This window comes from Giraffa tippelskirchi, chromosome 3 (assembly GCF_054371585.1).
Source record: "Giraffa tippelskirchi isolate mGirTip1 chromosome 3, T2T-mGirTip1v1.2.pri, whole genome shotgun sequence".
Lineage (NCBI taxonomy): Eukaryota > Metazoa > Chordata > Mammalia > Artiodactyla > Giraffidae > Giraffa > Giraffa tippelskirchi.
In genome coordinates, this window is record NC_137277.1 from 95,070,309 (window position 1) to 95,214,487 (window position 144,179).

Consider the following 144,179-nt stretch of genomic DNA (forward strand, 5'->3'; position numbering starts at 1 on the left):
TGTGAAGTCAAGTGGGCCTTAGAAAGCATCACTATGAACAAAGCTAGTGGAGGTGATCGAATTCCAGCTGAGCTATTTCAAACCCTGAAAGATGATGCTGTGAAAGTGCTGCACTCAATATGCCAGCAAATTTGGAAAACTCAGCAGTGGCCACAGGACTGGAAAAGGTGTTTTCGTTCCAATCCCAAAGAACGGCAATGCCAAAGAATGCTCAAACTACCGCACAATTGCACTCATCTCACATGCTAGTAAAGTAATGCTCAAAATTCTCCAAGCCAGGCTTCAGCAATACATGAACCATGAACTTCCAGTTGTTCAAGCTGGTTTTAGAAAAGGCAGGAGAACCAGAGATCATATTGCCAACATCCGCTGGATCATCGAAAAAGCAAGAGAGTTCCAGAAAAAATCTACTGCTTTATTGACTATGCCAAAGCCTTTGACTGTTTGGATCACAATAAACTATGGGAAATTCTGAAAGAGATGGGAATACCGGACCACCTGACCTGCCTCTTGAGAAACCTGTATGCAGGTCAGGAAGCAACAGTTAGAACTGGACATGGAAAAACAGACTGGTTCCAAATAGGAAAAGGAGTATGTCAAGGCTATATATTGTCACCCTGCTTATTTAACTTATATGCAGAGTCCATCATGAGAAATGCTGGGCTGGAGGAAGCACAAGCTGGGATGAAGATTGCTGGGAGAAATATCAATAACCTCAGACATGAAGACGACACCACCCTTATAGCAGAAATGAAGAAGAACTAAAGAGCCAGCCTCTTGATGAACGTGAAAGAGAGTGAAAAACTTGGCTTAAAGCTCAACATTCAGAAAACTAAGATCATGGCATCTGGTCCCATCACTTCAAGGCAAATAGAAGGGTACACAGTGGAAACAGTGGCTGACTTTTTATTTTGGGGGGCTCCAAAATCACTGCAGATGGTGATTGCAGCCATAAAATTAAAAGACACTTACTCCTTGGAAGGAAAATTATGGCCAACCTAGAGAGCATATTTAAAAGCAGAGACATTACTTTGTCAACAAAGGTCATTCTAGTCAAGGCTATGGTTTTTTTGGTAGTCATGTATGGATGTGAGAGTTGGACTATAAAGAAAGCTGAGCGATGAAGAATTGATGCTTTTGAACTGTGGTGTTGGAGAAGACTCTTGAGAGTGTCTTGGACAGAAAGAAGATCCAACCAGTCCATCGTAAAGGAGATCAGTCCTGGGTGTTCATTGGAAGGACTGATGTTGAAGCTGAGACTCCAATACTTTGGCCACCTGATGCAAAGGGCTGACGCATTGGAAAAGATCCTGATGCTGGAAAAGATTGAGGGCAGGAGGAAAAGGGGACGACAGAAGATGAGATGGTCGGATGGCATCACTGACTCAATGGACATGGGTTTCGGTGACTCCAGGAGTTGGTGATGGACAGGGAGGCCTGGCGTGCTGCGGTTCATGGAGTCGCAAAGAGTTGGACACGACTGAGCAACTGAACTGAACTGAGGCCAACAAGGTGTCCATTAGCATAGGTCTACTAATCTGTACAATGTTATAATAATGCAATTACTATAGGTCCAAATATAGACTCTTTGAGACAACCCAAATTCCCGGGTTAGTAAATGGGCCCAGAGTTAGTAATAAACCCCTATTGAGATTGTAATAAATACCCCTTACACTATTTTTCCAACTTACGCATACCAGTACTGCAGTTGCCTTTTGTCAGCTATACTTGAGTACATAATCCATCTTCCTATTCCTGTTGAACCAAAAGAGAACTCTTCAACCTGAGAAGAAAAAATATTTTTCTTCCCATGAAACTCATAATTGATTTTAGTATATCCCTGTTGAGTTAGGAGCAACTGTGAACTTACAATTTTGGGGTGACATTCTTCATGCACGACACACTTCATGGTGGTGACTGAGAGGCAGGGAAAACCAGTTCATAGAGAGAGAAACCACCAATGAAATTTCTTTTTCATAACGTTCAGCTGCATATTTTCTCTCTTGGGGTTATAATGTACTTCTGATTTATTTATAATTTGGGGATTTATATCTTAAACTAACAAGTTTGTTTCTATTAATTGCATTTTACAGTCCTAATTAATACAGAGATACAACCCAAAATAAACTTAGGTTTACTTTATGTTTTTAAAAAATCTTTTCTTTAAGTTTGTCACTGTTTGGAATGGAATTGTAACTAAAAGTGCTACAACACTTTTTAGAATATTATTTGCAAAAGCCATAATGTCCAGATTAATCTATGGCTAGGGATATGTCTCACAGTGATGTGGCTAGGATGGTAATTTCTGAAGGCCATGTAATTTCTCAAGTTAAATTGTATTAAATGTGTCTTTGGTAGATAGTTCCATAATTCCACGTTCTCCTTTTAAAGACTGAGGTCATCTTATTTTTAGTCTCTTCAAATCATTAATATTTTTCTGTTTCCTTTCACAGAAACTTTTGATAATGAATCCTTGCTTTATTAGAGCTTGGGGCTTTTTAAAAGTTCAATTTCACTGTGAAGTCAAAGTCTTAAAATTTTCTTATGACTAAGTGATTTTTGCTTTATTTTCATCTCATTTACTAGATAAGTTATAGCCTTAACTAAACTTTGACTTCATATTTCATGTGTATATGCCTACGAACGTATGCATTTCTGTATGGATTTATACATGTAATAGTAACTGTCTAAAATAAATGATCATACTGAAAATAGAAGCAGGTGAAGATCATTAACTTATTAAGTAAAAATAATTTTTAATCAGGTATAATCCATATATGAATATTGTTTTGAAGTCCAAAGCAAGTTTTCTCTGGGGTACAGAATTTTTCCTTATTAATGATGCCTATTTTGGTTGTCTACCTGACTTTTGTTAGGTTTTCTTTTGGTAAGAAATAATGCAATTTTAGAATAAATGGAAAAAATATTTTAAGACGAATAATGTCACTTGTTAATTTATGCAAGCAGATGGTGATATATTTTAGTCACAAAAATTAAAAATGAGTTTGTATTCTCTTCAAATTTTATGCCTCCTGAATAGGTTGAAAGGTTTACTATCCTTATACCTTTTAAAGGACAGTAAAACAAAACTACAAAAAAAAAAACATAGATTTGACTCTTCCAGGAAGAGTTAAAGTATCTGTATATCACTATGGTCTCCACTGTTATTTCTCTCTTTAAGCACATATTTAAATTTGGAGCTGTATTTATTATTTAAAGTAACATAGTGTAACAGAAACTGTAGGAACCCTCAAGCCATGTCTTTTTACAAATCTAAACATAAAAATTGTGTTCTTGCATGACACTAATAAGACTTACTACGGAAAATGAAATTTTATCTTAACTGATTGTAATTTTCTTGTACCAAGCTGAGCAAACCATATATAAAAATTAGGACTACAGTTAAAGCTTAAAGAGCATGCAAGTCAGAACAACCATTATGCAATAAATATTTTACTTGTGGAGCATGTTTTTTCATTGATTTTGACTGTTCTGTGTAAAACATATCGTGCGTGAAATATGTGTAATGTATGGGAACAATTCACTTCTCTTATTATGGTTTTATCACGTAAGTAGTCACCCTGGTTTTAATTTTTTAATTTTACTTTTTATTAGTTTTTAATTTTATGTACATTAAATCATACTGTCTGTATCTTTTAATGAATTGCTGTTTTCCATTCAACTTTATGAGTTTTAAAAAATGTGTCAATTTGTAGATCATTTATTTTTGCTGCAAGCGATAGTATAATATTTAAGATACATTGTTTCAAATATACCATTTAATCCATTATACTCTTGGTAAATACTGTTTAGATTGTTTCGAAGTTTTAAAAATTCTTTTATTTTTAGCATTAATGTATTGCTGTGAACATCTTGTATATATCTCTGAACTCTACATCTGGAATTGAAATTTCTGAATCAAAGAATATGTGTACTTTTAAATTTATTAGTGTAAATCTTTTTGCAAAATTATGCTACTTAAAGTTTCATTCATATATGAGAGTTTTTCACTATTCTAAATCATTGTCAAGATTTTGGATTACCAATATTTTAATTATAATCTGATTGATACCAATCAAATTGATAACTGCACTGTGAAACACAGGACATATTTATGAGTTTAATTTTCTCTGATTACTAAGGAAGTTGAATATCTTTTAATATATTTGTATGTCATTTGTTTTTTATTTTCTTTGAAATGCTTATGTCATTTGTTCTTTATCTTATTGAGCTTTTGACCTTTTTATTGATTTGTGGGAGTTCTTTATATATTGTACATGCTAATTCTTTGTCTTGTGTGTTTCATAATTATCTTCTTTCAGTCCTAGTTTGTATTTGTATAGTTCATATTCTTTATGTCATCTTCTCATTTAATGAATATAAAGTTTCCATTTTATAAGGAAATGGAAGCTTAAGGTCGAATTTATTTTTCCTTTATGTTTTGTGCTGCCTAACAGATGACAGTTTTTTCTAAAATATATTAAAAAAGATTGCTTTGGCGTTATGTTTCTAATCTTCTTGTGTTTTAAAGTAGCATTTATTTTTTGTTTTCATTTATTTCTGAAGGATAACAATAACCAAACCATTTACTGAGTAGTTCATTCTTTCTCTACTGATCTGAATGTTTATCTTTCTCATCCCTTAAATCTACATATTTTCCTGAATTCTACATGTTTACTCTCAAACTGTTACATCAGTCTATTCATCTATTTCTACACCAATATGGCACTGCTTTAAATGTTAGTTTTGTAATTAATATTGGTATCTAATAGGAAGCCCTCCAACTTGTTCTCTTAGGAGAATATTGGATATTTTCTATCTTTAATCTTCCAAATGTATCATAGATTTAGGTCATCATCCTTAATTAAAAAAAAAAAACTGTTGTGATTTTGACTGAAATTGCATTGTATCTATCGATCAAGTTAGATAGAATTCATATTTTTACAGAGTTGATTCTTTCTACACATGCACATGCCATGCTTCTTTATTTAGTTAGGTTCTTAAATTGCTTCAATAACATTTTATGGTATTTCCTGATAGCGCAGTTGGTAAAGAACCTGTCTTCTATGCAGGAGACCCTGGTTTGATTCCTGGGTTGGGAAGATCCCCTGGAGAAAGAAGAGGCTACCCACTTCAGTATTCTTGGGCTTCCCTTGTGGTTCAGCTGGTAAAGAACCTGCCTGCAATGTGGGAGACCTGGGTTTGGTCCCTTGGTTGGCAAGATCCCCTGGAGAAGGGAAAGGTTAACCACTCCAGTATTCTGGCCTAGAGAATTCCATGGACTGTATTGTTTTCTACACAGAAATATTTCTACATAAAACATTTTATAGTTTTCTACATAAAGTTCTTACACATAATTTTTAGATTTATTTATGGTACTTTACTTTCTAATGCTTTTGTAAATTTATCTTTATATTATGTCATTTTGTTGCATTGATTTGTACTTTTACACCTTTGTATATTGAATTTTAAAATATTTGTAACCTAAAAATTTTTTTCTTAAATTCCAACAATTGGCCAATAATATGTAAAAATTTTCTTTGAGAGAAATCATATCATTTGCAAATAGTAAGTCTAATATTTTCTCTACTCATTGGGGAGTTATATGTTACAATCTCATTAATTTAGAAATTTTTACATATATATGTATTTTAATAAAAACCTATATTTAGTAAAAAAAAGTTACCCTTCTCTCAAATAATGCTAGAATTTAGAATGTTTAGACTCTGATCACCTACTTCCTAAGATGTTATTGTTGTATAAGATTTTTATTATGTCTTGATTTTATGCCAACCCCACAAAGTAGTTGTTATTACTGTTTTATAGAACAAATATATTTGTTTTATCATTTTCCTTCATGCAATTGCATTTTTCATCTCAGATCTTTCTTCTTCTTGAAAAAAGTACATACATCAAGATTTCCTTAGCTTTTTTTTTTTGCAATTAAAAAAATATTTACTTTTTAAATTAAAGGATAATTGCTTTACAGAATATTGCTGGTTTCTGCCAAACATCAACATTCAATCAGCCATGGGTGTACGTATGTTCCCTCCCTCTTGAACCTCAAGGATGGCTTTCCTTAGCTTTTGACTCTCAGTTTTCTTCTCTTCTTCTCCCTTCTCTTCAGCCCTCTCCCCCTCCTCTCTTTTTCTAAAACTGGAATTAAATGAGGGACCAAATCAAGCAATTAACTGGAGGAAACATATTCTGGGAAAAGAGAATAACAGTTCAAAAGTCCTGAAATGGGAGCTTCTTGACAAACACTGGGAAACTATATAACACTTACAGGGGAAAAGAAGGAAAAGGGAAAACTTTTCCAGCACTTGGATCTATAGGACAGATGTGTTACTAACACCCTTTCTCAATTGACACCGGAATGTGTTTTTTTTTTTTCTTCCAGTTTTATTCATATATAATTGACCTACAGCATTGTAAAAGTTTAAGGTACACAGCATAATGTTTGACATGTCCATCATGAAATGATTACCACAGTAAGTTTAATGAACATACATCATCTCATGGATACAAAGTTGAAAAAAATATACATTCTTTCCTTGTGATAAGAATGTTTAGGATTAATTTTTCCAGTCTTCTTACTGTTAAAACTACTTTTTTCTTCTTTGAAGAAATTAAATGTATTTTCTGGGCATTTAATTCCTTATGTACAGTTATAATGTTATTTAAATAACTCTTTTTACCTCCTTTATATCTGTTTTTCCTAATAAGAAACCAGTTCAGTTATCTGTGCAATTATTGCTTTATGGTAGTCTATTTTATACCTGGCTGCTTTAAAAATCTTTCAATTTAATTATTTCCCTTTTAACCTCGTCTATTTGTTGTTGTTGTTGTTATTTCCTGAACTTCTATATGTATTTACTGTGTATTATCTTTTCTAGAAGGTTTCCCAGATGGCTCAGTGGTAAAGAATCCACCTGCCAAACAAGAGATGTGGATTCAATCTCTGGTTCAGGAAGATCCCCTGGAGAAGGAAATGGCAACCCACTCCAGTATTCTCCCCTAGGAAATCTCATGGACAGAGGAGCTTTGTAGGCTCTAGGCCATAGGATTGCAAAAGAGTCAAACATGACTTAACAACTAAAAACAATAATCTTTTCTACAAATTCTTTTCACACTTCTGCAAATCTTCACTCTCTAATTCTTCATCACATGAATAATTCTATTTTTTAAAACAAATATGGTAAACATTCTTATTTATATTCTTTTTTATGGTTTATGCCAGCAAATCTGGAAAAATCAGCAGTGGCCACAGGACTGGAAAAGGTCAGTTTTCATTCCAATCCTAAAGAAAGGCAATGCCAAAGAATGTTCAAACTACCACACAATTGTACTCATCTCACACGCTAGTAAAGTAATGCTCAAAATTCTCCAAGCCAGGCTTCAGCAATACGTGAACCGTGAACTTCCAGATGTTCAACCTTGTTTTAGAAAAGGCAGAGGAACCAGAGATCAAATTGCCAACATCCGCTGGATCATCGAAAAAGCAAGAGAGTTCCAGAAAAACATCTATTTCTGCTTTATTGACTATGCCAAAGCCTTTGACTGTGTGGATCACAATAAACTGTGGAAAATTCTGAAAGAGATGGGAATACCAGACCACCTGACGTGCCTCTTGAGAAACCTGTGTGCAGGTCAGGAAGCAACAGTTAGAACTGTACATGGAACAACAGACTAGTTTCAAATCATGAAAGGAGTACATCAAGGCTGTATATTGTCACCCTGCTTATTTAACTTATATGCAGAGTACATCATGAGAAACGCTGGGCTGGAAGAAGCACAAGCCGGAATCAAGATTGCCAGGAGAAATATCAATAACCTCAGATATGCAGATGACACCACCCTGATGGCAGAAAGTGAAGAGGAACTAAAGAGCCTCTTGATGAAAGTGAGAGAGGAGAGTGAAAAAATTGGCTTAAAGCTCAACATTCAGAAAACTAAGATCATGGCATCTGGTCCCATCACTTCATGGGAAATAGATGGGGAAACAGTGGAAACAGTGTCAGACTTTATTTTTGGGGGCTCCAAAATCACTGCTGATGGTGATTGCAGCCATGAAATTAAAAGACGCTTACTCCTTGGAAGGAAGGTTATGGCCAACCTAGATAGCATATTTAAAAGCAGAGACATTACTTTGCCAACAAAGGTCCATCCAGTCAAGACTATGGTTTTTCCAGTGGTCATGTATGGATGTGAGAGTTGGACTATGAAAAAAGCTGAGCGCCGAAGAATTGATGATTTTAAACTGTGGTGTTGGAGAATACTCTTGAGAGTCCCTTGGACTGCAAGGAGATCCAACCAGTCCATCCTAAAGGAGATCAGTCCTGGGTGTTCATTGGAAGGACTGATGTTGAAGCTGAAACTCCAATACTTTAGCCACCTGATGCGAAGAGTTGACTCATTGGAAAAGACCCTGATGCTGGGAAGTATTGGGGGCCAGAGGAGAAGGGGAGGACAGAGGATGAGATGGCTGGATGGCGTCACAGACTTAATGGACATGAGTTTGGGTAAACTCCGAGAGTTGGTGATGGACAGGGAGGCCTTGCGTGCTGTGATTCATGGGGCCCCATAGAGTCGGACACGACTGAGCGACAAACTGCAACTACTGCTTTACAATGCTGTGTTGGTTTCTGCCATACAACAGTGCAAATCAGCCATAATATACATTTTTACCTCTATAATATGTTCTTTCTACCTGTTTTAGTGATTTTTTTTTTAATTTATGAGACTGTGTCTATAAATGCTATCTATGAGAATACTTTGGGGACTGGGTTAAAGATGTACCTTCCATAGAAGATTTGTATATGCTTCTACTAGGAGCCTGGAGGATTATTAACTGAGTAACATTTTAAACTTAACATTTGTCTTGAGATTCCAAATTGGAATTTGAATTCAAGTTCCCAAAACATATGAGTATAGAATGATAAGTAGAAATTTTCCAAGGGAAACTTTTTCCCCCAATTTCTCTGACTTCAGTCAGAAGCAAAGAAAAAACTGGTAAGTGTTCTTTAAGTAATAGATTGGTTTTTAAGTCACTTGCAAGAGGCTCTATACTTTTGGGGCATCTAGCTTCTTGAGAATAATATCTGACTGCTTCTTAACTTTGGTTCTGCTTTCCCAGGTGGTGCCAGGAAGATCAGTAAACACCCTGAAAACAAAGACATCAAGACTTCCTTACTACTTATTTCCTTTGGAAACCTCTTATTTTCCCACTGTCTTAGATATCCTTGTTTGTTTTTTGATATTTTATCAAACTTTTTTTTGTTTTTCTCTGCTGCAGAATCTCTCTTTGCATGCTTAAGTCTTATATTATGAGAAGTTAAAATGCATAGTTTTTCTTTCTTTTTCTACCAAATTGAGGCTATTTGTTTGCATAGAAGTTTACAAGTTTAAGCAGAAACATGGTTCTGGTGCCATTCTAGTTTGGTTCAAAATTGTGCTTTGGGTATTCGTTAGTAGTATGATCTCAGGAAAGTTATTTAACCTACTTTAACCTTAGTTTCCTTGTAGGGTTAATAATCATACCTATCTTACAGGATTATTAAATTAAATGAATTTAATAATTAGAGTGGTAACTTACACATAGTATGTACTCAGTTAATAATAATAGTATCAGTGTTGTTATTTCTGATAAAGTGGAAAAAAATAATGTTTTCTTGCTAGATTTGTTTGCATACTTGGGGCTGGTTAAGTTAGGATAGGGAAAATTAATAAAATTTGACTTCTAGAATGAGTTAAAGATGAAGGTCTTATATTTAGAAAATAGTAATAAAGGCTGTACCTTGGAAAAGGATTCCTGTCTCAAATTGGTTCTCAGCTTCCTTCCCTGATGGATCAGATGGTAAAGAATCCAAATGCAATGTAGAAGATGTGGGTCCTATTCCTGGGTCAGGAAGATCCCCTGGAGAAGGGAATGGCTACCCACTCCAGTATTCTGGCCTGGAGAATTCCACGGACAGAGGAGCCTGGTGAGCTATAATACATGGGGCCATAAAAAGTCAGAAAAAGCCAAGTGATTAACACTTTCACTTTTTACTCCCCTTAAGGGTCAAACATTTGATGTTCATGGTAGTAGGCTCACAGTGCAAAGTAACCAAAACTTCATGATAAAAATAATTTGCATCTTTGTTTAAAATGTTTATTTTCAGAACTCTTCTTTAAATATTAAACATAGAAGCAACCTCAAAGAGGGAATTCTTAAGAGTCCTCATTTTTCAGAAATTTATAATTCTAGTCAGATAACAGAGGCTCTGAGAAGGTTAAAACTATTTGTTAAATCTCAAATGTCTTCAGCCTCTAATCATCGTTATACCAACTGTGGAGTTACATGTGGGTCCTCACAGGCCCTAGGAAAAACCTATGGCATTCAGTTCACTTCAGTCGTTCAGTCATGAACATCTGGAAGTTCATGGTTCACATATTCTGAAGCATGGTTTGGAGAATTTTGAGCATTTCTACTAGTGTATGAGATGAGTGCAATTGTGCAGTAGTCTGAGCATAGTCAATAAAGCAGAAATAGATGTTTTTCTGGAACTCTCTTGCTTTTTCAATGATCCAGTGGACGTTGGCAATTTGATCTCTGGTTCCTCTGCCTTTTCTATAACCAGCTTGAACATCTGGAAGTTCATGGTTCATGTATTCTGAAGCCTGGCTTGGAGAATTTTGAGCATTTCTACTAGCGTATGAGATGAGTGCAATTGTGCAGTAGTCTGAGCATAGTCAATAAAGCAGAAATAGATGTTTTTCTGGAACTCTCTTGCTTTTTCGATGATCCAGTGGATGTTGGCAATTTGATCTCTGGTTCCTCTGCCTTTTCTATAACCAGCTTGAACATCTGGAAGTTCATGGTTCATGTATTCTGAAGCCTGGCTTGGAGAATTTTGAGCATTTCTACTAGCGTATGAGATGAGTGCAATTGTGCAGTAGTTTGAACATTCTTTGGTATTATCTTTCTTTGTGATTGAGATGAAAACTAACTTTTTCCAGTCCTGTGGCCACTGCTGAGTTTTCCAATTCTGCTGGCATATTGAGTGCAGCACTTTCACAGCATCATCTTTCAGGATTTGAAATAGCTCAACTGGAATTGCATCACCTCCACTAGCTTTGTTCATAGTGATGCTTTCTAAGGCCCACTTGACTTCACATTCCAGGATGTCTGGCTCTAGGTGAGTGTGAGTGATCACACTATCGTGATTATCTGGGTCATGAAGATCTTTTTTGTACAGTTCTTCTGTGTATTCTTGCCACCTCTTCCTAATATCTTCAGCTTCTTTAGGTCCATACCATTTCTGTCCTTTATCAAGCCCTTGTTATCTCTAATTTTCTTGAAGAGATCTCTAGTTTTTTCCATTCTATTGTTTTCCTCTATTTCTTGCATTGATCACTGAGTAAGGCTTTCTTATCTCTCCTTGCTATTCTTTGGAACTCTGAATTCAATCTTTCCTTTTCTCCTTTGCTTTTTGCTTCTCTTCTTTTCCCAGCTATTTGTAAGGCCTCCTAAGACAGCCATTTTGCTTTTTTACATTTGTTTTCCATGGGGGTAGTCTTAATCCCTGTCTCCTGTACAATGTCACGAACCTCTGTCCATAGTTCATCAGGCACTCTGTCTATCAGATCTAGTCCCTTAAATCTATTTCTCACTTCCACTGTATAGTAATAAGGGATTTGATTTAGGTCATACCTGAATGGTCTAGTGGTTTTCCCTACTTTCTTCAATTTAAGTCTGAATTTGGCAATAAGGAGTTCATGATCTGAGCCACAGGCATCTCCCGGTCTTCTTTTTGCTGACTGTACAGAGCCTCTCCATCTTTGGTTGCAAAGAATATAATCAGTCTGATTTCGGTGTTGACCTTCTGGTGATGTCCATGTGTAGAGTCTTCTCTTGTGTTGTTGGAAGAGGGTGTTTGCTATGACCAGGGCGTTCTCTTGGCAAAACTCTATTATTCTTTGCCCTGCTTCGTTCTGTACTCCAAGGCCAAATTTGCCTGTTACTCCAGGTGTTTCTTGACTTCCTTCTTTTTCATTCCAGTCCCCTATCATGAAAAGGACATCTTGTTTGGGTATTAGTTCTAAAGTAAATAGAACCGTTGAACCTCAGCTTCTTCAGCGTTACTGGTCGGGTCATAGGCTTGGATTACCGTGATATTGAATGGTTTGCCTTGGAAACGAACAGAGATCATTCTGTCGTTTTTGAGATTGCATCCAAGTACTGCATTTTGGACTCTTTGGTTGACCATGATGGCTACTCTATTTCTTCTAAGGGATTCCTCCCCACAGTAGTAGATATAATGGTCATCTGAGTTAAATTCACCCATTCCAGTCCATCTTAGTTGGCTGATTCCTAGAATGTCGACGTTCACTCTTGCCGTCTCCTGTTTGACCACTTCCAATTTGCCCTGATTCATAGATCTAACATTCCAGGTTCTTGTGCAATATCACTCTTTACAGCGTCGGACCTTGCTTCTATCACCAGTCCCATCCACAACCGGGTATTGTTTTTGCTTTGGCTCCATCCCTTCATTCTTTCTGGAATTGTTTCTCCACTGATCTCCAGTAGCATATTGGGCACCTACTGACCTGGGGAGTTCCTCTTTCAGTATCCTATCATTTTGCCTTTTCATACTGTTCATGGGGTTCTCAAGGCAAAAATACTGAAGTGGTTTGCTTCCCTGCTCCAGTGGACAACATTCTGTCGGACCTCTCCACCATGACCCTTCTGTCTTGGGTGGCCCCACACGGCATGGCTTAGTTTCATTCAGTTAGACAAGGCTGTGGTCCGTGTGATCAGATTGGCTAGTTTTCTGTGATTATGGTTTCAGTGTGTCTGCCCTCTGATGCCCTCTCGCAACACCTACTGTCTTACTTGGGTTTCTCTTACCTTGGACGTGGGGTATCTCTTCATGGCTGCTCCAGCAAAGCACAGCAGCTGCTTCTTACCATGGACGAGGGGTATCTCCTCACGGCCACCCCTCCTGACCTTGAACATGGAGTAGCTCTCTTGGCCCTCCTGCGTCCATGTAGCTCCTTGGACGTGGGGTAGCTCCTCTCGCCCACGCTTCTGCACTGTCTGTTGCATACTGAAATAAAATGCAGCTTGTAATCTTGTTTTGATTTCACTACGATAAAATGCTCAAAAACATTTTGAGATAAAATAACAAATCCAATTGCAGCTAAATAATATTCTAAGGTACATGTTAAGTCGCCTCAGTTGTGTCCAACTCTTTTGCAACCCCTTGGCCTGTAGCCGGCCAGGCTCCTCTGTCCATGGGATTCTCCATGCAGGAATACCAGAGTGGGTTGCCATGACTTCCTCCAGGGGATCTTCCGGACCCAGGGATCGAAGCCATGTCTCTTATGTCTCCTGCATTGGCAGACAGGTTCTTTACCACTAGGGCCACTTATGTCCTCTAAATGCATCTAGCAAGATCAATAACCCTTTCTTAAACCCTCTTGTACCATAGCACAATTTTCTCTTCTGTGTTTTCCCTCATATTGACCTCATTTTTCCTCCTTATGGATATGTTAAAAGTAAATCTTTAGTGACTTTACTTGGAAGTTGTGTGCCATGCAGAGAGTGAGCTCACAAATAGAGAACAGCCAGCTCTTATCATGTGTCACAGGGTGGTTGAATCCAGGGTGAATAACAAAGCTTGTCTTCTTTCACATTGTGGATAGCTTTGTGAAGAGATAAATTGTACTAGATTTCCACAACTCATAATTGCAGAAATATCTCATGTATATGAGCAAAATAGCTCTACTCACTAACATAAAGATAAACCTTCTGGTTTCTTGCTCAGTTGCTAAGTTGTATCTGACTCTGCAACCCAATGGACTGCAGCACGCCAGGCTTCCCTGTTCTTTACCATCTCCTGGAGTTTGCTCAAACTCATGTCCATTGGGTTGGTGATGCCATCCAGCCACCTCATCCACCACACCCTTCTCCTCCTGCCCTCAATATTTCCCAGCATCAGGGTCTTTTCCAATGAGTCAGCTCGTCACATCAGGTGGCCAAAATATTGCAGCTTCAGTTTTAGCATCAGTCCTTCAAATGTATATTCAGGGTCAGATTCTATCTAATACATATTCCTGATTGTACTTCACCAACTGCTTATGAGTTGAAGTTTTCACCATGGCTCTGTCACTTTATTTAAAATTTAGGTCTATAAGGCACCAGGTACAGATATATTAAAACACTCAGTTGAAAATATGTTCCCAAACCAATAAGAAGTAATACACTTTAGATATTTTCAGCCTATTTACTGATTCCCTAGTGGCTCAGTTGGTTAAGAATCCTCTTGCAATGCAAGAAAATGCCTGCCAATGCAGGAGACTGTCTGCCAGTGCAGGAGACCTGGGTTTGATCCCTCAGTCAGGAAGATCCCCTGGAGAAGGAAATGGCAAACCACTCCAGTATTTTTGTCTGGAGAATTCTGTGGACAGAGGAGCCTAGTGGGCTACAGTGGGCTACCCTAGTGGGCTACCTGGGATCACAAAGAGTCAGACATGACTTAAAGACTAAACTACAACCAGCATCATATATGTTAATTGAAAAATGGATAAGATGATGTGGTTCCTGCCCTTCTCATTAATGTAATCCTGCTTCCCAGGTCCATGCCCCCAACCAACACTAATAGAAAATAAAAAAATAGAAATGACTTTTAATAGAAAGTACCTTATTTTCTCCATACATTGAGTCAATTTTGATTATTGAGTGTATCCCTATGGCTCTTTCATATCTAGCATTGTGAGTTCTGAGTAATGAGCAATTAGACTTCAACAATGGGATTCCAGAACATAATGAACAATATGCCAGGTATTTAGTTTCAGTATCTTCATTTCTATTCACATCTCTATGTACTGTGTGATTTTTGCCCTAATTTAATTTTAGTGCCATTATTGTATCTTCTGTTTAATTTTTTTATAGCTTGCTATAATTAAGCTTTTATTTGGAAGTCATTTTAAAACCACTGCATCGTTGTCATGGAATTGTTGGTAATATGTGATTACATTATGTTGTCTTTTGCCAGGACACTCTTGTAAATGAAGCATTATCCTCAGAGATTTTCTTGGCTGAAAATGTAAGTAATTAAAAATGTAAACAAATATTATCTGTTACGTATGCTGCAATAATAAATACTTCAGTATAATACAAGTTAATGTCTCTTTTGGGATACAATTTAATCCTGCTACAACATGTTTTATAAACGGACAAATAAACAGTTAAGTACTTAATACCTTATCTACTATGGTATGCAGATACCCAGGGCTTTTATATGCTTCTCTCTTTGTGTATTTATGCATTTCTTAAGAGGCATTATCGAGAATCTTTTAGTATTATTGTTATTTTATAGCAATGCCAGCTGTGAAGATGTGAAAATTCAATCAAAACCTCCCAATTAACATCTAGTATAAATGATAGCCTAAGAAAATGGGCACTTTTTGTCTATAGATTTTTGGACAAAAGTTACTACATCCTGTTTGGAAGCCAGTTTGGCAATATGTATCAAAAACCTAAAAATGTGCACAACTTTTACTCATTAACTTATTTCTTAGAAATTATCCTAAAATGGTTGAAATGCATGCAAAAGAGAGTGTACATAATTTTCATCATTTTATTATCGTCAATATGAAAATATTGTAAATAACCTAAGCATATATCTGTAGAGAATTGGTTTAGAAGAATATAGTAAATTCATAAAATGGAATGCTATGCAACCATAGAAATAAAATTGAGAGATTTCCCTGGTGATCCAGTGGCTAAGGCTCCATGCTCCCAATGCAGGCGGCCCGGGTTTGCTCCCTGGTCAGGGAACTATATCCCACACTGCAACTGAGACCTGGCACAGTCAAATAAATAAATAGAAATAAATATTATTTTTAAAAAATCAAATTGGTTGAAAAAATCAAATCAAAAAGCAAGTGACATGATAACATAAAAGTTTATATTTATGGATAAATAACAGCAATTAAAAATAGACAACAAAAAATAGCATTCCAATGATTATTTACATTTGTTAAAAAAGAACTCATGTTGGGGTTCTTATAAGCATTATCTATTGTATATTACTGATTATGTCCTTACTAAAGGAAACCATATAAAGAAAAGTATTAGATTAACTAGTTGAATAGGCTGATTTTTTAAAACAAATTGATCGAAATATTTGGTATAGATAAATAGCTTGAACTTTTTCAGACCTGTTCCCAGCCTTTAAATAATATACATGAAAAAATATATTGTACTAAAAATCTAGGCAACTGAATTAAAATCAGATTTTTTTAAAGGAGATAAAATATCATCAGAGAAATTCCTGTGGCATGTCTAGAAACTGTATCTGCCTTTTATATATAAGGATAACTTTACATAAGTTTGGTTAAAATAGAACATGGTTTTTAACTCTGCCCAGGTGAGCATATTATCAAATATTATCAATTTTTTCTTCAAATAACCATAAAACTAGATAGAAACAACTATTTCAGCAAACAGAAAATTGACAATTGCCATAAAACAATCTGAGAAGAATTTATGCTTAAAAATGTGCTGAGTTTTGGGCAGTATTGTTTTGAATCTGTAGCATTCTGGCTGAGGTATTTTCCTGTCTCTTCCCACCCCCACCAGTTACCCCTAATGGGATAAGATATTTTTGGCAGCTTCTTTGCAGTACACTAAATTTAGCGTGGTGGGTGGTACCTACCCCCAGCAGCACTGTTAGTAGACATGACTTCATGAAGACAGGTGAAGAGGGGAGGGTCAGTGATTCAGTGTACTTAGCCTATGTTTGCCAGTCAAGTACAGTTTAATTCTGCTGACTTTGTATACGTGCTCTATGGAGACTGGAGAAGCTCCAAGATATTCATACACTTCTGGCCAACCCAGAGGCTGTGCACATGCACATAGGAAGCCTGCAAGAGCCCACATAGAAGGTAAAACCTGAAGTAGATCATAAATATTCTCACCAAAAAAAAAGAAAGAAAGAAAAGAAACGGTAATTATATGATGTGATGGTGATGTTAGCTAATGCTATAGCAGTAATCATTTTACAGTGTAAATACATGTATCAAATTAAGGTGCTGTATGCCTTAAACTTACCCAGTGTTATATGTCAATTATATCTCAGTAAAGCTGGAAAAAATGTCCTGAAATCTGGAAATGACACATACATATCAGTAAAGAATGGTAGCCATACTAACTAATCACTGATGGATCAGATTGGGATTCTCAGTAAGCAGAGAGAGATATATATATATGTATATATATATGTACACACACAGGTATATATTAATTATATGTATATATGTACATATCTAATGTGTGTGTATTATGTATACATATATAATACACATACACATATTTTAGAAATTCTGGAGTTGAAGAGTATTGTAATTGAAATGAAAAACTCAGTAAACAGTTCAACAGCAGACTCATGATGGCAGAAAACAGAATAAGTGAACTTGAAGGTAAATCAAGGAAATTATACAATCTGAGAAGGAAAATAAAAAAGAATGAACAGTCTTAAAAACCTGTGGGTCAACATAAGGTGTACAATGTATATATATCCAGAGCCACCAGAGTCCTAGAAGGACAGAAGAGAGAGAAAGGGCAAAAAAAATAATTGAATAAATAATAAAATTTGATGAAAAACATAATCTATACACCCAAGAAGATCAACAAAGCCCAAGAAGGATAAGTAAAAGAGGTAGTATTAGAAGATGTGATGTATATACACATCATAAATTTTTGAAAGATAAAAGAGAAAACAAATGAAGAAAGAGAAAACAACATATCACATATGTGGGAGAATAATGACAATTAACAGCTAACTTCTCATCAGAAACAGTGGAGGCCCAAAGTATGGAATAACGCATACAAAATTCTGAAAGAAAAAGCGGGGAAACAAAAACAAATGTAAATCTGTCAACCAAAAATTCAATATCCAGTAAAAACAGTATTCAAAAATAAAAGCATGGGGAGGATTTAGTAGACATACTCCCTCTCCATACTGCTAAAAATTTAGAAATCATGTATAAAATAAACATTAAAAGAATTTGAAAACTGTAAACAATAAGGCACCTGCTTAGAGATTTTATGCCCTAAGGACTAACATAGTAGTGTCCCACGTGGTTGCTTTATATCTCTCAGGATGAGTGGCAAAGAAGGTGACAACAAGGAATGACATTAGTCTCAATAAAAAACTTCTCTTTCCAGACAAAGAACCAAGAAGGGTGAAGTCTTGTAAGACACAAATACTTTTACACAGCAACCACACTACTCCAGCCAAACACTATCCCCATCACAGCCAGTAGAAGTCAAGTGAAGAATCTAGACTTTCACCACTGCCAGGATGTAATGAGGTACCCCAACATTTCCCATTGCTCTGAGGTGGTATCAGAGAAACCTTGTTGAGGAGCTGGGACTTTCATCCCCATGGGATGATAAGGAGGCCTTTCACCTCAGTGTAAGTGAAAGACAGCATAGGTAGCAATAATAAGGTGCCTTGTCTCCTTCCCAATATGGTGTATTAATGCAGGTCTAGTGAGAAGCCTGAATTCATACTTGTGCCCAGTGGTAATAAAGAGCCCTCCCTTTCAAGAGTCATTGGAGTCAGAGTGGAAAAACAGTACTTGGACCTGTAGGAAGAATGTGGTGCTGCCTTTTCCCCTGTTAATCATTGTAGGAGGTCTGCTAAAACACAGATTTAAATAAGACCAAAAGTATTATATAATAATTCACAAAATGTTTAGGTTTAGACTGTAAGTTACTTATACAAATAAAAAGGTAGATGTCAACGTGAATAAGAAAAGATGATCTTAATTGATGATAACACCAAGATGACACAGATGTGAGCAGTGTCTGAATACTTTTAAAGAAGTTAACCAAAAATACTTCAACTAGCAATTATGAACTTGCTTGAAACAAACTAAAAAATGGGAAGTCTCATCAAAGATATAGACTCAGAAAACAAATATAAGAACCAAACAGAAATTTTAAATCATATAGGACATTTTAGAACATTGTGTAAAAAAAAAAAAATCACTATAACTAAAATGAAAACTCAATAAATGAGCTCAACAGTAGGAAGGAGAAAACAGAAGAATCAGCTTGAGGACAGCAAAACAGAGACTATCCAATCTGAACAATAAAGAAAATAGACTGAAAAAATGAGCAGAATCTTAAGAAAATTTACTGTAACAAAAGTTCTAACATTTGCATCCTAGTAGCCTGAGAGTGAGGAGATAAATTAACGTATCTGAAAAAGCATTTAAAAAAATAATAGCTGAAAATTTCACACATTTTGTAAAAGACATAAACCTACAGATTCAAAAGCTGAGCAAACTGCAAACAAGATAAACTCAAGTAAATCAATGGAAAGACACACCTTTTTCAAATTTCTGAAATCCACAAGAAAAAATTCTTGAAAGCAGCTGGAGAGAAATCATGGCGATTCCTAGAGGGAAGAAACAACCAAATGATAGTGAATTTCTCAAAAGAAACCATGGAAGTCAGAGGAAGCGGCACAATATTTTTCAAAGAGCTGAAAGAATAGACCTGTAGACTCAGAATTTTGTATCCAGTTACAATTTTTCCTTTACAAACAAAGGGTAAATTTAAAAATTCTGAGATTCTGAGAAAACCTAAACTAAAAACTAAATGAATAGTTAAAAGAAATTCTCTAAGCAGAAAGAAAGTGATAAAAGAAGGAACCTTGGAACATTAAGAAAGAAGGAAAGACAACAGATTTAGTAACAGATTTTCCTAACTGAATTTTGTAAATTATGTTAGATGATTTAGGGAAAATTTATAATACTATCTAATATAATTACATTAAATAAAAAGCATCAAATGCAACAATTAAAAGATAGATTGGTAGAGTGGATAAAAGAAACATAATCAAATTATATGCTATCTACAATAATCTCATTTTAAATATATTCATATAGTTGAGATAAAAGTAAAAGAATGGAAAGAGATAAATCATGCAAACATTAGTCAAAAGAAAGCAAGAATAGGTAATATCAAATAAAGTGGATTTCAGAACAAAGCAAATTACCTGGAAGAGACAAAGATATTAATGATAAAAGGGTAATCCCTCCCCCCAAAATATTATTCCTAAATATGAATACATCAAACATAAAAAATTACTGTAAGTGTGAAACAAAAAGTAATAAAACTGAAAGGAAAAATATCCAAATTTACAATTATACTTGGAGATTTTAACACTCTCAACAAACAATAAAAAGACTAAAGATAAACATAAGCTATAAAAGAGTTCAATAACATGATCAACCAATAGGATCTAGTTGATATTTATAGAATGTTGCACCCAACAACTAATATTCCTTCAAGTGTCCTCAGAACATATACCAAGGTAGACTATATACTTCAGAACATATACCAAGACAGACCATATCCTGGGCAATAAATAAATCTATCTCAACAATTTAAAATAATTGAAATCACACAGAGGTTTTTGACCACAGTGTTAGATATAGGTTGTGGAAGGATAACAGGAATATTGCTAAACACTTCAAAAATGAAACTCACACTTCAAAAAATTGTATAGTTCAAACAAGAATTTTCAATGTAAATATAAAATAGTCCATTAAATTGAATGAAAATGAAAACACAGAATATCATTATTTTGAGACAGCAACTAGAGCAGTGCTGAGAAAATTTTTGCTTACATTAGAAAAGAAGAAATTTATGACCTAAGTTCTCCCGTAGAGACACTAGGAAAAAATCTATAATCTAAGCTCTTCCATTGAAAAACTAGAAAACTAGGAGCAAAATAATCTCAAAGCAAGAAGAAAGAAAGGAAATAATAAAGAGCATGTATCAATGAAATGGAAAAAATAAAATCAATACAACAAATAACTCTTCTTTGGAAAAAACCAATATATTTGACCAACCTCTTGCTGGACTGACAAAAAAAAGAGAGAACTCAAACTGTTAATATTAGGGATGAAATTGGGCATGTTATTACAGGCCTTTCAGATAGCAAAAGCATAATAAGGGAGTACTATGTATATCTCTACAAATATAAATTTGATTCATTTAGGTGCAATAGACTAGTTCCTCAGAAAATATAAACTGCCATAACCAGTATAAAATAGATCATTTCAGTAGTTCTATAACTATTAAGGAAGCTGAATTCACAATTAAACTTTCTGAAAAAGAATTCTCTATTTTTACTGGTTCACTGGAGAACTCTACTAAATGTTTAAAGAGGACTTGTCACCAATTTCATACAGTAAATGGTAGAAAATAGAAGATGAAGGAACATATACCAATTCATTTTATGAAACTTGGATTACCCTGATAGCAAAACCAGATAAGGATAGTACAAAAAAAGAAAACTAGAGACCAATATCTTTTATGAACTTTGACTTAAAATCTTCATAAAATATTAGCCAATTGACCCATCAATGTGTAAAATGAGTAAATGTATAAAACAAAACAAGACTAAGTGATACTATAAAAGTATGCAACACTGATTCAACACTCAAAAAATCAGTGTAATCCACCATGTCAATAGACTAAAAAAAAAAAATCACTACTTCAATTGCTGCAGAAAAATTATTAGACAAAAATTCATCAGTTATTTATTATAAAACCTCTCAGCAAAAGAAGAGTAGAGGTAACTTCTTCAACTTAATACAGAATATTTACAAAATAATATAGCAAACACATTAAATTATGATGAAAAGCTGAATATTTAACCCTTAACATGAACAAAGCAAGCGTATCTAGATTTATCACTTTTATTCCACACAATGCTGGAAAATCTAGGTACTACAATAAGACAACACAAAGGAAAAAAAGGCACACATTGCAAAGGAAGAAGTAAAACTGACCTTATTTGCAGATGACATAATAGTTTACATAGAAAATCCCAAGGAATCTACAAAACAAAAGCCTGTGAATAATAAGTGAGTTCAGCAAGGTTGGGGAATACAAAATCAACACTCAAACATCAAGTTAATGTTTTATATACTAACAATGAGTATGAGGAAACTGAAATTAAAAACATAATACCATTTAGAATTCCTCAAAAAGAAAATGAAATGTGTAAATGAAATGTTTGTATATATATGTGTATATCTAACACGTTTATCTGGAGGAGAACACGCACCCCACTCCAGTATATTCTTGCCTGGAGAAACCCCATGGACAGAGGTGCCTGGCAGGTTGCAGTCCATGGGGTTGCAAAGAGTCAGATATGACTGAGCAACTAAGCACAACACATATATAAGGTTTATATAATGATGATTCAGAGCTCATGAAAGAAATCAAGAGCTAAATAAATGGAGAGACATAGATGTTTATGGATTGATGACTCAATGTAATAAGGATGGCAGTACTCCCCAGATTGCTCCATGTGGCCAGTGTGATTCCTATTAAAATCCCAGCAATAGCTTTTGTATATAGAGATAAGTTTATATCCAAATTTATATAAAAAGGCATGTTGTTGTTGTTCAGTTGCTCAGTTGTGTCTGATCCTTTGCGACCCAATGAACTGCAGCATGCCAGGCTTCCCTGTCCTTTATCATCTCCCAGAGTTTGCTCAAGAGTCTGGTAGGCTGCAGTCCATGGAGTCACTAAGAGTCAGACACGACTGAGTGACTTCACTTTCACTTTCATGCATTGGAGAAGGAAATGGCAACCCACTCCAGTGTTCTTGCCTGGAGAATCCCAGAGATGGAGGTGCCTGGTGGGCTGCCATCTATGTGGTCGCGCAGAGTCGGACACGACTGAAGCAACTTAGCAGCAGCAGCAGCATCCGTTGAGTCGGTGATGCCATCCTACCATCTCATCCTTTGTCATCCCCTTCTCCCCCTGCCTTCAATCTTGCCCAGCATTAGGGTCTTTTCTAATGAGTCAGCTCTCGGCATCAGGTGACCAAAGTATTCGAGCTTCAGCTTCAGCATCAGTCCTTCTAATGAATATTCAGGGTTGATTTCCTTTAGGATTGACTGGTTTGAATTCCTTGCAGTCCAAGGGGCTCTCAAGAGTCTTCTCCAACACCACAGTTCAAAAGCATCAGTTCTTCAGTGCTCAGCTTTCTTTATGGTCCAACTCTTACATCTGTACATGACTACTAGAAAAAACATAGCTTTGACTATACGGACCATATCTATCTATCTATCTATCTATCTATCTATCTATCTATCTATCATCTATCTATAGAGAGAGAGAATGCCAAAACAATATTGAAAAGTAAAAATGAAGTGGATGAGTCATGAACCTTAAGTGATGTAACCTTAAGGTTAAATAATATTGATACATAACTATAGTAGTCATGACAGTATGGAATCAGCGGTTGGATAGATACATAGAACAATTGAACAGAATGGAGAACAAAGGAAAAAGTCCCCACAAATATGTTCAATTGATTTAACAAAGGTACAAAAACAATGTAATTCAACAGAGAATGGTACATATTTCAACAATGATGATAGAACAATTGCAAAAAAAATAAAATAAAATGACCTAAGCTTTTACTTCTTTTACAAAAGATAGCCCAAAATATATTACAGAATGAAAAATGAAAAACTATGAAACTTTTACAAAAAAAAGAGAGAAAATTTCATTATCTAGAGCTAAATAAAGAGTTGCTAGACTTGACATCAAAAGCACTATCCATAAAAAGAAAGATTAATATTTTAGACTTCATCAAAATTGCTTTCTGAAAGACTAAATCAAGAGAACAAGAAGATAACTTCAGACTGGATGAAAATATTTGCAAAGCATTTGGTTAACAGTTTCACAGCTTCTTATAAAATCAAATGTACATTTACTCTGAGATTGAAAGAATTACACTTTGGGGCATTAGTCCAGAGGAAGAAGAGCTTATGTTCATACAAATACCTGTATATGAAAGTTCATAGCAATTATTAATAAAATCCCCCAATTGAAAACAATCCAGGAGTCCTTCAATAGGTAAGTAACTAAACAAGCTAAGGTATGTAAAGACCATGGGATTCTCAGTTCAGTTCAGTCGCTCAGTCGTGTCTGACTCTGTGACCCCATGAATCGCAGCACGCCAGGCCTCCCTGTCCATCACCAACTCCCGAAGTTTACCCAAACACATGTCCATCGAGTCTGTGATGCCATCCAGCCATCTCATCCTCTGTCATCCCCTTCTCCTCCTGCCCCTAATCCTTCCCAGCATCAGGGTGTTTTCCAATGAGTCAACTTTTCACATGAGGTGGCCAAAGTATTAGAGTCTCAGCTTCAATATCAGTCCTTCCAATAAACACCCAGAACTGATCTCCTTTAGGATGGACTGGTTGGATCTCCTTGCAGTCCAAGGGACTCTCAAGAGTCTTCTCCAACAACACAGTTCAAAAGCATCAATTCTTCGGCGCTCAGCTTTCTTTATACTCCAACTCTCACATCCATACATGACTACTGGAAAAACCATAGCCTTGACTAGACAGACCTTTGTTGGCAAAGTAATGTCTCTGCTTTTTAATATACTATCTAGGTTGGTCATAACTTTCCTTCCAAGGAGTAAGCATCGTTTAATTTCATGGCTGCAATCACCATCTGCAGTGATTGTGGAGCCCCTAAAAATAAAGTCAGACACTGTTTCCACTGTTTCCCCATCTATTTCCCATGAAGTGATGGGACCAGATGCCATGATCTTAATTTGCTGAATGTTGAGCTTTAACCCAACCTTTTAACTCTCCTCTTTCACTTTCATTAAGAGGCTTTTTAGTTCCTCATCACTTTCTGCCATAAGGGTGGTGTCATCTGCATATCTGAGGTTATTGATATTTCTCCTGGCAATCTTGATTCCAGCTTGTGCTTCTTCCAGCCCAGCGTTTCTCATCATGTACTCTGCATATAAGTTAAATAAGCAGAGTGACAATATACAGCCTTGACGTACTCCTTTTCCTATTTGGAACCAGTCTGTTGTTCCGTGTCCAGTTCTGTTGCTTCCTGACCTGCATACAGGTTTCTCAAGAGACAGGTTAGGAGGTCTGGTATTCCCATCTCTTTCAGTATTTTCCACAGTCTATTTTGATCCACACAGTCAAAGGCTTTGACATAGTCAATAAAGCAGAAATAGATGTTTTTCTGGAACTCTCTTCCTTTTTCTATGATCCAGTGGATGTTGGCAATTTGATCTCTGGTTCCACTGCCTTTTCTAAATCCAGCTTGAACATCTGAAAGTTCACGGTTCATGTATTGCTGAAGCCTGGCTTGGAGAATTTTGAGCATTACTTTACTAGCATGTGAGATGAGTGCAATTGTGCGGTAGTTTGAGCATTCTTTGGCATTGCCTTTCTTTGCAATTGGAATGAAAACTGATCTTTTCCAGTCCTGTGGCCACTTCTGAGTTTTCCAAATTTACTGACATTGAGTGCAGCACTTTCACAGCCTCATCTTTCAGTATTTGAAATAGCTCAACTGAAATTCCATCCCCTACACTAGCTTTGTTCGTAGTGATCCTTTCTAAGGCCCACTTGACTTCACATTCCAGGATGTCTGGCTCTAGGTGAGTGATCACAGCATTGTGATTATCTGAAATTCTACTTAACAACAACAACAAAAAGAAATATATATACTCACATAACATGTTTCAATTTCTAAGATGTTATACTGACTAAAAAAGCCAATCCAGAAAATTTACATACTGTATTATTCCATTTATACACATTTTGAAAAGACCAAATTTCAGTAATGGAGAACAGATTCATGGTTGCCAGGTATTAGGGCATGATGGGAGGTAGGAGGAAATTGGATGTAGTTATAAAATGGTAACACAGGCGATCCTTGTTGTGATGAAACTATTCTATATCTTAACTGTGATGCTTGACACACAACTGATGTGATGAATTATACACATACACACATACAAACACAAATGAGTGTAACTAAAATAGGGGACATCAGAATAAGATAGGTGGATTGTATCAATGTCAATACTCTAGTTGTTATATTGTAATATAGTTTTGTAAGACATTATCAGTAGAAATTGCACAAAGAGTATGAGCATCTTTTCATATTATTTTTGTACAAATGCTTGTGAATCTACAGTGATGTCAGTATAACATCAAAAAGTTATACCACAATCAAGTGGAGTTTAGTCCAGTGATGCAAAGCTGGTTTACTATTCAAACTATCAGTGGAATCTACCATACTAGCAGGCTAAAAAAGTAAAATCACATGATCACATCAATCAAGACAAGCCATAGACTGGAAGAAAATTAGTCAAGTTATATATATCTGACAAGGGCTTCCCTGGTAGCTCAGCTAGTAAAGATGCAGGAGACCCCAGTTCAATGCTTGGGTTGGGAAGATCCCCTGGAGAAGGGATAGGCTACCCACTCCAGTATTCTTGGGCTTTTCTGGTGGCTCAGACAGCAAAGAATCTGCCTGCTATGTGGGAGACCTGGGTTCGTTCCCTGGGTTAGAAAGATCCCCTGAAGGAGGGCATGGCAACCTACTCCAGCGTTTTTCCCTGGAGAAGAGGAGCCTGGTGGGCTACAGTCTATAGGGCTGGACATGACTTCGCAACCAACCACACGCACGTATATCTGATAAAGGAATTGTATCTGGAATGTAGAAGAATATTAACAACTCAAGAGAAGATATACAATTCAATTTTTTAAAAAAGAAATCACTTTTTTAAAAGAAGAAAATATATGAATAGATAATATACTCAACATTACTAGTCATTATATAAATGTGAAGGAAAATCATGAGAGACCACTACAAATCCATTCAAATGGCTGTTATCAAAGAAACAGACTAAAACCAAGTGATGGTGAAGATGTGACAAAAGTGTAATTTTCATGCATTTCTGATGGAAATTTAAAATGTTACCAGCATTCTGGAAAATATTTTGGTAGTTTCTTAAAAAATTAAATATCGATTTACCATATAAACCAAAAATTTTTCTTGTAGGAATCTAAGAAAAATGAAAATACATTATCACACAAAGACATGTCCACAAATACAGCAACATTACAGTCAAAATAAAGTGTAGAAAAAATTCAGTTCATTAGCTGATAAACTGATAAATTGTGGTATATCCATACAATGCAATATTGAGCTACTAATAGTTGCTTGTCAAAAACATTATGCTCAGGAAAGGAGCCAGAGGCAAAAGATTGCATATTATGATTTCAGTTACTTGAAATGTCTAGAAAAGGCCTACTATAGAAGTAGAAAAACACATCAGTGTTTGCCTAAGACTTGGGAGTAAGAACATGGGTTAACTGTGAAAAGGCACAGGAAACTTTTGGTGTTGATGAAAATGCTCTAAAACTAGACCATGGTAATATTTTCACATCCTTATAAATAATCTACCAGTATCACTGAACTGTGTATTTACAATGGGAGGCTATTAAGATATGTCAATTATTTATTGCAATAAACCTGTTCAAAAAGAAACATTGATATATTAGTACATGTAGCAAGTATTTTGGGGCTTTCCTGGTGGCTCAGATGGTAAAGAATCCACCTGCAATGCGGGAGACCTGGATTTGATTCCTGGGTCTGGGAGATCCCCTGGAGAAGGGCATGGCAACCCACTACAGTATTCTTGTCTGGAGAATTCCATGGATAGAGGAGCCTGGCAGGCTCCATTCCATGGGGTCACAAAGAATCAGACATGACTGAGTGCCTAACATATAAGCAAGCATTCTATCTGAGCAAATGTAAAATAGACTATTAAAAAATTCTAAGTCCTTCAGTCAACACATGTATAATGCAGAATTATGGTGACTATTCTTGATTTTGTTTCTTATATTTTGTGATGCAAATTGTTACTATTTTCAAGACAACAGATTCCCTTGAGAAGTGCATAATACATTCATAAAATTTAGTTTAAGAAAACTTACACTTTATATTCTCTTGTCAAGTTGTGTTCTTAAAGAACCCATTGATTTCATCATTTTTAGAAACATAGTTCACACTCTAGTGTTTTCTGATGCTTCGGTAGTTCTTCGAGCAGGTGAACACACAGATGTATAGCTATCTTTATCAGGAAACATTTGTTTAATGTCCACCTGTGCACATGCATATTAAATACTCAGTTTATTCATTTTATATTTTGCATCCTTATAGGGTAAAAAATGCTGTAACAGTACTTTCTCATGTGATATTCTAAAATTGTAAATTAAAGGGAGTCTCACTCACCAGTGTAGTGTCAGATGCAGAGAGATTGAACAGGAAAAGCTAGAGAAAGCCTTGCAGTCAAAGATGCGTTGCGTATCTTAAGTGTGGCTAGAATCAAATCATTTCTTCTGGTCCTTAATATCTAGCTCTAGTTTGTTTCTTTTCTCTCTGACAATGCACACACTTTTAGTATAAGATCATCAAAAAGACCTCTTTATGTATCTTACCTATACCTAATGGCATGCAGAACTGGTTAAACATATGTGGTCTTTGACCTTAGAGCAAATAGTTTAGAACAAGTAACATATAAGAATGGCATATGAACAACTAAATACATATGATTCTAATATTATGCCATAGTCTTTAAAAATATGCTTGCTTGTCATTAATATTTTGTGGAGATGATAATGGGCATTCATACAAGTTTGAATCATTTATTTTACATTAATCTTCATTCACTTTTATAACTTCATGTGAGGATTTCTCAGGCTGTGTTTTAAAGGGGTATAAAGAAAAGTAAGGGCTGTCACAAGTAATTTATATAAGAAGTTTAAGAGTTAGGCTTCCTTTTTTGGATTGTTGTTAATTTAAAAGACTTTTTTTATTTCAAATCTTTGAGAAGAAGGCTAACTAGATTTAATGGCCCCAATAAATATCCAGGTGTGTCCACTAGTGTTGAGAGGCTTATGTCTTTGTGTATGTGGGAGTTTGCTGACCAAGCAGTGACTCACACAAAGGAAGAGGAGAAAAAGAAATCCTATTGGCACATTGGAGTTAAGTGCTCATTTTGTGGTCTTCTCCACAGCAGAAAAAATTGGAAAATGCTGCCATTAATTAAATCCCTGTCTTATAAAGGCAAAATGCCTTCAAATAAAGTTTAACAGAAGTAGAATTTCAGTTAAAGAAACATATGTTCAACATATAGATAGTTCTACCTCCACTTCTCCAGTTTTAAAAGAGTTACAGGAATCTCGGCTGGCATCTGTTATTACTGTTTCAAAGCAATAACAAAGAGAGGAAGAAAAGCATTATTAATCAGAGAAAGTTCTTAATCACTTTTTTAAATAAAGGAAAATAGTGAAATATGTCAGTAGAATTCACTGTGGCGTTTGTATTATGTTCATTCAATATCACAAATACTTAGATTAAGTTAAGAGAAAGGGGCTAAACCTCAGTAATGAGTGTCTTTCATTTGTATGCCGCTTCCCAATACAGGGTAGGCCCCTGATAAAAATGGTACCTATTTTGTTTTTTCTTTTCATGATTTAAAAAAAAAAAAAGTGTTATTTTTGGAATATAATTGTTTTGCAATATTGTGTTAGTTTCTACTGTGCGACAAAGGTATATATATTCATACACTCCCTCTTGAGCTTCCCTCCCACCCGATCCCCATCCCACCCTTCTAGGTTATCACAGTGCACAGAGCTGAGCCCCCTGGAATGAATTGGGAGAGCAGCATTGAAATAGGTATCTATTTTCTAAATCAGCAGGAAGGATTTCTGGAGGAGATATCCTTTCAGTCCTCATTAATTTTGAAATTGCTATTTTTTCAAGAACAGACCATGCATCAGACATTAGTCCTCCTATACTCTCTATTTCCTTCCCTCTCATCTTCATTGCTCTGTGGATGATAAGGGATACCAAATCGATAGCTGAGTAGAAGAAGCAGATATAACATTCCCAGAGACACTAGAGACAGGAAATAGAAGCAACAATTCATTTTTCTGTCTCAGTTTAGATTGTATTTATACCACCTGCTATGCCTGTGGGAATAGAATCTATAGTAGTGTCTTCAGACACAAACTTTCTTTTAGTGACTTTCCTTTTTCTATTCAGTGTGATAAGATTTTTTTTCTGGTAGAAGTAGCCTATGGCACTTGGCTGAAGAGATGAGCCTTCAATGAGATATAGGAGACAAAGAATGACAAATTAAAATGACAAGGTTGTCTTATAAGATTGTGATCCAGTGAAATGAAGTATTTCTGGCCCAGTCAATGTAGACAGCATTATGCTACGTGGTAATAGATTGCAAGACCTGGGCAGCCTGTATATGTCTTTGAGATAACTGAATTTGTCACTATCAACACTCTCCCAAATTGTGTCTTTCCTGACTTTTGAGAATAGGAATATGGACAAAGCTATACATATAAGTCAAGTATTTAGGGATATTTTATTTTTCCAAGAAAAAAATACCTTAAAATTTTAATAATGTATTAGTCATTGGCATGAAATTAATCCAAAGACAAGCCTTAAATTAATGATTAATAACTCCAAAAGTGATGTGACCTTTGGCATTCTGTTTATCGAATGTCTTGTTACATCTGTTCCCTCATAATCCTGTCTGGTAGTCAACCACATATTCTCTCCTGAGCTTCCATCCTGCCTGCTGAACATCTTTACCTAGTGTTAAAAACTTCCATCCAAATTGAATACACATTCGGTTAAATTGTAGACTTTCTTACATAAAAACTGGAAATGCAACTGCAGATTATCAGGTGAAAGTTTGTTTAATCTGTATTTAGCTGCTTGGTGCTAAATGAGGAGGTGACAGAGAATAGAGAATTATAATCATACTTGAGTAGGATAAAATTTAGAGTCATCTCTAATATGCCATTCTTTGACTTCTTTTACAAAATGTCACAGAGTTGTTTCTTTTTTGTTTGTTACAAACATCTTCCCCCTTTCTAATCATTCTGTCACCTTCCTAACCAGATCCTCTTTTCTTTTTAAAATGAGAAATATAATTTATTTATGGTCTCTAACCATATTATAAAATACTTTCTGTGAAATACTGAGAATATATAAGTGAATAATATTTTTGCTTGTATAAAAGTTGTTCTTGACTGTGGCCAAGTATGTTAACAAATTGGGGCTAACCATTGTAGGTTGTATTTGTTGTATATTTTGGAAATATTCTAAGATTTCTTGAGGATTGAAGCCAAGAAAATGTTACCTCCTCATTAAACAGTTGATGTCTTCATTTGTGGATGGCCATGTGTTTCATCTTTTGGCTGGTTGAAGATTTTGCATTCTAGTTTATTGATGAAATCATTACAAAAACCTAGAAAATGGTCTGCTTTTTTCATATCTATGTGACACTTGTAGGATGGCAAGATTGTCATATTTGTGTCTTTATTTAAATCTCATGCCCATTGCCCACAGTTAGATTATGTTTCCTTTTTTATTTATATAGTATGAGAAATATTTTAGATGATTTCTGTTTTCCAAACCAATTTCCAGAACCTTAAATAATTAGGAAAAAAAAGGTGAATGAATGATGTCAAACCTGATTGTTGCATAAATCTTAAACTCCTTAAAGTTCAGGGATCTTGGGGCAACTCTTTCATACCCAACTATAGGGAGTGGGTATTAATTACAGCAGCCCTCTGGATGCAAAAAATTTGAGTGAAGGAGTGTCTTGTAATTCAGAAACACAAAGGAAAGTTAAGGTAGAGCTATAATTCCATACAGTCAAACAATAGAATGGGAAAGACTAGAGATCTCTTCAAGAAAATTAGAGATATCAAGGGAAATTTCATGCAAAGATGGACACAATAAATGATAGAAACGATATGGACCTAACAGAAGCAGAAGATATTAAGAAGAGGTGGCAAGAATAAACAGAACTATACAAAAAAGATCTTAATGACTCAGATAACCATGATGGTGTGATCACTCACCTAGAGCCAGACATCCTGGAGTGCATAGTCAAGTGGACCTTAGGAAGCATCACTATGAACAAAGCTAGTGGAGGTGATGGAATTCCAGCTGAACTATTTCAAATCCTAAAAGATGATGCTGTTAAAGTTCTGCACTCAATATGCCAGAAAATTTGGAAAACTCAACAGTGCCACTGGAATGGAAAAGGTGTTTTCATTCAATCCCAAAGGAAGGGAGTGCTAAAGAAAATTAAATTACTGCACAATTTCACTCATTTCACATGCTCTCAAAATAATGCTTAAAATTCTACAAACTAGGCTTCAGCAGTACATGAACCAAGGACTTCCAGATGTTCAAGATGGATTTAGAAGAAGCAGAGGAACCAGAGATCAAATTCCCAACATCCACTGGATCTTAGAAAAAGCAACAGAATTCTAGAAAAACATCTACTTCAGCTTCATTAGCTATGCAAAAGCCTTTGACTGTGTGGATTAAAGAGATGGGAATATCAGACTACCCTACTTGCCTCCTGAGAAACCTGTATGCAGGTCAAGAAGCAACAATTAGAACTGTACATCGAACAACAGACTGGTTCCAAATTGGGAAAGGAGTACATCAAGGCTCTTTATTGTCACCCTGTTTATTTAACTTCTTTGCAGAGTACATCATGTGAAATGCTGGCCTGGAAGAAGCACAAGCTGGAATCAAGACTGCCAGGAGAAATGTCAGTAAAGTCAGATATGCAGATGACACACCCTTATGGCAGAAAGTGAAGAGGAACTAAAGAGCCTTTTGATGAAAGTGAAAGAGGAGAGTGAAAAAGCTGGCTTAAAACTCAACGTTCAAAAACCAAGCTCATGGCGTCCGGTCCCATCACTTCATGGCAAATAGATGAGGAAAAAAAGGAAACAGTGACAGACTATATTCTTGGGCTCCAAAATCACTGCAGATGGTGACTGAAGACATGAAATTAAAAGACACTTGCTCCTTGGAAGAAATGCTATGACAAACTTATACAGAATATTAAAAATCAGACGCTTTACTTTGCCAACAAAGATCCATCTAGTCAAAGCTATGGTTTTTCCATAGTCATGTATGGATGTGAGAGTTGGACCATAAAGAAGGCTGAGTGTCAAAGAACAATGGTTTTAAACTGTGGTGTTGGAGAAGACTGTTGAGAATCCCTTGGACTACAAGGGAGATCAAACCAGTCCATCCTAAAGGAAATCAGTCCTGAATAGTCATTGGAAGGATTGATGCACAAGCTGAAGCTCCAATACTTTGACCACCTGAGGCAAAGAGCTGACTCATTGGAAAAGACCCTGACACTGGGATTTTATGTTGGAAGAGAAGAGGACGACAAAGGATGAGATGGTTGGATGGCATTACTGATTCAATGGACATTAGTTTGAGTAAGCTCCGGGAGAGAGTGAAGGACAGGGAAGCCTGGTGTGCTACAGTCCATGAGGTCACAAAGAGTCAGACACAACTGAGCAACAGAATAACAACAACAATCACTCTTGGGAATAAAAAAATCCCTTATGCCGAATCAGGAAATCATATATACATATTCCCATAACATGAGAAAATATAAAGTACCTCTCAAATTCCCCATGTTTACCCCATTGTCTTATTTTTGAAAAAAAAAAAACAAAACTAGATTTTATTCAGTTCCCATTTTTAGATTTTTCCAATGTGTTAAGTAGAGGAAAATAAAAAAGTAAATAATAAAATTGCAAAATGAAATTTAAAATTCTCAAATGAAGTTCAAGACCTGAATGTGGCTTACTTTTTAGATCCATGCACATAAGAATCAATAAACATAATCTGTCCTGTAAAGTTATGCTTTTAAATTATATAGTGCTCAATATACTATTTTACCTCTAGGGCCAATGGTAAGAAAATAGGTGACTTCAACATCAAAGATAATAGTATATGAATGAGCTCAGTGATGGCCAAAGCAGACACAATATGGTTTAAGATGAATAAACAATTTCAATACATTGAATTAATTAGATTGGGCTTAAGCTTGCAAGCAGTCTGTTTTCTCAAATCATTACAATAACTTGTTCAAAAAGTGCTGGTGTATAATTGCCTGAAGTCAGAGGATAAAAAGGAGAAAAAGCTGAAAATCCATTATGTCTGTGTTAACAGTCTAACTAAACTAATTAACTGCTATCTGGATTTTCACACCTCTGTTTCATGATCTTTCTTGTCTCAAACCTCCAAGCTTCAAAAGCATCAAACAAACAAAAAAATCATTTGAAAGAAACAATACTAAATATAATACAAAATGTTACATTTTGCAGAGAAGGCAATGGCAACCCACTCCAGTACTCTTGCCTGGAAAATCCCATGGATGGAGGAGCCTGGTAGGCTGCAGTTGATGGGGTCGCGAAGAGTCGGACATGACTTGAGTGACTTCACTTTCACTTTCATGCATTGGAGAAGGAAATGGCAACACACTCCAGTGTTCTTGCCTGGAGAATCCCAGGGATGGCCGAGCCTGGTGGGCTGCTGTCTATGGGGTTGCACAGGGTCAGACATGACTGAAGCAACTTAGCAGCAGCAGCAGCATTACATTTTGAAAATCAGTTGCTCTTATTTCCTCTACCTTCCTATGTTTACTGCTGCTGCTGCTAAGTCGCTTCAGTTGTGTCCGACTCTGTGCGACCCCATAGACGGCAGCCCACCAGGCTCCTTCGTCCCTGGGATTCTCTAGGCAAGAATATTGGAGTGGGTTGCCATTTCCTTCTCCAGTGCATGAAAGTGAAAAGTGAAAAGTGAAAGTGAAGTCCCTCAGTCGTGTCTGACTCTTTGGGACCCCATGGGCTGCAGCCTACCAGGCTCCTCCATCCATGGGGTTTCACAGGCAAGAGTACTGGAGTGGGGTGCCATTGATTGCTTGACAAACAAACTTGTCATATATAGTCTTATGTCTAATCACTTGCTGCTGCTGCTGCTGCTAAGTCGCTTCAGTCGTGTCCGACTCTGTGCGACCCCATGGACTATAGCCTATGAGGCTCCTCCGTCCATGGGATTTTCCAGGCAAGAGTACTGGAGTGGGGTGCCATTGCCTTCTCCGTCTAATCACTTATGTGCACACAAATAAAAGAGTAAAATATTTTCTGTACAGCTAGCATCATAACCATGTCATATGTGTAGCCACTTTAAAATTTAATACCAAGAATGAGAATTCCTAATATTCTATAAAAGCTTAGAAGATCTGCAAATTCAAACTTTTAAAATAATAAAATAAAAATTCAAATCAAATACCAGTGCCCAGCTCTTCATAATTGTTACGCAAAAATATTGAAAATGTTTCCTTTAGTTGCTACCTGGATTTAAATATATTAAACACTAAGTTATAGTTAGAATCAATTTATCCACATACCCTTCCTTCACTAGGATCTGCTCTTCTATATATATGTATGTCTGTATATATATACATTTTTCCCCAAAAGCTCTACCTCCAAATACCTTCACATTAGGCATTTAGGATTTTTTAAAGATCCTTCTTAAAAAACTGAGGTATAGTTGGTGTACAATATTATATGTTTCAGGTTTACAACATAATAGTTCACAATTTTTAAAGGTTATATTTCATTTATAGTTATTATAAAATGTTGACTATATTCACTGTGTTGTAAAATTTATTGTTATAGCTTATTTGCTTTATACATAATAGTTTGTATTTCTTAATCCTCTATCCCCTGCCCCTATCTTGCCTCTCCATTTTCCTCCTATTTTATATTTAATTTTTAAAGAGAGAGACATGAAAAATAAACACTTTTTTAAATTAATAAGTTATGCTTATATAATAGGAAAGTGAGCAACAGCCAACTAAGATCAGACAAAATATATTGAACCATAATTTGATTTTTTTTCTTACATAAATGTTTAATACAGTTCAATCAGATTTTATTTGGATTTAAATCAGAATTCATCATTTCTTATACATTCCAATTGATAAAGCTGTATAATATAAGATCCTCCAAAAGCCTGACAGTTTTCAATACTATTTAATATCAATTTTACCCCTGGAAATTTGAAAAACATATTCTTAATATATACTGATCTCTAAATAGCAGTTTTCTAAGTCACTATAATAAGATGTATTTTATTGAAGGTAGTTATTCACATAGAATATTATCTTATTCTCTTGTAGAAGATATTCTGATTTTGCTCAACAACTGGTTTTACAGATACGTATTTCACTGTGATTTACTTTGTATAATATAATTTAATTCTATTCCATTTATAACAGGAGATGATAGTGATAGTTTTTTCTATCCCAAAACATATATTTGCCTTATATTATTTAATATAACCCAAGGTCAGGGGTGGCAGACGAGAGTGCCAAGCTGCGATGGCACAGGAGTAGCGGAGAGGAGCTACCCCACGTCCAAGGTCAGAGGCGGCAGGCGAGAGGAGCTACCCCACATCTGAGGGCAGCAGCTGGCGTAGAGGAGCTACCCCACGTCCAAGGAGTGCGGCTGCAGGGGCGCAGGAAGGCCGAGAGGAGCTACTCCATGTTCAAGATCAGGAGGGGCGACCCTGAGGAGATACCCCTTGTCCAAGGTAAGGAGCAGCGGCTGCGCTTTGCTGCATCAGCCGTGAAGAGATACCCCACATCCAAGGTAAGAGAAACCCAAGTAAGATGGTAGGTGTTGCGAGAGGGTATCAGAGGGCAGACACACTGAAACTAAAATTACAGAATATCGCACAGGAACCTGAAATGTTAGGTCCATGAATCGAGGCAAATTGGAAGTGGTCAAATAGGAGATGGCAAGAGTGAACGTCAACATTCTAGGAATCAGCCAACTAAGATGGACTGGAATGGGTGAATTTAACTCAGATGACCGTTATATCTACTACTGTGGGCAGGAATCCCTTAGAAGAAATGGAGTAGCCATCATGGTCAACCAAGGAGTCCAAAATGCAGTACTTGGATGCAATCTCAAAAATGACAGAATGCTCTCTGCTCGTTTCCAAGGCAAACCATTCAATATCATGGTAATCCAAGCCTATGACCCGACCAGTAACACTGAAGAAGCTGAAGTTCAATGGTTCTGTGAAGACCTACAAGACCTTTTAGAACTAACACCCCAAAAAGATGTCCTTTTTTCTATAGGGGACTGGAATGCAAAAGTAGGAAGTCAAGAAACACCTGGAGTAACAGGCAAATTTGGCCTTGTAGTACAGAATGAAGCAGGGCAAAGGCTACTAGTGTTCTGCCAAGAGAATGCCCTGGTCATAGCAAACACCCTCTTCCAACAACACAAGAGAAGACTCTACACATAGACATCACCAGAAGATCAACACCAAAATCAGATTGATTATATTCTTTGCAGCCAAAGATGGAGAAGCTCTATACAGTCAGCAAAAAGAAGACTGGGAGCTGACTGTGGATCAGATTATGGACTCATTGCCAGATTTAGACTTAAATTAAAGAAAGCAGGGAAAACCACTAGACCATTCAGGTATGACCTAAATCAAATCCTGTATGATTACACAGTGGAAGTGAGAAATAGATTTAAGGGACTAGATCTGATAGACAGAGTGCCTGAGGAACTATGAATGGAGGTTCATGACATTGTACAGGAGACAGGGATCAAGACCATCCCCATGGAAAAGAAATGCAAAAAGGCAAAATGACTGTCTGAGGAGGCCTTACAGATAGCTGTGAAGGGAAGAGAACCAAAAAGCAAAGGAGAAAAGGAAAGAAATTCCCATTTGAATGCAGAATTCCAAAGAATAACAAAAAGATAAGAAAGCTTCCCTCAGTGATCAATGCAAAGAAATAGAGGAAAACAACAGAATGGAAAAGACTAGAGATCTCTTCAAGAAAATTAGAGATACCAAGGGACCATTTCATGCAAAGATGGGCTCGATAAAGGACAGAAATGGTATGGACCTAACAGAAGCAGAAGATATTAAGAAGACGTGGCAAGAATACACAGAGGAACTGTACAAAAAAAATCTTCACTACCCAGATAATCATGATAATGTGATCACTCACACTCACCTAGAGCCAGACATCCTAGAATGTGAAGTCAAGTGGGCCTTAGAAATCATCACTACGAACAAAGCTAGTGGAGGTGATGGAAATCCAGTTGAACTATTTCAAATCCTGAAAGATGATGCTGTGAATGTGCTGCACTCAATATGCCAGCAAGCTTGGAAAACTCGGCAGTGGCCACAGGACTGGAAAAGGTCAGTTTTCATCCCAATCACAAAGAAAGGCAATGCAAAAGAATGCTCAAACTACCGCACAATTGCACTCATCTCATACGTTAGTAAAGTAATGCTCAAAATTCTCCAAGCCAGGCTTCAGCAGTACGTGAACCATGAACTTCCAGATGTTCAAGCTGGTTTTAGAAAAGGCAGAGGAATCAGAGATCAAATTGCCAACATCTGCTGGATCATCGAAAAAGCAAGAGAGTTCCAGAAAATCAACTATTTCTGCTTTATTGACTATGCTAAACCCTTTGACTGTGTGGATCACAATAAACTGTGGAAAATTCTGAAAGAGATGGGAATACCAGACCACCTGCCCTGCCTCTTGAGAAACCTGTATGCAGGTCAGGAAGCAACAATTAGAACTGGACATGGAACAACAGACTGGTTCCAAATAGGAAAAGGAGTATGTCAAGGCTGTATATTGTCACCCTGTTTATTTAACTTATATGCAGAGTACATCATTGAAAACGCTGGGCTGGAGGAAGCACAAGCTGGAATCAAGATTGCCGGGAGAAATATCAATAACCTCAGATATGCAGATGACACCACCCTTATGGCAAAAAGTGAAGAAGAACTAAAAAGCCTTTTGTTGAAACTGAAAGAGGAGAGTGAAAAAGTTGACGTAAAGCTCAACTTTTAGATAACTAAGATCATGGCATCTGGTCCCATCACTTCATGGCAAATAGATGGGGAAACAGTGGAAACCATGTCAGACTTTATTTTTGGGGGCTCAACAATCACTGCAGATGGTGATTGCAGCCATGAAATTAAAAGACACTTACTCCTTGGAAGGAAAGTTATGATCAACCTAGATAGCAGAGACGTTACTTTGCCAACAAAGGTCCGTCTAGTCAAGGCTATGTTTTTTCCAGCAGTCATGCATGGATGTGAGAGTTGAACTGTCAAGAAAGCTGAGCACAGAAGAATTGATGCTTTTGAACTGTGGTGTTAGAGCAGACGCTTGAGAGTCCCTTGGACTGCAAGGAGATCCAACCAGTCCATCCTAAAGGAGATCAGTCCTGGGTGTTCATTGGAAGGACTGATGTTGAAGCTGAAACTCCAATACTTTGGCCACCTCATGGGAAGAGTTGACTCATTGGAAAAGACCTTGATGCTGGGAAGGATTGGGGGAAGGAGCAGAAGGGTACGACAGAGGATGAGATGGCCTGATGGCATCACCGATTCGATGGACTCGAGTGTGGGTAAACTTCAGGAGTTGGTGATGGACAGGGAGGCCTGGCGAGCTGCGATTCATGGGTTGCAAAGAGTTGGACATGACTGAGCGACCTAACTGAACTGAATATATCATGTGTAAAATGTTATAATCATAATATTCTTACATTGTTTATTTCTTTATAGTTTGATACGCTATATTTAATTTACTCAGTTGTAAACAGAACTACCCATCAACAATTTTCCTATTCTTGTTAATAAATAATTCTTTCTTGATGAATTTTCATTCATGATTCATGAATAACCCTGAATCTGAAATTACATGATCAATTTAAATAAATTAATGATTCACAAACCACAAATCATGTTATAGTCTGTGAGCTATACCTGCTATGAGTCAGTGTCAAATTCCTGCACTGAAACGTTAGAGAATAATCAGACCTTAATTTCTTGTATTGCTATCCCTCTTTCATGCTCTCTTGTGTGTAGATTATCTTGTTAATTTCTACAGTTGAGTTCTGACTGCAAAGTGGCATTGAAATTCAGCAGGACACATTTCCTGTATGTATCCAAGGTTGGTTGTGCAGTTGGTGAGAACACCTGGCTAATGAATCCAAGGTCATAAATCTACTACTTTGTGCACCCATTTGCTTAGTTGTATACAAAGATTATGGATTGCACCCTTTATCACAAGTAACTTTCCTATGCATATATATTGTCACTAGAGATGTCTATCTGATTGTGTTTTGAAGGATCAAAGGAAATCCATGTGCATGGTTGGGAAAAGCATTCAAAGTGCATGTTTGCTCAAGACTAAGTCAGCGTCTTCTTCATCCAGGATTCCTGCTGTTCTGTGTTGTATGTCCACATACCTTGACACTCTTCTCCATATCTCACACAGGGTAATGTTGGGACTCCTCAGGTTTATGGGAGAGAACCCCTTACTAATCATGTTCTGCTACCCTGCTACACCCATGATGACAGAAAAGTGAACCTAACACTCAGAGTTACTGTAACAAACCTTATTCTTCTAGCCTTTTGTTAAGATCATGAAAAACAAATTTTTTTTAATCAAGCATCATAAACTCCACATACTTATGCAATTCTTATATATTATGAAAAAAGTTATAAATCAAAAAGCAATTTTTTCTTTATGCTGCTGCTGCTGCTAAGTCGCTTCAGTTGTGTCCGACTCTGTGTGACTCCATAGACGGCAGCCCACCAGGCTCCCCCATCCCTGGGATTCTCCAGGCAAGAACACTGGAGTGGGTTGCCATTTCCTTCTCCTTCTTTCTAGTTATTTATAAAATCATTTTATAAGACTATACATATTATCACCATCTAGTCCCTCCTAGCCTTTAAGGTGTAATAGCTGTTTTTTATATCTGTATACAAATATATGGCTTAGAAGATATATATATTTATTTTAATGTAAACAGGAAAGTAACCAACAACATGAAGGAAGATACAGAGTTTAGAGCTAATATCTACTCCATTAGATTTCATCTTCTAATGAATTAAGCCTTTGCCTATAAGTATTTATGTTGTTCAGGTAGCAATAAAAATTTAACAAGCAGTCTCAGGTTAGTGCTAGAATGGAGGCCTTCCAGTGTAAAGACAGAATAGCTGCCAGCCCAAATAATGAAATATAAATAAGGCAGAGAATATTTACAAATACATTTCCAAGGTCTAAAAGTAAAAGTATTAAAATATTATCAACCAAGCATGTGAATCTTGAAACTTCTGTGTAAATGTCAAAAGTTATGTAATGATCATGTAGGATAAAATCCTTGTACTATTGAAGTACAGATGGATTTCTTGTACACACTCCCAAAATACAAAACTGCATTGTGGTTTGTACCAGTTAAAGAACTCCTGTAAAAGAAAAAGACAAGAAACTAACTAGAAAAATGGTCCAATAGAGCATTTCTACTGGTAAAGAGAGAAACGCAAGTTAAAATAAGAGAGTCTACTTGCAGTAACATTTGACAGTCCTCAGTGGAATTTAATGTGCAGATATCTCTGCCATATGACTCTACTGTTTCATCCCTAAGTGTGTATGACATTCAGAGAAATGCTTGCTTAGATTCATAAGGGGATATGTATAAGAGTGCTTACTTCAGAGTTGTATATGTGTGTGTATGAGAGAGTTGGAAAGAATCTAAGGGTCTATCAATAAGGAGATGGGAAGGTAAATGTGTGGATGTGCATAGTGAAATAGTTTGTGCAGTAGGGGGCAACAAGCTAGAAATACACAGAGGAAGAGGAAATCTTAAAACTTACTGCTGAGTAAAAAAAAAAAGTAAAACAAGAGCAGAAAAGTAAAAAAAAAAAAAAAGTAAAAGGAACTATATCATAATAGGTATTATGTAAAAGTAAAAATCCCAATATACACAAAACAATCTTTTAAGGATTCTTACATATTGTACAAATTTACTTTCATATTAGAGTGAGTACCTATTGGGAAGAGGCAAAAGGGAAGAAAGATGAGGACAATGGAGAAAGAAAGAAAAGCAAAATAAATGACTGTTGATCACTGTTTCAGAGATGGACAACAACAAGGTATCATGAGTTAAAAATTTAACATATTCCTTCACATCTAAGGTTATACAAGAGAAAGAAAATGGAAGAAGAGGAAAGAAGTGACAGAATAAAGAAGACAGAGAGAGTATAATTCTAAATTGCTAAGGATGTTATTTTAAGTAAGTTCTTAATTCGAAGTAAAAGTGAAGTCAGTGTTCTCAAAACATCTTGACACCAGTACATTCAGCAGATAGAAGTGACTAGTTTATCTTATACTTTCAGCAAAGGCACTGCTGGTTCTCATTCAGCACATGCTTCTTACATTCTGGCCATGATACTCTCAGATTTTATTAATAAGGGAATTGTTTTTCTAATAAGGCTATTCATGTGATGACAAGCCCATGTGACTTCAGATACATTTGGTGAACTATTACAATCTTAAAGGAATGCATTGCGCATATTGAGCTTGATTAGAAAAAGTGCCACTGATTGCCCTACAGCTAAACTCTTTATTAATTTGTGCCATGCAATTTCTAGTTTGAAATTCATAGGCATTTAGAAAATTAATCCTTCACAGAGAGAGGATAATTCAGGTGGTGAACTTAGTAGAAGGAAGGCCTTTTGGGTATTTACTTTGGACACACTATCCCCAGCAGACCTAAATGAAGAGCACTCTCTGAACCATTTGCCGCAAAATCCTTTCAACAGCACAAGTTCAGATGTTGGCCTTCATCATCTTATGATGCATGAATAGCTGTTGCATTTACAATAATCCTTTGCAATTCAGACTTAAAGTGTTTTACATAGTACTAGTATGTAAATCAGTACTATTGATTTAAGTAGGTGTAAATAGGAAATCTAGGGGGCTAGACATAAAACAATTAATACTATTAACCTCACACACACACAAACAAAAAAGCCACCCTTCTTCCTCCATCATAGAAATCAGTGTTCCCAGGAAAATCTTTCATGGAAAAGCCAACCGTGATATCACAAGTATAAGATTATAAGTAAATTTTCTGCCAGCCAGCTATGTGGAAACTTTAAGCTGAATTCTATTCCTGGTAATTTCAGTTCAGTCTTCAGAGTTTTGTGGTATACATATCAAAGTGCAGAATCAACTCCAGAGCATAAGTACATGAAATAAAAGCTGGTTTCCATAGAAAAGGCAGTGAGATGATTCAATTAAAATAACATTATTTAATAATTTCATGTTTCTTTCACATAACTCAAAGAACCAAAATAAATTCATATAGCATTATAAATAAGTATATGTCTGGCTGGAAACATTGTTCAAAGGGTGATTATCTCTAAAAAGTCTTTTCAAAGTAAATATGAACAAGTTAACACTTTGGAAGTCAGTCTTAACCTGTATAATAATAATACAATAACAGAGATGCATGTAGTCCATACATATCCATGTGTACATGTGTGTATACACATACACACAACAGGTATAACTACCTGTAGAATAAAAGCATACATGTAAATGAAACTTGAATTTAACAAACATGTACATATCTTCCACTTTGCAAAGTATCTGTCCTTGGTTGTCTAGAAAAAAGTAAAATGTATGTGTCAGGTACATTTTTTTTAAATGAAGTTTTACGTATTACCATTGCCCTTCCTGACAAAAGTTCTTAGGAAAATTAATGGATGATACTTTAAAACATTTCAAGTCCGTGATTTCTCCTTTCTCCATCAGTATGTTCTAATATTGTGGCTAAAACTGATTGTGAAGACTGTTTTGGTTGATGATTATGGTACCCACAAAGCTGTTGGCAAAATCAGAACTGTTTCCTGAGCTGGGAAAGTGACCAACTATGTCTCTTTCCTTTTTATTGTTGCTGTTTTAAGAAAAATAATTGTATCTCAATAATAATGACAATCCCTAATGAGAACTTACACTGGAGACTGTATCTGTGCAGGTATAAACTAATAATTTGAGCAAAATTAGGCAGTTGATTGACATTAGCTGGATGTATAACATTCAAGGGGAGTCTTTGCACATTTTGGCTATTTATTTATCAGTAGTTTCTGGACTGCATACAACCTCCTAGCCTTCAGCTAAGTTTATATCTGTTAATATCTGCATATAGGACAGAGGGCCCTGATTCCTTTCTGATAATAAGGTTAAGAGCTTAATACTGCAAGTTCATCCTCTGCCAATCTTCATGCCTAGCATTTGATTTTTGATATTTTCTTAATCTTAATTTAAATAACCTAATATGGCCTACTAATAATATGGTCTGTGATTTTCATAAATAGGTATCTCTGGGAAGGGGTCAGTTTTAGAAATAGTAGGTTATAGATAAGTAGGTTATAGAGCAGGTACCCACTCCAGTATTCTTGCCTAGAGAATCCCGTGGACAGAGAAGCCTGATGGGCTGCTGTCCATAGGGTTGCACGGAGTTGGACATGACTGAAGCAACTTAGCATGCATGCATGCATTGGAGAAGGAAATGGCAACCCATTCCAGTATTATTGCCTGGAGAATCTCAGGGACAGAGGAACCTGGTGGGCTGCCATCTATGGGGTCGCACAGAGTTGGACACAACTGAAGCGACTTAGCAGCAGCAGCAGAGGAGGTACACTTGGGTTTTGAGGCCGTTGCACATCTGTGGCCAATTCTGAACAGATTTTCACCACCTTTCAGCCACAGCCGTGATTCTATGCTGGCAGGTTTGTAAACATCTTTAAAACAACAAAGTGGGTGAGAGAGGTTAGGAATAGTGATATAGTAGCAACCAGATTGACAAACACACCACATTGTTATCTTTTATTCCTGATTTAAAAAAAAAAACAACTACAGGTTATTAATTTTCATAGCACATATAGAGGAACAAAAGAAATGACTTAAATGTCTATTACCACCTATTATCTGGGACTACATTAAAGAGGTACTGGTAAACTTGGCTTCATTTGTCCTCCAGACTCTGCAGAGATGTGAGGCCAGGCCAATTGGGGTTAAAGCAGACAGGGAACTGATACAGCTGGGAATAGTTAAAAGTGATCGAGGGCCAGCCCAAAGGAAAAGTCAGCAGAAAACAGGGCTGAGAGCTCTTTACAAGCAGAACGGCAGGGTCGTGTGTATTCAGGAAACAGCCTAACCCCATCTAGAGAACTTTGTTGATTTAATTAGATTTTGTTTAAAATTCCAAAGTAGAAGCAGCTTGGTCAACTTTGATTCTAAATATGCCAGGGGAAAAGAACTGTTAATTTTCAAAAGTAATATTATTGAAGCATTTATGAAATAGTAAAAATCTTGGTCATGGTAAAATTATATATATATATATATGTGTGCATATATATATATATATGAATATAGGGCACAGATGTTTCCTTGCTAACAACATGTTATCATCTTTATCTTGACCATTTCCTACATAGATTGTGGGTTTTAGCGGGAATCTGTTTATTCATGTACTTTTAGGTTATTGGTTTTTCTGTTTCCGGCTCAGATTTTCATTCCCTCACAGTATTTTTCAGAGAAGGCGATGGCACCCCACTCCAGTACTCTTGCCTGGACAATCCCATGGGCAAAGGAGCCTGGTAGGCTGCAGTCCATGGGGTCTCGAAGAGTCGACACGACAGAGCGACTTCACTGTCACTTTTCCCTTTCATGCACTGGAGAAGGAAATGGCAACCCACTCCAGTATTCTTGCCTGGAGAATCCCAGGGACAGGGGAGCCTGGTGGGCTGCCGTCTATGGGGTCGCACAGAATTGACATGACTGAGGTGACTTAGCAGCAGCAGCAGCAGCACGGTATTTTCTGGATGACTTTCCAAATAAATTATTTGCTCTCAAATCCTTGTCTCAGAGTATATTTGGTGAAACTAAACCAACACATACAAATCCTAGTAATTACTTAAATTTGATCCTTGACTCACAGAGATGTTCCGAAGATCATGTTTGATAATGCATGCAAAAATAGTTTTTAATAGTTAAGTGATACAAGTGGAAGTTATTCAATTTCTTCCACCAAAACTATGAATTTTAAAGACCAAAATTTTTTATCTTTCTACCCTTTGTAATTTGCAGAATTAACAAAATAGAGGAGGAATTTAATAAATATCCATGAAAAAAATGCTAGAACTCTGAGCCTTACTTGGTCACCAAAAATATTTTGAAAACTAAAAAAGGATTTGGTATTCTCATGGGTACATATTTATGGGAGATGCTGCTGCTGAGTTCTACCTTCCGCTCTGCTTCTGTGAGAGTGAAGGCATAACACAGATCTAGGGAAGGGAGGCGGTGAAATGGGCATTTAGTACGGATATCAGTCTTCCCTCAGTATCCTTGGGGGATTGATTTCAGGATCCTAACAGAAAGAAAATTGGGATTCTCAAGTCCCCTACATAAAATTGCATGGTATGTGCATATAACCTATGTGCTTCTCCCTACATACTTTAAATCATTTCTAGGTTACTTACAATGCCCAATACAATGTAAATGTAAATAGTTACAAATATAATTTAAATGTTGTATAAATAGTTACCAGTGTGTGACAAATTCAATTTTTGCTTTTTGGAACTTTCTGAAATTTTTAAAAATTATTTTTGATTCACAATTAGTTGAATCCTTGGTTGGAGAACTCAGGGACATGGAGGCCTGACTGTATTAGCTAAAACTAGATCCATACCTATACTGCTCCTTGCCTACAAAAAGCATAGAAAGACAGAAAAAAATTCTGAGTTCTGCATTCCAGTTATTTTCTAAGGGTAGGTTAAAATTAAGAAAGATGGTAAAGGAGGAGATGGACTCAGTCTCAGTTCATTCCCAGTATTTTTGTCAATTTTCCATGGAGCCCTGGAGGTTCTATCTCTTCTAGAATTTGCCAGTTTAGGCATGGCTTACACAAGTGGTTCTCAAAGTGTGGTCCTCAACCACACACATTAACATTATCTGAGAGCTTCTTAGAAGTGAAAATTCTTGTTCTTAATTTGATATGTGTATATATTACAGAATAATCACCACCATAACGCCAGTTAACATCTATTACCATACATATAGTGACAAAATTTTTTCTTGTGATGAGAATTTTCAAGATCCATTCCTAACTTATTTTGAAATATGCAGTACAGTATTATTAACTATAGTTATCAACCTGTACATTATATTCCCATTATTTATATATTTTACAACTGAAAATTTGCACCTTTTGACTCCCTTCAACCCATTTCATCCACCTGCCACCTCTTGCTTCATACAGTCACTGATCTGTTCTTTATATCCATGAGCTGTTTTTTCTTTTGTTTCTTTTGTTTTTAGATTCCATATATAAGTGAAATCATATGATATTTATCTCTCTCTGATTTATTTCACTTAACATAATGCCTTCAAGTTTCATCCATGTTGCTTTAATAGGCAAGATTTCATTTTTGTTTGTAGAGATATATAAATGTCTCAGATATTCTTTATCCATACACCACCAATGTACATTTAGTTTGTTTGAATGTCTTAGCCATTGTAAATGATGCTACAGTGAACTAATTTTGAATTATGTTTTTGTTTTCTTTGTGTAAATATTCAGAAATGGACTTCAGGATCATATGGTAGTTCTATTTTTAACCTTACTGTTTTCCATAGTGGCTGTACAAATTTACATTTCTATCAGCATTTCATAAAGGCTCCCTTTTCTCCACAACTTTACCAATACTTATTATTTCTTGTCTTTTTGATGACAGCTGTTCAAGCAGGTGGGAGGTGCTTTCTCATTATGGTTCTGATTTGAATTTCCCTGTTGATTGGTGATGTTGAGTATCTTTCCTTGAATCTATTAGCCATCAGTATGTCTTCTTTGGAAAGATATCTATTCAGATCCTCTGCTCATTTATAATTGGATTGTTTTGCTATTGCATTGTATGAGTTCTTCATGTACTTTAGATATTAACCTTTATCAGATATGTAATTTACATTTTCTCCCATTCAGTAAGTCACTTTTTAATTTTGTTGATGATTTCCTTTGCTATGCAGAAGGGAAATTCTTGAGTCCCACCATAGACCTACTGAATCAGAAGCTCTGGATTTGGAGCTCAGTAAAGTGTGTTTTAACAAATCTTCTAGGTGATTCTAACATACTCTAAAGTGTTAGAACCTCTGACCCACAGTGATGTTTTTGGATATGCTGAGAATTCTTCTAGTTTGACGTAAAAATCCTAGAACCAATTTAGTCTCTTAAAATTTTATTAGACCAAAATTTGCCTGTGTCTGTTTTAGAGCATCTGAAACTGATGATCTGAGTTACATTATTTGAGCTTTCACGTGCCAGAGCAATAGGAAGAAGCATTCAGGATTTCTAGGAACAAGGCATTAGAAATCAGGTCCTATAAAACTCGATGAGGGTAAGGGAGAGCAGAACCCTGTGTGCATTTCCAAAGGAGGATAAAGCTAAGTTAGTCTTAAGAATGGATGTTTCTCTCCCAAATGGCTGACTAGGCTGTCTAGAGAGAGAGAAAAAGGTCTTGCTAATGTACAGCTTATTTCACCAAATCCGTCTCAATGATACTCAAATGTATCATTTTCTTGGGAAACAATACCACTTATTCTTGACCTTGTTTATGTTGCTTGATAAAGGAACCAGTGTGATCTCTTTGGTGACCTCCAACATTCTTAATAAATACTGGCTCTTAAATAAGTAGTACTTTCTATTTTATTTGTAAAGTTCATGGAAATTGGATATAATGGCAGTTTATTTATATTTAGTTTTGTATTTTAATGATTATTAATATGTTCAAACTCAGTATTTCCATGACCAATCTGATGCTTGTACCTTGGTATTCCACTTGGGACTGTCTCAGTGTTTGGGATCCTCGCATTAAGCTAAATGTCAAAAGTCAAAGCCAATATAAGGAAAGAAGAGGAAATAAGCAGAAGATTTGAAAGTCAACTAGTGAGGAAGGTTAAGGGAATTCAGATTAAATGATTTAGAAAAGGGAAGGGTGAGAGACATCCTATCACTCTACCTCAAGTTTATGGAGAAGTCACTCGTACTTCATCCTTTCAATGACAAGAATAAAAAGATGAGCTTAAATTGCAGTAGGTTGGATATAGATTAACTGGAATGACCTTGGAATTAGGGTTAATTGGAATGTCTCATAATCAGTGGAACTGGATTTCTTCAGTGGCAAACTGAGCCGTGATTTAAAGAGAAGTAAGCCTAAGCATTTTCATTCCTAGTCCAAGTTTGGGAATGTATTGTGGATTCCCACTATAAAAATTCAATAAATTGCAAGGTATTATGGGAAGTGACCAGTTCTAGTTCATTAATGACTTCACTCCAGTTATTCATGGATGTTAAAAGGATATTTACAATCTATATGTTAGGAAATCTTTAAGTTAGTGACCTACCATTTAGCCAAAGCTTTATATTTTTTTCTAAATTTGACCATTATACTTTCCATCATTTCCAAATGTTGGCAATTCTCCTTTTGGAAAATATTCCATTATAAAACAAACTACTGAATTTTGTAAAAAAAGTTGTTGTTAAATTGTTTTGTAAAAAAATTGTTAAAATTAAAAAAAAAATACTGATGAGGTTCCAAATAGCTCCTTTATCAAAAGAAGTGTTCTTTTCATGATAGAAAGATTGGGATTCATTTCTGAGAGAAGTGGCATTCAAATTCATGTAACTTTTAAGCTCAATAGAAAAGCTGAAATGTTGTATTTATATTTCAATTTATTTCTTTTATAATGAAGGAGTTGAGTTTACTAGCTAATGAATTTGTTTCAATAAGAGAAAAGTTTGGTATTTATTGTATTTTTAAGTGAAAAAAAATTATGTTTTTTTTTTTTAGCAGTTTCGGGGGAATTAAAATCTTATGTGTGCCTGTATAGGTGGGACGATAGCTAGATATATGGTTATGTATGTGTATATATGAATACACAGATGCACACTCATATTTCAATTTCTAAATTATTACTACAACAGAATCTCTCCAGGAGAGTCACCCAGAACATGATCGATATAGATGAAATCTTTAGACTTGGTAAATGATGAAACATCAAAGAAACTTTGGCTCAAGTTTATGTTATTAAATCTTTGATTTTTAAATTGAGAACAGTCAGTGTTATATAACTAACCTTAAAATTATAGACTCTAAAACTACAGTGTGCTTCCTCCTTAAAAGTAATTGTATTTCAAGCTGATAGACATATAAACATGTATTCTGTAGTTGTAAGAGTTAACATAGCAGTGTTGCATGTCAGTTTAGATAGTAATGATTTGAATATGCTTATAATTATCATTGCATTATTTTATTAATCTTTGCACATCTGTTAAATAACACAACACAACTATATAAATCCATTAAATAGATAAATGTTTTGATTATCTTTTATTGTTTATTTTTCATCTTCAGGGATTCATTACATTGACTATACCTTTCAAAACATAATCTACAGCTTAATTAAGCCTTACAGTTATAAATTTTGAGCCAGCATATTAAGAGAGAAGTTATTGCTTTGGGGGTACACTATTACTAATGAATGTTTTGCTCTGAAACACCACTCCTGGTATAAAATTCTAAGTCTATCCAAAAGAAGCTGTCCTTGATTTCACTGTTCACAAATTCATAAGTCAACTTTTTATGTTTTATAAGCTTCTTAGGAACAAAATCCAAACCCATTTACGACTGAGCAAATTTCACAGCTTGTAGAAAAGACACATATCATTGTAATGTGTGAAATTTTAATCAAAAATGTTATGAAGGAGAAAGGTAAACTGACTGCTATAATTAATGTGTTCTGACACAGAGATTTAGCTGGCACATTTGTGGACTGTGCTATGCTACGTTAACTGTTCCATTGCTCAAGGACTGTCAGTTTGAGGTGTTCCTATGCTATGGTTTTACCACTCGACACGTTTTCCTAGAGCATCAGCTTTGTCATGAACTGAAATGTTAAATCATTTCTTCCTTGGCTTTTCTATTAATATTTATTTAGGTGTCATGTGTGTCTGGTGATAGGGTATGTTATCTTCCTTTAAAAAGCAGCTTCATTTAAAATTAAACTATATAAGCATTGCTGTTAAAATGAATCATCTTGTGTTTTGTTTCTCTTCTATTTAAACATCATCCAATGCCTTAAAGGTGAGAGTATTGAGTAAAACTAATTGTGGTAATGAAGAAATTAGGAACTGTACCCACATGGAACATATCCAAATAAAATATTTTTATTTTATATAATACATTATACAACACATATTTCATAATTAAATAATTCTTGCTTGACTTCACAAAGTAAACAAAATATTCTCCATATAAGAAATAAGCTCTGATTCTAAAAGGACACTTGCTATGTATTTATATTTTGGAAATAGGATCAAATTCATGAACTATTTGTAAAATATTGCTAAAATATTCTTTCATGCCAGACCCTGGGTAAATAATAAGTTTCATGCCAGACATTGGGTTAGATAGTGGCTCTATATTTCAGAGAGATTCTTCTGAAAATTATAGATTGGGTTCTTGGCTCTGCTGTGTCAATCTCCTTGCAGAGATCTACGGCAGGCTCTCTCAGAGCACTGCCAGTGTGGTTGTGCAGTAGACAAAAGACATACCTGAAAGGGGAAGACAGAATGCCACTTAAATTAAATAGGAAATGAATTGGCCAGCAAGTTGGCATGTCTGCTGAGACAAATCATGGACAACATGTCTCTCAACAACAAAACTTATTTGTTTTCTCTTGCCAACAGATTCATCACTGCCCAGGCAAAACAGGCAAAATACATTAGTGTCATGGTAAACTGATAAAGAGAAGTGCCTCAATCTAGCATCCTCAATGGCGAAAGTCTTAGGGCAGTATTGATCTGTGTTATATAAATCTTGTTTTCTGTCTGCAGAAGTGAATCAGGAATGACCCGTAAGGTTAACAAACATTGTAATGTCTTTCAACCGGGGCGGATGCCTGTGAGTTCCACACATTGTATTTGGTCAAGTTCCATCTTGTCATTTTTACCTCCAAGAAGCTTAACTAATTGCTGGAAATCATAAGAATGTTTGACGGAAGGAGAGAATTCCTACAATTTTTAACCCCTCTCCCATCCCCTCTTTTTTTTTTCCTGAAGTCTTAACAAGCAGTCAAAGCCAAGTAGCGGAAAACAATCAACACTGAATTAGTCAGCAGGAGTCTTCACTTAGTTGAAAGTTTATGTAATTGGCATGTCATGTTCCTGCATTGCCAAGAACAGACATGATTAAGCTGATGCACTTTGTTTCAGTAAAGTATGACAAAGGGAGCTTCTCATCCTTTTGAGTTACATGTCAGGGTATGTGCTTAACATGATTTTCTTCTGTTAAGAAGGGACCCAAGGCTAACTGTATATGCTGTGAATGATGAAATAAAAATTCTCACCAAACTAAGACTTGACAAAGTCAAAGTTCTGGGGACAAAACAAGAACAGATATCAGTAGTGAAAGATAATTATCAAAGAAAATTTATCAGCAAAAGTTCAATTACCCATAATAACCTGCTTTATTTTACAGACAGTGGACTCTTAAAAGAATGACAAATTCAATCTTATGTTATAGTGGGGGTTCACCTGACCACAGATGCTTTCTCCATATGAAGTGTTTTATGCTTTTACTTATTAAAAAATTGTCTCTGTAGCCTTAACAAATTTTTACCATAGAATTTCTCTTTAGAGATTAATCAGACATTTGAATTTTGTCTGCTAACTTTTTACAATGCTTTATTAGGCTGTGAATGATGGATTTTGCCCTTATTTGGAAAGTCAGCCTTTATGGTGAAAAAAACAAATGCCTAGCGTTAGAAGAGACTCTATAAAGCTTATGATATTTCATTTTTATTTGCTCACACTAGTGTTCCTCTTGTCATAACCTTAAATCAAATGATAGATTTTAACTTAGCTTAGATTATTAAAGCTAAAAGAGAGCAGTTGCTGAGGGAGCAGTCCACGCATCTCTTGCGTCACAGTTGACAGTATAAAGACAACATTCAGGGAACTAATGGAGTTTCTTTTTCTTCTCCCTTTTTGTCATAGAAAGGTCAAACTAGTTTTCAACATTTTTATGTATGTCATTCTCAATATAGCAACAGAATCTCTTATGGAAAACAATGTAAGTAAATGTCTCCACGATGCTACTAGTCACCTGATCAAAAGCCAATGTTAAAAAACACTTCTAATGACTGTCTCTTATGCATCAGTGCACCTACTAATGAGCTGCCAGAAAAGGCTTTGTAAAGCTTTACTAAGATAGAGCAGGAATGTGAGAAGCCTGAGATATAACTTCCCTGCTGTGATCCCTGCCTTTCTATTAACAGGGAGCCTAGACTTGGAGCTGCTAATGAGCGTGCTGGAAAGAGTGTCCAAACCAGTGCAGGCTGGAGACAATTCACCTGTCTGCTTTCAGATCTGGGGTATGATGCATGACAGTAAGACATTTGGTAGTAGCTTTTCTTTAAATAATTTAGATATTTATTGATTTTTCCCTCTCTATCCCCATATTTTTAGTCTCTGCATTTTACTTTCAATGATTTCTAGCACCATCAGAGAAAAAGGATTATTCCTTCCATTGCCTTACTTCCCCACCCACACAGATAAGAAATTAATGTCATTATGTCATATAATAGTAAAATGGAATACTAAATTAGTTCTTTGCAGGGAGGAGAAATATATGCTTTTCAGAGATGATATTTATAAAGTGAGTCAGTTGACATTAATACTTTTTAAAAGCCAAAAGATGGCTTATTTGAATTAAAGGAGTTCAAAATATATTTTGACACTTAAAACAATGCAGAGCTGAAGTTAAAGACCTTTCTTCCTCTAGCAATACCTGGTACAGCATCTTTATCCATGGGCAAATCCCAGCAAGATCTTTATAAAGAATGCTTACTTAACTTGGTAGAAATTCCTGGCCTATAAATGAAATAGTTAACTGCAAGATACCTTTCAAGTTCAATGCTAAGCTGTTCACATTACACATTTTGTTGTTATGCTTCCTTTGAGTTTTCCTAGAGGCTATTTTATTAGTTAATTTTTTTAGTCAGACAAAATTGCAGAATACAAACTGTGTAATTTCACCAATTTGCAATGCCACAGTTATCCCAGAAAGAGAATCAACATCCCCATCCATTAATTACAATCCTGACTATCTTCTAGAGTCCCAGGAGGCAGCCTGTGCGGTTCACATGGGCTTGTGCTATCTGTCCCTTCCAGTTGCCAATGTTCCTATTTTCCACAGCTCACCCTTGCTTTTTCTCGGGTTGATGCAACATGCCATGGGAAATCGCAGGCTCCGTGGCAACTAGGGAGATAAGAATGCTGTGTGCCTCAGCAGCCCCTTTTATCCAAGGATCTCCAAAGAGCTTTATAAAAATCTATTTTTTAATCCTACAGATACCCCCTTAAATAGATATTAGCCTGACTACACAGCTAGCAGAGTGGAAATCAGGGAGCATCTACCTGCATCTCAGCCTTGAACCCTTCTCACTATTGGATCTAGTATAAGGAGAGAGCTTGAATTCTGAACCCATTCTAACAATGTGTGGAGAGGACTGGAATACATCTTTCCTGCTAGAAAACTCATGAGACCCCAAAGAAATTGAGCTGCACATAAGTACATTTTTAATGTGTACTAAACTGAAACACAGATTATATCATAAACATTTGAGGTAACAACTGTATTCCAGTTGGCCTGATTTGGAACTTTGTTACCAAGGAATCCTTCCTCTCTCAAGCTTAGTACTCTAAGTACCCTATTTTAATTCTTTACTGTGTAAACAACTTGCTGAAAGGGTAGGGGGAAGAGAGATTACCCAGTAAAGATTTTGGAGCAAATTTCAATTCTGCACAGCTTATAAAAATTAGCTTCTTGCTCTCAGGAGACATAATCTAAGAGGAAAGGGAAGAAATTGTTAAGCTTATAAGCATAAATGATATGCATATCATGAATATAACCTGCTACTGCTGGAGAGTTACATTTTGAGAATTTCACTATTTGTTTTTATAAAATACTGAGAAAAATATCTCTTTTTCTGATACTTCCTGTGGAATTCTTTCACTGCATATCCACACCTATTAGAAAAATAAATTCTTCATTAATGTAGTATTTTCTAATTAAGTGGTCTTGAGATATCATGGAATGTTCTGTTAAAGCCTGCCAAGCTACCCTAAGGAGCAAAGTAGATACACTGTAATCATCCTTCAAAATTTTACATACACAAAATTTTGTTTTAGCATAAAGTTTTATCTTTTAATCTCAACTATCTTTCAAAATATATATACATTTTAAATATATAACTTTCTTTGTTTTCTGATCTTAAATATTCTTTACCACTCAGTGACCAAATATTCAGAAACTAGATAAATATCTAAAAAATAAATTATCAAACCAAACTATAAGAAAACCTGCTTTCCTTACTCTTTATTTTCTTTAGCATCTGTGTTTGTGGAGAAATGCGTATAAAGCACAATATTATCTTAGCCAATAGATCAGCGATATTCTTCTCTAAGCAAGTGAGTTTACTGATAGTAAGTTAGATACTTGGAAAGAGATGTTCATGTTTTGAGCCACTGGAGTCTGTTATAGGACTCTGAGTGGTGACTTATGCTCAGTTTCAATTTTTGTATTTCTCAATTCTATCAGTAAAATATTTGAGGAAGCATCCTTAATATATATGCATTTATGTGTAAATTGTATTTCTGCTACTATACTCAATATATAGATATTCTAAAATACACATAAAGAAAATATTAAGAAGGATGAGAAAAAATAAAATGTACATTTCATTTATTATCTGGGTAAAATATGCTTTGTTTCTAGTAATGATATTAATTATATAATATTTTAGTAAATGATATATAATTGGCTATGATTCCTTAGTTTTATCTTTGGAATTCTTCGTTAAACTCTTGGTGGTATAGCAGTTTCCAAAGACTGGCTCTAGATTCAGTTTATTTTGATGCTCAGTTTTAGTTGTTAACAGAGCTGGAAATAATACCTTACAGAGTTATTATGAAGGAAGTGAATTTATGAAATCATTATAGTGATTTTTAAATTCCACTCCCTCCCCAAAATAAGCAAAAACTTTCATTTTAATGTTGACAGTAAATTTCCATCAGTCTGATGACAATTACTTTTTCATTTAATTGGTTTGTGTCATTTTAATGTTTTTAATGAATAGCTTCAACATTGCTAGAATTCTTCATTTGGAAGACTACAAAACATGTTAGAAAATTCTTTCCAAGATTTTTTTTTCTTTTTAAGTAGACAAATCACCTTGGCCAAAAAAATCCAGAATGGCAAATCATTTCTAAATATCTATTTTTATATTTTTTCATTATATTCATGTTTGTTTCAAAATAAAATTTCTCAGCCATTGATATAAAAACACTTTTATTTAAAGAGATATAATAAGTTTATATACTATATTTTATATATTATTTATTATATATTATATTTTTTACATATTATAAAACATAATGCATAATATGTTTATTTCTTAAAAAAAACAAAGCGGCTAGTTATCATATTGCTTGAGTCATTTGTCATCATTAAAGACTTGCCTTTTTATAAAGTAAAAACATATCTCTTCTAAGAACTTTCTTGTAAGATAACCAGTGAAGATTTTCATGGTATTCTTCATTCATTCAAGATTGATTTAAAGAATCTACTTTTTAAATGGATTGCTTTTTATGAAATAAATCCTACTCTTTTTGTTTTGCAGTATAAAAACTGCAATTTTTTTGCAATATGTTGAAGGCAGATAACTGTGTAAGGCCATCTCTTTCAACCACATCAAAGAATTTCATTCATTCCTGTTTGGAGTACATAACAATGAGCCTCTTTCCTTTGGACCACTGCTGATATCTAGCAAAGCATAAATTCTTTATGTTTCCTAGATTATAAAACTCTGTTACAGGGGCTTGCTTCCCTGGTGGCTCAGTGGTAAAGAACCTGCCTGACAATGGCAGAAGACGCAGATTCGATCCCAGGTCTGAGAAGATCCCACTTGCCATGGAGCAACTAAACCCATGCAGCACAACTATTGAGTCTGTGCTCTAGAGACCAGGAGCTGCAACTACTGAGCCCACCTGCCACAGCTACTGCAGCCTGTGCAACCTACACCCCATGCTCTGCAACAAGAAAAGCCACACAACAAGAAGCCCTCACATGGCAATTAGAGAATAGACAAAAATTTCTACTACAATGTCTGATTTTTGTTTATATCCTGATTGCATGATGTGTCCACTTTGGAGACCATCATTCCAGACAGTCATAGAATGGGATGAGGATGATTAGAAAGCCTAGGGATCTGAATCAAATTTTATTTGAGGCTAAAGCACTATCCAAAAGGTCAGTTTTCTTTCCAGTCCCAAAGAAAGGCATGCCAAAGAATGTTCAAACTACTGCACAGTTGCATTCATCTCGCATGCTAGCAAAGCAATGCTCAAAATTCACCAAGTGAGGCTTCAACAGTACATGAATGGGGAACTTCCAGATGTTCAAGCTGGATTTAGGAAAAGCAGAGGAACCAGAGATCAAATTGCCAACAATTGTTGGAACATAGGAAAAGCAAGAGAATTCCAGAAAAACATGTATTTCTGCTTTATGGACTATGCCAAAGCCTTTGACTGTGTGGATCACAACAACCTGTGGAAATTCTTAAAGAGATGGGAATACTAGACTATCTTGCCTGCCTCCTGAGAAATCTGTATGCAGGTCAAGAAGCAAGAGTTAAAATGGGACATTGAACAACAGACTGGTTCCAAACTGGGAAAGGAGTATGTCAAGACTGTATATTGTCACCCTGTTTATTTAACTTACATGCAGAGTACATCATGCAAAATGGTGGGCTGGATGAAGCACAAGCTGGAATCATGATTGCCACGAGAAATATCAATAACCTTAGATATGCAGATGACACCACCCTTATGGCAGAAAGCAAAGAGGAACTAAAGAGTCTCTTGATGAGAGTGAAAAAAGCTGGCTTATAACTCACCATGCAAAAAATGAAGATCATGGCATCTGGTCCCATCACTTCATGGCAAATAGATGGGGAAACAATGGAAACAGTGAGAGACTTTATTTTGGGGGCTCAAAAATCACTGCAGATGGTAACTGCAGCCAAGAAATTAAAAGACACTTTCTTCTTGGATGAAAAGCTGTGACTAACCTAGACAGCATATTAAAAAGCAGAGACATTACTTTGCCAACAAAGATCTGTCTAGTCAAGGCTATGGTTTTTCCAATAGACATCTATGGATGTGAGAGTTGGACTGTGAAGAAAGCTGAGTGCTGAAGAATTGATGCTTTTGAACTGTGGTGTTGGAGAAGACTCTTGAGAGTCTCTTGGACAGAAAGGAGATCAAACCAGTCAATCCTAAAGAAAATCAGTCCTGAGTATTCATTGGAAAGACCTTTGCTGAAACTGAAAGTCCAATACTTTGGCCACCTGATGCAAAGAACTGACTCATTGGAAAAGACTCTGATGCTGGGAAAGATTGAAGGTGGGAGGAGAAGGGGATGACAGAGGATGAGATGGTTGGATGGCATCACCGACTCTGTGGACTTGAGTTTGAGCAAGCTCCAGGAGTTAGTCATTCATGGACAAGGAAGCCTGGTGTGCTGCAGTCGATAGGGTCACAAAGAGTCTGACATGACTGACCAACTGAAATGAATGAATGCACTATCCAAACATAAAAAAATATAGGTTATTGAAACATTTTAGAAACATTAGGAGAATACAGAAGTCAATAGATTTCTCACATATTGAGAATATACCGAGTTAGAAAATTGAGTGACTTAAGTTGTCATTTTCAGTATTAACTCAGAGATATAACACCAAAAAGTAAACCTAAAGAGAAACACTCAAGATCTACAGAAACAGATGTGTAGCATGTTCTGAAGGACATAGAAAAAAGACTTTAAAAGTGTAAAGAGCTCTTGGTTCTTAGAACGAAATGCAGATATGTGGTGGTATGGAGATAGTTGTTGCATCTAGGAGCAGGAACACAGTCACCGGTGGGACAGTTACTTTATAATATATATCTTTTCGGTTGTTTAAACTTTATCCATGGGCAATTTCTATTTTCAAATAAGTATTATAATAACTTGTACTTGTGATATGCTTATTATATATGGCAGGCAGTGTTCTGAGTACTTTACAAATATCAATTCATTTAAAACTCACTACAACCTCTTGAGTTGAATATCATCATTCTTATTTTACAAAGATTAGGAAACGGAGGCACAAGTAGGTTTTAGTCATAGGTCACACTGTGGGTGGAATTTTTAATTCAAGTTGTCTGGTAAATTAAGCCCTATCATTTACTTCTTCTCTAGAATAAAAAATTATTTGTTCCCAAATTTGAGGTGATTTTAATAATTCAAAATAATCAATGAAATGTATACTTATGAACATACAGTTTAGTTGTACTAAATACTGAAGAAACACTATTTATACTGCAGTACATCCCTTGTAATCACAAACCCTTCTACAGACCAACAAGCAAAAAAAACAAAGTTCATGAGAATCCATGTAGTCTCAGTCAGCACGCAGAAGATATCTTCTATTTAATAAGAAAAAATGAGAAAATTGTTAAAAACTTTGTCTTAAAAATGGTTTATTATTTTCTAACATAGAACCCTTCAATCACATATACTTGCTCCTGCCTTGAGGGCTTTTCTCTGAGTCAAAGCCCCCCCCCCCAAACACCCTCATAACTAATTTTGCTCATCTTTGAAGTATCTTCCAAAAATCTTACCAGATTAACACATTTTATAGTTATTTTTCTCTAATGTAAATTTCTTATCAGACATGCGTGGCCATTCTTGCTCAGATTTTTTCTTAGAAATATTTTCATTTATATTATTTCTCTTTTTTAATTTTGAACAAATTCTTGATAAATGATTTAATTTTCTGTTTTCTATACTGCCTTTAAGTATGGAACTCAGTAAATAATACATGGTGAGGTTGTTAAGGAAATGAATAAGATATTATACTTACTGTCTGAGTATTTAAAATTTTGTAGAGAAGATGTTTGAAAGTTAAACATTGTATTGCGAGTTAAACATAACAGTAAGTGGTTGAGAAAAAACTAAATATCTGTATATACAGTCAGTTCAAAGCCATCTTCCTTAGATTGTTTTTTGGACCCCTGATAATACAACTTACATACATATTTCTAGCATTTTTCATAAGATTTAAAAATTCCTCCAAAACAGCATGATATGTTATGTTTAAAAATATGTCAGTCTTACATAATGTACATTTGTTTCACAATGTTCATTCTTAAACATTTCAAATTACATTTTTTTCAACTCCTTTTTGTCTGTTAGGATCCCAAATACTTATGTTTTGTTCTTTCTTTTAAGTCATGTAGCATAAGTTCCACATGGCTAAATAACAAAGTAGCATGTATCAAAATAAAACACGGCTTACTTAGTTTTTTCTCCTTGGGTGTAATTTCATGGTGCAATAGTTAGATAAGGTTATCGTTTTAAGGAAACTCAATATATGTGTGTTAAACTTCTAAGATAACGTAAAATAGGATGCTTGTGGTTTAGACATATTTTATGCAGTGATAAGTAATGGAGAAATCACATATTTGATCCCTGTTTACTATCCCTTATACTGTATATGCTTCCCTGTGGCTCAGAGGGTAAAGTGTCTGCCTGCAATGCATGAGACCCGGGTTCAATCCCTGGGTCGGGAAGATACCCTGGAGAAGGAAATGGCAACCCATTCCAGTATTCTTGCCTGGAGAATCCCATGGACGGAGGAGCCTGGTAGGCTACAGTCCATGGGGTTGCAAAGAGTCGGACACGACTGAGTGACTTCACTTCACTTCACTTATACTGTACACAGGGCTTCCCTTGTGGCTCAGCTGGTAAAGAATCTGCCTGCAATGTGGGAGACCTGGGTTCGATCCCTGGGTTGGGGAGATCCCCTGGAGAAGGGAAAAGCTACCCATTCCAGTATTCTGGCCTGGAGAATTCCATGGACTATACAGTCCATGGAGTCGCAAAGAGTCAGACATGACTGAGCGACTTTAACTTTCACTTTCACTTTTTACTGTATACAAGCTATCTTTGAGGATATGGAACATTTTGGGGGGCCTTCATCAAGCTACATCATGCAAACAACAAAATGTATATGCTGAAATTGACAATAGTTTGCAAATAAACAGTGAAGTATCAATATATGATCTACTGCTAAGGAGCAGAGGGCTCCACAAGACTGACTGCCATTTTCTCCATGTAGCTTTCTTCCTTGGCTTGGAAATCTGTCTCCTACATTTATAACCATACTTTGAAAACAAATATTAGAGTACAGAAAAACATATAAATAAAAGTGAGTTTTCCTACCAATTCTTTTCTCACCTTTCCTCCATAACACTAAATACTAAGCTCTTAATTCTACTAATATGTCAACCGTAAATGGCTTCTATTGGTTTCTCATTAAGAAAGACAAAGAATTGATCTCACTAATATTGTCTTCTTCTTAAACTACTTCAAATTCCTATATTTTTACCTTTAGTTATATGCTGCTGCTAATTCACTTCAGTCGTGGCCGACTCTGTGCGACTCCATAGACGGCAGCCCACTGGGCTGCCCCGTCCCTGGGATTCACCAGGCAAGAACACTGGAGTGGGTTGCCATTTAGTTATATGGGTTACCTCTAAAAATCTAATTACTAATGTTTTATTTCTTGATCCATAACTTTCCACTGTTAATAACACTTCATCTATACGCGAGCAGACATTGATACTCTGTCTTTTTCTCCATCCCGCTTTCTTTTACCACTCTCAACTTTTATTAGCTGGGTCATTAGTTTGTATTTTTCTTTCTCTTTCTTTCTCTGCCTTTTGTCCTTCTTTCCTTCCTTTCTCTTTTTCTTTTTTCCTTCCTTCCTACCTTCTTCCTTTCCTTTTCTTTTTCCTCCTCTTACTCCCTCCTTTCTTATTTCTTTTCTTTTATATAAATTTATACTATGTAATAATACTACACATTATATAGTAATAGCACAAAATAAAATCTATATATATTTATACATAATAATTTAGTTTCCTATACTTTGTACCTATATTAATTCTAAAAGTTTCCATGATTAGTATTTGAAATATTATTATTGTTATAAAGATAATGAGTTCTATAGAGAGCATAGAATGCAGTATGTAGTCATTCAGTCACTAAGTCATGTCCAGCTTTTTGCCATCCTGTGAACTGCAGTGCGTCAGCCTTCCCTGTCCTTTACTATCTCCCAGAGTTTGCTCAAACTAATGTTCGTTTGAGTCAGTGATGCCATCCAACCATCTCATCCTCTGTTGCCTTGCCCCTTTCTTCTCCTGCCCTCAATCTTTCACAGCATCAGGGTCTTTTCCAATGAGTCAGTTCTTTGCCTCAGGTGTTCACAGTATTGGAGCTTCACCTTCCGCATCAGTACTTCCAATGAATATTCTGGGTTAATTTCCTTTAGTATTGACTGGTTTGACCCCTTGTTGTCCAAGGGATTCTTAGTCTTCTCCAGCACCACAATTTGAAAGCATCAATTCTTTGGTGCTCAGCCTTCTTTATGGTTCAACTCTCACATCCACATTGGTTCTGTTAGAAAAGCAAAAATTTTTGAATTAAATATACAATCTAAATATCAAGGTCAATATCTGTTATTTTCTTACAATTAATCAATGCCCCTAAATTTGGAGCTATGACTTTCTTGAACAGGTGAACAAGTAGAGTTTCTAATTGTACAGTTTTCTCATTACAAAGGTCTTGTAGGTCTTCACAGAATCGTTCAACTTCAGCTTCTTCGGCATTACTGGTTGGGGCATAGACTTGGATTACCATGATATTGAATGGTTTGCCTTGGAAACAAACAGAGATCATTCTATCGTTTTTGAGATTGCATCCAAGTACTGCATTTCGGACTCTTTTGTTGACCATGATGGCTACTCCATTTCTTCTAAGGGATTCTTGCCCACAGTAGTAGATATAATGGTCATCTGAGTTAAATTCACCCATTCCAGTCCATCTTAGTTCGCTGATTCCTAGAATGTCGACGTTCACTCTTGCCATCTCCTGTTTGACCACTTCCAATTTGCCTTGATTCATGGACCTAACATTCCAGGTTCCTATGCAATATTGCTCTTTACAGCATCGGACTTTGCATCTATCACCAGTCACATCCACAGTTGGGTATCGTTTTTGCTTTGGCTCCATCCCATCATTCTTTCTGGAGTTATTTCTCTACTGATCTCCATTAGCATATTGGGCACCTACTGACCTGGGGAGTTCATCTTTCAGTGTCCTATCCTTTTGCCTTTTCATACTGTTCATGGGGTTCTCAAGGCAAGAATACTGAAGTGGTTTGCCGTGCCCTTCTCCAGTGGACCACAGTCTGTCAGACCTCTCCACCATGACCCATCCATCTTGGGTGGCCTCACAAAGCATGGCTTAGTTTCATTGAGATAGACAAGGCTGTGGTCCGTGTGATCAGATTAGCTAGTTTTCTATAATTCTAGTTTCACTGTGTCTGCCCTCTGATACCCTCTCGCAACACTTACCGTCTTACTTGGGTTTCTCTTACCTTGGGCCTTGGGTAATTCCTCTCGCTGCCGCGGGCCCCCAGCCCCCGGCCCGGCCTTGCCCCTGTTGGCCGCTGCCGCCCCCAGCCCCCGACCCCCGGCCCCGCCTATCCCCTGTCGGCCGCGGCCCCCGGGCCCCAGCCCAGCCTAGGCCCTGTCTGCCGCCGCCCCTGGCCCCTGGCCCGGCCTAGCCCCCGTCGGCCGTCACCCTCGGCCCCAGGCCCAGCCTGGCCCCTGTCGGCCGTCGCCCCCGGCCTCCGGCCCGGCCTAGCCCCTGTCGGCCGTCACCCCCGGCCCCAGGCCCAGCCTGGCCCCTGTCAGCCGTCGCCCCTGGCCCCCGGCCCGGCCTGGCCCCTCTCGTCCGCCGCCCCTGGCTCCCGGCCCCCGGCCCGGCCTAGCTCCTCTCGGCCACGCTTCTGCGCCAAGCAGCCTCAGCCGCCTCGCTTCTGCGCCGAGCCGTCGCAGTGGAAAATTCTGAAAGAGATGGGAATACCAGACCATCTGACCTGTCTCTTGAGAAACCTGTATGCAGGTCAGGAAGCAACAGTTAGAACTGGACATGGAACAACAGACTGGTTCCAAATAGGAAAAGGAGTACGTCAGGCTGTATATTGTCACCCTGCTTATTTAACTTATATGCAGAGTACATCATGAGAAACGCTGGGCTGGAAGAAACACAAGCTGGAATCAAGATTGCCGGGAGAAATATTAATAACCTCAGATATGCGGATGACACCACTCTTATGGCAGAAAGTGAAGAAGAACTAAAGAGCCTCTTGATGAAGGTGAAAGAAGAGAGTGAAAAAGTTGGCTTAAAGCTCAACGTTCAGAAAACTAAGATCATGGCATCTGGTCCCACCAACCCAGATAGCATATTTAAAAGCAGAGACATTACTTTGCCAACAAAAGTACGTTTAGTCAAGGCTATGGTTTTCCAGTGGTCATGTATGGATGTGAGAGTTGGACGGTGAAGAAAGCTGAGCGCCAAAGAATTGATGCTTTTGAACTGTGGTGTTGGAGAAGACTCTTGAGAGTCCCTTGGACTGCAAGGAGATCCAATCAATCCATCCTAAAAGAGATCAATCCTGGGTGTTCACTGGAAGGTCTGATGTTGAAGCTGAAACTCCATGCACCTCATGCAAAGGGTTGACTCATTGGAAAAGACCCTAATGCTGGGTAGGATTGGGGGCGGGAGGAGAAGGGGATGACAGAGGATGAGATGGTTGGATGGTATCACCAACTCGATGGACATGGGTTTGGGTAGACTCCAGGAGTTGGTGATGGACAGAGAGGCCTGGCGTGCTGCAGTTCATGGGGTCGCAAAGAGTCGGACACTACTGAGTGACTGAACTGAACTGAACTCATTACAAAAGAGAACTATATACTCTTTATACTACTGGAATCATCATGAAATTTGGACTGGTTTTCACTTCAGGGAAATAGATATCCAATAAGATATTAAGTATTTGTGAAGAATAGAATTTGCATTATCCAATTTGCAACTAGTAGTATTATATGTATATTCTGGGATACAGCTGTAAGTGAAAATTTTCTAGACAGCATCTTATGATCTCAAACTTAATACCTTTTTTAGAAAAATGGGGATGTAGGAGAAGAGTTTGGCATGTGTGAGTTTCACACTTAAAGAAAACCACCTATTTCATATCAAAGTCTTATGTAATTGGTTCATTTAGACCTATGGCAATGGGGTCTCACATGGAAAAAATGTGTCTGTTAGTAATAGAAAATCAAATCTGCTTTCTTTGGAAATGTTTTTACACTGTAATGGATATTTAAGTGAGTTATAACAAGAGAAAACTTAACTAAAACTTCTAAGTTATATTTGGTTGCCTATTGTGCTTTGACACAAGTGGTGGTTATTGATTGTTAAGATTCTTTACTGGCCCTGCTTCTAGAGTTCCTGAAGCTTTTTCTCTTTTAATAAATACCCTTAGCTTGAATTTAACTATGACAAATGACCATTGGTATATCTGTTTGTTTCCAGTAATTGAGCAGGCAGTCTATAACTCCATGTACCATAGATTTGTTGTGTTATAAAAATCTAATTATATTAATATTAGTCATTTACAATGCTATGTTCTGATAGTGATGTCTCCTTGACTTCTGGAAAAGATGTAAATCGATCACTTAATCCAACCAGCACATACACAATGGTCTTCTGAATTGCTACCATAATCAACATATCCAGAAAATAAAGACTTTAAATATCTATCTTTAAAAGATCTGAATCTCTAAAGTTTTGGTTCAAGGAAAGTATTTTGAGGATTACACTACTAAATTGATCAATCTGAGCTATTTACCATTTTCTAGGTTCACTGATTTTTCACCTATAAAACAAGTTAATTTACTAATTATTATTTCATATACCTTCTAGATTTAAATTTTCTATGATTGTGAGATTCAAAGCTAACAACAATACAATAATAATATATATTAACATATAATATATAAACTTAAGGATATTTAAATTTAGATGTATTGCCTCTTATATGTTTAAAATTATGAGGACAACCCTGCATTAGTGCTCAAAGTTTACATTTGAAAACTCTTGAAATTATATTAATGTAAAGCTTTCTTGAAACTCTTCTTCAATTTTGGCAAAAAAACTTAATTTTTTTTCAGTATGATACTAAAGAACATATATATTATATGGCTGAAAATGATTAATAAAAGTTGAAATCAGTTAGTAATTTCATTAAATAAAATGGGAAATAAGTGGCACAAAAGGTGAAAAGTAAATGCCTCTTCCATGTCCTCATTTAACTCATAAATAATGCAAGTAGAATTTTGTCTTAAATGTTTATTGATACTATACACTCTTGGAGAACTTTTAGACTTTTCTCTCCTTGTGCTTAAATGTTCAATTTCATTAATATACACTTGACATGAGTAATAAAGTATAAATATTTTACAGAACCAAAATTCTAAGAAGGAACTATGTAACAGTTGGTATGTTTCTTAAAGAAGTTCCCTCCAAATTAATTTAAATTGGCTCTGGAATAAACACTGAAAATTTGCTTAAGGACCATAAGATAAAGGTAATTATAAATGGCAGAGCATCCCACTTAGGGGAGTTGTCTGGTGGGATGTTTGGTGTTCATCCAAGTTTTTGCTAACAACTTTATTAATTATCTGGAAGAGGAAATAAACAGCATGCTAATTAAATTTGCAGCTGATAATAATTGCAAAATGTTGCCAACTCCAATGTAAGAAAAGAAAAAGAAACGAAAAAAAGCATATTGGGTTGATACATGATCTGAACTGATATATGATAAGGAAACAAGAAATAGCAAATATGATAGAGGAAAATAAAACAATATAATGATGAATATCAACCATAAATTGATGAAAAGAATACATTATTAAATACTTTTAAAGATTTCTATATCTATAACTAATTATATTATGCTATTCCTTTCTCTGAAGATCTTCCTGATCCAGGGATAAAACCTGGGTCTCCTGTATTTCAGGCAAATTCTTTACCATCTGAGCTACCAGGGAAGCCCAATATAACTAATAAATATTATAAACTTAAATGTGATAGAATATGTACATGACCATCTGTAATACTTTCATATCATGAATATGTGTGAAGTCGCTCAGTCGTGTCTGACTCTTTGCAACCCCATGGACTGTAGCCTACCAGGCTCCTCTGTCCATGGGATTTTTCAGGCAAGAGTAGTGCAGTGGGTTGCCATTTCCTTCTCCAGAATCTTGAATATAGACATCATCAATGATCAATTCAAGAGGAAGCCTTAATAGAAAGATGCATGAAATCTTGGTGGTTGCGATTTGGCAAGATCAATGTGATAGCCAAGGTAAGAGTATTGTTTATCAAACTGAGTCATATTTAGACTTTATTCTATCTAATCTTCATTTGAACACTGTATCCATCAGTTTTTACACAGTATTTATTCTTGAAGGCTAGATATCGGGATTTTAAAAAAATCCTAGATTTCTTGCTTTTTGAATGACAGCTGTATTATGTGCCATATGCCGTGCATACTGTCAGGGGTTTTGCTCACAAAGAATACGTTCTGTCAAATAGTCAAGCCTAGCTAGCCACAAAATAGAAAAGAGACAAGGAAAAATAGCAAGTAAATAAAAACCTTTAAAGACAAGTTTAAATAAAGATGCAGTTTTTTATTTCCTTGCTCTCCATAATGTATTCTCCCATGATATCCAAATTACAGGAAGACTTCATAGATTAAATTATCACAGTATCTTAAAATAGATCCTTTACATTGCATATCACATTATATGTTTACCTGTCTCCCTTCACCATATGGAATTCTTGAGGACAGAAACCTTATCTTAAACATCTTTGTAATTTTCAGCATCTAGAGCCATGTCTGGTTTCTAATAAATGCTCAGATGAAGTTTACTGATTGAATATATGCTACATAGTATTTTGGAAATCTTCCTTGATTACATTAGCTCTCTGACATTGAAACGATTTTTACCTCTGAATCTCATTCTTCTTATTCCTAAAAGTGGAGAAAATATCTTGTTTTACATGAATTTGGATAAATCCTATGTGTAAAATATAGTGCTAGTGCCTAGCCTATAAAACAACTTCAGCTTCCCTCCCTTTTTCCCTTTGTTTTTTATTTTCTTTCAAGGATCTTACCAAAACCAGTCTGGGTAGAGATTATTCCTCCAAAATAATTTAGTTAATTAAAAAAATTTAGAGTATTTATGAATATCAGTAGTTTAAGGGAATAGATGCTTCCAAGAGAATTAGGCTTAAATATTATTAAACTGCTATAATGGTCATATATGTTTAACACTTTTTTCCTGAAATTTGTAGTTTTCTTTTTAGATTTTATCCAAATTATATGTTCAACTCTATATGCTTTGTTAAGTAGGTGTTAAGTGACTTACCTTGACTTCTCATAATGATAATATGTGAAAAGATCTTATGATTTATGTATTTGGGAATTTTAAGACAATTATTAGTTAGAACACTGTATGACCACTCCATAAAATATACACATCACCATAAAATAACTGCATATGGAGCATTTAATCCTGAACTTCTAAAGATGAAAAGTGAAAGCAGTTACAATAATCATTATTTTCAATTTTATGTAGTTAAGTGGTTTTACACAAGAAATTAGCCTTCCAAATGACATAGTTATAATGCGTTAATGGTAGCATAATGTGTTATTACATTATGCAACATAATTTCATGGATATTATGTATGGCATTTTAGAAACTCATGTACTTATAGTTATTAGAAGATACTCAATTTTTTAGACCACTTTCTTAACCCTATTACTTAATGTAATCCTTGAATGGTTCCTCTGCCTTTTGATGAGGCCTTTGTATGGATTGTATAACCTATTTTCTAAGTTTAACTTACTGCTCCCCAGTTGCTTTATTATCAACTTTTTGTCTTATTCTCTTTCCAACTAAATATTTAGAATATTGCCTTAAAAGGATCTAAAAGTCAAGAAGTAGTAATGATCTAATGTATACAGTTTATAAAAATTGTTTTGGTTTTGAAAGTTAGCTAATTTATATAGTAAATCTTAATTTATTTAGATGGAATTGGATATTTATTTTATCCTCATTAACACCAAAAATAGTGCTTTATTCCTCATGATTTATTCAATTCTTTAATAGCAAATTATCATTTATTAAATGCTCGACATTAAGTTAAATTCACTACTTGCTGAGCACCTGCTTTTTGTGAGACCATGCACATAGTTAAAAACAGACCTTCCTTTAATACACAGTGGGATTGAAATCCCAGATTTGACACAATTCCTGTGTGAATTTAGGCAAATTAATCTCTTCCTAGACTCATTTTTTATATGTAAAAAAAATTTAGTCATATCACTCCAAATATTTTTTAAGGATATATTGAAATAAGATAGTTAAAATGTTTAGCATATGGTACTTGTTCACTACATGATAAGATATATTGTTATTCTAATTAATAATTAAATGTATCGAGTGGTCGTATTACAAAAGTAAATGAAGAGTTCATAGTTTTATGGATTTAGGAGCTGAAAAGATTACATAATCAAGTAAAATTAAAGTCTCTGCACTCAAGAAATCCCATGTAGGTTTTGTGGAATAAAGTTAAGAACTGAATACAAACATTTGTACAGCAGTAACTTCAGAGGAAGTCAGTATGTTAATTCCTATCCTCAAATATAAGAAAGTACTATGGATATTCAGGAGAAGGGAATTGAATGATTATGGCTGAGGAAGATGAGAAAAAGTTTAGAGGGTTGAGTTTGAAAGATACGTGGAAATCAAACTTTTGAAGAAGGCTGGAAGGGTTTTTGAAGCCAAGAAAGAACTGTGGACAAAGTCATGAAAGCATTAAGCTATTGAGTGTTTACAAAGTCAAGATCCCTAGTATCCTATGAATGAGAGGTTCAGAGTTCAGGAAATTGAACAAACTGGTGGAGATTATGCTGAGTGACATCAATGAATGTGACAATATATATGATTTTTTTTCTGCAGAAAATGGGGAAATATTCAATGTCAGAATCATCTCCCCAACTTTAAAGGTGTATTTCTGTATTTGCTTGTGTATGTGGAATATTTGTCTGTGAAAATTATGGCAGTGTTTTAGGTTCTATTCACAACAGCCCAGAACCTGCCCTCTAGCTTCTTATAATCTATTTAGATGTCCATTGCAATAGACAAATGAAGGACATACAGAAGGTGGTCTGAAAATGATCGACATGTTTGAGATGGTAAATTAGAAGGAAGAAGATAATTCTGATGAGTGTTTGGATGCAGTAAGGCAATATTTACAGTCTGAGAAGACCCAACAAAGAGTGGGCAAGTACAAGCAAAAGACTTATTTCTCAAAACAGAGGTGATGACAGCACTGTTCCCGGCTTGTTTCCTCTATTAGCTAGTAGTCCTTAATACAAGCATGATGTTTTTACCCCAAGTTTTTTCTCTTCATTCTCTCCTTCAGGCCACTCTATAAGTTTTCCTTTACTTCTTTGCTCTCCTGCTTTTCCTTGGGTATGGTCAAGAAATGTCTCTGGCAAGAAACCTGAAATGAAGGGAATGTCAACTAATAATATAATCTATATAGGGTATTGAGTCAGTATGGTCTTTGACCATGGTTCTCAGCTGTTCTGAGCTGCATCATCTCTTAAATGGGGGTATTAATAATACCTCCATTACAGGGTTCCTCTGGGGATTAACTTCAATAATGCATGCAAAGAAACTAGCACAGTTCCTAGCATGGGTATGTGCTCAATACAATTTAACATTTATTGTTGTCTTAGTGGTGAAGGTGCTAGACTAGTGCTTTTGGAAATTCTAGTTTCTTCTGTGTTTTCTACTTGTGGACTGACTAAATTAGAGCATGTCATTTAACATTTCTGACACTGAGATCTAAGTTGGTTAACATCTCACCCAGATGTAAAGAGCAAATAGAACAATATGTAAGATATTGCTATTTGAAACATGGAAAGTTTTGCAAAGGTAAGACACTATCTTTATCAATGTGGTTATTAATAATAGTAAAAGATGGAGGCGGTCCTAAGATGTTGGAGGAATAGGATGGGGAGACCACTTTCTCCCCCACAAATTCATCAAAAGATCATTTGAATGCTGAGCAACTTTCACAAAACAACTTCTGAACGCTGGCAGAGAACACCAGACACCCAGAAAGGCAGCCCATTCTCTTTGAAAGGAGGTAGGACAAAATATAAAATACATAAAGAGAGACAAAAGAGTTAGGGACAGACACCCGTCCTGGGGAGGGGGTCGTGAAGGAGGAGAAGTTTCCAAACACCAGGAAACCCTCTCACTGGCAGGTCTGTGGGGAGTTTTGGAATCTCAGAGGGCAACATAACCCAGAGGGGGGGAAAAAACCACAGAATGTACGCCTAACTGCAACTCCCAGTGGAGAAGTAGCCCAGATGCTCATGTCCACCACCAGCGAGTAGGGGCTGAACAGGGAGGCATGGGTTGCCTGATTAGGGTAAGGACTGGGCCTGAATGCCCTGAGGCCAATCTGAGGGAGCTAACATGAGATAGCAACCCAAACTGTAGGATAGCCAGAGAGAAAAAAAAAAAAAAAACAGAGAGAGAGAGAGAACTTTCTCGTGGAAAGCTCTAACCTAAGGCACAGCCTGGCCGACTCACAGAACAAAGGATTGAGTGAATACCAGAGGAGAGCTAGCCAGCTGCAGACAAGCCCATCCCTCCATGGGAGTCAGAGAGGCAGGTGGGCAACACTCAGAGCTGGAAGGCAAGGGGCAATCTCAGCCCTAGAGGTGGCATCCTCCACCAAATTGTGAGCAGGCTCCCAGTTGCTAACCAAGTCTTCCTGTGATCCTGGACGTTGACATCTGCCAGGAGGGTTGCAGCCTGAGATCAGCTCCCCAAAGGAGACACATGGCACACCTGAGATGGCACTCTTGCAGTGCACCCAGGAAACCAAGCGGCTGGGACTGGCAGGTGATTAAGATAAACAGACCACCTGGGACAGTGAGCTCACCAAGCACCTGGTCGCCTGAGCTTCTCGGACCTGGGAAGAGCACAAAAAGCATGCCCAACCAAGTCTGTGCCTTTGTGGAGTACCCAAGAACCTGAAATTGAGCAGCTTAGACCAGGGAAGTGCGCAAAACTCAGGGCCCTCTTTGGACAGTTCCCCTGCAGAGCAACCTGGAACATGAGCAGTGTAGACCGGGAAAGCACACGTGCCATGACCTGGGGCAAACCCAGTGTGGTCCATATCCTGTGAGCACTCCCCACACACACCAGTGATATTTGTTTGTAGTGTTCCTCCCTCCCCACAGCACAGCTGAATAAGTAAGCCTAAATAAGTGACCATCTTTGTCCCCTTGTGTCAGGGCAGAAATTAGACACTGAAGAGACTTGGAAACAGAGGAAGCCAAAATAAACAAAGAAGAGGGAACTGCTTTGGAAGTGACAGGTGCAACAGATTAAAACCATGTAGTTAGCATTGACTAAGCATTAGAAGGGGCCTATAGACCTAGAGAAGAAGTATAAGCTGGAAGAAGGAACTAACTGAAACTGAACTGACCCCACACTGCCCTCAAGAGCTCCAGAGAAATTCCTAGGTATATTTTACTATTATCATTTTTTTATTTTTAAGTTCTTTATTACTCCTTTAATTTTCATTTTTATAACCTACTATTACCTTGCAAAAAAAAAATACCCCATTTTTAAAGCAAATTTCATATATATATTTTTTATATTTTTGTGATTTTGTTTTGTATTTTTAATATTGTATTTTTGAGAGTCTAACCTTTACTCTAGATTTTTAATTTTTTCTATTTGGTGTTTGTTATCAATTTTGTACCTTGAAGAATCTAATTTTCAGTACCGATTTTTACTTAGGGGTGTGATTATTGGCTTGATTGCTCTCTCTACTTTTGACTCTACTTTTTCTCCCCCAGGTCACCCCTATTTCCTCCCTCCCCCTTCTCTTCTCCAATTAACTCTGAATCTCTCTGGGTGTTCTGGGCTGTGGAGAACACTTAGGGAACTGATTACTGCCTAGATTGGTCTCTCTCCTTTTGACTCCACCTCTTCTCCTCCTGGTCACCTCTATCTCCTTCCTCCTTCTTCTCTTCTCTATGTAACTCTGTGAATCTCTCTGGGTGTTCCAGACTGTGGAGAGCACATAGGGAATTGATTGCTGGCTAGATTGATCTCTCCCCTTTTGGTTCCCCCTATTCTCCTCCTGGTCTCCTCTGTCTCCCTCCGCCTGCTTCTCTTCTCCGTGTAACTCTGTGAACCTCTCTGGGTGTTCCTCACTGTAGAGAATCTTTTCACCATTAACCTAGATATTTTACCATCAGTGCTGTATGGATAGAAAAGTCTTGATACTACTGTAAGAATAAGACTGAAAGCCAGAGGCAGGAAGATTAAATCCAAAACTTGAGAACATCAGAAAACTCTTGACTCCAGGGAGCATTAATCGACAAGAGCTCATCCAAAAGCCTCCATACCTACACTGAAACCAAGATCCACCCAAGAGCCAACAAGTTTCAGAGCAAGACATACCAAGCTAATTCTCCAGCAATGCAGGAACATAACCCTGAGCATTAAAATACAGGCGGCCAAAAGTCACACCAAACCCATAGACACCTCAAAACTCACTACTGGACACTTCATTGTGCTCCAGAGAGAAGCGATCCAGCTCAACCCACCAGAACACCGACACAAGCTTCCCTAACCAGGAAACCTTAACAAGTCACTTGTCCAACCCCACCCACAGGGAGGAAACTCCACAATAAGGAGGAACCACAAACTTCCAGCATAGAGAAAGGCCATCCCAAACAGAGCAATCTAAACAAAATTAAAAGGCAGAGAAATATTCAGCAGGTAAGGAAACTTGATAAATGCCCACCAAACCAAACAAAAGAAGAGGAGATATGGAGTCTACCTGATAAGAATTCAGAATAATGATAGTAGAGATGATCCAAAATCCTGAAAACAAAATGGAGTAACAGATAGATAAACTGGATAGAAGGATTGAGACGATGTAAGAAATATTTAACAAGGACCTAGAAGAAATAAAAAAGAGTCAATCAATGAATAATGCAATAACAGATCAAAGGCACTCTGGAGGGAACCAACAGTAAAATAACTGAGGCAGAAGACAGGATAAGTGAGGTGGAAGATAGATGGTGGAAATAAATGAAGCAGAAAGGAAAAAAGAAAAAAAAATGAAAAGAAGTGAGGACAACTTCAGAGACCTCTGGGACAATGTTAAATGCCCCAACATTCTAATCATAGTAGTCCCAGAAGAAGAAGATAAAAAGAAATACTTGAGGAGATAATAGTTGAAAAATTCCCTAAAATGGGGAAGGAAATAGCCACCCAAGTCCAAGAAACCCAGAGAGTCCTAAACAGAAAAACCCAAGGTGACACCCCAAGACACACAGTAATCAAATTAATGAAGATCAAACACAAAGAGCAAATATTAAAAGCAGCAAGGGAAAAGCAACAAATAACACACAAGGGGATTCCCATAAGGATAACAGCTGATCTTTCAATAGAAACTCTTCAGGCCAGAAGGGAATGGCAGGATATACTCAAAGTGATGAAAGAAAAAACCTACAACCCAGATTACTATACTCAGCAAGGATCTCATTCAAATATGAAGAAGAAATCAAAAGCTTTACAAACAAGCAAAAGCTGAGAGAATTCAGCACCACCAAACCAGCTCCTCAACAAATGCTAAAGGATCTTCTCTACAGAGGAAACACAGAAGAGGCTTATAAACTCGAACCCAAAACAACAAAGTAAATGGCAACGGGATCACATTTATCAATAATTACCTTAAATGTAAATAGATTGAATGCCCCAACCAAAAGACAAAGACTGGCTGAATGGATATAAAAACAAGGCCCATATGCTGTCTACAAGAGACACATCTCAAAACAAAGGACACATACAGACTGAAAGTGAAGGGCTGGAAAAAGATATTTCACACAAATGGAGACCAAAAGAAAGTAGGAGTAGCAATACTCATGTCAGATAAAATATACTTTGAAATAAAGGCCATGAAAAGAGACAAAGAACGACACGACATAATGATCAAAGGATCAATCCAAGAAGAAGATATAACAATTACAAGTATATATGCACCCAACTTCTGCACAATTGTACTCATCTCACACGCTAGTAAAGTAATGCTCAAAATTCTCCAAGCCAGGCTTCAGTAATACGTGAACAGTGAACTTCCAGATGTTCAAGCTAGTTTTAGAAAAAGCAGAGGAGCCAGAGGTCAAAATGCCAACATCAGCTGGATCATCAAAAAAGCAAGTGAAAGTGAAGTCGCTCAGTCGTGTCCGACCCTTAGCAACCCCATGGGCTGCAGCCTACCAGGCTCCTCCGTCCATGGGATTTTCCAGGCAAGAGTACTGGAGTGGGGTGCCATTGCCTTCTCCAAAAAAAAAAAAAGCAAGAGAGCTCCAGAAAACATCAATTTCTGCTTTATTGACTATGGCAAAGCTTTTGACTATGTGGATCACAATGAACTGTGAAAAACTGTGAAAGATATGGGAATACCAGACCACCTGACCTACCTCTTGAGAAACCTGTATGCAGGTCAGGAAGCAACAGTTAGTACTGGATATGGAACAACAGACTGGTTCCAAATAGGAAAAGGAGTATGTGAAGACTGTATATCATCACCCTGCTTATTTAACTTATATGCAGAGTACATCATGAGAAACACTGGGCTGGAAGAAGCACAAGCTGGAATCAAGATTGTTGGGAGAAATATAAAATAACCTCAGAAATGCAGATGACACCACCCTTATGGCAGAAAGTGAAGAAGAACTAAAGGGCCTCTTGTTAAAAATGAAAGAGGAGAGTGAAAATGTTGGCTTAAAGCTCAACATTCAGAAAACTAAGATCATGGCATCTGATGGTTCACTTCATGGCAAATGGATGTGGAAACAGTGGAAACAGTGAGAAACTTTAATTTTGGGGGCTCCAAAATCACTGCAGATGGTGATTGAAGCCATGAAATTAAAAGACGCTTACTCCTTGGAAGGAAGGTTATGACCAACCTAGACAGCATATTAAAAAGCAGAGACATTACTTTGCCAACAAAGGTCCGTCTAGTCAAGGCTATGGTTTTTCCAGTGGTCATGCATGGATGTGAGAGTTGGACTACAAAGAAAGCTGGGCACCGAAGAATTGAAGCTTTTGAACTGTGGTGTTGGAGGAGACGCTTGAGAGTCCCTTGAACAGCAAGGAGATCCAACCAGTCCTTCCTAAAGGAGACTAGTCCTGGGTGTTCATTGGAAGGACTGATGTTGAAGCTGAAAGTCCAATACTTTGGCACCTGATGTGAAGAGCTGACTCATTTGAAAAGACCCTGATACTGGGAAAGATTGAGGGCAGAAGGAGAGGGGGATGACAGGAGATGAGATGGTTAGATGGCATCACCAACTCGATGGACATGGGTCTGGGTGGACTCTGGGAGATGGTGATGGACAGGGAGGCATGGCGTGCTGCGGTTCATGGGGTCACAAAGAGTCGGACACGACTCAGCGGCTGAAATGAACTGAACTGATTCACCCAACATAGGAGCACCGCAATATGTAAGGCAAATGCTAACAAGTATGAAAGGGGATTTTTACAGTAACACAATAACAGTGGAAGGCTTTAACACCCCACTCACACCTATAGATAGATCAACTCAACAGAAAATTAGCAAGGAAACACAAACTATAAATCATGCAATGGATCAGTCAGACTTAATTGATATCTATAGGACATTTCACCACAAAACAATGAATTTCACCTTTTTCTCAAGTACACATGGGACATTCTCCAGGATAGATGACATCTTGGGCCATAAATCTAGGCTTGGTAAATTCAAAAAAAATTGAAATTATTTCAAGCATCTTTTCTGATCACAATGCGGTAAGATTAGATGTCAACTACAGGAAAAAAAAACAATTAAAAATACAAACATATGGACACTAAACACCATGCCTTTGAATAACCAACAAATCACAGAAGAAATAAAAAAGGAAATCAAAATATGCATAGAAACAAATGACAATGAATACACGACAACCCAAAACCTATGGGATTCAGTAAAAGCAGTGTTAAGCAGAAGGTTCATAGCAATACAAGCTTACCTCAGGAAACAAGAGAAAAATCAAATAAATAACCTAACTTTACACTAAAGCACGCAGAAAAAGAAGAAATGAAGGACCAAAAGGTTAGTAGAGGAAAGAAATCATAAAAATTAGAGCAGAAATAAATGAAAGAGAAACAAAGGAGACTATAGCAAAAATCAACAAAACTAAAAGCTGGTTCTTTGAGAAGATACATAAAAAAGACAAAACATTAGCCAGACTCATCAAGAAGAAGAAAAAAAAAGGAGAAGAATCAAATCAACAGAATTAGAAATGAAAATGGAGAAATCACAACAGACATCACAGAATACAAAGGCTCATAAGAAATTACTATCAGCAACTATATGCCAATAAAATGGACAACTTGGAAGAAATGGACAAATTCTTTGAAAAGTATAACCTTCCAAAACTGAACCAGGAAGAAATAGAAAATCTTAACAGACCCATCACAAGCACAGTAATTGAAACAGTAATAAAAAATCTTCCAGTAAACAAAAGCCCAGGACCAAATAGCTTCACAGGTGGATTCTACCAAAAATTTAGAGAAGAGCTAACACCTGTCCTATTCAAACTCTTCCAGAAAACTGCAGAGGAAGGTAAACTTCCAAACTCATTCTATGAGGCCACCATCACCCTAATACCAAAACCAGACAAAGATGCCACAAAAAAAGAAAACTACAGGCCAATATCAGTAATGAACATAGATGCAAAAATCCTCAACAAAATTCTACCAAACAGAATCCAGAATCCAACAACATATTAAAAAGATCATACATCATGACCAAGTGGGCTTTGTCCCAGGGATGCAAGGATTCTTCTATATTTGCAAATCAATCAATGTAATACACCACATTAACAAATTGAAAGATAAAAACCATATGATTATCTCAATAGATGCAGAGAAAGCCTTTGACAAAATTCAACATCCATTTATGATAAAAACCCCAGAAAGCAGAAATAGAAGGAGTATACCTCAACATAATAAAAGCCACATATGATAAACCCACAGGAAGCATTATCCTCAATGGTGAAAAATTGAAAGCATTTCCTCTAAAGTTAGGAAAAAAACAAGGGTGCCTACTCTCACCATTACTATTCAACATAGATTTGGAAGCTTTAGCCATAGCAATCAGAGAAGAAAAAGGAATAATAGGAATCCAGACTGGAAAAGAAGAAGTAAAATTCTCACTGTTTGCAGATGACATGATCCTCTACATGGAAATCCCTAAAGACACCACCAGAAAATTACTAGAGCTAATCAATGAATATAGGAAAGTTGCAGGATATAAAATTAACACACAGAAATCCCTTGCATTCCTATACACTAATAATGAGAAAACAGAGAATTTAAGGAAACAATTCCATTCACCGTTGCAACGAAAAGAATAAAATCCTTAGGAATAAATCTACCTAAAGAAACAAAAGACTATATACAGAAAACTGTAAAACACTGATGAAAAAAATCAAAGATGAAAAAATTGATGGAGAAATATACCATGTTCATGAATTGGACGGAGAAGGCAGTGGCACCCCACTCCAGTACTCTGGCCTGGAAAATCCCATGGACGGAGGAGCCTGGTAGGCTACAGTCCATGGGGTCGCTAAGAGTTGGGCACGACTGAGCGACTTCACTTTCCCTTTTCCCTTGCATGCACTGGAGAAGGAAATGGAAACCCACTCCAGTATTCTTGCCTGGAGAATCCCAGGGACGGCGGAGCCTGGTGGGCTGCCATCTATGGGGTCGCACAGAGTTGGACACGACTGAAGCGACTTAGCAGCAGTAGCAGTAGCAGCATGGATTGGAAGAATCAATATAGTGAAAATGAGTATACTACCCAAAGCAATCTATAGATTCAATGCAATTCCTATCAAGCTACCAATGGTATTTTTCAGAGAACTGCTGCTGCTGCTAAGTATAAATATCTACTTCTTGACTATAGTCTACATATTGACTATGCCAAAGCTTTTGATTGTTTGGACCTCAAAAAACTCTGGAAAATTCTTAAAGCGATTGGAATAACAGACCACCTGACCTGCCTCTTGAGAATTCTGTATGCAATTCAGTAAGCAACAGTTAAAACTGGACATGGAACAACAGACTGGTTCCAAATAGGGAAAGGAGTATGTCAAGGCTGTATATTGTCACCCTGCTTATTTAACTTATATGCAGAGTACATCATGAGAAATGTTGGGTGGGATGAAGCAAAAGCTGGAATCAAGATTGCCAGGAGAAATATCAATAAGCTCAGGTATGCAGATGACACCACCCTTATGGCAGAAAGCGAAGAGCCTCTTGAAAGTGAGAGAGGAGGGTGAAAAAGTTGGCTTAAGGCTCAACATTCAGAAAACTAAGATCATAGCATCTGGTCCTATCACTTCATGACAAATAAATGGGGAAATAGTGGAAACAGTGACACTCTTTATTTTTGGGGGCTCCAAAATCACTGCAGATGATGAGTGTAGCCATGAAATTAAAAACACTTGCTCCTTGGAAGAATAGTTGTGACCAACCTAGACAACCTATTAAAAAGCAGAGACATTACTTTGCCAACAAAGGTTCATCTAGTCAAAGCTATAGTCTTTCCAATAGTCATGTATGTATGTGAGAGTTAGACTATAAAGAAAACTGAGCACCATAGAATTGATGCTTTTGAACTGTGGTGTTGGAGAAGACTCTTGAGAGTCCCTTGGACTGCAAGCAGATCCAACCAGCCAATCCTAAAGGAAATCAGTCCTGAATATTCATTGGAAGGACTGGTGCTGAAGCTGAAACTCCAATACTTTGGCCACCTGATGTGAAGAACTGACTCATTTGAAAAGACCCTGATACTGGGAAAGATTGAAGGCATGAGGAGAAGCAGACGACAGAGGATGAGATGGTTGGATGTCATCACCAACTCAATGGACATGAGTTTGAGTAAACTCCGGGATTTGGCGATGGACAGGGAAGCCTGGCGTGCTGCAGTCCATGGGGTCCCAAAGAGTTGGACACAACTGAGCAACTGAACTTAGCTGAACTGATATCTTCTTTGGAGAAATGTCTGTTTAGGTATTCTGCCCATTTTTGATTGGGTTGTTTGTTTTTCTGATATTGAGCTGCCTGAGTTGCTTATATATTTTGAAGAGTAATCCTTTATCATTTGTTTTATTTGCAATTATTTTCTCCCATTTTGAGGGTTGTCTTTTCATCTTGTTTATGGTTTCCTTTGCTGTGTAAAATCTTTTAATTAGGTCCCGCTTGTTTATTTTTGTTTTTTTTCCCATTACTTTAAGAGAAGGGTCATAGAGGATCTTCCTGTGATTTGTGTCAAAGAGTGTTTTGTTTATGTTTTCCTCTAAGGGTTTATATTTCTAGTCTTAAATTTAGGTCTTTAATCCATTTTGAGTTTACCTTTTTTGTGTGTGTGTACGGTGTTAGGAAGTGTTCTAATTTCATTCTTATTTATTTTGCTCTTCACTTTTCCCAGTACCACTAATTGAAGAGACTATCTCTTCTCCATTGTATATTCTTGCCTCTTTTGTCAAAGATAAGGTGCCCATAAGTGCATGGGTTTATCTCTGGGATTTCTATCTTATTCCATTTGTCTATATTTCTGTTTGTTTGTTTGTTTTTCCCTGTACCATACTGACTTGATTACTATAGCTTTGTAGTATAGCCTGAAGTCAGGCAGATTGATTCCTCCAGCTCCATTCTTCTTTCTCAAGATTGCTGTGGCTATCTGGGGTCTTTTTTTGTTTCACAAATTGTGAAATTTTTCTACTAGTTCTATGAAAAATGCTATTTTTAAGTTGATAGAGATGGCATTGAATCTGTAGATTGCTGTGGATAGTATAATCATTTTCATAGTATTGATTCTTCCAATCCAGGAAATGGTATGTGTCTCCATCTGTTTATGTTGTTTTTGATTTCTTTCATCAGTGTCTTATAGTTTTCTGTATACAGCTCTTTTGTCTCCTTAGAAAGGTTTATTCCTAGGTATTTTATTCTTTTTGTTGCGATGGTGAACGGAATTGATTCCTTATCTTCTCTCTCTGATTCTTCATTGTTAGTGTATAAGAATGCAAGGAATTTCTGTGTATTCATTTTGTACCCTGCAACTTTATTAAACTCACTGATTACCTCTAGTAATTTTCTCATAGCATCTTTCGGGTTTTCTATGTATAGTATTGTGTCATCTGCAAACACTGAGAATTCTACTTATTCTTTTCCAATCTGGATTCCTTTCATTTCTTTTTCTTCTCTGATTGCCAAGGCTAGGACTTCTAAAACTATATTGAATAATAGTGGCAAGAGTGGGCATCCTTATCTTCTTCCTGATCTTAGAGGAAATGCTTTTAGTTTTTCACCATTGAGAATAGTGTCTGCTGTGACTTTATTTTATATGGTCTTAATTACGTTGAGTTAGGTATTTTCTATGCCCATTTTCTGCAGAATTTTTTTATCATAAATGGGTACTGAATTTTGTTGAAAGCTTTTCCTGCATCTTTTGAGATTATCATATGATTTTTATATTTTAATTTGTTTTTTTTTTTTCTGTTTCACATATGATAATATACATGTTTCAATGCTATTCTCCCAGAACGTCCCACCCTCACCTTCTCCCTCAGAGTCCATAAAATTGTTCCATGCATCTGTGTCTCTTATTCTAATTTGTTCTCTTATTCTAATTCTCTATTTTAATTTGTTAATATGATGTATCACATTGATTGATTTTCATATATTGAAGAATCCTTGCATCCCTTGGATAAACCCAACTTGGGCTTTCCTGGTGGCTCAGACAGTAATGAATCCACTTGCAATGCAAGAAACCTGGGTTTGAACCCTGAGTTGAGAAGATCCTCTGGAGGAGGGCATGGCAACCCACTCTAGTATTTTTGCCTCAAGAATCCCCATGGACAAAGGAGCCTGGCAGGCTACAGTCCATGTGCTGGAAAAAGTTGGACACAGCTGAGTGACTCAGCACATAGCACATGATCCTTTTAATGTGTTGTTAAATTCTATTTCTTAGAATTTTTTTGAAGATTTTGTATCTATGTTTATCAGTGATATTGACCTGTAATTTTCTTTTTTTGTGACATCTTTGTGTGTTTTGCTATCAGGGTGATGGTGGCCTCATAGAATGGGTTTGGAAGTGTCCTTCCTCTGCAGTATTTTGGAACAGTTTGAGAAGGATAGGCATTAGCTCATCTTTAAATGTTTGATAGAACTCACTAGTGAAGCTAACTGGACCTGGGCTTTTGTTTTTTAGGAGATTTGTTTATCATAGTTTTGATTTCAGTGCTTGTGACTGGCTTGTTCATAGTTTCTATTTCTTCCTGGTTCAGTCTTGGAAGGTTGGACTTTTCTAAGAATATGTCCATTTCTTCCAGGCTGTCCTTCTAAAATGATTTAAAATTCTTCAAGCAAAATTATTTCAGAAAATAATGTTAAATCCTTAACTATTATGTAAAACCATTCTGTGACACTATTTACATGACAAAATGATACTTTGTTATGCTTTGAAGTTTTTACCACTTTTCTTTAGATATCTTGTTTTTCTCCTTATACTTCTCCTTAAAAGATGTCAGTCAGGTATAAAGTTATTCTCTTTGCAGTTTCCCGTTTGTGATGAGAAAATTACCAACCACAGAATTAAATAAATTATTTGAAACATTTTAGGCATTGCATATTTTTGCTCAACAAATACCTAAAGAGATGAAATCAACTGAAACAGCAAGTAATTTGTTCTCACCATCTGTTCTATTTATTTCAACAACTGTGCACCCTCATCATGCCTTAATTTCAGCTTTTGTTGTATGTCTTGTGAATAAATAAGCTATAGAACAGCTCATATTCCCTATGTACAACTGTGTCAAATGGGTAGTCTAGTAGGTGCATTGACAGATTAAGGAGAAAGAATAAAGATCTTTAGCTAAAAGCCAGGAAAATCCAATTTATTTTAAATAAACCTCATTTAAACCTATAATTCATTAGACATTGCAACTTAAAATAGATGATTCTAAATCATCTGTCACCTTCTGCCAGAAATATGCTACAGACAATTCTTGAAATGTGAAGAATGGCCTAATGAAAATGTATTAATAAAAGCAATTAGTTGATGCTCTACCTTTCTTTCCTCCACTCAGAGGATTAAATTGTCTACCTCTCACAAGGGGCAATCATATGAAAGCTTCTATAGATGACTTGTTTACTGATTACCTAATTCCCTTCTCAACTCCCTTCTCCCTGTCTATGCCTCACTACAGAGACTGAAAGGTCTAGCTAATTTCTTTCTCAATCTCTTGTAGACTAGAAATAGTCATATGATCAGTTCTGGCCATTGAGCTATTCAAGGACTTGTGCTCTGAACCTTCTGAAATGAGTTTTCTTCCTTGATGAAAAAAGAGAGGCCCTCCTGTAGAGGTCTCATGTATGTCACTCTGTTTCCCACCTTTGGATGTGGGTGTATGATAATATAATAATTAGAACTGTAGTTATTAAAAAAACAGAGGAATACATCAAAAAACTGAGTGTATTAAAGAGATGGATATAAAGTTTCTGGGTTCTTGATGATAACATTGAGCTCATTAAGTGACCCTGGTATAGCTTGACTCCAGACTGATCATCCAGTCAACAATAAACACCAAATTTCTGTATACAACAGGTTTCAGAAACTCTTGCTGCTAAAGTGTAGTCATCATCAACATCATCTGGGACTATGTAAAATGTAGACTCTCCATAACCTCCCCAGACCTACTGAATCAGAAAAACACTTTAATAAGATATCCAGGTGATTTGTATGTACGTTCAAGTTTAAGAAGCTCTGATGTAAGCCCCTGTAATGTGGCCGTGATAAAGAAACTGGCTGTAACGCAAGAGACCTGGGTTTGATCCCTGGTTCAGGAAAATCTCCTGGAGAAGGAACTGGCAACTCACTCCAATGTTCTTGCCTGGAAAATCCCATGGAAAGAGGAGCCTGATGGGCTGTAGTCCATGATGTCACAAAGAGTCGGACACAACTGATAGACTAACACACACACACAAGGTGTCCATGGTGTTACTTGCAGTTGCAAGTTACCTTAAGTGACAGAACTGCTAAATTGCCAAGGTCCTGTGGTCCTCTCTATTTAGTATATGTGTGCACTTAGTCGCTCAGTTGTCTGACTCTTTGTAACCCCATGGACTGTAGCCCTCCAGGATCCCATCCATGGGGATTCTCCAGGTAAGAATACTGGAGTGGGTTGCCATGCTCTATCCTCCAGGGGATCTTCCCAATCCAGGGATCGAACCCAGATCTCCTGCATTGCAAGCAGATTCTTTACTGTCTGAGCCACCAGCAAAGTGCATTTAGTATAAGGTACACCACATTTTCGGCATCCCTGGTCGCTCAAACTGTAAAGAATCTGCCTGAAATACATGGAACCTGGGTTCCACAGCACATTTTAACACTTCTATTTTCCCATGTTAGAATCAAAGAAATACTATACTTTTGTGGTTCTCAGTTTTTCACAGTAAAGGATTCATATAATTTTAGCTTTTCTTTCTTCTCTATTTTCTTTTGCTTCTTCCTGCTTACTAGAAGAAAAAAGCTTTCACTCTATTTTTCTTTCAGTTCTGTTCAGTTCAGTCACTCAGTCATGTCTGACTCTTTGTGATCCAATGGACTATAGCACGCCAGGCTTCCCTGTCTATCCTAACTCCTGAAATTTGCTCAAACTCATGTCCATGAAGTCAGTGATGCCATCCAACCATCTCGTCCTCTGTCATCCCCTTCTCCTCCCACCTTCAATCTTTCCCAGCATCAGGGTCTTTTCAAATGAGTCAGTTTTTCACATCAGGTGACCACAGTATTGGAGTTTAGCTTCACCATCAGTCCCTCCAATGAATGTTCAGGACTGATTTTTTTTAGGATTGACTGGTTGGATATGTTTGCAGTACAAGGGACTCTAAAGAGTCTTCTCCAAACACCACAGTGCAAAAGCATCAATTCTTCAGTGTCCAGTCTTCTTTATGTGAAAGTCCAACTTTCACATCCATACGTGACTACTGGAAAAAACATAGCTTTGGCTACACGGATCTTTGTTGAAAAAATAATGTCTCTGCTTTTTAATATGATGTCTAGGCTGGTCATAACTTTTTTTCCAATGAACAAGTGTCTTTTAATTTCATGGCTGCAGTCACCATCTGCAGCGGTTTTGGAGCCCAAATAAAGTCTGTTACTGTTTCCATTGTTTCCCCATCTATTTGCCATGAAGAGATGGGACCAGATGTCATGATCTTGGTTTTCTGAATGTTAAGTTTTAAGGCAACTTTTTCAATCTCCTCTTTCACTTTCATCAAGAGGCTCTTTAGTTCTTCTTCATTTCTGCCATAAGGGTGTTGTCATCTGTGTATCTGAGGTTATTGATATTTTCCCCGGCAACCTTGACTCCACTTGTGCTTCATCCAGCCCAGCACTTCGCGTTATGTGCTCAGCATATATGTTAAGCAAGTAGGGTGATAATATACAGCCTTGACGTACTCCTTTCCCAATTTGGAACCAGTCTGTTGTTCCATGTCCAGTTCTAACTGTGGCTTCTTGACCTGCATGCAGATTTCTCAGGAGGCAAGGAAGGTGGTCTGGTATTCCCATTTCTTGAAGAACTTTCCACAGTTTGTTGTGATCCACGCAATCAAAGGCTTTGGCATAGTCAATATCAGAGGTAGATGTTTTTCTGGAATTCTCTTGCTTTTTAGTGATCCAACAGATATTGGCAATTGATCTCTGGTTCCTCTGCTTTTTCTAAATCCCGTTTGAACATCTGGAAGTTCACAGTTCAAATACTGTTGAAACCTGGCTTGGAGAATTTTGAGCATTACTTTGTCAGCATGTGAGATGACTGCAATTGTGTGGTAGTTTGAACATTCTTTAGCATTGCCTTTCTTTGGGATCGGAATGAAAACTGACCTTTTCCAGTCCTGTGGCCACTGCTAAGTTTTCCAAATTTGCTAGCAAATTGAGTGCAGCACTTTCACAGCATCATCCTTTAGGATTTGAAATAGCTCAACTAAAATTCCATCACTCCACTAGCTTTGTTCATACTGATGCTTCCTAAGGCCCACTTGACTTCGCATTCCAGGATTTCTCGCTCTAGATTGGTGGTCACACCATCTGGTTATCTGGGTCATGAAGATCTTTTTTGTATTGTTCTTCTGTGTATTCTTGCCACCTCTTCTTAATATTTTCTGCTTCTGTTAGGTCCATACCATTTCTGTCCTTTATTATGCCCATCTTTGCCTGAAATATTCCTTTGGTATCTCTAATTTTCTTGAAGAAATCTCTAGTCTTTCCCATTCTATTGTTTTCCTCTATTTCTCTATGTTGATCACTGAGGAAGGCTTTCTTATCTCTCCTTGGTATTCTTTGGCACTCTTTATTCAAATGGGTATATCTTTTCTTTTCTCCTTTGCATTTAGCTTCTCTTCTTTTTTCAGCTATTTTTCAGCTAAGCCCTCCTCAGACAGCCATTTTGCCTATTTGCATTTCTTTTCCTTGGGGATGGTCTTGATCCCTGCCTCCTGCACATTGTCATGAACTTCCATCCATAGTTCATCAGGCACTCTGTCTATCAGATCTAATCCCTTGAATTTATTTGTCACTTCCACTGTATAATTGTAAAGGATTTGATTTAGGTCATACCTGAATGAGCTAGTGGTTTTCCCTACTTTCTTCAATTTAAGTCTGAATTTTGCAATAAGGAGTTCATGATCTGATCCACAGTCAGCTCCTGGTCTTGTTTTTGCTGACTGTATATAGCTTTTCCATCTTTGGCTGCAAAGAATGTAATCAGTCTGATTTCAGTATTGACCGTCTGGTGGTTTCAGTATTGACCATCTGAGGATTTTTCTTTCTTTGCATCTTTCTTTGCCTTCTTCATTCTTTAAATAATTTTCATTATTTTGGTCTCATACCAATATACACGTGTGTTTTATATATATATATATATATATATACACACACACACATACGTACATATATATATACATACATATATATATACATATATTATAAACTATGTTTATATACAAATATATTAAATATGTAATGGATTATATATTTATGTGGGCTTCCCCAGTGGATCAGTGGTAAAGAATCTGTCTGCAATGTAGGTTCAATCCTACATCATTGGATTGGAAAGATCCCCTGGAAAAGGAAATGGCAACCCACCCCAGTATTCTTGCCTGGGAAATACTATGGATAGAGGAGCCTAGTGGGCTGCAGTCCATGAGGTAGCAGAAGAGTCGGATATGATTTAGTGACTAAACAACTATATATTTTTTATAATATAAAACCTACAGATGTATGCTAGCATTGCCATTAAAAATTAAATAAGACCTGGATCTTACTTGTAATCAAGATGCTAGTCTTCCCTTATGTTATTAAACTCATCTTTTTTTTGAGGAAACCCAAATATAAATTTTGATAAAAGGAAAAGAAATGCATGAAACTAGGAAAATAATGTGTCACAGTGAAATAGAAATAAAGTAGTCCACCACCAAAGCCTTATATGGATTCCATGTAAAATTTTCACAAGAGATTTCATTTTCTGGTCAGTTATTTTTAATTAATCTTGCTGTTTTGCTCAAGAATCAAAATTAAAGAGACATAGTACTTACTAAAATTTATTTTTTCAATGATATCTAAAAGATATGATATTTTTAAGAGGAATTTACTTTTATCCCTGAAAGATTACACTATTTTAAATTCATAAAAGCTAATGATTTTGTGGGTTGACCTGGAGCCTTCATCTCTATGAATATATCTTTGAAAGCATCCATTCCAACTGACTGACTCATAAACAAGTTTGGGGAGTTTATTTCTTTGGTAGCAAGATCGACTCCATCACCTAGAATTTTGGTATTTGCAAGTTTAGTACCATTTAAATCAAATTGATTGGAACTTATTATTTACTATTCAGAGTAAAGAAAATCACCACTTAGGGAGGGTTAATTTTGTTCAACTCCAATTCAACACACTCTGCATATATTCTGTGTGTTATTCTTCACAATATCACTATATTAGGAACTAGTGTCAGAGGTGATACAAACCAGGATAACAAATGATTACATAACAAAAGAGACTTGTTCATTTCCATTATGAATATGAGTTTCAAGAACCAAAGATATGTATTTTTAAAGTGAATACTTTTGTTAGGTAAGCAATTGTATTTATTTATTTATTTATTTTGGTGTTGAGGAAAGCTTCCTTTGATCGAAACTGATAATGCTATGTGACTCCTGGCAAAATAATTAATTTGTGCCTTGTGAAGCTTTATGGGCTTCTTTGGCTTGTCCCTTGAGACAGAGTTGGGAGGTAGGCAGAGCTATTCCAAAAAGCCTACAGAATCAGGCCCGCCATGGCTGGTGCCCTTTCTACCTGCTGTTCTGGACACCAGATGCTTCTCTCTGCTGTTGTGACAGTTGGGAAGGCACTGTGTCTTGATTCTTTTCATCATCCTGCTGAGCCTGTTCCTGAACTTTTGACAGTAACTGCTGCTTAATGACAGCAAGGCTGTTGGTGAAATGGCTGTTGCTTGTGTTAAATGATCTATGAATCTATGATCAAACACTGTGGTCTGGAGAAAGTGGGTGTAGAGCTAAATGTGACCTGACCATTTAATAAGATGAATTGGGAAAATGTTGTAAGAGAAACCAAATACAAACAAGGCTTAACAGGATGGTCATCACAATACAAAGACTTCCTTATTATAGCATGGGAATGACCTGGCTGATGTTTTCAAGTTCAGCAGTGAGTCACATTTTTGATTGAGTCTCAGGAGTCAGAGGGACTTCCCAATGAGCCCACTTTTTAGTGGCCAAATGCTACTTACACATCTCTTCTCTGCATGCCACAGGTCCCTATGATTTATATTGGGTGAAAGAAAGAAAGAAAGTGAAGTCTCTCAATCGTGTCCAATCCTTTGCGACCCTGTGGACTGTAGCCTACCAGTCTCCTCTGTCCATGGGATTTTCCAGGCCAGAATGCTGGAGTGGGTTGCCATTTCCTTCTCCAGGGGATCTTCCCAACCCAGGGATTGAACTCAGGTCTCCTGCACTGCAGACAGGCTCTTTACTATCTGCGCCACAGGGAAGCCCAATGTTGGGCAAAGCAGAGATTATTCTCTACTTCATAAAAATTTGTTATTAAGAAGGTTTTATGTTTTACCATTATAAAGATTTCAAAAAGGGCATTGCAAAGAGCTGTGTAAATATGAAAACTGTAAAGATTGAGGAGAAAATCACTGTTATTATTAAGCTATAAAATCAATGATGGGATTTGCACACTGCAGAGACTTAGTCAGTCAGTCAGTTCAGTCGCTCAGTCATGTCCGACTCTTGCGACCCCATGAACAGCAGCACGCCAGGCCTCCCTGTCCATCACCAACTCCTGGAGTCCACCCAAACCCATGTCCATCGAGTCGATGATGCCATCCAACCTAAATGAAACTCAAAACTTTTCCCCTCTGCTTTCAATTAAAACTAAATGTTTTAAAGCCAGTCTAAGATAAACAGAAATAAGGGCTTCCCAGATAGAACTAGTGGTAAAGAACTCGCCTGCCAATGCAGGAAACATAAGAGACCCAGGTTCAATCCCTGGGTTGGGAAGATCACCTGGAGAAGGAAATGGCAACCTACTCTAGTATTCTTGCCTGGAGAAGCCCACTGACAGAGAAACCTTGTGGGCTATATAGTTCATAGGTTCACAGTTGGACACAACTGGAGCTACTTAGCACACAAAGGGAAATAAATTCATGCTTTGTAAATCTTGACCAGACCTTTGGTACACAACCTGTGAGTGCTGGTTAGGACCTGCAGCATCCAGTAGATTGAGTTCTTAAGACTGCATATGGACAGAGAATGGCAATGTGACCTTCATTGTCAAACTGCCTACAAGTTGACTTGAGTCATATTACACTAGCTTTACTCTAACAGATGTCAGTTGACCTGCAAGAGAAATGTATTGGCTTGAAGAAGTTACATTAGTCTGAAAATAATTTTTGTTTTGTGTTTTTTGGTTAGAGGAGTGTTAGAGGCTAGATTTTAAACAGTGTCAGAGAGCCAGAGAAAATGAGGGGCTAGGAAATAAGTTCCTCCTAATCGATTCCATAGCCAGTTGCTGGACAGGCAAGACCATTTCCATAAAATTTAAATGAGACATTTAAATTGGCTCACTGTATAAATTACTCTACATAGATATTCTCTTATCTGACATACATGCTGATTTAGATCAGTCTTGCTGCTACACGGAGTGTAGTTTATGTAAAATGGGTAAGGATTTTAAAAAAAAATTAGGTTGGCCCAGTGAGCAGGTTAAACTAGAATAAGAGGAGAGAATATTTCTCTCAAAGCTTACATTGCTCATAAAATTAAATGCAAAAATCTTACATTAATGAAAAATTAAGTTTGAGCTCTTCATTACAGAGATATAAGGAATTTACAAATTACAATAGGATGATTACATAATAGGAAAAACTCTGGGTTCCAAGAGCCTATAGTGCTTCATTTGAGGGAAAAGAAAAAAAAATCATCAGCAACTAAGGACAAAATGGAACCTAAGTTTGGAGATTGAGTTTCATGACTCTCCTGAGCCCCATAGGTTTCCTCTGCTGAGAAGTGGAACACCCTTCAAAGAGCAAGGGGTGAATAGTGAGGGGAGTAAACTCACCCAATCTATCATATCCTTCCTTTGGCTTCCTGCCTTCCCCAAATACACTGAAGCTGATTTTAATCTTCCTTTCTTGCCTCACCTTTGTTGCAGAAGTAGTACAATAGCTTCGCATCTGAAACTTCAACTTAATTAAAAACAAAAATGTCTGCCCTGAGGTTAGTGTTAAAAAAAATGGCATGAGTTCTTCCAAATAAACACTTGGTCCCTACATAATTTCATCATTAACATGAGAATACTGTAAAAATAGAGGTGTTTTTAATTACTCTATGTTTGTTGCTTTTTAAAATGTGAGTTCTTTTCTTATTGAAATACAGAAAACAAGTCTCATAATTATATTGATTCTTTGAAGAATTAGAGTATTCTCATGTATTTGATTCTCCAAAATATTAGAATATTAGAATACACATTCCTCACAATTAACATTTTGCATCTTTAGGTACTTTAAATTTATATTTGGGAAAGTATTTAGAAATTCATGTAGTAATCTTTTTAACTTTTTATTTTCTATTGGGGTATAATATGTAATAATAATAATGAGCTATATTATATTCTCCAACTGAATGATATATATATACTGACAGAATACCAAGGAATTAGGGAATTTTGAAGAATATAAACATTACAATGATTACAAGTCAGATAGTTTAATTATATCTGAGGGAATATGGAACTCAAGATGCTTGAAGGCCATATAGACTCCAGGAGTTTCATATGTCTCCTCTTAGGGACTGAACTGTGTCTTTCCTAAATCTCTATGCTGAAGTCCTACCCCCACCCCTGACTACCTTGGAATGTGACTGGATTTGGAGATAGGGTCTTAAAATGTAATTAGTTTAAAATGCGGTTATTAGAATGGACCTTAATCCAATCTAACTTGTGTCCTTATGAGAAGAGGAAGTTTAAACACAGACACATATAGAGGGAAAACCATGTAAAAACCCAGGGAGAAGACAGTCATCTACAAGCAAAGGATAGAAGCCTCAGAAGAAACCAACCTTGACAATATCTTGATTCCACAATTTATAGCCTCTATAACTGTGAGGAAATAAATTTCTGTTTTTTAAACCACTCATTCTGTAGTTCTTTGTCATGGGAGCCTTAGCAAACTAACAAAGTACTCCAGGGATTAGAAAGAAGTTACGTCTTCCCCCAATTGCCTTGCATATTCCCCCCAAAATAATAAACTCTGAGACAATCTAGTTGATTAACTCCCCCAGTAATTCACTAATTAATTCATACTTTCAACAAATAAGCACTAATTGATTATATTCTATCCACTAGTCACTTGCTAAATTCTGGAGTAAGGATAGCTTCTCAAGTAATTCAGAGCCAGCAAAAGACACAGACATGCAGAAATAATTGCTGTCAATGTGGGAGATGTCAAAGAGAATGTATTTATCTCTTTATACATTCACTCATTTTCCAATTCCAATGCACACTTGTTGAGATTTTAACATGCGCCAGCATTGAGACGGAGGAATATTGACCTCTCATTGGGAGATATTTCAATAAAGTTCTCTCTAGTAATGTGTTCATTCTCTAATGAAGAAGGAAGATTTCATTCAAAGTATTGTAGTGGCTGTCATCTGGTTATCCCACCAGTATCACATGCTGAAACCTCCGTAACTGTGCTTATTATCTTCCCCCAGCTGAGTCTGTTCTTGCTGATTCTCTCATCATGTTCCGTGGCTCATCCATCCAGTCACTCAAGTCAAAACCTGAGCTTAACCTTGAGACATGTTTTTACTTTAACCCCTATCTATTAGATCATCAAATCTGAGGACTTTCCTCAAATATCTCTAAACACTTCCTTACCATACCCGATTCTCCATTGCAAGGCTTCTTCATCTCTTGCTTCAATTAGGTTAGACTTAATTATTGTAAATCCAAAATCTGTGATTTAGATTATTATCTTCTTTAGTAGGAGGACTTCTAACTCCTACTGTCTCTCATGCTAATCAACCTTGCATGTTGACTCCAGAATTATATTTCCAAAGCAAAAATATAGGTATGTAACTTCCTTTCATAATATTTTCATGAATGCTGATGAAATGTAATAAGAATTCCTTAATCCAAAATACTATATTACTATACATGATATCAGCCACTTACCAGAACACATCTTATACTCTTGTCATAAGAAAATTAAGATTTTGGGATTTTAAATATAAACTGTAAGCCTGAATAGAAATAGGGGGGAAAGGGAGGATTTTTTTTCAGTAATAGTCACACTAAGGAAAAGATGATCGTCTTAGATCACAATATTTGTGTGCCTTTTTAATATATATGATTTGGTGTTTATTAAACTACATGTTCTTGTTTAGCTCCTACTTATAATTATTACCATCATCATTCTCCCTGCAATATGCATATAAAACTTTGATCAACAGAGTAAATCAGTTCAAAATGTTTTCCTCAATTGTATTTGATTTTCTGGGAGAAATCTAACTATGTAAAATCATATAATGGACCCATTAAAAATGTTTAATTAAATTAAAAATCTCCATATTCTTTTCTCACATGATAGGAGTTTTCAGTAAAGAATATTTTAAATGAAAATTAAAACACTCAAACTTTTAATTTGATGAAAGCAATAGCAAAAATTGTAGTAGTGTTTTCATGAATAGTAATATATGTATTACTTTTCATATGGGCTTCCCTGGTGGCTCAGAGATAAAGAATCTGCCTGCCAATGCAGGAGAAGCAGGGTCCATCCTTGGGTCTGGAAGATCCCCTAGAGGAGGAAATGGCAACCATTCCAGTATTCTTGCCTGGGAAATCCCATGGACAGAGGAACTTGATGGGCTACAGCCCATGGGGTCACAAGAGTCAGACATGACTTAGGGACTAAACAGCAACAATATATGTATTATGTCTTATGATATCCAAATTTTATGTGCTGTATATAACTCCAGAAGGAGAATCAAGGAGTTACTGAATATAGCTAATATTGTTTCCCCTTACATTAATTAGTTTGCAGTTTGCTAAAATATAATTCAGCAGCCATTTCTTCAGAATAATAAATATTCAGAAAAAAATGACATATTTTAAGTCAATAACCTCAGATACGCAGATGACACAACCCTTATGGCAGAAAGTGAAGAAGAACTAAAGAGCCTCTTGATGAAAGTTAAAGAGGAGAGTGAAATAGTTGGCTTAAAGCTCAACATTCAGAAAACTAAGATCATGGCATCCAGTCCCATCATTTCATGGCAGATAGATGGGGAAACAGTGGAAACAGTGGCTGACTTTATTTTTCTGGGCTCCAAAACCACTGCAGATGGTGACTGCAGCCATGAAATTTAAAGACGCTTACTCCTTGGAAGGAAAGTTATGACCAACCTAGACAGCATATTAAAAAGCAGAGACATTACTTTGCCAACAAAGGTCTGTCTAGTCAAGGCTATGGTTTTTCCAGTGATCATGTATGGATGTGAGAGTTGGACTATAAAGAAAACTGAGCGCTGAAGAATTGATGCTTTTGAACTGTGATGTTGAAGAAGACTCTTGAGGGTCCCTTGAACTGCAACCAGTCCATCCTAAAGGAGATCAGTCCTGGGTGTTCATTGGAAGGACTGATGTTGAAGCTGAAACTCCAATACTTTGGCCACCTGATGCGAAGAGCTGACTCATTGGAAAAGACCCTGATTCTGGGAAAAATTGAGGGCAGGATGATAAGGGATGACAGAGGATGAGATGGCTGGATGGCACCACTGACTCGATGGACATGGGTTTGGGTGGACTCAAGGGGTTGGTGATGCACAGGGAGGCCTGGCATGCTGTGGTTCATGGGGTTGCAAAGAGTTGGACACGACTGAGCGACTGAAATGAACTGAACTGAACTGAACTGAAAGAATAATTCTCTTAATTATTGATAGCAAAAACTGACAATCTGAGTCTTTACACATTGCATTCTTGTTTTTTTTCCCATCAAAAATCAAATTACTGGTATTTCTAGCTTCCCATTTTGGCATTGTTAGAAATCAATAAATATTAAGAAATTATTTTCAAAAGACCAACAGTTTCTGGCCATCCAGCCGTGAACATTGTGCTCAGATATTCAAGCCTTCAAGAGCCACCATGGAATTCATGTGTGTTCTGGGAGGGAACCATCGAAAGACTGTAAGGATATCTGAGAATAAAGGCCCTGAATATTATGCTAAGAAGCACTGATCATCAAAGAGATAAAAAGAACTCACTTGATTTTAATGAAATCTTTTTAAATTGTAGGAGAGGTGAGGAAATGTGGAAAACATCAGTGATTTGGGAAGCAGATTGGAGGAGACCTCTATTTTATTCAGAAGACTACTTGGTGTCAGAAAATAATTAGATAGTCTCTTGGAAATGACTTAATGGATGACCCTTGTTCTGGACTGATAAACTCTTGTCCAAACCCGAAGTTATTACCCAAACTGGATCTGTTAAAACCCTCTTTCCTACACTAGTTGGGATTGGAGATAGATGTCTCTCATTGACATTTCCAGGGCTTCTTCTTTTTTTTTTTTTTTTTTCTTCCTTCATTGTGCATTTATTTATTTATTTTTTTAATTTTAGTTGGGGGCTAACTACTTTACAATATTGTAATAGTTTCTGCCATACATTGACATGAATCAGCCATGGGTTTACATGTGTTCCCCTTCCTGGACCCCCCACACACCTTCCTCCCCATCCCATCCCTCTGGGTCATCCCATTGCCCCGGCCCTGAGCCCTTGTCTCATGCATCGAACAAGGAATGGTGTTCTGTTTCACATATGATAATATACATGTTTCAATGCTATTCTCCCAGAACGTCCCACCCTCACCTTCTCCCTCAGAGTCCATAAAATTGTTCTATGCATCTGTGTCTCTTATTCTGTCTCGCATATAGGGTTATCGTTACCATCTTTCAAATTCCATATATATGCATTAGTATACTGTATTGTTGTTTTTCTTTCTGGCTTACTTCACTCTGTCTAATGGGCTCCAGTTTCATCCATCTCAGTAGACTCCAATAATGAGAAACAGAAAGAGAAATTTAAGGAAACAATACCATTCACCATTGCAACAAAAAGAATAAAATACTTAGGAATATATCTACCTAAAGAAACAAAAGACTTATATATAGAAAACTATAAAACACTGATGAAAGAAATCAAAGAGGACACAAACAGATGGAGAAATATACCGTGTTCATGGATTGGAAGAATTAATATAGTGAAAATGAGTATACTACCCAAAGCAATCTATAGATTCAATGCAATCCCTATCAAGCTACCAATGGTATTTTTCACAGAACTAGAACAAATCATCTCACAATTCGTATGGAAATATAAGAAACCTCGTATAGCCAAAGCAATCTTGAGAAAGAAGAATGGAACTGGAGGAATCAACCTGCCTGACTTCAGGCTCTACTACAAAGCCACAGTCATCAAGACAGTATGGTACTGGCACAAAGATAGAAATATAGATCAATGGAACAAAATAGAAAGCCCAGAGATAAACCCACGCACATATGGACACCTTATCTTCGACAAAGGAGGCAAGAATATACAATGGAGAAAAGACAATCTCTTTAACAAGTGGTGCTGGGAAAACTGGTCAACCACATGAAACTAGAACACTTCCTAACACCATACACAAAAATAAACTCAAAATGGATTAAAGATCTAAATGTAAGACCAGAAACTATAAAACTCCTAGAGGAAAACATAGGCAAAACACTCTCCGACATAAATCACAGCAGGATCCTCCATGACCCACCTCCCAGAATATTGGAAATAAAAGCAAAAACAAACAAATGGGACCTAATTAAAATTAAAAGCTTTTGCACAACAAAGGAAACTATAAGCAAGGTGAAAAGACAGCCTTCAGAATGGGAGAAAATAATAGCAAATGAAGCAACAGACAAACAATTAATCTCAAAAATATACAAGCAACTCCTGCAGCTGAATTCCAGAAAAATAAACGACCCAATCAAAAAATGGACCAAAGAACTAAACAGACATTTCTCCAAAGAAGAAATACAGATGGCTAACAAACACATGAAAAGATGCTCAACATCACTCATTATTAGAGAAATGCAAATCAAAACCACAATGAGGTATCATTTCACACCAGTCAGAATGGCTGCTATCCAAAAGTCTACAAGCAATAAATGCTGGAGAGGGTGTGCAGAAAAGGGAACGCTCTTACACTGTTGGTGGGAATGCAAACTAGTACAGCCACTATGGAGAACAGTGTGGAGATTCCTTAAAAAACTGGGAATAGAACTGCCATATGACCCAGCAATCCCACTGCTGGGCATATACACCGAGGAAAACAGAATTGAAAGAGACGCGTGTACCCCAATGTTCATCGCAGCACTGTTTACAATAGCCAGGACATGGAAGCAACCTAGATGTCCATCAGCAGACGAATGGATAAGGAAGCAGTGGTACATATACACAATGGAATATTACTCAGCCATTAAAAAAAAATACCTTTGAATCGGTTCTACTGACAGGGCTTCTTTTAAAAAAGCTTTTCCTGCTTTACAAGTTTTGAGGCTAAATGGAAGTTTCCAGCCTCCAGGGCTGCTAATTTAACAGCTTTTGTAAGTATTAGAGTTCAAGGAAAATAATCCCTTAAAAAAAACTGCACATTAAGTGATTTCTCGCTAAATTATGAGAAAGGCCTTGTCTACCAATTACTAAGTATTAAAAAGTTACCAATTATTAGGGGCTTTCCTGACAAGGTCATTTATAAAAGAATCATTCAATCTAGCTAGAGAAACCACTGCTGAGAACATAACTAAAAACAGTTCCTCAGCTAAATTCTAAGGAAATTAATGTTTCTCTTATCTACATTTATATTTAGAGAAGGAGCAGTGAGAATGTTTCATCCTTGAACTGAGAAACTACCTCTGAGCTCTTTGCAGAGAAAAAGAAGAAAGTTTGATTGCAACGGCAGGCTAGAACAGTTTGGATGTGCAGGGTATTGATTTCTCTCCTGTATTTATTCTATTCTTGTGTTAGGAAACGTTAAGTATCTGGAGAGAGATGGCAAAGTGGACATGTTAAAAACAGTTTGACATGATTGAGTCTTCATATTTGTCAAGGTGTTTACCAGCTCTATAAAACTGTTTTGTTTCACATTTTTGTTCTCAATAGATGTCATGTCCCTGAAATGTGGCAGATTCATGTATCTGAAGTATCAGTTTCTCAGTTTAACACCAGATGCAGTCAGTTCTATATTAGGAAGCAGTGGTTTGTTGATATTCCCACAAGTTTTTGCTCCCTTTTTTACTAATAAAACAGTTGGTAAGTGTAAGGAATTGTCTATATTGTACTGTTAAGCACACAGATCAAACACCATTCTTAGCACCGTATTCTACCAGCCATGGCCGTTCTTTAGTCATGTCTCAAAAGGTACCACAGTTCCCAAGTTGGTTTCTCTGGCAACTGTAGAGACAGTTGAATTACAATTCATAATTGACCAGTCACTAGCCCTAGGGATTTTTCTTTATCCGCCAAGTTTCCATGAGTCCTGTGGAGTGTGGAAAGTGGTGGCCCCTCCCAGTTTCCTGAGTCCTTTGAGACAGAGCCAGTGAACCACAACCCTCTGTGTTCTGATCACTGGAAAGGTTTTTTTTTTTTTTCTTCTTTACAATTCATTCAGAACTGCTTTGATTTTCTTAAAAGACTGTTATCCCAGAGAACAGTGCTGATTGTTTTGGATTGTTTTGTGTTCTTCATACCTGTTGAGCTCAAATTATGCTAAAGCTGCCAACTCACTTTATAAAGAGTTATCTGGAAAACAATTTGAAAATGTCACTTTTTTGCTTCCTTTACAAACTTCACTCCAATATGACTCCAATATAACCCAATATAATGGGTATGATAACTTGTTAGGTTCCTAAAATGTCTCTTAGTTATGCCTCGTGTGAAAGCTATTTCAGATAACTGTTTTGAGTTCAAGAAGTTACCAGACCACGTCTTAAATAAATTTATGGAGAACTCCTCAGCTCTTGAAAGAATATTTTGTATATTTCTTTCTAGGTTTATGTATAAGAAGTGTTGGCATCTGAAAATGTGCTAGTTAATTTAGGCACTGAAAGTCTGTTAAATTTGTCACAAATATAGAATAATTCCAAATGAGCCTGATAGCCAGAAACATTATGTATTTTGGGATATATCCAAGTACATTCCTCCATTGGTTGATATATAAATAAATTACCAAATTTAGATATCTAGGGTAGTTGCATTTGGAATTATAATTACTCAGAGTTGCATTAACATTTATTTTTTTATTTTCCATGAATATCAGTTTCATGTAATTTGATGACAGTGGTAGACTGATATGACTACTTACCATTTTAAATTCACATCAGGGTCTGTACAGTGCCTGGACTATGTTCAGGTCAGAGAGAGTGTGGAATTGCCATTCTTCAGAGAAACAGAGCCTGTAGGCACCAACATCACAGAGGCAACTCTAATGCCACTAGGAAAGAAAGACTTCTTTTGCTCACCATCGTCAGTCACCTTATTGATCACTGGTACCCTGAGAGGAAATGTTACTATCAGTGGTACAAATTAAGCTAGAGAAGTAACTCAGTTAACATGATTCCAATGCCACAACCGCTTTTTCACGATATGGTCTTGCTCACTCAGTGACTTTCCTGTTTCATTGATTCTGGGCACTTGGGTTCCCTAAGAATATATATGACCAAGTGCTCTTTCTTTTGCTCTCATGGTTTACCATAGTACAAATTGTTGCAGATGTGGTGTTCTTATTGGCATACATAGAAGAATGACCTTACTTTTTACTGCTATTATAAAAGCACGGTTTAAACCAGCCTTTCAATTTTTGTGTGACAGAAGAAGGGGCTAATCTTATGGGTCTTGACCTCTCTTGAGTGTTCAAACTATTGATGACAGAGCACAAGGCTCTTTACATTCCCTGCTTGTCATTTTCTTGGCCTTAGATGTCTTCCAACCCATTTCAGTGCGTATGGCTTATTGATGTCCTGTGTTGGCGGGCCATGCCTCTTCTCAGCCTCAACATCTCTGGTCTACTCTTCCATAAGGATTAAGGAAAGAAACAACCTTCCTGAGCCCCAGACTTTCTACATCTCCAATTCACAACTGTAAAAATACTACTAGTGGTGTAACATCTCCTCGCTTATTAATAAGAATACCTCATCAATGCATTATTTCAAGCAACTAGTTGACCATCCAATTTCATCACTCACATTTGTTCACTAAACTGTTGGAGACAGTTTTAATTTCTTTCATTGCAGATGTTTCAAATCAGTTTTACATTAAATTTTTCCTGAAGTTTAAATGAGGATTCCAGCTCCTATGTTTATTCTTCCCTTATTCATTATCAATACTCTATACAGATGTAAGCAGGAACATTTTCTAATGCCTCATAAGGATGCACAAATGAAAAATATAAACTTCTTAGGGATATACTGAAGGCAATAAAAAGAAGTTGTAAACAATACTCAAAGGGGGCACCCTAAGCCATCTGTCAGTTTCATGGTTTTCCTCGGAGATTCCAAGGTCCCTGCTACTCCTGCATTCCCTCAGAAGGGTTCCTTATGCAGGTGACATCACCACTTTTACCATATACAATTAGCCCCAGAGTGTGTACTGGACACAAAGACACCCACATAGAGTCTGGTCAGCAGAGTGTACGTTGTCCTGGCGAGAGCACTTTTACCAACTGGGTTGCCTTAAAATGGATGAGACTGACAGACCCAATCAGATTTTCATCTCTTTTGTGAAGTTTGAATGGGACATTCAAAGAAAGGCTGAAGACAATAGGGGGGTAAAGTTGCTGAGAGATACACAGAAAGGAAGCAGTAAGCAGAAACTATGGGGATGTAGGACTCAGGGTTAAGAAAATGCCTCAATAGAGAAAAGAATAATGAGGGTCAGCTTGCAAGTGACAGCAGGGGCTGTAGATGCAGAGAGAGAATGAGTGAGTTGGCATCATGTGCAACAGTAAAACAGGGAGGAGAGGTGACTTGTGCTGAGGAGACAGCTTGCTTCTCTAGAGCTATTTTTACTTTAAATGATCGTCCAGTTCTCCACGGGACCTGGCTGTGTGGTTGTGGTATATTCTGACAGTTGTTTCTGTCACCATGAACCAAGTTAGGCATCTATATTGCTCTTCCACGTTTCCCAATTTATCTTCTCAAAAATAAATAAATAAATAAATGGTCAGAGGGTATGACTATTCTTAGGAGACAGGAAAAACTAGCACATAGTCATAGTCACTTTTGGTGCAGGGCAAGGAGTGTAGATGATCCCTAGCTTAGATTACTTGCAGTCATATTATTGAGAAAAGTTACAGATTTGGCCAAAAATTGTTTACGTTAAAAGTGGTAGTAAAAGAATTGTCAGGGTATGTATTTCCCAATTGTTTCCTGAGGGACATGTATTGAGGCAATTCTTAATAATGAGAGTTTAGAATGAGGGTAGTGTGTTAAGTTTGGAAAAGATTTAGCATGTGTATATTAGCTTATTAAAAGCTCTGTAAAGTCTTGCAATGAAGAACAAATATCACTTCTGTTTAACCTACCTTTTCATTTCATTAGAGCAACAGATAATATCTCATCAAATTATTTTTTCTGTGGTATGCAGTTTTTAAAACTTCAGTTTATATAAATGATCTTAATACATTACATCTTATAAAAAGATAGCTGTCCTTGAGATTGTACTTAGCTATGAATTATTCTGAACTTTGGAATTTTTATTGCTTCTGATATCATGCAAGAGGTCTTAGAAATTTCTATAAATACCAATGTGAAAAATTTCTTTCTGTCTCTTGCAACCCACCCTCTGGTTTTATGTAGTAGAAGGAGATTTCCTTTGTGGATTGTTAGCGCAGTTTAAAGCTTTTGTAGGTACACTTTCTAACCTGAGAAAACTGGAAGAGCAGTAAGAACAAGATGTGAATATAGTCGTCTTAAGCTCTTCGAAACAATGTGATAAAGACTGAAGGGAAAAATAGGGATTAGATAAACACATACTTCATAGCCCTTATGTGGCTATTGTTGGATTTAAATACTACTTGTCACAAGATATTAAAATACCGGGTATTCTGAGTTATGCAACTTGACACGAAAAGTAAAATATTCAAATTTAACATTGCAGTAAAGAAGATGGTAATTAACACTATTTTAATCAGTCTAATTAAGGGGAATAAAAGCAAGAGGAAAGGATTTTAATTATAAAAGCAATTATTGGTTTAGTCTAAATAAGATTTTTAGTAATGTGAAAGTAGAAAATCAGTTATTAAATTTTGTGATATCTCCTTTAATAACTCTAAAAATAGAATGGTCAATAAAATATAGTTATAGGCAATCTTTATATAATCCAGTAGCTTTTTAATCTAATAATATTTATATGTAGAGTTGTGTGGGAGAAGGCAAGAATATTAATTTTTTCTGACTGTTGAAATAACAAATGTACATCTTGAAAATTTGGAGCAGCATAAAAAAGAAATTGCCACTCATAATTATAGTGTTTAGCATTATTGACTCTTTTCTATTTGGGAGATATTTTCTTCTAGTCTTTTTTTATGAATATAACCTTTTACAAACTTGAGATACTGACTACATAATTTTCTAGCTTTGCCTGTGCTATTATTTTATCAATATTTCCACATTTTTCATACAACTTAACCAAATAAAGATTATCAAAAACTCTCCAATCCTTATCTTAAGAGTTACATAATAGTCAATTGTAATTTATTTTACATTTCTCTAGCATTGGTTAATTCAGGTTGATTTCTGTCTGAATAATTTAAAATATGTTTTACCAATGATACTGTGAGGTGTGTAAATATTTTTTTCTTTAAAAAATCTTTACTTTGGGGTAGATTCCAAAAAGGAGGTTAATGGGTCAAACGTTTCAATGTTTCAAAAACCTGAGATACGTATTTCAAATATTTTGTTATAACTCTTGTAAAAATTTACATTCTTTTCTATAACATATTAGGACCTTTACATTTACTCTTTGTGAATTTCTTATTCACATCCTTTCTCCACTCACCTATTGGCTTTGCATTTTTCTTGTTGGTTTTATACAACTCTTTTTTTTGCATATTAAATAAAGGTATTGCTAAATATTTTCTTAGATTATTTGCTTTTATGTTATTTTAGTAAATATAATATTGGTGATTATGTTCTAAAAGCTATTGATATTTCTGTATATTTTTTCCTTGTAAGCTTAGTATATCTAATTGTCCTAGGACTCATGCAAATTAGGGATGAATTGTCTCTCTAGGCTCTTATACCTGCTGCAAGAGAGAATTTTCTGAATGCATATGGAGAGACTAATAAATAGGTCTTATTGCTTATTTCTTAGAATTTTTTTTTTTTTTTTTGGAGATGAGGAAGAGGTTTTCTGCACTTACTGCTCTATGGTATCATCTCATGAAGATTTTGAACTTTTCAGTGCAAACAAAGTTTTCTCTAGCCTTTCACAGAATCAAAGAGAATAACCTGAAGTACATGTAAACAATGAAGATTTGAACATTAGATTAGATAGAGGTTGTTCTCTCTCCCATAAATGCAGTCTACCACTTAGAAAAGCAGCATCTAAATCTTGGGCAAACTTGTTTATGAAAAGTGGATGATAGTTACAGATTGTTTATTTCATCTGATTCATAATACTACCTCTTATATTAGCTCCTTTGCAAGGTCTGTTTCTAGACTATTTTATTCTATATAATTAACCTGAAATTTATTCTAATATTATTATCACATTTTTTATTGTGTAATTTTATAGTTAAGTTTAAAAATCTTCTATGGTACATTCACTACCATTAATTTTCTTTTTACCATTTTCCTAACTATTCATGTTTATTTAATCTTTCTAATAAAATATATCAGTCTCTAAAATCATCCCTTTGGGATTTTTGTTGGATTTTTATTAAATATATACATTGATTTTAGAAGGATACTATAATAATATCTTTTAATAGGTAACAGAATTTACAAAAGCCAGAATTTGTGATTCTGTAAAGTATAATATATAGTGGATTGAAGTTCATTGTAGTTGAAAGAATAGTGGATTAGGCATAGGAGATCTGGTTCCTGGGATTTTCTGCTGTTGTGAACCTGGGAAAATTAATTGACTGCTCTGTGGCTCAGTTTCTTTATTTGAATACTGAAGAGGTTGTACAACACATGGCATTAGAATGGTCAATGAGTTCCATTCCAAATTGTGAATATAATGAACATCTGATATTATTAAAAATAGTTGTTTTCTGCCTGCTGGCTTCTTCAGAATACCATTTTAGTTCAACAACCACTCCTTCTCCAATTTTAACATTCCTCTTTTAAGTAAAGATATATTCCATAGAAATGGATAGAAATTACTATGTATTAGAAAATTATGCTTCCCATACAAATAGATTACCTAATTTCAAGCGGAATGGCTATGTACATTATACATATCAAACTAGCATCCTGATTTTGATTGGCTTGGTTTATAATAATATAACCTCACTGTTCCTATGATATCTTACACAGAATTCCAGTATACAGAAATTAATCTGATGGAAGGTAGTCATAAGTAACCAAAAAAAGAGTTGCAAAATAAACATAGCTAGTTAAGAGGCTACAAAATGTATTTAATGTAAAACAAAACGTGGTTAAAATGGTTAAACATGGTTAAAATCCAATATTTAAAGCACATTTATAATTTTAAAGACATCAACCTAAGATATAAAAATAATGCTTTATAAATATTAAGCAAGGTGTTCAAGCCATTGTAACAAAAGAAACCAGATTTTCAGTGTCTTAATACAGTTAAAATTTACTGCTCTCTATGTCATCATTCAATGTGGGGTTGTTCCTTGCTGTCATTGAGAGACTCGGGGTCCTTACTTCCTATATATCCAACATCTTCTAGGTCCTCACTTTTCTCTGCATTTAATAGTATGGATGAGAAAAAGATGTAGGAGAAGGCATACCCACTCTTTTCCACCTAAACCTGGGGATGACATATCACTTTTCCTCCTTCCTTTCTTTTCCTTTCAGCTTTTCCTCAGTTGTATGGTTCTACATAACTGCAAGGGTATCTGGAAAATAGATACCAATGCGGGGCCAAGAAAGAGTGAACAAACACATTTAATGGTAAGAATTAGCAACCTATGCCATAGTCAGCCATTTTGGTCATGAAATATCTCTTTTTCTCAACATGATGAGCGTATACATCTCTCTTCCAATATTGAATGCTGAATTCAGTCTTTGCCCCCAATTCAAAGCCTAAGCCATCTATAGGATGGACAGCACTCTGAATCAGTCCAATTATGGCTCTAAACCTATGCACTAAACAGATAAGTTTCCTGGTCTTTCCATATCCAGTGGGCAGGTGTGCTTAGTGTTACCTACCCTAGTAATCAAGATGTTAGTGCTTTAGTTAGGGTCATGCTACTCTCTGGAAGAGACTCACTCACCCATTGCTATTGGTGTTCCTTCTCCCTTACCTCTGAAAGTTTTTTCTTCATCAGTTATTCTCCATACCACATCTGAGGTGGACATTTGGGAGTGTGTCCACCTTGGAGACTGTGCAGTATTTTTTCCAATTGTTTTTAGTGGAGTGAGCTTGGGTGCCCAAAATTTGGTTGACAGTTTGAACAATCCAAGGCTCTGTTTAGCCTGGGCTCATGGTTTTATTATTACTGTTTGAGCGAGTTTTGACAAAACATGATATGACTAAGACCCATTGACTTCTAATATGATGCATGTGCCAGTAACTATATTCCTTCCTAGAGAGTTCTTCAGCTTGATTTATTTCTTGCTTTTTTTCCCCTCTCCTTCTTCTGTGCCTCAACAGTGCTAACTAGAGATCATCTGGAATCAAACTCTCATCTTTACCACATTGCTGAATGGCTGCCTTCAACTGCTAATACTTCTAAATCGTCATTATTCAGTCTTTTCCCATATTACCTCTTGTTATTGGCGGCCTAGAATCCAGTTCCAAAACTTCTCATCTTCTCAGCTCCATTTCTGTCAACTAATTATTTCTATAGCTCATCTATTTCATTTACTACCTTGCCAAAGTCACCAATAGCCATCTAATAAACACTAATACAGTGCTTCTTTCCAATTTTCCCAGAGCTGTCTGTTCAATGGTGCAAGACCTACCTTCCAGAGTATTATGCAGGCAGTTTTACCAAATATTTTACCAAAGAATATCAAAGCTTTCCAGCCTATTGGCCTCCAATACTGATTGGTTCTTCATTACACATGGCACACTCACTTGCTGAATATTTTTGTATATTTTGTATTAACATCCCTCTTTTAGTATTATCTTCTCTCTTGGTCAGTGTATGTTAATGGCAATAACAACTCCACATTTTTAGTATCTTAAATCAATAAAGCTTTATTTTTGAAATATCAAAATCCAATATGGTTGCACTAGAGCTCTGCTTCACAAAAATAGAAGGCTCATGTGGCTCAACCATTTTCTAGGATGTTGTTCTTTTCTGTGCTGAATAGATGGATGGGGAAATAAAGTGAAAAGAAAGTACACACATTTTTAATTGCCTTGATCCCCAAAATGATACCTATCACCTCTATTCACAGCCCATTGACTAGAAACCCACTGCACCACTGTGATAACTGCAGTAGACTCTGGGGAATGTATTCTAGATGTCTTCACAGGGAGAAGAGTAACCCAGAAACTCTGCCACAAGCCTACAAATACTTAATGAAAAGGATAAAAATATAGTGTTTGTTAAAACTGTCTGTTACTATCACCTCTTCCTTGGCTCAGCTCACTTCTAATATTAGAACAGAAAAGTGTACAGCAATACTATAGTTCCATTTCTCTACTTTCGTATGACTTCCTTCCACATTTAATCGTTCAAGTATCACAGTCCTGAAACCTGGGAACCTCTAGTTGTTCCTTGCTTGCCACAACCCCTACTCCATTCTCAAAGAAAATTGTTGGTAAAGGCAGGTGGCACTGTTACTTGGCAGATGCGGGGAAAAGAATAAATGATGGCTGTTTTAGGCCACTGAATTATAGGATGTTTTCTTAAGCAGGAATAGTTGATTGATACATCCCTTAACAGGTAACAAAATGGACTCTCATAAAAGTTACTTGCCAAAATCAAGAGCCGGGGCATATAATGGGATGATTTTATTTTCAGGTAGGTAAGCTTTATAACATTACCTTCAGTTCAAACTTAGTTTCTATGGGAAAATACCCTATGCCATGGCTTAAGTTCCAAATGGCAAAGTTTATATACTCTCAATGTAAGCAGAATTAAAATGCTATTAGAGAATGAAGCTTTGTTTATGCTTTTTGTTACGGTTTTCTAGAGTGTACTTTAAGCATTGGCTATAAGCCACATTGGGACATTAAGTAATCACAATACTAACACATTTCAACATTCAGCTGGCAACAAGGCCTACAATTATAGTTAAGCTTTTATTCTCTGTGTCTGCAATTATCTAACCAGTGAAAGGAGATTTTCATGATTGCCATTAAGGGTTTAATTATGATGAGTCAGATACGAGAACAGTTCTTAGCGAGACATCCAGGCATCCCTGTGGGTACATTGGCCCATCTGAGGACATGCCTGGAAGGATAGACCAAAACAGTAAAGGCAGCCAATCTGCACTACTGTGAACTCAGGACACATCACTGCTGCTCTAGTTCTCTCTCAGCAGCTTCATAAGGTACCGGCCATCAGTGGCCTTAGTGCCTTGAAAGGACCAGTTGACCTCAGGTGAAAAACATTCTTGTCTGATGCAATTCTCTTGCTCTAGGAGTCTGACTACTTACCCCATAACAAAGGGTAAAATAAAAGAAAATTCTTAGCATCTAAGTAGTAAGAAACAAAGTAAACACTTTGAGTTACTAGAAAAAGACCTGGAAGACTGGATATCACTAACTCACTGATTTTGTTTATTGAATGTTCCTGTCACTTTGATAGACCATTTACAAATGTAATCAAACATGGAATATTTTGTAACTTTGTCATAAATCATATCAAACTATTTAAATCTAAGCATGTCAGAGAAGAATGTCATTGGTTTCCTTTAGCTGTTTGACAGCTGTGTTGTTGGCAGATAATAAACCAAAAGTGCCATTGTTTTTTAAAATCTGTGGAATCCAGACAACACTATGAACAAAGGAACAACTAGGAAACAGCTGAGAGAGAGTTATTATGGAGTGTTTTCAGAAGATAGTAAGAAAGTATGCTAAATCATAATGAAACTAAGCAAAGGTGATCTTTTTTTATCTGAGTATCTAAAGTACATATTGTTCTGATTAGATGTTTGTAAACAGGACAGTAGTAATTACAATACAGACCAAAAAAAAATCCTTCAAGTTTTTGTTACATCAAGAGAAGAAACATTATTCATTGTCCATATGCTGAATTTACTTTAACAAGGACCTGTTGAACCACTTTTATAGCACCAGGATATTTTTTTCTTCAGCTCAAACCTGTTCTACCATATCAACTATTTCAAAAATAAGTTTGATGAGTTTTAGAATATGCTAGAGCATGAAAGATTCTCAGTGGGAATTTCATGCTAAGATATATTTTTAGAAAATGTGTAAAGTTATCTTAAGCCTGGGAAACATGAATTTAATTTTTCATATTTAAATTTTTCCTTAATTAATTAATTTTCATTAAAATTAATTTAAAACACAATTTTAAAATATTTTGTCAATGATCAAGTTGAATCAGAATTATGCTTTAAATCAATTTTAAAATGTTTAAATTAATATTTACCAAGTTCTTAAAAGAGTTAGAGCATGCCACTGTGGACAGTATTTCAAGAAAATTGCATATTAAATTTAAAGTGAAAATTTTGCAACTCTATAATTAATCGTAGAAATAGGAAAAGATAAAATGCCCCAAATAGCAAAGTCAACATAAAGTCACATTAGAAAGATGGTCACATGACTGAAAAAGGGCAAAAGTCTTAGAAACTAAAACATGAAAAGAGAGCAGCATCTACATTACACAAAGTGATAAGATACAATGTATATGAGAGTAAAGAGGCCACTCTCCAGAAGTCTTCAAAAATAGACATCATTTCTACTATACAGAATTTAAAAAGAAAGCATGATTGCATTGCTCATCTAATTATTCTTTTTTTGTTTTTGTTTTCAGCACACACTTTTGTAGCCCTCACTATAGATAGGTTATAGCCACTAGCTAGGTACTTTATGGCATCAATTTTTGTAACCTTCTAAGTAACCCTTCTTTAGCGTTACAGATCTGGGCATAGACTTGGATTACCGTGATATTGAATGGTTTGCTTTGGAAACGAACAGAGATCATTCTGTTGTTTTTTTAGATTGCATCCAAGAACTGCATATCGGACTCTTTTGTTGACTATGATGACTACTCCATTTCTTCTAAGGGATTCCTGCCCATAGTAGTAGATATAATGGTCATCTGAGTTAAATTCACACATTCCAGTCCATCTTAGTTTGCTGATTCCTAGAATGTTGACGTTCACTCTTGCCATCTCCTGTTTGACCACTTCCAATTTGCCTTGATTCATGGACCTAACATTCCATGTTCCTACACAATATTGCTCTCTACAGCATTGGACCTTTCTTCTATCACCAGTCACATCCACAGCTGGGTATTGTTTTAACTTTGGCTTCATCCCTCATTCTTTCTGGAGTTATTTCTCCACTGATCTCCAGTAGCATATTGGGCACCTACTTACCTGGGGAGTTCATCTTTCAGTGTCCTATCTTTTGGCTTTTCATACTGTTCATGGGGTTCTCAAGGTAAGAATACTGAAGTGGTTTGCCATTCCTTCTCCAGTGGACCACAATCTGTCAGACCTCTCCACCATGACCCATCCTTCTTGGGTGGTCCCAAATGGCATGGCTTAGTTTCATGGAGTTAGAAAAGCTGTGGTCTGTGTGATCAGATTGGCTAGTTGTCTGTGATTGTGGTTTCAGTCTGTCTGCCCTCTGATGCGCTCTCTTAGCACCTACTGTCTTACTTGGGTTTCCTTACCTTGGGCATGGGGTAGCTCTTCACGGCTGCTCTAGCAAAGCGCAGCTCCTCTAGGCTGCCGCCCTGGACCTTGGACATGGGATACTTCCTGAACTTTTCATTTTGGGGGACTGGAATGCAAAAGTAGGAAGTCAAGAAACACCTGGCATAACAGGCAAATTTGGCCTTACAGTACAGAATGAAGCAGAGCAAAGGCTACTAGAGTTTTGTCAAGAGAACGCACTGGTCATAGCAGACACCCTCTTCCAACAACACAAGAGAAGACTCTACACATGGACATCACCAGATGGCCAACACTGAAATCAGATCGACTATATTCTTTGCAGCCAAAGATGGAGAAGCTTTATACAGTCAACAAAAACAGGACCGGGAGCTGACTGTGGCTCAGATCATGAACTCCTTATTGCCGAATGCAGACTTATATTGAAGAAAGTAGGGAAAACCACTAGCCCATTAAGGTATGAACTGTATCAAATCCCTTATGATTATACAGTGGAAGTGACAATTAGATTTAAGGGACTAAATCTGATAGAGTGCCTGATGAACTATGGATGGAGGTTTGTGACATTATACAGGAGACAGGGAGCGAGATCATTCCCAAGAAAAATAAATGCAAAAAAGCAAAATGGTTGTCTGAGGAAGGCTTACAAATAGCTGTGAAAGGAAGAGAAGAGAAAAGCAAGGAGAAAAGGAAATATATACCCATTTGAATGCAAAGTTCCAAAGAAGAGCAAGGAGAGATAAGAAAGCCTTCCTCAGTGATCAGTGCAAAGAAATAGAGGAAAACAATAGAGCGGGAAAGACTAGAGATCTCTTCAAGAAAATTAGAGATATCAAGGGAACATTTCATGCAAAGATGGGCTCAATAAAGGACAAAAATGATAGGGACCTAACAGAAGCAGAAGATATTAAGAAGAGATGGCAAGAATACACAGAAGAACTGTACAAAAAAGATCTTCACTACCCAGATAATCACGATGGTGTGATCACTCACCTAGAGCCAGACATCCTAGAATGTGAAGTCAAGTGGGCGTTACAAAGCATCGCTACGAACAAAGCTAGAGGAGGTGACGGAATTCCAATTGAGCTATTTCAAATCCTAAAAGATGCTGCTGTGAAAGTGCTGCACTCAATATGCCAGCAAATTTGGAAAATTTGGCGGTGGCCACAGGACTGGAAAAGGTGAGTTTTCATTCTAATCCCAAAGAAAGGCAATACCAAAGAATGCTCAAACTGCAGTCATCTCACATGCTAGTTGAGTAATGCTTAAAATTCTCCAAGCCAAGCTTCAGCAATATGTGAACCGTGAACTTCCAGATGTTCAAGCTGGTTTTAAAAAAAGTGGAGGAACCAGAGATCAAATTGCCAACATCTGCTGAATCATCGAAAATGCAAGAGTTCCAGAAAAACATCTATTTCTGCTTTATTGACTATGTCAAAGCTTTTGACTGTGTGGATCACAATAAACTGTGGAAAATTCTGAAAGAGATGGGAATACCAGACCACCTGACCTGCCTCTTGAGAAACCTGTATGCAGGTCAGGAAGCAATAGTTAGTACTAGACATGGAACAACAGACTAGTTCCAAATCATGAAAGGAGTACGTCAAGGCTGTATATTGTCACCCTGCTTATTTAACTTATATGCACAGTACATCATGAGAAACACTGGGCTGGATTAAGCACAAGTTGGAATCAAGATTGCTGGCAGAAATATCAATAACCTCAGATATGCAGATGACACCACCCTTATGGCAGAAAGGGAAGAAGAATTAAAGAGCTTCTTGATGAAAGTGAAAGAGGAAAGTGAAAAAGTTGGCTTAAAGCTCAACATTCAGAAAACTAAGATCATGGCATCTGGTCCCATCACTTCATGGCAAATAGATGGGGAAACAGTAGAAACAGTGGCTGACTTTATTCTTTTGGGCTCCAAAATCACTGCAGATGGTGACTGCAGCCATAAAATTAAAAGATGCTTACTCCTTGGGAGGAAAGTTATGACTAACCTAGACTGCATATTAAAAAGCAGAGACATTACTTTGCCAACAAAGGTCTGTCTAGTCAAGGCTATGATTTTTCCAGTGGTCATGTATGGATGTAAGAAGGCTGAGTGCAGAAAAATTGATGCTTTTGAACTGTGGTGTTGGAGAATACTCTTGAGAGTCCCTTGGACTTCAAGGAGATCCAACCAGTCTATCTTAAAGGAGAACAGTCCTGAATGTTCATTAGAAGGACTGATGTTGAAGCTGAAACTCCAATACTTTGGCCACCTGTTGTGAAGAGCTAACTCATTTGAAAAGACCCTGATGCTGGGAAAGACTGAGAGAAGGAGGAAAAGGGGACAACAGAGGATAAGATGGTTGGATGGCATCACTGACTCAATGGACATGAGTTTGGGTAAACTCCGGGAGCTGGTGATGGACAGGGAGGCCTGGCGTGCTGCGGTTCATGGGGTTGCAAAGAATCAGACACGACTGAGTGACTGAACTGAACTGAACCGAAGTAACTGTACCAAGTAGGCATTGGTATTGCTACTTATGCACAGAACAGGTAACAGTTTGCCCAGAATCACACTGAAGTAAACGCTAGAGGTGATACTCAAATCTAGGCAAGCTGTTCCATAGTAAATGAACAGAACCTCTATGCTGCACTGACTCTACAATAGCTCAACAAGTAGCTACTTCTTTGTCTACATGTATTGCCCCACCTATTTCCAGATTTCCAAGTTGTTGGAAATTAATATATAATAACATATAATATACACACTAGATATATCAATATATATACTATATACACAGTACATTATAATAGTGTATGTATAATAGTAAACTAAACTTCTCAGTCAAAATAAGTTTCATGCTATTTGTTTTCGAATGTTGAAAAGTGAAAGTCACTCAGTCATGTCCCACTCTTTGCAATCCCATGGACTCTACAGTCTGCGGAATTCTCCAGGCCAGAATACAGGAGTGGGTAGCCTTTCCCTTCTCCAGGGGATCTTCCCAACCCAGGGATCGAACCCAGGTCCCCTCATTGCAGGTAGATTCTCTACCAGCTGAGCCACAAGGGAAGCCCAAGAATACTGGAGGGGGTAGCCTATCTGTTCTTCAGCAAATCTTCCCAACCCAGAAATCAAACCGGGATTACCTGAATACAATTGAGAAATTGTGGTTCCATTGGTTGAATAAGATCATGTGTGTCCCAAAGCAAAAATATTTTCCCCCATTTTTTTTTCCTTTAGAAGAGAGAGTACACCTTATAACTGAGTTCTTTCATTATCAGTGTTAGTTTTAGATAATTACAGAGCTTACCTAAAATCTCTAGACTTTTTCAAGGGTTTAAATACAAGTTTACTTATTATTCTTGGGACTAAAATCTCTCAATTTTTTTAGATTCCATTTTATATAAATCTTTTACAGATCACTTTCAAAATCAAGATAGTGCCTGACTGTGTTACAGAGATCAAGTACTATAAAAATCCATTACTGAAAAAAAACTGTAAAATAATGACAGCAACACAGAAATCAGAAACTTTCTAAATGTTATACAAATAGGAAGTAATAACTTAGGATGAAAACTCCAAAGACAGCATCACACATTTATTCAAAAACTCTCTATATCATATATACTACCTAAACAAAAAGATAGAACTTTCTAGGACATCTTTACAGATGACAAAGATCCAATTCAACTGGCAACAAAGTAATCGATCTTGAAGATGCACAAAATGCATAAGAAAATCGTTTTGTGGAATGTAAGAGTGGAAGATGTTTCTAAGTTAAAATATTGTTTTCAGCATGTGGAATTAACTCATATCCATAATTAAATATTTAAAAGAAAGATTGCAAATAGATACCTGACTTTCTATTCATAATCTTAAAAGCTTATATCCAAAATTTTTTCTTCTTATATGTGTTAATTATATAGTTTATGACATGTAGAATTTGTGTGTATGATCTTAAATATTTAACACTTTGAAGTTATTATCTTTAGCTGCTGTTCTCATTGTTTGACCAGTAGAAATGAAATTAGGAAATTTGCTCCACTATATTTTTATCTCATTCTCTGTTCCATTGAGTACTGTTTATGATTAAGAACCTTAATAAATATTAAGTGATAGTATTGACTCTTGTACTCTACCTTTAAATATACTTTTGAAATTTGCATTAAATGAGTATATATTTATTTATATTAATGTATACTTATTTTTCAATCAAGAGTTTTCATATGTTTGCATATATATAGAGAGAGTCGGACATGACTGAAGCAACTTAGCAGCAGCAGCAGCATATATATTTGTACATGTGTTGTGTATATTCTTCAGTATTCCCAGTTTTAAGTTATTAGAAGATTTGTGCTCACACATTTGTTCTCTGAACTTGTGTCAAATACTAAATGTGTTACACCATAGGCTTGAAATGTTTGAAAAGCACAAAATAATAAAGCTCTAATATTCTTATAAAAAGAAAAACAGGCCCCTCAGCAACTGTAGGCCATGCTTTGTAAATAACAACCTTATCATTAGATATTTTACAAATATTTCATGTAAGAATAGTGTTTATGAATGTGCCACAAAATACAGACTTATGTGCTAGAGAAACATAAATTTAGACTCATTCAAGAAGATAATCCCTGAGAAGGAATTTAAAGAAATCGATTAACACCAATGAACAATCATTCTCAATCATTCTCAATCATTCTCAAATACTATTACAAGTATCAGGGAAAGGGCCTTACAAGTAACAGGAATTCCCATAATGTCTTTAAATGATAAATAATGGGACTTGTTTAGCTGGAGAAAAAAAAAGTCACTGTGTGTGTGTGTGTGTGTGTTTACATACACCAGTGTCTTGGAATTAAGATGGGGATGGAATTGAATATCAAATTAAGATTTATATTTAAACTAATACATAATGGGATGTCCATGGAAGATGTTGATTGATAGAAAATACTTTACAGAAATGGTGATGACATGAAAATGGCCTTAAGTAAAATGATTCCTTTGACTGGGTGTATGATGAACTAAAATAGGAAGAAATCAGATCTCTGGTGAAACAGAAAAGGGAGATGGTCATATCAGTATAATGCAGTCCATTCACGAGATGATAAGAGGAATAGGTGAATGGTGTCCATCTTGGACAAAAGTGTATATGTTGTCAAGACAATAGGGATAGCTTAGAGGTTTAATTTGTAATAACTAATTATATACAAATATCCATTGGAGAGAGGAGTTTGGTGGCCTATAGTCCATGGGGTCACAAAAGAGTCGGACACGACTTAGCGACTAAACAACAACCATCAGTCAGTAGGCTCCAAATTTGCATTTTCTTCAAATTAAGGAAGCACTATTCCATACTTAATTACCAGGTTGTAAGAAAAAATTAGATACAAAGTTTTTATAAGAAGGTGAATTATATAAATCAATCTTGAAGAGGTACGAGAGAAAAATACTTAAACACAAACACTCCTAAGAGACTGGTCCATAGTGCCATCTTGTGTTGATAATCTGTTTCTGTTTTTGTTTTTTTTTTTTTTGGTATTGTTTTCAAAGTCTTCTTGGTGCTAAACCACATACAGAAGTTAATATGGGTGATTTTGCCCTAATTTCAGATTAGTGAAGTATTGAAATATGTAGCAAATACATACTTACAAATAATTCTTGTCCACTAGTCAACTTCTCTGCCCACACTGTCACAAATTATTGTATTTTTTTTTTTCTTACTAAAATGTGTTCAATCTACTGGGGTCTTAGAAAGGAGTATTGGGAACAGATGGATTCCGTACAGAATGTAAGGGTAGAACTAATCAAAGTGTGTTGTTTTAAAGAATTTGCAATCAAAGAAGGTACATGATGAGGGTATGCGCATTCTAACAAAACACTGCAATCAATTTTCATTGGGTAGTTTCTATTTTTTTTAACAATTATTTTTTAAATGGTTACAAGTTACTGATAACTGTAATTTTAAAAACTTTGAATTCACTGTTTTGGAAATAATTGAAATAGTGACTGATCAAATCTGTCTTTAGCAAGTCTTTCATTTTATCTCAGCCTTCGTTATTTGAACCAAGAGTTGAGTACTATTTTTAATCGCTGTCCAAATGAGAGATCTTCCATGAATCTCTGGGGACCTAGTATATAAAACACTTGAGGAAGATTATGAAGACAATAAACTGCAAGCCCTATTTCTAAAGTGACTCTCCAGAATTGTCTCATGGCCTACAAGTCTGTGGGTGCCTTCCATTGAACACTTTTTCTTCCTAGAGTATCATAGCAATTGTTTCTTTCCTATCTTCTCTGTCACAATGACAGATTCATTTAAGGGAAAATAAGCTTGAATTGGCTTTTTGTACTTTCTTTTTTCCTCTTGTGGGGTGACCTTTATGTCCTTAAACAAAGCCTGTTATTAAATTAGAAAATAAAGATAGCATACATAATTTATTTAGAATGTAATCTACCAAAATACGATACCCGTCCCTGAAAAAAAAAAGTAGACTCCTCAGATTCTAACTTAATTCACTTAAACCACTTAATTACAAACTTAGACATACCAACATGACTCTGGAGTCTTTATTTTTTATAGAGAAACAAAAGTGTTAATGTCATGTATACACACACACATACATACACATATGTGTGCGGTATTGTGTGTGTACCTAGTCGTTCAGTCTTGTCCAACTCTTTGTGACCCTATGGACTGTGCACCAGGCTCCTTCATTCATGGGATCCTCCAGGCAAGAATACTGGAGTGGGTAGCCATTACCTTCTCCAGGGGATCTTCTCAACCCAGGGATTGAACCCTAGTCTCCTGCATTGCAAGTAGATTCTTTACTGTTAGAGCCACCAGAGAAGCCAATAATACACACAAAGGTGGCTCAGTGATAAAAAAAAAAAAAAAAAAAAATCTGCCTGATAATGCAGGAGACGTGGGTTTGATCCCTGGGCTGGGAAAATTCCCTGGAGGAGGAAATGGCAACCCACTCCAATATTCTTGCTAGGAAATACCACGGACAGAAGAGCCTGGCAGGCTACAGTCCATATGGTCACAAAGAGTCAGACAGGACTGAGCACAAAGTACATATACACGATATATATTACAATGTTTAATTACATGTAAACTTAAAATGTTAGGTTTTACTGTATGTTTAAAGTATATATACACATGTATATAACATATGTATATAATTCTACAGAAAATTTTGTATTTCTGTGGTTTTGGGATATATAGATAATAGTATTATACATTCTATATCTTCAGCAGTATGGATAATGACATTTTTATAGTGTCCACTAGGCAATGACTAAAGCATATTATCTGTCTAATAAGGATAATTTTTGATTCTATGTAAGTTTTACTATAGGCAACATTCTCCCCTCTAGCACTCAAGTCAAAAATGTTTTATTTTTAGCGAGTTGGAGTATATTCATTAAAAAATCATTACTCTTATGACCAATTCAACAATACACTTAATTATTGTCAGAGTCTTAGCTCTTTATAAAAGTACATTTCTTAAATGACAAACAAGACATTTGTCACTAACAATTATTCAGGTTGTCACGTCTTTCTTTTTCACCATAAACATTTCTGTCATTCCTTTGCAGAATACATATTTTTGTCTGTTTGAAATACATTATTTTTAGGAGGAAAGCTGCTCAACAGATTAGGGAATTTGAACTAGCCAGTGGAGAACTTAACTACATAAGCCCACTACACCTAATTATAAAAGATGAAGGTTTTAAAATTTGCATAATTGCTACTATTGGTAGGGGTCGGTAACATATTTGCATTATCTACTTATGTTCCACACCAACACTTTTAAGCACCACTTTAAAAAGTCTGCTAAGTCAGATGCTTGTAGATGTCAGAACATTATAACCTAAAATGCAGGCTATGCCTTTTTCTACCTGCACCCTTGGGTTCTAACAGCTTTCTAAAATCAACTTCTAGGTTTTGGTACTATTTCATCTTCCAAATTTTGAAACATTCTTTCTCTCTATTGTGGCACACAGCAAGAGAAATGCCTGTGCCTCTAAACCACATCCTAAGTGCTCATTTATTCCTTTTGAAAATAATCATTTTGTTTGCTATAATTCGTAATAACTAATACTTACAGAAATGGCATTCACACAATAAAAGTGCAGAGATAGTCAAGAGAAGTGGTTGGTTATAGAAATTTCCCTTTGTCTATCCAGTAACATGAGAACATTTAGCTCTTATTAGGAAATGTTTGTTTCATACCTCTTGAATGTAATATTTAGATTTGATATTTGTGTTTATGCATAGAAAATAAAAAAAATCTCTACATACCATTAGAATACTCCAAAGAAGGAAAAGTGATGGCATCTCAGTCTACAAAAATAGAAAAAGCTACAAAAAAATATGATTTTTAGTTTTTATATTTCTCCATCAGTTTTCATTGAAAGCAATTAGCAATAACTATAAAAATGTTTTTGATGAAAGAGGATAGTTAACATTGCCGCTAGGTATATGCTAGTCATCTAATTATTGCTCCAATTGTGGTTTTAGTTTGTCTATTGTATTTTTGGTAGTGTCTTCTTAACATTTTCTTCTCAAAGTACTGTATCTCAGAGCATGGTTTGTACTATTTAATTGAAAGTGAGTAATTTGATTTATTTTAGTCAATCCATGTTAGTAATTTACCCATCCTCAGAACCCTGCTGTTTACCTTTTGTATTGAGGCATTTTCCCCTAAATTCCTATTCTGATTATTTGTTTGCTCATTTTTATGAAATTCCATGTAACCTCCTACCTATTATTTATAACTGCTGTAATAATGTTTAGTTTTTATTGCAATACTCCAGGCTCTGCTCACTTCCTATTTGATATTCCCACTATGGCTATAGCAGCACATTGCACAGAGCAGGTAGTCACTGTTAGTTGAATAAGTGAAGAAATAAATGAAATGCACTTGCTATTATTTTGAAAGCAGCTAATCTGTACTAGTAAAAAAAAATTGAAGTGATGATCTATCATATTAACATTAGATTATTAAGGTTCTGCCACAAAGGTATTATTCATAAAATATAGTTGTAATTTTGTGTGAAGAAGGAAATGTGGAATAATAGAAAAACCATGGGTGGACTCCAGAATCAGAAAAAAGCAGATTTAAATCCAGGTTTAATTTCTATCAACTCTGTAAACTTGGGCAAGTTATTGAATTTCTCTGAGCTGCAGGTTTGCCTTTTATAAAACAGGGGCAAAACTTATATCTTATTGGGTTTCAGTGAGGATTAGAAATACTATTGCTAAATATTATTAAATATATCTAAAATAATATTTCTAAAGAGTCTTGATCCTGCATATATGCTCGTGCTCAGTCACTTCAGTCGTGTCCGACTCTCTGCAGCCCCATGGACCACGGTCCGCCAGGTTCCTCTGTCCATAGGATTCTCCAGGCGAGAATACTGGAGTGGGTTGCCATTTCTTTCTCCAGTGATAAAGTATGAAGTAAGTGGAAGTGAGTGAAGTGAAGTCACTCAGTCGTGTCCAACTCTTTGAAACCCCATGGACTGTAGCCTACCAGGCTCCTCCGTCCATGGGATTTTCCAGGCAAGAGTACTGGAGTGGGTTGCCGTTTCCTTCTCCAGAGATCCTGCATATAGAAGCTTTTAAATTAATGGCAGTTATGATCATCATAATTTTTACTATCATCATAGCAAATACTCAAAGCCAATTTATCAATCCCCCATTTCCATTTTCTAATTCAGTTATTTCAAATATTATTTAGCTGTTTGAACAATAGCAGCTACAAAAAGATGTTTACTTTCCTAAGGTACAGGGATTCTTTTAGCCTCCAAATATAAAGACTCTTATGATGGGTGTACAGACTTCCTGGGATACCGTTAGCATTTCTGGTCTCCATACACTTAAGGATTTTCATGCGGATGGAAGAGAACTGGCTGAAAACTGCACCAGGCATTTTTCTGAATGTCTCTGCCTATGATGGGAAATTTCCCCTTTCTTCTATTCTCTTTCCCACTGAAATTTATGACAGGCTCCTCTTATACTAGGAAAATGTTATGATGGGATGGGGAGAAGAAATGGTATACAACATAAAGGTGATTTCTACCAAATATAAAAGTCCAAGTATTTAATTCAAAGTGTGTGATGTACAGGGCACTGATGCAATCACAAACTTCCATTCTCTAACACACGGAGTCACAGGAGACATGTTACTTTGGCATGATTTTTGAAAATTTTCTTAATATAAGTTTAAACTTTCGAAATTATCATAGATGTGCAAAGAAATAGAAGAGAGAACTAAAACCATCGACTATTAAATCTAAAAATGACCATTATTAGAAATCATTTCATAGTGGAGATAACAATTTTCAAGGGATTGGGTGACTTCCTTCAGCTGATTTCGCTAAATGAAAATGGTGAGGATTGGAATACAGGTCTTCCTTTATACTGCACTAGGTGTCTTCAGCTGGGCTATATTTAAGCACATATCTGTGAAGCAAATAAAACTCATTATCCTCCAGGATTAGTGTGACTTGAGACAGTAACTCAGGGAAAGTTCAACTCAGATATGGGCATCTCCAAAATCTCTCTTGGCCTCTGTGTGACCGGGCTAGCTACTTCTGTTCTGTCTCCGAACTGATTCACATAAGCCATTATTGATGCAACAGTGTGTGTGTTTTAAAGTTGTGTGCCTCTTTGATATTAGAATATTTCTAAGAGGAAACATTTTAATTCTAGTTTATATTTTTAAAAAATGTGTCATTCTTGGCCAGTACAACATTTAATCAGATGTAAAGACTTAGAGAAACAATTTAGAAAAAGGAGACTGTAGGAAAAAAAAGCAAAAGGCATTTTATTTCCACAATGAGTCATGCTTTGTAGAGTAAGAGTGTGGAGAGTCAAACGGTCATTTTTTTTTTTTTTTAACAATACAAATGTAGCTGGAAGATAAGTTATTCAGTCATAATACTGTATTCATAAAAAAGCCAAACAATGTTTGCTTACAAATAAAATATGACAAGAAGATACATTTCCCCAAATTAAAATTGCTTGTGGTATGCTGGCTATTCCCAGTAATCAAAACTGCACAGGAAGTAAGGTTGTTTGAGCTAGCTTTTGGTGAATGCATACATTTACTTCACACTTACAGTAAATATTGAGATTTTTTACTTGCACTACCCAGGTTCCCTTCAGTTTCTGCTCTCCTGAGGTAACTCCCAAGCCTGACAGTTTCTGTAACTTGACTCCTCAACACTTTCCAGGAAAGAAGGCTATCAATGGGCCTCTGGTTTTATTGTTAACTCTTTCGTAATAGGATAAAGTCTTTCAATCATTTTCAGCTTTTCTAGTCATAGAGATAAAAAGAAAATATCTGGACACATTTTCCTTTTTACATGCTGCTGCTGCTAAGTCGCTTCAGTCGTGTCCGACTCTGTGCGACCCCATGGACGGCAGCCCGCCAGGCTCCCCATCCCTGGGATTCTCCAGGCAAGAATACTGGAATGGGTTGCCATTTCCTTCTCCAGTGCATGAAAGGGAAAAGCGAAAGTGAAGTTGCTCAGTCGTGTCCGACTCTTAGCGACCCCATGGACTGTAGCCTACGAGGTTCCTCCATCCATGGGATTTTCCAGGCAAGAGTACTGGAGTGGGGAGCCATTGCCTTCTCCACTTTTTTACATAAGGTTAGACTATCACCCCTCAGTATAATAAAATCTGTACTCAGATTTCTCAGAGTGAGCATCAGACGTAAGTGTAAGTGTGTGCACGTGTACATGCCATGTATTTCCTGTCATATCCTCACCTTGATGATAACGATAGTGTATGGCTCCACGTGAGTGTTTTTCTCACTGCAGATCTTTATTTTCTGGTTTTTGAACTCTTGAAAAATTTGGTGACACTGTGGCTGATCCACTTTATCCCTGTTTTGTTTGGGGATGGTCTTGCTCTCTGAGGCTTCACTTTCCCCATTTTCATTGACTTCAGGAAAAGATTCATTAAGCCTGATCTCTCTCGGTCTTTTTTCTTCCTCCCCTTTCTTCTCTCTTCTCCACACTGGACTCTGGGGCTCTTTATTCCTCAGATCCCCTATAGGTTAAGCCTAAGCTCTTATCCTCTCTTCTCTTTAACTCACAGTCGGCACTGGCATCTGTATTCCATAACCCTCCATATGAATAAATAAAAGCAGGTACCAGCCTCCCAAATCTCCAGGTCTGGCCAGACAAACAGCCTGAGTCACAGCTCCTGTCAAAGTTTTGTATCACCTTGAAGCAAAAACTCCCCAATGCCATTGAGACTCTTCACTTCAATTCCCTGATGTTTAAATTTGCCAGACTCCTATGGAACCTCAAATAATTAACATCAAAAGAAAGACAAATTATGGACATAAATGAAGCACACTAAGGCAGAAGGAATGGATGTATTAGTTTCTGGGATTAAATAACAATATCTTTGGAGATTCTTATGCTCTTCAGAGGGTCTGATCTGTAAGAAGGCAACTAGGGTTCCAGCCAGTTTGAAAAGTTGGAGAGGTAGTTTGAACTTGCCAAGATTTTCCACTCTTTGTTCTGTGTATCTGTGCTTCTGGTTCTTATAGAAATGTTGCATTTTTAAAATAGTATGCTACTGTTAGGTAGTTAGAACTGGAAAAAGGAGTCCAGAATCGTGGTGGCTAAAAGACAAAGAAGGGAAAAGCCTGCAAAAATAGGACAAAGGAAGGTTTGAGGACGGGAGTGAGAACCTAAGGTAGAACAAACAGCACTCCTGACTAGCCCAATTTACATAGGGCAGGCCCAGGGGGGAGGAGTAAAAACATATAAAAAGAGGAGCCAAAGGGCCGGGTATCTCTCTCTCTTCGAGTCAGCATACCCTCACGCCTCGAGGATGTATTTTCCTTTATTTTCTAAATAAAACTGAGCTGTAGCACGGAGCTATAACGCTGATCTGTCCAAGAGCTGTGACACGGTCTGTCTGAGAGCTGAGATACAGTTTGTCCGAGAGCCCTGACACACCGAGGGCTTTAACGTCAGTCGTTTCAAGTTTTTGTTGTGACGAGACAGAATTGAGGAAATTACACACTCCCCTGACACTACTTTGAAATTATTCCAAAATAATTGTTGTCTGAAGAAGAAACTGGTGATTGTGGGGAGGGTTAGTATTCCAGATCTTATAAAGTTTTCCTTTTGTTTCTGTTTTTAAACTTGAAATTTAAACAAAGCTGAGCCATTCATATTACCAATTCACAAAACATTATCATCCTGGATGTATACAAATCCCCTCTCTTGGTAAGTTGGTTGGTTGTTGATTTTTAAAAAAATTCTTTTTTTTTCATCCCTTAACCACACCCATCACTCCCTGAATGGGCAACCATATGGATGTGTAACTTTTTATTATATTGTGTTCTTGCAAATTGTGTATTCTGTTATGTGCATGTATTTTAATACAACTGATACTGCTACATAACTCTGTTTTCTACTTGAATCTTCTATGTTTCTAGCATCCATCCCTTTTTTTAGGTATAACACCTGCTCACTGTTTTTAACTGTTCCAAAATGCTCTTGATGTGTACCTACCACATTTGCCTATTTATTAGAGGTCTGAGTTTCACTTCTGAGTCAAGAAAAATAAATACCCTAAAGTTTGTTTCTTCTTTTTCTGTTTGCTCTTGGAGATATTTTTCTGTGTCTGTGCTGGATAAAGAGGATATGATGACCTAATTTAAGGATAAAAACAAAAGGAGAAAGGGTGTGATCAGAATTATGAGTCATTTGCAATAAACAAGATTAAAACTAAAGTCTTTTAGATTCAATACTGTACAGTAATATGATCCACAGGCTTTCATCTCTCTGGACTTGCTGAGTGCTATGTGTGTGTTTGCTCAGATGCTCAGTCATGTCTGACTCTTTGTGACCCCATGGTCTGTAGCCTGCCAGGCTTCTCTGCCTATGGGAATCTCCAGGCAAGAATACTGGAGTGGGGTGCCATTTCCTCCTTCAAGCAATCTTCCTGACTCAGGGATCGAATCCGTGTCTCTTGTGACTTCTTCATTGGCAGTCAGATTCTTCACCTGGGAAGCCCCCTGCTGAGTGCTAATCTTGGCTAATCTACTCACTATCTCTAAATTCAGGAAAGTTACTTCACCCTGTGAGCATTGGTTACTTCATCTGTAATACGGATACACACAAAATACCTTTCTTTTACTAATTTAGAGAGATTATACTGAGCTGCTGTAACAAATCAACCTCAAATCTTGAGAGATTAAAACCATTGAAGAGACCTTTTGCTCAGGTTAATGCCTCTCAGGTTCAGCTGGGAGCTCTGCTCCGTGTTGCTTTCATCTGCACTGCATGGCCTAGTTTGATAAACTGACCACTGACCACCACAGAGATTTCTGACTGCTGAGATGAAGGGAAAAGAGAGCTCTGGAGTCTTACACGTGGGGTTCAACACTAAGCCCACAAGTAACAACTATAATTCTGCATAAAAGTTATTGGCCATAACTGGTCTTATGACCTTACTCAACCCCAGAAGATCATAAAAGAAAATCTTACTCTGTGCCCAGAAGTTGGAGAATCTGAAATATTCAGTGAAGCATCCTAATGATTACCATATGCCTCATGTGGTCTTTGTAAGTATTAATGAAGTTATTTCTTATCAAGTGGTTGTACAATACCTCAGGCACAGTAGACACTGAGTGAATATTAGCTATTATTTTATAATCCTAGGAAGCTCTCTAAGGCCCTCTCCAAACTTAAACACTGCATTTTATTACTTACAAATCTTTCTTTTTTCCCTGTATATCATCAGAAAAATATGCCAACACTTCCTTCATGTTGCAGGTGAGTGGTTATTTTCAGTACCTTGATCCTTATTCCATTTCTTTTGGCTTTCCTAGCCACTGGTTCTTTGCCAATTCTGTCATTATAACTGAATCATACCTCTTGGATCTACCTGCCCTACCGGCCTTGATGACAATTGGTGACAATCACAGCTGCCTTTGTTATGGCTTTGTTTGTATATTTTGTCATACAAGTAAAGGTATTATAAAAATGAGCACTTTTTTAAAAGTGAAAGAGGGGCATAAAGTCAAAACTAGGATTGTCTCAGGGAAACAAATGGATAGTCAGTCTATTTATCTCAGCAATAAACCAATGAGCTGTTTTCATAGCTTCTTATGGTCCCCTTATTTCATATGGTGCCAGCTCACTAGGCTTATCCTAATTTTGATGATTTCCTTCATTTTTCAAGATATCTCAATCATCACTTTTCCTGGGCATCTTTTCCTAGTTGCCTCATTCCTCCAAAGTTAGTACATTCTTCCTTTGTGTTCCCAACGAAACAGGAGTCTACTTCACGTGGTATGAAAATTATTTATTTACATGTCTATCTCATAAACCTGTGGGGTCCTGGAATACAGGGATCTCATTTCATTTGTCTTTGTATTCCCAGGAAACTGCAGAGTCCTGACACACACTCTGCTATCAATGTTAGTTGCACGGATGAATGCAGTGCTAGAAATGTAATACCTTAATTAAGAAACCAAATCTTTCACGGGGTGGGAAGTGGGTATTTGAGGCATTGTGGAAGGACAGCTGGATAGGTTTTGAGAAAGAAAGGTATTTCACGTTTTCCCTAAGAATTTGCATCAGTCAACTTTGTTGTTTACATTTGAATGCTGGCTCTAATTGATTTGTAGCATTTGGTGTCACTTTATTAGAATCACAGTGCTCTAACACTATCTCTATAGGATAGTTTTAGATGTTCTAAAAACTGCAGATATTTCATTAATAAAACAGTAGCAATAATAATCACATATGTCTTTAGAGGATTTAAGCCCTTTAAATACCTATACGTTTTTAATTAAAAAAAGTCCCCAGTTCCATCTCTCTCTTTAGCAAGCTTACTAAAACTCCCTCCCAAAATGACTGGTGACAAAAGTTTTAAAAATTTGCACAATGGTTCCATAGCCTCTATAACTCTTATTGGGATACACTTTCTCTATATTCCCTTTTTTCCCACCTTGGACATTCATTATGGTAATAATGACTTCCCTAACTTTGGTCTCTCACGTCTCCAAATGTGTGCATGTACAGTCATATGGCCAGAGACTGTGGAATAATAATTAGATCATATGATTCCCTCTATCAAAAATTGTTAATAAGGTAGATCCCTGTGATTTGAAAATTAAAGACCGGTCAATGGCACCCCACTTCAGTACTCTTGCCTGGAAAACCCCATGGATGGAGGAACCTGGTAGGTTGCAGTCCATGGGGTCGCTAGGAGTCGGAGACGACTGAGCGACTTCATTTTCACTTTTCACTTTCATGCATTGGAGAAGGAAATGGCAACCCACTCCAGTGTTCTTGCCTAGAGAATCCCAGGGACCGGGGAGCCTATTGGGCTGCCGTCTATGGGGTCACGCAGAGTCGGACACGACTGAAGCGACTTAGCAGCAGCAGCATGTCCTTTTAAAATCCTTTCAAAGTCTCTCCTCAATGAGACCTAGGTTACCTTCCCAGACTCGGGACCTACTACTGCTCAGCACACTTCCTACTCTTCAGTCACACAGTTGCCTGCTTGAATGTAATGTGAACTTGCACAACAGTATCTTTTTTACTGTTCTTTTCTTCCTTACTTTGTTTTTCTTTATAAAAAAAAAACTCAATTTTTCATTATCTAACTTATAAAGTCTCTTATGATGGATGCACAGACTTAAATGATGCACCTTCCTTCCATTTCCATATATTTAAAATTTTACCTTAGTTTAGCTTTTATGTCTCCAGCAGATTTTCAACTCAGTGGAGTCTTTCATGTCCTGTTCATATTTATTCATTTTAGCAATTACCTACAATCCTGCAAATCATGACCAATTTTAAAATTTTAATTGAATTAATCATTGTAAAATAGCTTACTGCATTAGAACTCTAGTTATGAAATAAGACATTATTTTTTAAGCTATAAGTTTTGGGGGTTGGACTGGACTTTCACAGTCCAGTCTTTTATCTTTCTCAAATGATTTTACACAGGTTCATATGTATATAGACGGAGGACAATATTTTTTATTTTGTGATTTCAGTTTCTTTCTATATATCAAGAGTTATAAAGCAATAATGGAATGTACTTTATAAAAATATAAAAATATTTTGCAAAATATACTCAATGATGATGAACACAAAATTGTTAGTATTATTTGAGCTAAAATTTCTAATAATCTTACTATAACCTGATGCATAATGCCTATAAGAGTGACATCTGGTGGCTCATAGGGAATGTTACAGTTCAGTTCAGTTCACTCAGTTCAGTTCAGTCTCTCAGTCGTGTCCGAATCTTTGCGACCCCATTGGATGGCACCACACCAGGCCTCCCTGTCCATCACCAACTTCCGGAGTCCATCCAAACCCATGTCCATTGAGTCGGTGATGCCATCCAGCCATCTCATCCTCTGTCCCCTTCTCCTCCTGTCCCAAATCCTTCCCAGCATTAGGGTCTTTTCCAATGAGTCAACTCTTTGAATCAGGTAGCCAAAGTATTGGAGTTTCAGCTTCAACATGAGTCCTTCCAATGAACACCCAGGATTGATCTCCTTTAGGATGGACTGGTTGGATCTTCTTGCAGTCCAAAGGACTCTCAAGAGTCTTCTCCAATACCACAGTTCAAAAGCATCAATTCTTTGGCGCTCAGCTTTCTTCAGCATCCAACTCTTACATCCATACATGACTACTGGAAAAACCATAGCCTTGACTAGATGGACATTTGTTGGCAAAGTAATGTCTCTGCTTTTAAATATGATATCTAGGTTGATCATAATCTTCCTTCCAAGGAGTAAGCGTCTTTTAATTTCATGGCTGCAATCACCATGTGCAGTGATTTTGGAGCCCAAAAATATAAAGTCTGACACTGTTCCCACGGTCTCCCCATCTACTTCCCATGAAGTGATGGGACCAGATGACATGATCTTAGTTTTCTGAACGTTGAGCTTTAAGCCCACTTTTTCACTCTCCTTCTTCACCTTCATCAAGAGGCTCTTTAGTTCTTCTTCACTTTCTGCCATAAGGGTGGTGTCATCGGCATATCTGAGGTTATTGATATTCTCCCGGCAATCTTGATTCCAGCTTGTGTTTCTTCCAGCTCAGCATTTCCCATGATATATTCTGCATGTAAGTTAAATAAGCAGGAAGACAATATACAGCCTTGACGTACTCCTTTTCCTATTTGGAACCAGTCTGTTTTTCCATGTCCAGTTCTAACTGTTGCTTCCTGACCTGCATACAGGTTTCTCAAGAGACAGGTCAGATGGTCTGGTATTCCCATCTCTTTCAGAATTTTCCACAGTTTATTGTGATCCACACAGTCAAAGGCTTTGGCATAGTCAATAAAGCAGAAATAGATGTTTTTCTGGAACTCTCTTGCTTTTTTGATGATCCAGCAGATGTTGGCAATTTGATCTCTGGCTTCTCTGCCTTTTCTAAAACCAGCTTGAACATCTGGAAGTTCACGGTGCATGTATTGCTGAAGCCTGGCTTGGAGAATTTTGAGAATTACTTTACTAGTGTGTGAGATGAGTGAAACTGTGCAGTAGTTTGAGCATTCTTTGGCATTGCCTTTCTTTGAGATTGGAATGAAAACTGACCATTTCCAGTCCTGTGGCCACTGCTGAGTTTTCCAGACTTGCTGGCATATTGAGTGCAGCACTTTCACAGCATCATCTTTCAGGACTTGAAATAGCTCAACGGGAATTCCATCACCTCCACTAGCTTTGTTCATAGTGATGCTTTGTAAGGCCCACTTGACTGCATATTCCAGGATGTCTGGCTCTAGGTGAGTGATCACAACATCGTGATTATCTGGGTCGTGAAGATCTTTTTTGTACAGTTCTTCTGTGTATTCTTGCCATCTCGTCTTAATATCTTCTGCTTCTGTTAGGTCCATACCATTTCTGTCCTTTATCAAGCCTATCTTTGCATGAAGTGTTCCCTTGGTAGCTCTAATATTCTTGAAGAGATCTCTAGTCTTTTCCATTCTCTTGTTTTCCTCTATTTCTTTGCACTGATCGCTGAGGAAGGCTTTCTTATCTCTCCTTGCTATTCTTTGGAACTCTGCATTCAGTTGGGAATATCTTTTCTTTTCTCCTTTGCTTTTCGCTTCTCTTCTTTTCACAGCTATTTGTAAGGCTTCCTCAGACAGCCATTTTGCTTTTCTGCATTTCTTTTCCTTGGGGATGGTCTTGATCTCTGTCTCCTGTACAATGTCACTAACCTCCGTCCATAGTTCATCAGGCACTCTGTCTGTCAGATCAACTCCCTTAAATCTATTTGTCACTTCCACTGTATAATCATAAGGGATTTGATTTAGGTCATACCTGAATGGTCTAGTGGTTTTCCCTACTCTCTTCAATTTAAGTCTGAGTTTGGCAATAAGGAGTTCATGATCTGAGCCACAGTCTGCTCCCGGTCTTGTTTTTGCTGACTGTATAGAGCTTCTCCATCTTTGGCTGCAAAGAATATAATCAATTTGATTTTGGTGTTAACCCTCTGGTGATGTCCATGTGTAGAGTCTTCTCTTGTGTTGTTGGAAGAGGGTGTTTGCTATGACCAGGGCGTTCTCTTGGCAAAACTCTATTAGCCTTTGCCCTGCTTCATTCTGTACTCCAAGGCCAAATTTGCCTGTTACTCCAGGTGTTTCTTTACTTCCTACTTTTGCATTTTAGTCCCCTATAGTGAAAAGGACATCTTTTGGGGGTGTTAGTTCTAAAAGGTCTTGTAGGTCTTCATAGAATTGTTCAAGTTCAGCTTCAGCGTTACTGGTCGGGACATAGACTTGGATTACCATTATATTGAATAGTTTGCCTTGGAATTGAACAGAGATCATTCTGTCGTTTTTGAGATTGCATCCAAGTACTGCATTTTGGACTCTTTTGTTGACCATGATGGCTACTCCATTTCTTCTAAGGGATTCCTGCCCACAGTAATAGATATAATGGTCATCTGAGTTAAATTCACCCATTCCAGTCCATCTTAGTTGGCTGATTCCTAGAATGTTGACGTTCACTCTTGCCATCTCCTGTTTGACCACTTCCAATTTGTCTTGATTCATGGACCTAACATTCCAGCTTGCTATGCAATATTGCTCTTTACAACATCGGACTTTTCTTCTATCACTAGTCACATGCACACCTGGGTATTGTTTTTGCTTTGGCTCCATCCCTTCATTCTTTCTGGAGTTATGTCTCCACTGATCTCCAGTAGCATATTGGGCACCTGCCGACCTGGGGAGTTTCTCTTTCAATGTCCTATCTTTTTGCCTTTTCATACTGTTCATGGGGTTCTCAAGGCAAGAATACTGAAGTGGTTTGCCATGCCCTTCTCCAGTGGACCACATTCTGCCAGACCTCTCCACCATGACCCTTCTGTCTTGGGTGGCCCCACACAGCATGGCTTAGTTTCATTGAGATAGACAAGGCTGTGGTCCGTGTGATCAGATTGGCTAGTTTTCTGTGATTATAGTTTCAGTGTGTCTGCCCTCTGATGACCTCTCGCAACACCTACTGTCTTACTTGGGTTTCTCTTACCTTGGACATGGGATATCTCTTCACGGCTGCTCCAGCAAATTGCAGCCACTGCTCCTTACCCTGGACAAGGGGTATCTACTCATGGCCGCCCCTCCTGACCTTGAATGTGGAGTAACTCCTCTCTGTCCTCCTGTGCCCATGCAGCTGCCGCTCCTTGAACGTGGTGTAACTCCTCTCGGCCGCCGCCCCAGGCCTCGGGCGCAGGGTAGCTCTTCTTGGCTGCCACTCCCAGCCTCCAGCCCGGGGGTGTCTCCTCTCGGCCAGTCATGTCCAACTCTTTGTGACCCCATGGACTGCAGCACACCAGGTTTCCTTGTCCATCACCAACTCCTCGAGCTTGCTCAAGCTCATGTCCATCGAGTCAGTGATGCCATCCTCATCTCGTCCTCTGTTGTCTCCTTCTCCTCCTGTCTTCAGTTTCCCCCAACATCAGGGTCTTTTCCAATGAGGCAGTTTTTTGCATCAGGGCCCAAGTATGTTACAGTAATCTACCAGTTTTAACCTCTAAAGAAATTTGTATTTTAGTAACACAGTTGCCTCTGTACTAGTAAATTAGTCCTAATTATTTTGATATTTGCTCATGCCTTATGGAGAAAACTAATATGCTGTATGTTTTATTGTCTAACATATACAAGTTTTAAGTTCATATTTTCAGCTAGTAAAAGTTGGCTAAGTTGCAAACCTTGGTTCTTCTTATGCCTGAAAAGGGTGGAAGGTAGAAGAAGGCATTAAAGCACCTGTAATGCACACCACTGTAACTGAACTCAACCCTCCCTAAACTACCCTGGTCCTCCCTAGAACATACATGTCATCATTTATCCTACGTACCCGGTGTATACTGTGGTGTAACAAATAACAAAAGAATGGAAGCTTGGAGTTCTAGACCAACCTTACCACTATGAAACCGTGTGACCCTGAATCAGTTATTTAATTCCTTGGGCCTCAATTTCCTCACTTGAAAAACTGAGACTAGATCTCCTCCATCTTGAAAATTCTTAATGACAGGGATTTAATAGACGGTGGTGGTTAATTACAATGATATGCCTCTCCTCTGATATTTGTCTTTAAGTGCATAGAGGATAGGTATTTTAAAAAATGATAATAAAGGTTTTTTAAATTTATATTTAGTATTCATATAACATCCATTATCAGAGTACCCAATGGGATAACTCAAGATTCCCAGGACCACTGGCAAGGAGCCAAAGCTATTACAGTCACATTTGTGAATAAATTAGAAACAGCTTAGGCTCAGTTTCTCACACTCAAGAACTGACTAAATGTACCTACTGTTCTTTCCCTATTCAGTAATTTCCAAAGTGTCAGGGAATAGACTCATTAGAATCATCTGGACACTTGTTAACTTACGTCTTTCTCATACTTCCCACTAAATCTACTGAAGGGAGATGACTGGAATCCACATTTTTAACAAGCTCTCCTGGTGATAATCATATTTATCTTGGTTTAGAAATTGCTTACTATCATGACTCAGAAATCACAGATTCACACAGAAAGAGATATTGGTACAATCTAGTTGATGAAAAATAAAGTCTTTCACATGAGGATTTGTAAACTCAAGTGTCTATAGGGCACACACAAGTAACATAAATTTTTAAAACTGGCCAAATAGGAATTAAGAGGAACTCTAGCAAACACACCCCATTGTAAAATGTGTTTATTTTTGTTTTAGTTGCTAAGTCATGTCCAACTCTTTTGCAACCCCATGGACTATAGCCCCCTAGACTTCTCTGTCCACGGGATTTTCCAGAAAGAATACTGGAGTGGGTTGCCATTTTCTTCTCCAGAGGATCTTTGAGACCCAAGATCAAACCCATGTCTCCTGTCTTGGCAGGTAGATTCTTTACCAGGGAAGCCCCCCTCCACCCATGTAAAATAGATAGCCTTTAATTAGCTGTAGTTGTTGTCAGGAGGGAAGCTTCCCCGGCTGCCCAGTGCTTTGTAAAAAGATGTAAATAGGGTTCGTATGTGAAATCTCCAATTTGTAGGGCTTGCAGCTAATTCACTGTGAGCTTAATGAAACACCTGTGGCTTCAGGTTTACATTGTCTATTTTATATATGGTTCTCATGTGTGCCCCCTGTATCACACTTCTGTTTGTCAGCTCCAGTGCAGCTTTCCATCCGATTCATTTAACCAGCCAGATGAACCCACAGAAAACTCTATATTATGGTCATTTTATATTTTCTGCTGTCATATCCTTATAAAATTTGTCAAATTCTTATAAAATTTGTCAAAATCTTGTCTCTCTCATAAAGCATTTGAGAATTTTATTCTCCAAATGTCTGCAAATGTACTCTTTTCAGGTACTTCTCCCAAATAGCTTTCCCATCTCCATATATTTAACACATTACTGAAGACATTATTCATTTTCTTAACAGATATTTCTGTTAAGGCTTTAGCTTAAATAAGTGAAGATAACACTTTCAATAATAATTTTGTTAATCATTAAGTGTATTATATACAATTAGCTTTCATATATAAATTGAAATATTTAAACCTTATTATTTATTCATTATTGAGTGTCTATTACTTGCTTAACATTACTGTTATTAAAAGCAAGCACTGTGTGCATCTCTCTTAATTCTAAAGCAGTAGTCAGAATGTTTAAAGTAAGTGAATAAAAAAAGGAACTTTCTCAATGATAAAAAAAAAAACCTTCTGATGAGGTGTTCTTATGAATCTGGATCCTAAGACAGCTTGAGAGAAATCCCATGGGACAAGTGGCAGAGCGAAGAACTTAAAGAGAAATCCAGCAGAAACTTTTCATAAAATAAATACTTCATTTTATATGAGTAAGGAGTTTCAGTAATTGGCGAGAGGTAGTCAAGTTTTTCTGTTTTTTGTTAGGTGTTTTTGGCCATGATGAGTGACAAGTGATGCTTCTAGGTACAGGGAAACACTTGAAGTCTCACGAAGAGAAAGGAAGGAAAATTAAAGCATATAACTCTTAAAGAAAATCCATAACAGATGTATAAGGACTCTGAGACACACCAAAGTACTATTAATTATCTCCACATATTTGAATTGGTCATCTAAAGGAACTTAGGGATTTATTGTAACCTGGAACACATCCAAAAGCCACTATTTCTGAATATATGACATATCACCAAGACTCATATCATTGTAAAACGATATGACTAAATTAATTTGAATGAAGATAAAAGAGATCTAAATTTTATGTCCTATAATAAGCATCACTTATATGACACATTAGTGGAATTTATAGAGGGTGATGATTTATTGAATGTTAGTTATCATCATGGCCTCAGATGAGATGATGGAGAAAGAATGAAAATAAACACAAGTGATTATCTCCACTCTGCAGTAGCTTCAGTTCTATTTAAAGAATACAAATAAAGTACAGGCATTAAAGATGCTTCAGAACAAGGTAAAACTCTGAATACATAGTGTATTTTAATGTGAACTTGGTCCAATGAGTTTTAAGGAAGTAATGATTCAGAGTACAGTGGTGATAGCTAGGGAAATTAAATAAGCTATTTTTAACTTGTCAGCATAGCTAACTCACTTTGAGTTTTTTAATTTAATTCATTCAACCATTTATTCACTCAACAAGCATTTGTTAAGTTCTTCTCTGTATTTTTATTAAAAGGTAATATATTCACATGGCTCGAAAATAAGTTATTCTCACTACTGTCCCATCCCTATCTACTCCCTTATATGATTGATTTTATTAGTTTGTTTCTTATCCTTCTCATTTATGCAAATGCAAGAAAGTATTAATGTGATTTAAGAGTTTAACCCTTTTAGTATATAAAAAGTCACATATTATATATCCCAGTCTTTACCTTACTTCCATATTATGAGAATTCCCTTTAAAACTGAATAATATGCCAGTCTATGCCATTGTTTAACCCATCTCATGTAGATGGATACAGGTTATATCCAATATATCACTAATATGAACAGTACTAGCATTGCTGCCATAATAATCTTGTAGATGATATTGTGTTCATATTGCTTGTCTTTTCTCACCGAACTTTCTGATAGACTCTAAACCTAATAATATGTAAATCATTTTTGGTTCAAGAGAAAAGACAATTGTGATCTATCTATTTATTCACCTATAATTTTATACATGATTATATAAAACATTATATATAGTTATGAATTATGATTATATATAGTTATATAGATCTAACTATATATGTACCTGTTATATGTTATGTAATATATAATTTTAATTTTCTGTACACTATTAGTGTTGGTAACACTCCCTAATGTGAGTCACAGAATAGATTATCGTCCATTTCCTCTGAAGCAATTTTAAGATACTCTAAGGCAAATAAAGAGATATGCCATTCTTTGGCTATCCATCCCTCATACTGTAATATTTTTCCTGGTAATAATCAGTTTTTCTGTTTTAATTTCTTACTAGTATTAAGTTGTAGATTATTAGCCAGTCAAAACATTAACTGAATCATGCCATGTCCCATGGAGTTTTATCATGTTTAAATTTTCAAAACTTAACTACATATAGGAAAATGAAAGGTGTTTAAAAAAACTAGAGCTCAGGTTCTTTCCCAAGCTCCGACAGCTTGAAAGGAACTCCAACAGAGAAACAGAAGTAAAACGAAAACTCCTGGAGCCTTGGCCCACTCGTACAAGACTCTAATTGGCAGCCTTCATAGGGAATTTGTCAGTCATTCAAGTTCTATATACTGCATTCCCGATTAGATTTGAAAATAGGGACACCAGTCTAATACTGTAAGTTGTCTCAAAATTAAAGTAACAAGTTTCATATTTTACAAAAGTTTGAATCTAATATGCACATTTCTTTTAAAATATATTCTTATTTATTACCTTTTAATATAACTGTTGCTTAAATATCTTCAAACCGTAGGCCTTGTACAAATTAGATCATGTTTATGGTATTTTAATTCATGGCTCATTTAGTAAATTTATCTTTTAAAAATTCCTCTGTCTAAATGTAAAATATTTCAAAGCCCTTCTCTCCAATGTGGGTACATAATAGAACACACTTGACATATACTTTTGAAAACTTTTAATATCCTTTGCTAATTGAAAAAAAGAATAATGCTGCTGCTTCAGAAGCTCTCAAAGAATTTTAAAATTATCTGGTTTTAAAATCCTGTATGCTGGTGTGGGATCAATATTATTTTGAAGAATATGTGACTTATGAAAGCTCAGAGTTAGTGGTGGAGCTCAAAATAGAACCAATGAATCTTGACTCTCAATTTATGTCTCTAGCTAACCACATTAACTGGACAATTTTCTTTCATCTGTGTATTATTAATAACATAATATCCTGTGACACAACAGAATAATAGCCTCTCTGTAGAATTACCTTAGAGTTATGTGGCACATGTTTTCAAAGAACATGTTACGTGCAGGTATATATAACTTATGGACTGTCACATAATTAAGTAATTGCTGGCTATTTAGATCAGGGATTTAGCTTCCAGTAGTCTTAGTCTTATAGATACGGGCCATTTAGAAAAATGATGCATCTTAAATTTACAAAGTAGCCTTTTAAGGAGACTTCAGTTTTCTCTTACCCAGATACCTCATGAAAGGGAGGTAGTTATAACTTTTACATCCCATCTTTATTTTAGATCTGGGATTAGGTCTGAACTGAATTAACTATTGCTTCTGGACCCAAAGGAAATTCATATTGGACAGTACTTTGTATCCCAGCTACTCAGCTTCAAATCAAAATCAATGGATTTTCCAACTTACATGGTTTTTGGTTAATGTTATTACTATTAACCATTCAAGTATCACAGTAACTTTGCTATATTTCCCTGCATTTTAACTTCTTCCCTCCCTTAATGGCAATGACAGGGTGCTGTCAGGGTTTGCATTTTATTACTCTATTTCTAACTTCTTATATACCTTAAGGTTTTCCTCAGTGGTCTCCTCTTGAACTTCTTCCTCTCTTTCTGTCCATGGCTTCAGTTGTTGATTATATGAAGCTCATTCCTATATGTACATATAGCAATAGCTTAACCTTACTCCTGAGGTTTACCTTCTAGTCATTTCTTCCTGGATTTTCATTAGCAGCTCAAATTCAACTATTTTAAGCTTTCCTTAATTTCTTTACTGTTGAAGGTATCAACCTCATACACCATATTATCCTGAATACCCCAAAGTCTGTTTATTTTCCATATTATCTTATCAGTTCAGTTCAGTTCGGTTATTCAGTCATGTCTGACTCTTTGCAACCCTATGGACTGCAGCACATCAGGCTTCCCTGTCCATCACCAACTCCTGAAGCTTGCTCAAACTCATGTCCATTGAGTTGGTGATGACATCCAATCATCTCATCCTCTCTTGTCCCCTTTTCCTCCTGCCTTCAATCTTTCACAGCATCAAGGTCTTTTCCAATGAGTCAGTTCTTCGCATCAGGTGGCCAAAGTATTGGAGTTTCAGTTTCAGCATTAGTCTTTCCAATGAATATTCAGGACTGGTTTCCTTTAGGATGGACTGGTTGGATCTCCTTGCAGTCCAAAAGACTCTTAAGAGTCTTCTCCAACTCCATAGTTCAAAAACATCAATTCCTTGGTGCTCAGCTTTTTTTATGGTCCAACTCTCATATCCACATAAGACTACTGGAAAAACCATAACTTTGACTAGATGGACCTTTGTCGGCAAAGTGTCTTATAATTATGTCTTTATAGGTCTTTTATCCCAGCTAAATTGCAAGCTTCTCGTGAACAGGGCCTTATTCATCTTTGTGGTCCTGGTACTCAGCACTATATAGCACCTGGCAAGAATGCATGAGTACATTACCATTGTGTAAAGGTCTGGAAAACTTTCAGGATATTTGAGATGAAAAGAGATCTGTTTCATGCAAGAAAAACAATATACACTTTGTTTCATAAACTATTTCCAGAGAATAAATTATTAAAATCTACTGTATTAATATACTGCAATACCATTGCAATATGTATCATTATTATTTGATTTGGGGATATAAATAATAAAATTACATTTTTTGATGGAACAGCTTCAAAAATAGTCTTACAAACTTTATGTTCTATTAATGTTTATGTTACTAAAGTGTTAGGTATTTATAATTATGAAGGAAATACAGTTAAGACCAAAGCATTTCCAATCAAATAGGATTTGATTATCCATTAATACTAAATGGGAGGTTCATGACCTGAGCCTAATGGGCCCTCTACAAGTTGTAGTGGACAATTAAACGACTCAGTAGTGAAACTGACATTGAGGAGCAGATTTTGCCTGCCAGCCACTCTCAGGGTTTGAATTTCACTGGATCATATTCCAAAAGGTCAGCACTGGCCAGATGACCAGTCCAGAACTGCAGATGGTAATGTGGTCACCTGACCACTCTGGGGCTCCCCAACCTGCTGCACAGGCTCAAGTTCACTGAAAGGTCATGGCAAGCTCTGTGCCACTACTCTGGAATACCATAATTCCCAGGTACTCTCTCTTCTACATTATGTAGAATAAAATACTTTTGGTTTTCCAGCCAGAGGATAAAATCATGACATTGTTGTCACATTTGAAGGTTAGCAACTTAGCTATAGAAAGCAGCTCAGTGTGAGACAGCTTTTTCAGAAGAATGTTTATGTTCTTTAAATGAAACAGCACTTACATACTCACCAGATCTTGGGAGACATTCAAGACACCAGTGTTCAAGTCGGACCATGCCAATTACTAGCTACATGTCCTTGTGCCTGTCATGTCATCTCCTTGAGCCTCTGTTTTATTTCCTGCTATAAGCTGGAGAAAACAATGCTATACCTATCCTACCCTGCCAACTTCAGAGAGTTGAGAAATACAGCATGTAAGTCATTGGCAAACTATCTGGTGATACACAAACATACTATCCATTTTCCTTCTGCTTGAATGAGAGTCTTTTTGTGACTCTCCAAAGAAAAATGTGGAAAAGTTTTTATTCTTATTTTTGAACCACATGAGTTAGACTTAGTGATTAGATTGAAAAAAAAGCATTTATTGCCCCTAAACCTTTTTTTAAGAGGGCCCAAAGGAGGAGACGATCTAAAAACATCTCTTGCCAATAATTCTATTGCTCAAATTTTGCCCAATCTAGCAGGAAAATGAGACTAGCTTTAATTTGAAATATTTTTATACTCTTGCTAGGGCTTCCTAGGTGTCGCTACTGGTAAAGAACCTGCCTGCCAATGCAGGAGACACAAGAGACGTGGGTTCAGTTCCTGGGTCAGGAAGATCCCCTGGAGGAGGGCATGGCAACCCACTCCAGTATGCATCCCTAGAGAATCCCATGGACAGAGGAGCCTGGTGGTTCATTGTCTATAGGGTCGCAAAGAGTCAGACATGACTGAAGCGACTTAGCACACACGCACACATACTTCTTCAGAGTCAGAATTAAGGAATGTATGTTTGAACATGACTTGAAGCTATTGTATTACTTATGCTCAAGTAGCATTTCAAAAAATCTTATAGGATACAATCACATAGTCTTTCTCCAGTGTTTTTATTCTTTGACAGCACAGGTTGATTGGACTGAACTCTCACTGTTTCAATGGGGTGTTTCATTTGCCCAGAGATCCAACCTCTTGGACATTACACACTCAAGGTAAATGGGGAAAGATTATGTCCATAATATAAAGTACTCATCTACACACAATAGAGAAAAAAACAAAACAAAACTGGGCTCACAAGTGATGCTGAAATCTCAAATGATGAGCTTATTTTTTTCTGAATAGCCTCCTAAGAATAATAAAAAATGGATAGTATATATGAAAAGAACTCCTACAATACTTGCATAAGCCCTTAGCATGGATTCTACAGAGTCTGTGCACAAATGTCATTAGGAGGCAAATGACTCCTGGAGGTAAGATTTTAACCTTGCTTTAAATTGTAACATCCTAAAGAAGGGCTTGGACTTTCCTGGTGGCTCAGTGGTAAAGAACCTGCCTGCCAATGCAGGAAACCTGGGTTCAATCCCTGGGTCAGGAAGATCCCATGGAGTAGGAAATGGCAACCCACTCTAGTATTCTTGCCTGGGAAATCCTGTGGACCATAGAGCCTGGTGGGCTACAGTCCATACATGCGTGTTCAGTCACTAAGTCATGTCTGACTCCTTGCGACCGTGTGGACTGTAGCCTACCAGGCTCCTCTGTCTATGGGATTTTCCAGGCAAGAATACTTGAGTGGGTCGCCATTTCCTTCTCTAGGGGATCTTCCCACCTAGAGATCGAACTTATGTCTCCTGAATCTCCTGCATTGGCAGTCATATTCTTTACCACTGAGCCACTTGGGAAGCCTGGGCTACAGTCCATGGGGTCACAGAAGATTTGGACACGACTTAGTGACTAAGGCTTCCCTGGTGGCTCAGATGGTAAAGAATCTGCCTGCAATGTGAGAGACCCAGGTTCAATCCCTTGGGTCAGGAGGATACACTGGAGATGGGAATGGCCACCCACTCCAGTATTCTTACCTGGAGAATCCCATGGAAAGAGGAGCCTGGTGGGTTACAGGGCTACAGTTCATGGGGTCACAAAAGAGTTGGACATGACTGAGTGACTAACACTGTCACTTAGTGACTAAACAACAACAACAAAGAAGGAATTAAAATGTTTGAATTTAGAACAAATGTGAAAAACAAAATTTTTGTTTTGTTGTTTTGAGAATATTTTCACCAGATGAAAATCAAATTTGCCTGGTGTTTCCTTATTTTGCCCAATTTTATTTCTCTGCATGCAACAGCTAAGAGAACAGAGGCATGTGTCTGCATCTAATAACCTTCTCTGAAAGTTTTCAGAAAAACAACCAAGAGCACAATGGAAAAGAGGGCAGATGTACAGTCCTCCAGCCTCCCGTTGGCTTGGCTTGGTTTCAGGTCCTGAGAAACTGAGAGAATGCTGATTTGCGTGGTTGATGCAGATCAAAGGGAAAGCAGAGTGCCCTGTTGTTTGTGCACTTTGGATTCCTTGGAGCAAAAGCAAGGAGACAATAGGTAGATAAGTTGTCTCCTAGAAACTATAACGCTAGTATTCCTACCTTGTTTTTGTGAAAATCTGAAAACAGGGTGAGTTTTGTAGCATTCAGGAAAGGAATACAGTCATGTTAGAATACAGTAGAGATAGAAAGAGACAGTTGTTGCTGTTTCTTTAAGTGTTCCCTTGCAGCGTGGGCACTCAGCATTCAGAGTAGCTTATGTTTGTGTTGCACCTGCTCTGCTGTTGGTTTCTAAAAACTGTCTGCACATCTGTGGCTAAAACTTTCCTCTCTTGAGTATCTCCTGAAGATTTAGCTCCAAGCACCTGGATTCCTGTTTGCTCACCCAGACACCATCCCCAAGATAGTACCCACAACTGAAACTCATCACTTACCTACTATCTTCATATCTGGCCCCAATACATCAGTCACCACCAGTTTTTGCCACCCTGATTTATTTGCCCTGAGGGAACTATTGGAGCAGCTGGTGGGGACAAACTGTACTCTCTAACTTTTTCTTTAGTTTGCACTTTAAGGATGCTTTGGCCTTCCCTGGTGGTTCAGATGGTTAAGAATCTGCCTGCAATGTGGGAGATGTGGGTTCATTCTCTGGGTTGGGAAGATGCCCTGGAGAAGGGAATGGCAACCCTCTCCAGTATTCTTGCCTGGAGAATCCCATGGAGAGAGGAGCCTGGCCATCTACAGTCCATGAGATCTCAAAGAGTGGGACACAGCTGAGTGAAAAACACTGTGACTTTCACTTAATACACATTGGTTAGAAAAGATATGCTCCATATGCCTAAGAGTGCTTCTCTGGAGACTGCTCTAGAAGCATTTGAACTATATGTAAATCTGTCACTTATCTCCATTTCTAAAGCTGACTCCCCCCGAAACACACCCCCTTTCTTTTCAGCCTAGGTGCCTCTATGGCCCCACACAACCCAAGTCTGGCTTGCAGGGTCAAGCTGTCCTTTCACAGTAGGAAAAAGCTGATGAAAATCCTTCACATAGAGGTGTTAAAAGCTTAATGATGAACACTCCCTTGAGTATCTTCATTTTGAAAGAGATTGCCTGGAGAGGTTATTGATTTACACGGAGAAATGGATTTCTAATCCTGGAATTTCTTTAGGAGGAGGGAAAGAGATTTACTTGGGTGGGGATAGAGACCATTTTTTGGGGGGTGGGGGGGTGGAGAGGGGGGTAACTCCCGAAATTAAATAGAAACAGCCACCTGATTTGTCCTCTGATAAGATGGCCCAGATTATACCAGTGCCTTTGACCCAGATATAGTGATAAGCTTTGATAGAAAAAAAAAAAACAGAGAAGAGAAGCAGGAGAGGAAGAAAGATAGGAGAGAGGAGAGAAGAAAAACTGGAGATGCACAATCACTTTACAATAATAGAAAGAGGACAGAGATTTCCATAACACCCACTTCTGCGAGGAAATGTGTTTCTAGAAAAATATTAAAATATTTAGATTAATTTGGCATAGTACAGGAGAAATGGGCTTTAGCAAGTGAACTATATTAAAATAAATATGTATTAGCAGCATAAAGTACAAATAAAGAACTGTCTGAAAATACAGAATAAATCTAATCAAGTGTAGCATCCTTCTCTTGCATGTGCTTCCATAAGATTTTTTAAAGTTTCAATTGCTAGAGATTATGACTCCAAAGAGAAACAAAGAAAAAAAGGAAAAAACAAACATACTAGGGCAAAATGAGATCATTGTTATTGAATATCAAAGATGAGTTTTAAAAATAGCCACCTTGTATCCAGATAAAAACAGTATGAGTAAGCCAGAAGTAATATTGATAAAAATATTTAAAATAATGGTAATGTTACGGACGATCACATGGCATTGTTCTAAATCCTTACAAAACTAGATTGTCACAACAATTCTATGAAATAGATACTATTAATATTAACATTTTAATCAGGAGGAAAAGGAAGCACAAAATGTTGATGTAGTTAAAATTAAGAACTAGCAGAACTCAGAAGTAAGCCAAGTACAGAGTTCTAAGGTTTTTCTTTAGTGTATTCTGAGGCTACATATTAGCATTTCAATGCAAGTTTGTCAAAAACTTTTGCTGTGCTTTTGAATTGTCCTAATCCACTCCTTTGTTTCAGTGCTGTGGTAGTTCCTGATGACCGACTCCAAACAATGACACATCTTCACAGCATTTACAAATCCTGCAAATCAATACTTCAAAGGGAGTAGGAACCGGTTGCTTTGGGATTTAAACAAATGGAGGACAGTGGCTTAAATCAATCTCTCAATTGCCATAATTTCATTACATTAAATAACAGCTGTAACAATACCATTTAAAATTCTAGGTTTGGAAGAGACACTAGAGAAAATTTTATCCCTCACCCTCACTTTATGGATGAGGAAATGGAGTCCTAAAAAGGGCATTAGCTAAATTGCTCAAGGAACATAATACTGAAAAGGACTGATTTTCCAAAACGCAGCTTTAAGTGACATTAACCATTTGTGCTGTGGGGTGATTTGTGATATAGTTGACTTAATCTAGGATACTGAGATGGCTGACATAAAATAAGCATTTTGTCACTTTTTGTTAACCTTTATACTTTTAACCAACTTTGACTTTTGCCCAGAGGCTCTAGAATCCTCACTTTTGTTACAGCAGAGTAAATAATGGACTTGGAGATCTCTCTTCCTCCTTTCCTGTTTCCCCTCCCACGTTCATTGTTATCCTCCACTGAGGGATGAAAGCCTTTTACAAGTTTATTTCTTAGGGAGGAATCATTCTTTTCTTTACTTCCTTTACTTTGTTTTTTTAAAGAGTTCCATGTCTAGAACCAAGACAGAAATTCTGGGTTGACATGCTTAGTTGATAATTTGTACTTCTTTTCCTACAATCCGCTCCCTGGTTCTAGAATTATTAACTTACATATTAAATTTTGTTTTCTAGTATGTGTGTGTATGTGTTTATACATGTAAATATATGTTTATGCATACATTTTCTATGTGTGTATATGTGTATGTGTACTAGTACTGGTAATGAAAGCTGCTCAGTCGTGTCTGAGTGTATACAACCCCACGAACTATACAGTCTATGGGATTCTCCAGGCCAGAATAGTGGAGTGGGTAGACTTTCCCTTTTCCAGGGGATCTTCCCAACCCAGGGATCGAACCCAGGTCTCCCGCATTGCAGGCAGAGCCACAGGGGAAGCATGTGTATGTGTATATATGTATAAATAAATACCCACCACCCCACATTTCTTGAAAGCCTAGTGCCATCCTAGATTTTGGATTAAAATGTTAGCTCCAGCTCTTAGTGGCTACCTAACTTTACACAATTTACTTGCCTTCTTAACTCTCTTTTTTCTCCCGATTTAATACTCTCTATATAATAATACTAATAGTATTGTTTTTCAGAGCAGCTTTAAGGATAACAGATATATGTGACTGTATAAAGATCTAGCACAACATCTGGCACATAGTATGTGCTCAATAAATGTTACTCATTATTATTTTTGCCTGGCCTATAGTAGATATTCAATAAATACTGCATGCATACTCAGTTGTGTCCAACTCTTTGCTACCCCATTGGGCTGTAGCCTGCCAGGCTCTCTGTCCATGAGATTATCTCTGCAAGAATACTGGAGTGGGTTGCTATTTCCTCCTCCAGGGTATCTTCCCAACTCAGGGTTTGAATCTGTGTCTCCTGGGCCTCTTCTATTGCAGGTAGACTCTTTACTGCTAAGCCATGGCCTGTTCAATAAATATTACTAGTGCTTCTATTGGGGCTTCCCAGGTGGTGCTAGTGGTATAGAACCTGCCGGCCAATGCAGGAGACCCAGGAGACATGGGTCCAATCCCTGGGTTGGGAAGATCCCCGGGAGGAGGGCATGGCAACCCACTCCAGTATTCTTGCCTGGAGAATCCTATGGACAAAGGAGTCTGGTGGGCTATAGTCCATGGGGTCACAAAGAGTCGGACATGACTGAAGTGACTTAGCATGCACACACAATGCCATTATCGTTATTATTATTCTGTTTCTCTGAATGTTCATAATTTCTCTCACTACCATAGCAACAATGCTTTGTAACTACCACCAC